The sequence below is a fragment of the Diadema setosum genome, chromosome 3, assembly GCF_964275005.1.
Source record: "Diadema setosum chromosome 3, eeDiaSeto1, whole genome shotgun sequence".
In the NCBI taxonomy this organism is placed as follows: Eukaryota; Metazoa; Echinodermata; class Echinoidea; order Diadematoida; family Diadematidae; genus Diadema; species Diadema setosum.
Window position 1 is genome coordinate 21,798,356 of NC_092687.1, and position 144,179 is coordinate 21,942,534.

General features: G+C 38.8%; 2 protein-coding genes, 1 non-coding gene and 1 pseudogene across 3 annotated transcripts in view; 2 read left to right on the plus strand and 2 right to left on the minus strand.

Annotated features, from left to right (window-relative positions):
• Window positions 1-910, minus strand: part of LOC140246686 (thyroid hormone-induced protein B-like) — a 3,962-nt gene extending 3,052 nt beyond the window's left edge. Inside the window, exon 1 of the mRNA XM_072326026.1 lies at window positions 820-910. Within this exon, the coding sequence (XP_072182127.1) occupies window positions 820-910 (91 nt within the window). The remainder of the gene's footprint in view (window positions 1-819) is intronic.
• A 262-nt stretch (window positions 911-1,172) lies between these two features.
• On the plus strand, window positions 1,173-1,929 carry LOC140246687 (uncharacterized; annotated as a pseudogene).
• Window positions 1,930-24,742: 22,813 nt separating this feature from the next.
• On the minus strand, window positions 24,743-93,065 carry LOC140246688 (MAM and LDL-receptor class A domain-containing protein 1-like). Its single transcript, XM_072326027.1, has 23 exons — window positions 92,996-93,065; window positions 92,165-92,302; window positions 89,879-90,141; window positions 89,322-89,406; window positions 87,303-87,449; window positions 69,320-69,474; window positions 64,942-65,137; window positions 63,553-63,690; window positions 62,895-63,166; window positions 62,576-62,657; window positions 59,654-59,824; window positions 56,156-56,421; window positions 47,437-47,527; window positions 40,388-40,525; window positions 38,473-38,735; window positions 37,986-38,070; window positions 37,109-37,255; window positions 36,512-36,666; window positions 28,773-28,968; window positions 27,102-27,239; window positions 26,128-26,399; window positions 25,811-25,892; window positions 24,743-24,942 (listed from the first exon to the last, which is right to left on the minus strand). Exons 1-23 carry the CDS (start codon window positions 93,063-93,065, stop codon window positions 24,743-24,745), a joined length of 3,750 nt encoding a protein of 1,249 aa, XP_072182128.1.
• Window positions 93,066-123,098: 30,033 nt separating this feature from the next.
• Window positions 123,099-123,171, plus strand: Trnas-gga (transfer RNA serine (anticodon GGA)). Its single transcript has one exon. It is a non-coding gene; the product is annotated as a tRNA-Ser (tRNA).
• The last annotated feature ends 21,008 nt before the right edge of the window (window positions 123,172-144,179 follow it).

Consider the following 144,179-nt stretch of genomic DNA (forward strand, 5'->3'; position numbering starts at 1 on the left):
TGGAAAATACACATCCAGTAAATAACCCTTTAAATTAGTTGATTCATAGTTCTCCTTGTATGCAGACTTTCTCTGACACTGAAATTTATTTCTTCAAAATCTACCTTAAACCAAGAAAATAATGGGATTTCACATGTTTTCAGTGATCTCAGTCGCAACCGTAATTTAGAGGAAGTGATGTGTAATCATCACACAAGTCTCCACTTCATTTCTAATGTCATTTCAATAAGTTGTATTCTTCCCATCTATCAATTACTGTAGTCTTGTACTCACCTAACTATAATAACTTTCAAGGAGAGAAAGGGTTATAAACTTCCTATTTATTGACAAACAAGATGATATTTTGTGACCAAACTAAAGTGAGAAAGTTTAGATATCATTGCACTTTCTTTGGGTGTGTGATTGTAAACCCCTATTTTATTGAAAATATATGAAATTTCATTGTCCGATTTTTAAACTCTTATGTTGTTAAGTCCACATTTTATGACTTTCTACTCTTTTATTTACTTTGTTTTACACTCTTTACAACATTTTATTTCGTGAGTTTACGCAAGAACTCACAGTGAGAGCCCGCTCAACGCGCGCGCAGTCATCCTATCGCTTCTTCGCACGTTATGCACGAGGGAATAAGTTATTCCTCGCAGTCTTATAAATCAAGTTTTATTCGCCCCTTTTACCGTGCATCGTCGCACCATCTTATCATATTGTGGATTGTTATTATTTGTAGCTCAGTTAGAGCTGACTTTTGCTTCGGAAGAGGACTTTTATTCACGAGAATTTGCGGGATGGAAAATCCGCTTACCGTTACCCACATCATACAGCTAAGTCTGTCGTGGGTGGCACCACTAGTTCGAGCGCCCCACAGCATACAGCTAAGTCTGTCGTGGCGGTGGTGACTATAGCCGCGCATCATGAACCTAAGTGTTCGCCGGCTATCAAGGCTCAGTCGAAGAAAGAAGGGGACAGGAAAACCCCTAAAAAACCAAGCAAACCAGGCTTAAGTAAGAAGGCAGCCCCCCCCCCCCCAAAGAGAAGACGGACGCGGAGGTGCTTTCCCGCCTTTCAAAGCTTGAATCCACAACTTGAGAAAGTCATGGAAGTGCTACCGTCTCGGCCCACTCAATCGAGTTTTCCACGCGATCGTATCCAACAACAACAACTACGTGCCGGCCATGTTGTTACGGCTTGTACCGCAGACTACGGTGATGTGCCGTCTATGGCAGGCCATCGTGTTCATAAGTCTTCTCTCTCGTTTTATGAGAGGTGTGTTCCAGCTCAGGCCCCCAAGGCCACGGTATTCAGAAATTTGGGACGTGAATAATGTTTTCAAGTATTTGAGAATGCTAGCTCCCGCAATCTCGCTTAGTTTGAAGCAATTAACGATGAATCTGTGCATGTTACTGGCCTTGATATCCACCCAGAGGGTACAGACTTTGCATTGCCTGAATCTAGACAACATGATTCTCAAACAATCTATGGTGTCATTCAAAGTTAATGAACATCTTAAGCAATCTAGACCTTGGAATTTTGGATTGGACATACTCTTGAAAGCGTACCCCCCCCCCCCCCCCAGATAGACGTTTGTGTGTAGTTACATACATTAAGGCCTATCTTCGGAGAACCATAGAGATCCGAGGAGAGGAACGACATCTCTTCATTAGTTTTCGCCAGCCTTTCAAGAGAGTAACGGCACAGACAATTTCTCGATGGATCAAGTAAATCATGACTAGCGCTGGCATTGACACCACAATGTTCAGTGCACACTCAACCAGAGCAGCATCTAGCTCAGCAGCAAACAGAGCGGATGCACCTATTCCTCTGATCCTCGCAAAAGCAGGCTGGTCCAAAGAGCAGACATTTCGGAAATTCTATGACAAGCCTCTGCAAGACGAGGGAAAGTGTCTGTCGCATCTGATTATGAGGAAATGATGGCCTCAGACCCAGGTAATTTTAGCCTGCATTTTGCTTGCAACAGAACTGTGTATGCCTAAGATTGTTCAGTTGGAACAAATGTGACTTCTGTGCTACAAAATCTCACTGTGAGTTCTTGCGTAAACTCACGAAATAAAATAGAAAGATTTAACGAGAACTTACCAGTTTGAAGTTTGATCTTTATCTTATGACGGAGTTGGAGAAAGAATTCACAGTCCCTCCTCTCCTTCCCTTTTCATGAATATTATCCTAAAATGTACAGATCAACTTCAAGTAAGTTCTCAATCTTTCCACTCTGACAGAAGTCACATCTTGTTGCTACGAAGTATGACTGCGCGCGCGCTGGATTTCATTACAGTCCTGAAGAAGGTGAGGAAAACTTCTTTGTAATTTACCACCATTAACAAACACCCACTCTGGTTTACAATAGGAACAAATTCTGTAATTGTTTGGTTAGTGCTAGAATGACTGATACTATAAGTAATGAAAGAGTGTTAATGGAAAGAACTATAAAATTATGCTGGTCGTGGTAAAATACTCACTCCTTCCATACATGTGGTACCAGAATTTGAAGCAACTTGAGGTTGGGGCATAGATTTGACTGACCAGTAATGCCCTGGCATATGAAACCAGATTGGACGTCTCAAGGTAAATGTAGTAACCTATAATGATAATGATAATGAAAGGACATTTATATTGCGCAGCTACTATAATAATATACTCTACTGCGCATTACAAAATGACAGGCATACAAGAAATTCAAACAGAAAATACATTACTTCAATAGATGACTTTTTAACCTGGCCTTAAACTCATTAATTGTGACTGCTTGTCTTACAAACAAAGGGAGATTATTCCATAATTATTCCATAATTCCATAACCTATGAAAGGTAAAGATTGTTAAAACCAGTAAACTGAAACTTCTCCAGATATGATGTTTCAAAATAGCATAAGGGTAGAGAATATAAGCACCACACCCAAATTTAATGACAAAAGCTGCAAATCATTTGACAAATATAGAATATTACAGTCCTCTATCTTTATCAAGAAATCGCATTTGATATTCACTTCTTTTACTATAATGTAACAAGGGATACTGACAAGACCTTGTCTTCAAGAAGATCATGCACAGACTAGCACACATGAAAGAGGGCTACAAAATAGGCTTTCAAAAGGGCTTTCAAAAGCTGTTCTCCTTGTGTACGAAGAATTTCTGTACTAATTCTAAGCACTGGAAGATGGATGGACCTGACAGAATGTTGTCTCTCTTTTATGAAATATTTCAAAGACATAAACCAAGGTCTACCAATTGCTAATATGAATGTAGGAATTTATTTTGAACCACATTTATTATCAGTGTTTCCCCCTTTCTGTTATAACATGTACCACCCCTCTACACACCAATACATCAACCCACACCACATACATATCCACATCCACATGCATCCTCGCACCCCACCTATCACAGACACACTACATCTCACATGACATTTTAATGGTTTTTAAGGTTTTCAGAACCTTTGCGAGCTGAATTCCGTGGCGACGAAGTCGCTGTTCGGGCAAAGGCCTTTGCCGAAGGAAAAATCCTTTGCAGGACAAAACCACCTTAAACTATACTAGTTTTCGACGTTGAGAGGGTTGATATCGTAAATAGCGAAATAGTACGGGCAGAGGGTCTGGAAGCCAGACTAAAATTGGCCGCGCATTTGGCCCAGTTTGCGTTTACACTGAGAAAAGGCCGGGCTCGGCCGCTGCCGAGCCGAGCTAACTTCCAGATATTAACCCCCTCAACGTCGAAAACTAGTATAGTTTAAGGTGGTTTTGTCCTGCAAAGGATTTCGTCGCCACGGAATCCAGTTGGCAAAGGGTCTGAAAACCAGGCTATACCAAATTGCATTTGTTTACAAGCAGAGCGCCAGTATACGACAAAATATTGAAAGGTTTGAATTAAAAGCGCGGCCGAGCCCGGCAGTGTAAACGGACAAAATTGCGGGGCTCGGCCCAGCCCCGCGCTGTAAACGGAGTCCCCTGCTGTTGGTGTGATGAGTGCTAGAGAGCTAAGCGAACCCGAGCCCTACATGAATAATACAAAAAGATGGCTACCAGGTAGTATGCACACATACTCCTATTGCATAACTAATTTCTTTGATCACCCTTTGTTTATAATCAGCCATCCTCACTTGTGTTTATCACTGTGTATCTCATTCTTTATATGATGGGTGTTTTCCTCTTGTGTTTCACCAATGATATACATTGTATATTATCAATGATATACATTGTAGTATATCATTGGTATACAATGATACAATAATGATACAATACAGCCCTGTAGTATTATTTGCACCAATTCATCTATTACAAAGAATCAAATTCTGCATTCAGCTATTGACCACCCTCTCAAAAAAATATCAATGAAAGCATTTCAATCATCCATATATCATTCTTTCACCGTGCCCTTTTTCCCTCTTACCAAATCCTGTTCCAGATGTGTGGTCCTTGCTAGGACCAGTACCAGAGGAGCTTGTGGCTCCGTAGTCCAGGGTCCAATCTGTGTAATCTCCAGTATTTACATTACTCCAGTAACAGTAACCATCTTCAAAATCACACAGACCTAAACAGGAGGTATGCAGAGAGTCAAAATCACACAGACCTAAACAGGAGGTATGCAGAGATTCAAACTTCCAGATTATGTCCCTCTGCTTTTCTCAAGATGCAGACATATTTTCGTTATCATTCCTGCTAATATTTTGAATGAGAAATCCTCCTCACATCACTAACATACCGAAGGTGATAGAATATAATGGAATTTCTCAGGAGAGCACTCTGTGTGTAGGCACTACTTATTATCACCTGTTGACATCCCGAGTACTTCACCTTTATCAGTCTTTCCATTGTAATGCCTTGCCGGTGTACATGTCATGATATCTAATCTACAACAGTTTACTGAGCATTATACACAAGAGGGCTCTTTTCTCTACGGAGAAGTCTGCATTAAAAACAAAAACAAAAAACCCGCAAACTGGCAATGTCAAAGAAGGACACTATGAATGTAAATGTTTTTTTAGCAGTCACTTGAGCTTCCTTTCTTTTCTGTTTCTTTTGATGGTTGTCACAATATGAGACTGTACTGAAATTTATATGACATTTGGGGAACAGCATTCATTGAAATGTACCAAACGGTAGTACTTAAGAGTAAAAAAAAAACCCACAATTTTATATACATTTTATTCATTCCTACTGTAAAAGTGGACATTTTTTGTGGTGTGGAAATTTTTGTGCATTTTGCACAACCAGAAACTAGTGAGCGCAAAATAAAAACCCAAAAATGCTTCTGTTTGCCATACGTTGCACTGATTGAAGTCTCAATTCAGCAGAACTACAAACACACAAAATTCATCTTAGACCCGGCCGAGCACAAGAAAATCAGTCACAGGAAAATGTCTACTTTTACAATATTCCCATTCCTATTCCCATTTCGTGAGATTTTTTCACTCACATTACAGAGGATGTTTGCAAGAGCCAAAAGCCATTTTTTTTTCATTTCTTGAAGTTCAAAAAGTATGTTTTGTATTCTCAACAATGCACTCTCCTTTTGAAAAACAGCAAGATCACGTGTACCAAAGCTATGGCTGAATTGAATACAGTAAATTACAGAGAGGGTACCAACTTTATTTTACATATCAAACAGCCTTAGGAAAAAATGCACTTTGATGCTTCTTACAAGGCAAAATGGAGAATATTAATATTTTTATCAAATGAAGATTGTTTTTACCTGGGTGAACACAAGCTGATGTTTCAAAGTGAACATCATCCACTGCTATGATGTCATCGGTATTGTCCCCTATGGTAGCCACAAATAACACCTAGGACCATGAGAAACCAATGCTTGATTAGTATGACTAAAAAGTAATTTACTTTGAAGAAAATTTTGAGATTACTTTTACAGCTAAATTTGTGGAAGGGATTGTACAACCATTGTTTGTTGTGCTCATTAATGCCCTTAGTAAAACTCAGTCATAATATTTATTTGGTGTCAGTATGCTAGGGCTTAAATGTCGACAACTCTCTTCAATACATGAAGGTAGAGCAGGCAAATGTATTTAACGACACAACAGGGAAAAGTAGATTGTGATTAAATTCAACTGCTGGGCAGTCAACTTGGAAGCCTCTGTTTCTCACAAAATCACTGTATATCACCATATATGCACATAGCTCTTCATTTTGATGAAGTTTTTTGGTCTTGACCGCTAGCCAAAGTTTGATCCGTGACCCTTCTCTGCAAAGGCAATAATTTCCCTTTATTTGTGTGCATATTCATCAGACAATATTATATCATATTATATGTTCAGAGAACTGCATTTAACATAACTCTGGTAGCTGCTGATCTTGATCCATTGTGAATTGCTTATTAATTCATAAACTTCATAGGCAAGAATACTAATACTGGACACTACCAGATGAAGTTATGGCAGGAAAATGACAATTTATTTTGTTACGACCAAAATCACTCTGAGAATGATCGCAAAAAAGAAACAATCAGCTGATGTTCAGGCGGTTTATTAACAGTGATATTGTGGGTACAGACTCGTAATCAGTTCTCACATCAGTACAATAATGATCAATAGAAACAATTATAAATCGGTAGTGGAATTACTTACACGTAGTACAGCCAAATTTGAAAGCAAGTAATCCTTTGACAGTGTCCAGATACGATGTTCGATGCACAGATGAATGATCCGCGATGCACCGATGAATGATACCTCAGACGTAATTCCAGAGGCGCAGGTTGTGATAATCCTCAGTATTAATCCGGGGTAAAAATCCAGGATATACGTCCACAGCGAAACGTGCAGAATTCACAGGAAACGGGCAGAATCCAAATGTTATGACGACCACGTCCAGTTGATGCGTTGAATGATGCTTCACTTTATAATGTCCAGCAAAGAATTCAGCCCGTCACAGCTTTGCCGTAATAATGTCCGTTGACACTAAAATATGGAGTCTATCTCCAACGTAGGCAAATTAATTCTCTGCAGGCAAAATGTCTCCCAGGCCTTATCTCCACAAACACAGTTTGTATAGCAGGTCAGCAGGTAACACAGGACTGACTATAACAAGTCGCTTCAGAGCCAGAAGTGACGTAACTCTCAGAGCAGAGGTGTTGGGTACTCTGCCTACCTCAGAATTTCTCCGGCTTATATATTCATTCACCCCTTTCTAGTACATTCTGTAATTTTCTCCAACCTGGGGCTACATACCTGAACGTACTAGCAAGTCCAAATTCCAGGAATCCTGGATGACTCACTGCCTAATATGTGCATAACATCATTGCCAAAATTAACTACCAATCACATTGGGCTACAAGGGCAGTGCCTCACTCAGCCAGCACTTCCTAGAATTTTCTGGAATGGGTTAAATCATTCTAGATTGAGTGAGCTATAATGTATTTCCTGTCACATGCATACATGTACTGTAGCTACATTGTATACCATGTAGAAAATTCTCCACTGATCTGGTCAGCCTGTATGTACTATATCTATATCATATAGAATGTTCTCCATTAATCTGGTCACCCTGTGTACATACACATTAAACAACCATGCATACAGCCTTGATACATGTACATAACTACTTGTGTGTACATTTGTGACACCATCCCCCATGGGAAAAAGAAAGCCTTGCCGTAGCAAGGGTTTCTTTTACCTTCACCATTTCTCATTGTTATTTACAATGAATGTGAGGTAAAATCCAAATCAAACAACCATAATCACATACTATCACATGCCTTTTGAATAGCTGCATTAATTCCATGTTCTCTTTTCATGGATACCATTTACATTGATATTGCTTGAATTTTCTGAGCTAATCATGTCAAACTCAAATTGCATACCGGTACCTCAGTAATGGATAAGCTAAACACTGTATGTGTAATGTGAGGTGAAAACCTTTCACCCTTAACTTCTACTGTGCTATCCACTACCTATGTCACACCAACTGACTTTCTGTCATAGCACTCTTTCAACATATTGACATGACACATTCTCTGATCTGTGCTCCTGTCTGGTGTACTAATCACATAGTTCACATCATTTAGTTTCTTTTTGACACCGTATGGGCCACTGAACTTGGCTTTCAGTGGTTCACCTTGTATGGGCAGCAGTACAAGAACTTTGTCACCTGGTTTGAAGGTTCGGGCTTTGGCATTTTTGTCTGCCTTTCTCTTCATAGAGTCTTGTGACACTTTCAAGTGTTCCCTAGCTACCTCACAAGCCTTTGAAAGCCTTTCACGAAACTTTGACACATAGTCAAGTAGGTGGACTTCATCATCCTCAGTCATGAATTTCTCTTTGATGAGCTTCAGTGGGCCCCTAACTTCATGACCGTACACCAACTCGAATGGGCTGAAACCCGTCGACTCATTTGGGGAGTCCCTCGTTGCGAATAGCAGGAAAGGGATGCCCTTATCCCAATCCTCGGGATACTCCTCACAAAATGCCCTAATCATTATCTTTAGGGTCTGGTGGTAGCGCTCCAATGCACCTTGGGATTGGGGATGATAAGCTGACGACTTCAGCTGCTTCACACCCAAACGATACATCACCTCTTGAAATATGCCTGACATGAAATTTGACCCTTGGTCAGACTGCACTTCCTTGGGCAACCCATACCTAGTGAAAAACTGCACTAGAGCATCTACCACAGTCTTAGCAGTGATATTTCTCAATGGGATAGCCTCTGGAAACAATGTAGACATATCCATGATTGTCAAGAGGTACTTATGACCCGACCTAGTCCTAGGCAAAGGTCCAACACAGTCGACTAGAACCCGACTGAATGGTTCTTCAAACGCAGGTATCGGAATCAATGGCGCCGGCTTCACTGAATGCTGTGGTTTACCAGCCACTTGACATGTGTGACAAGTCTTGCAAAACTCAGCCACATCCACATTCAACCCTGGCCAATAGAAATGCCTCATGATCCGATCCTTTGTCTTTCTGACGCCTAAATGGCCGCCAACAGGTAACTCATGAGCAATCCTCAAGATCTCACTGCGGTAACTGGGAGGGACAACAACTTGACGGACCACCGTCCAATCCTCATCAGCTGGCCTATGGGGAGGTCTCCACTTCCTCATCAAAATGCCATCTTTGACATAATAGCACTCAGGGACTTTTTCAGCCTCAGCCTCAGAGCACGCCGTCTGAGACAAGCCTTTCAACTCAGAGTCTGCCTGCTGTGCTTCAACCAAGGAAGACTTGCTAAACAGCCCATCACTGTTAGCCTCGGAGCCTAATACAGCAACCCCATCATTCAAATCCTTGAAAAAGGTTTCTGCCAACCAAACACCGGAATTCTCCTCCACATCAACATAATCCGCATCATCTTGAACAGCTCTACGAGCCTGAGACCTAGTCACAACACAATCTGGGAAAATCCCAGGAAACTCCTCCTGCAACTGCTCAGTTTCAGCAACCACCACTGGTTTATCCGAAACAACTGGAGACGCAACTACCTTGTCCCCAGCCAAGTCATTCCCCAACAGGAAGTCAATACCTACCATGGGCAACTCAGGAACAACTCCAACAGTGACAGGACCAGAAACTAGGTCACACTTCAAATCCACTCTATACAGTGGTACTGACATATAACTGCCATCAACAGTCTGAATCAAGACTTTTGCATTCACTGCACTATCTGGTGGAAAAGTCATACCACCATCCACCATCAACGACTGAGAGGCCCCCGTATCCCGCAGGATAACTACTGGCTTACCTGCCTCACCAGAAGTACATGGGGTCACCTCACCATCAAACAAAAAGCTTCGATAGCTCTCATCTACCTGCTTAGTCCTATCTTTGAATTTAGGAGATCGACTTTCAATGGCCTGTGTTTCACTGAACGGGACACTGTTTTCAGGTAGGACACTTTTTGACATGACAAATCCCACCTCCTTCGTTGCACCATTTTGCAACTTCCAACATTGTGACTTTATGTACCCTTTCTTGTGACAATGAAAACATCTGATGACATTTGCACTTGTACTGGACCCTTTGTTAAATTGAGGCTTTGGTGCCGACAACATTCCTGAACCAGCATTCTGTTGGTTGCTCGACTGATTTTTGTTTCTCTTATTTCCAGAGAAATTTCTGAAAGGTGGTCTGTTTTCATGTCTGTGGGTCAGCTCATACTCATCAGCCATGAAGGCTGCTTTATGCAAACTTGTCACTTTGTGATCTTCCAGGTGCAACCTCGCACTGAAAGCAACACTCTTTTTGAATTCTTCCAAAAGAACAACCTCACGTAGGTTATCAAAATCCTGATCCACTTTCAGGGATCTATACCACCTACCGAACATCATTTCTTTTTCACGAGCAAACTCAACATGTGTCTGGCCTGGTTTGCGGTACGAATTTCTGAACTTATGTCTGTACGCCTCTGGCACCAACTCATAAGCATTCAACACTGCTTTCTTGACTGTAGCATAGTCACGTGATTGCTCTTCAGAGAGAGATGAGTACACATCGGCTGCTTTGCCGACAAACACACTTTGAAGGAGCAAGGGCCAAAATTCCTGTGGCCAGTTCAAACTGTTAGCCACCTTCTCAAATGACACAAAATATGCATCAACTCTGTTTTCTTCAAACTTTGGCACCATTCGAATGTTTTTGGCCAAATCAAATTCAGGAGGAGCCCTTTCACGATTTTCAACAGTATGTGCATGAGTCAATTCCATCTCACGCAATTTCACTTGTTGCTCCATTTCAAATTTTCTCATTTCCATTTGTTCTTTTTCCCTCTCTCTTTCTCTTTCTCTTTCTTTTTCCTTCATTTCCATTTCTCTAGCTCTTTGCTCTCTTTCTATTTTTCTTTGTTTTTCCCTTTCCTTCATTTCCATTTCTAATCTCATCTTCTCTTTCTCCATTTCCAATTTTGCAAGCTCAAGCCGTGTTTGATCAGACATTTGGGCTTGATCTGAAATTTGAGTTTCTTCTCTGAGCTCCATGTGACCAGCTACCAAGTCAAGAATCTCTGCCTTTCTTACACCTTGTGGAACATCTACACTTAAATGCTGTGCAATGGCAGTCAAATCACATTTCCGTAACTTTTGCAAATCTTTGAGGGACAAATCTGTCCTCTGAACAAATGCCTGAACATCCATTGTACTGATTGACATTGTCACATGTATTACACACAATGTACAATTGAACAATCAACTCAACTGATATTTTGTCTGTACCAATATTCTGGATTCCGGAACGTTCCAAATTCTAAGTTTTGGCTTTAAATTCACTTCTCGGACACAAGCCCCCAATTTTGTTACGACCAAAATCACTCTGAGAATGATCGCACAAAAGAAACAATCAACTGATGTTCAGGCGGTTTATTAACAGTGATATTGTGGGTACAGACTCGTAATCAGTTCTCACATCAGTACAATAATGATCAATAGAAACAATTATAAATCGGTAGTGGAATTACTTACACGTAGTACAGCCAAATTTGAAAGCAAGTAATCCTTTGACAGTGTCCAGATACGATGTTCGATGCACAGATGAATGATCCGCGATGCACCGATGAATGATACCTCAGACGTAATTCCAGAGGCGCAGGTTGTGATAATCCTCAGTATTAATCCGGGGTAAAAATCCAGGATATACGTCCACAGCGAAACGTGCAGAATCCACAGGAAACGGGCAGAATCCAAATGTTATGACGACCACGTCCAGTTGATGCGTTGAATGATGCTTCACTTTATAATGTCCAGCAAAGAATTCAGCTTTGCCGTAATAATGTCCGTTGACACTAAAATATGGAGTCTATCTCCAACGTAGGCAAATTAATTCTCTGCAGGCAAAATGTCTCCCAGGCCTTATCTCCACAAACACAGTTTGTATAGCAGGTCAGCAGGTAACACAGGACTGACTATAACAAGTCGCTTCAGAGCCAGAAGTGACGTAACTCTCAGAGCAGAGGTGTTGGGTACTCTGCCTACCTCAGAATTTCTCCGGCTTATATATTCATTCACCCCTTTCTAGTACATTCTGTAATTTTCTCCAACCTGGGGCTACATACCTGAACGTACTAGCAAGTCCAAATTCCAGGAATCCTGGATGACTCACTGCCTAATATGTGCATAACATCATTGCCAAAATTAACTACCAATCACATTGGGTTACAAGGGCAGTGCCTCACTCAGCCAGCACTTCCTAGAATTTTCTGGAATGGGTTAAATCATTCTAGATTGAGTGAGCTATAATGTATTTCCTGTCACATGCATACATGTACTGTAGCTACATTGTATACCATGTAGAAAATTCTCCACTGATCTGGTCAGCCTGTATGTACTATATCTATATCATATAGAATGTTCTCCATTAATCTGGTCACCCTGTGTACATACACATTAAACAACCATGCATACAGCCTTGATACATGTACATAACTACTTGTGTGTACATTTGTGACAGTGTTTAAATTGCACTAAACTTTGACCTACCACCATCATGTTCATAAAAAAAAGTTATCCTTGATACCCTATCCACCAAATTACAACACCACATTCCTAGATGCACTTATACACTGAAGCTTGATATTTTCTGCAAAAGTGCAGTGACCTTAGACCTTGACCTTAAACCCGTGATGTATTTCATCATGTGGAAACCTCCCTCTCAAAATTATAATAATTAGTTCAAGGACACAAGTGATCTTGGAAGAGGTTTATCTGATTGGTAATTTTCTAATTAAGGCGAAATTTCGTTTGTACACAACCAAAGAAAACTATTTACCTTGCGTGACCTTTCGCCTACTGTCTGTAGGCTTCATCAGCGTACATTCCCATTCTCTCAGACTGTAAGACTGCCTACATCCCATCTACGGCGAGTCAACGCCAGTCTGATGAAGCCTTATACAGACAGTAGGCGAAAGCTCACGCAAGGTAAATAGTTTTCTTTGGTTGTGTACAAACGAAATTTCGCCTTAATTAATGACACAAGTGATGTATATACTTACTTTAAAAATCTTAATGGTAAATATGTTCAGATAGAAATATTCTTGCATCATATTCCAGTCTGAAAGATCAGCCAGGCATGATGAGTCTTAAAATGTGAAGTGCTCACTGTAATTATGTCACCCTTAGTCTGCCACATACGTAATACTTGCTAGAGAGCACTGTGACTTCTGTTGTATCTAAGGAACCAACTAACTTAACCAGTAACTGGGGTTGTTGATGCAGTAAGGAAGCAACAGCAGGTTGATGAAGACCCTGTCAAGTCAAAAACCACTTACCTGAAATGCCATATCAGCTTGAACATTCACCTCAGCCTGCTGCCAGAAGGTAGGCTGTGTGCCCACCTGTGAGCTCCAATAGGGGCCAATATGGCTTTCATATACTGACTCAAATACTTCCAGGATGCTGGGGTTAGGACCGTGTGTTGTAACGTGGTACCAAAATGTCATGCAATCTCCAGTGGGTGTTGGATCAATCCTTGGACTTGATAGAAATGCTTGCTCACCATATTGACTGGGTACCAAATACTTGACATACATCAAGTAACCTTAGCAAGAAATATTATACAATAGTTCGCACTAGACAGTAGTTTATTCAAGGGAATATTATTAAATTACACAAATGAGGTGAAATAAGTTATCTTCTGAATCTCATTTAAAGTCTATGAAACATTCAGAAATTTACATTTTTTATGCATATCTTTCTCAAACCAATGATAGTTTCTAATCAAAAGTGACTCCATGTAAAATGATTTATGCATTTTCTTTGAACTTCAATGACGTAGTGTGGTAGCATTCTACCCTTTCTGACAAAAACATGCAAAATATCAGATCACAAAATCAAAGCCATCAAGGAATTTCAGAATTTTCATGATTCAAATTCAAAACTAAAGTTTGGTTCACAGCCACACACCTTGAGAAAATAAATATTCTGCCAAACATATTTTTATATAAATTATCATATGTATATAAATATGAATATCATATTGAACACATTAATATCAAATAGGACACTATTATTGCTACTGAAATGTCTATTTTTTGGCAATTTTCCCACAAGGGTAGGATTTATTTATCATGGCTGTTGAAGACCAACAGAAAAGAACATGTTGTACATTTACAATGATGTAGATAGGTGATTTGCATACCTGTGACTGTTCCAGTTGTATGGTCAGTAAGGGGTGCTTCACCAAGTTGAACATTAGACCCAATGTCCCTATACCAATTATTCTTTTCATCATGAAAGTCTTGTGTCCACCCACAGAGGTTCAATTCAAAGTCACATCCTCCTAAAAAAGATACAAATAGTTTACAAGCGTGCTGTGGTGATATGAACTCTTCCAGTACATAATGAAGGACTGTATTGTAGTAAATTCAAAATATCTATCACAGGGGAAAGGATATTGTTTGGTTCCATATTATAGTATTATGACATGTCCTTTACAAATCCATGAAACTATATATTGTGGGCTGTACACACCATCCTGTAGTAACCACATCTATCTAGCCATAGTTACTCTTCAAGGACATGAAACTTTAAAACAAACTTTCAAAAATTCAAAAATGTCAGAATTCTTCACTGCAAAATTTCAAAAACAAATGAATAATCAACACAACAAATATGCGCATCTAAAAGAATACCCTAGAAGAGTTCCCTTCAGATTATTATTATTATGTGTCCTTGGAAATGGTTGCAGCTGGTGAATAACGATAGGTATGTTAATGAATAGCACTGTCATACATTGTAATTCATTCTACTGATAGAAGAGAAAAAATACACTTCCATGCCTCATGACAAGTATTTTCTACTTATTTTGTTATATTGGAAAAATATTTTCTCTCTTTGGGTTTTGCAATGACATCTAGGACTGTTTACTTATTTTCACTTTATGAAACTGAGTAAAAGGTCTTTGTGCAGCAAAACCTTAGAAGAAAAAAAAAAAGGAAAGCCATGTCATACAGGGCATATACTCACGCGTTGGAGGACAAAAACCTTCAAAAACTGAGACGTCATCAATGGCCATGTCAGTCTGATAGGAGTCACCCAGTATACCCTCGATCACAATCTGAAGGGAAACAAGAGTGCAAAATGTAAAAAGTCTCAGAGTTTTTGCAAGCATTCACGGAAAGCCTTGTCTGATACCTTACGGTGTAAATCTAATGCTTGGCATAATCACCTTGTTCTAATTCTTTCTAAATTGCCACTAAGGAAAGTATAAACATATACTTAATCTCACTGATAATATCAAGATTACATCTCTGTCTGCCTTTACAACATGTATGATGGAACTACTAGCATGGCTTGTGTGTTTGTAGGTTAGGAGACTAGGACCAACAGGCTTTCTTTGTCTATTATTGACTGACGCTGTCAAAATACTCTGTGTTCTTCAGGGATCATGGAACTCTTTTTTAGTGAGGGGGAAGGGGCTCCTCATTTATTCTGGTCATTGTCGGGTCAAGGGTCAGTGTATGTATGTTCATCCATGTGTGAAGTGATAACAATCTTGTGCATGCATCTTCTGCTATGTTTGATATCAAAAACCACAAATGAAGAAGCTATCCAGGTAAAGGGATGCATGATTGCTGATTATGTTTTCACTGATTTAAACTGAAGGGAACAGGTATTCAACTCAATTTACAAAAGTAATGAAAATGTTGATGAGGATTTATACCTACAGTACTCTCAAAATTTTTCACCTCCAGTGTACAAACAAAAATAACAAAACAAATAACTTGAGACATCCTGGTCTGTATGACTCAGAAGATATCCAATAGTTAAGATGAAATATCAATAACAGTGATAAGATTCTTTAAAAAAAAATGTCATTAAGAAATCATAAACATTTCTAATAGAATTGAGTCCACAAGAAGTTTTACACATATCACCATCATTTGGAAGAAGAGGATCTCTTTTCCTATTTAGAGGACTGTATTATATGTTCAAGTGTGGAGTATCTCCAGCATGGACAGAATCAAGACCCTGAGCTGGTTATTTTTTTTTTATCTCTTTGTTTGTCACCAACTCAAGGACTGCCTGTAAAACAATCCTTACCCTGTAGGATTCCTGATCTGGCGAAATGTTGATATTTGCTTCTTGCCACTGGTTCCCTAAGTCACTTCCTCCCTGCGTCCAAACGACCACGCCTTCTCCATTGCCTCCCATCACCCAGACATTCAAAGTGCCCATGCTATTCCCCTTCATGTGGTAGAAGAACTGGAAACACATGTCAGTCATGTTAGCCTTGGACTGCCTCGGTGAAGACAGACGGGCATTCTCTCCCGGTGAATTGTTTGACGCCTCGGTATAAAGGTAGTACCCTGCATTTCAATAACAACAAGTATGGACATACATATTGTGTGTGTTTGTTTTTTGTTTTTGTTTTTTTACATTGTAAATCTATCTTTCAAAAATTCTCTATAGACGTGCATGACAGGCAATCATCTTATCCAAAAGAAGTACATTGTACATCGAAACAAATGGAGATAGGGTGAAATGCACTTTCAATAGTGTTGTATTACAGTGCATATCCTACCAATTGTACAGTGAACGAGGATTCTTTCTACTTCTTTCTCTCCTGTTCTTCCTCACCATCTTCGATTATCGCTATCCCTTTCTTCTTTTTTCTCTCAGCATCACCTGTGTACATTGCCATTAATGTTTGATTGTGTGAAGTAATTTGTTTTCCGTAGTTTAAGTAAGTCAACACTTGGAAGAAGATGATCTCTTTTGATATTTAGAGGACTGTATTATGTTCAAGTGTGGAGTGTCTCCAGTCTGGACAGAATCAAGACCCAGAGCTGGTTATTTTTTTTTTCTTTGAGACTGTAATCGCTGTACTTTCGACGTCTCTTCTCTCTACACCAATACCTTGATACCTTCATGCAGTAATCCCTTGAAGCTGTGTGTCGTGAGGGGGTGTCATTCAGTGTATGTATACAAGTGTCTCACTATCATACAATAAAATGTAAGGGTGCTCAGTGCGAGTAAAAACAGCGTCGATCCTCTTACACAGTGGCTGATCCAAAAGGAGGCTGCATTGCTCTGAGGATGGGTAAAGAAGCTCCTTGAAATAATGTTGGGTTGGCAGTGGTTACTACTGGTCCTGGCAGGCGATTCCATAGTCTCATGGTTCTTGGGAAGAATGAATACTTGTGGGAGTCAATGGTGGATCTAGGAATTGTGTATTTCAGTTGGTAATCTTGTCTTCCAATGTAGTTAGCTGGGATGATATCGGGTGGAAAGGACATGGCAACCAGGTGATGTTGGATTTTGTGAAAAAGTGTGCATTGTGCAAGAAGGCGGAGTGCAAGAGTGAAGGCTGTCCCAACCAAGTGCTGATACTAGGGCTGTAGAAGATGTTGTTGGGCTGTAATCGCCTTGGATATAACGGGCTGTAGACTTTTGTACCTGCTCGAGTGAGTTGATATTAATAACAGTATATGCATTCCACACTGCAGAGGCGTACTCTAGTTGTGGGCGGACTAGTGCAGTGTAGGCTCTGACCTTCACTTCTTTAGAGCATGGAGACAAGGTTCCGCAGATGAGTCCCAGGGTTTGGCTTGCCTTGTGCCTGATGGTCTGGCAGTGCTTGTCCCACCGAAGGTCAGCCGTAACTGTCACACCTAGGTACTTGTAATCGTTGACCCAGGTAACTACATGATTGGAAAGTGTGTACTGATAGATACTGAGAGTGCGTTTGCGAGTTATTGAGAGGATGCCACATTTCTTCACGTTGAAATTCATGAGCCAGTTTTGGGACCAGGCCGATAATAGTTGAAGATCTTGCTGTAGTAAATGGTAGTCATCACCAGTCACAACCTCATGGTAGACAACACAGTCGTCCGCAAACAACCGGATGGAGGATTGAATATCATCTTGTATGTCGTTTATGAACAATAAGAAGAGAGTTTGGCCAATCACAGATCCCTGGGGGACTACTGATGGTACAGCTCTCAATGAGGATTGTGTCCCATCAATTACTACGGCTTGCTTCCTTTCACTGAGAAAGGACATGATTCAGTTGAGAGAATCTCCTGAAATTCCATAGTACTGGAGTTTCATACGCAGGCGTTGGTGTGGCACACAATCGAATGCCTTCTGGAAGTCCAAGAAGACTACATCAATCTGGCTGCATTTTTGTAAGACTGACGACCTATCATGTACTGCTGAGGAGAGTTGGGTGGTTGTAGAAAGCCCCTGGCGAAAGCCATGTTGACCATCAGTGAGGATGCCATTTCTTGCTAGATGCTTCGACACATGACTAAGTATAATGTGCTCCATGACTTTGCAGCATGGAGGTGAGTGAAATGGGGCGGTAGTTGGAAGGATCGCTCCGGTCACCTGATTAAGACGGGGGTAACTAAAGCCTCTTTCTACTGGGGTGGGACTGTACCACAGTTGTAGCTCTGCTGGAAGACAAAGAGAGAGCAGGTGCAACCTCATGAGAAATAATATTTAGGAGCTGAGGAGGGATCTGGTCTGGACCACTTGCCTTGGAAGGGTCGAGTTGGAGTAGTTGCTTTGCTACTCCTGTCCCGTGGATATGTAGGTGACCTATTGATGGATATGGTGATGGACCTTTCTGTGGAACTTGGTGCAGGTTTTCATGAGTGAACGTAGATTGGAAGAAGTCATTCAAGCTCTCAGCCCTATCTTTAGCTGTAGCACAAAGTTTAGTTGCTGTGCGTATTGATGAAATGCCCATATACTCTGAGCGACAGCATCTGATGTATGACCAGAACGATTTGGGCTTTTCTGAGAGACTTCCTCTGACGAAGTTGTTGACATAGTCCAGGTGTGCTTTATGCACACATTTGGCAAGTTGGTTCCTGAATTTAAATGTTCCCCGTGATGAAGGTATCCTAGCCTCATGTGAGGCTTTGGCTCGCAGCGGCCATTCCATTCCCCCCCCCCCTCCCCATATCTGACATCAAATCCCTCATGTTACACGTACTGACGAAAAACAACTTCACATTCATGGATAAGCACTACCTACAGGTATTTGGCACAGCAATGGGTACCAGGATGGCTCCCTCCTTCGCCTGTCTCTTCATGATCAAGCTGGAGCAACTGATGTTAGATTCAGCCCCCTGTCGTCCATGGATTTGGTGGCGCTACATCGATGACATTTTCTTCATCTGGACCAGGGAGGCTTTCATTGACCACATCAATTCTTTCCACAGAACCATGAAATTCACGTCTGATTTCTCTCTCCTTGATGTCACCGTTAGGAAGGAATCTAACCATATCGCCACCGCTCTCTACACTAATCCCACAGATATCCATCAGTACCTCCACTCAGCCAGCTGCCATCCCCGCCACTGCAAAACCAGTATCCCTTACAGTCAAGCCCTCAGACTTCGCCGTATCTGCTCTGAGGATTCTGAGTTTTCTTTCCATACCAGGAACCTGAAGAAACATCTCCCAGGCAGGGGCTACGGTACCAGGAAAGTTCAACAAGCCATCAACAAAGTTCGTTCTCTCCCCAGATCTGATCTGAAGTTCTCAAAACGAAAACCAACAAGCAAGACAATCACTGACAGAATACCCCTTGAGACCACTTTCCATCCCAATCTACCCCCTCTCCACAATATCCTTCGTGATAATCACCATATCACCATATCCTTCACACCTCGAGATCTGATCGTCTCTTACAGGCCATTCCAAATACTCCCATCCTGGCATACCGACGCCCTTACAACTTCAGGGATCTCATCGTCCGTGCTGAAGTACCATCCCTCACTGACAATTTTTCTCCCTTACAGCATGGTACATTCAAATGTTCAGCCAGTAGGTGCATCATTGTAGTATACACATCCATGACAGTGACTCTTTCACTATCATCTCTACCGGCCCCTCTCACCACACCAAGGGCAACATCATTTGTACCACCACTAATGCCGTGTATCTCATCACTTGCAGAATTTGTAGGATCCAGTATGTTTGGGAAACCAAGACAACACTCAAAATACGCTTCTATGGACACAGATCCACCGTCAACACAGCCAAGCTCGATACTCCAGTGAGCCAAGCTTGATACTCCAGTGGGCCACCATTTCAATCTTCCCAATCATTCCATCATTGATATGACTCTACAGGGCATTGAATCTTTAGGCACTCGTCCAGACACAGTCCGAACCAGCAGAGAGAAGCTCTGGATGAAACGACTTCACACAATCCAACCCCATGGCCTGAATATCCAGGAGGGAAATGACTAACACTTTCCCCATTCTTTGCGCTTTTTCCTATTGCACAATTTTTTCCCGATTGATTCCTTCCTCTTGTCAGCCCTTTTCCACCTACACAGCCGCATACACTCACTTGTATTTGTTTGTGTTTATTTATGCATACATATACATATTCATATACATATACACACATGCATATCTATACTTGCATAAACTATCTCTCTCCCTCTGGTTTTGTGTTTTCCCCTCTTTCATAATTTTGTATTATTATCATCATTACCATTATTATTATCAATATTATCTTTATGTTATTATAATTATTACTATTATCATTACTATACACTTTGATATGTTTGATAACTTGCATTTGTTGGTTGACTCTAATTTTCATGTTGTTGCCTCTTCTTGGTACATCAGGTTAGGGCTCGCTGCTTGCTCAGCCCCCCCCCCCCCCCCTCACTCTTGATGTTGCTATTTCACTCTTTTCCTTTCTTTATCCCCCTGTTGCTCCTTATCTTTTTTGATGTTGCTTCCCTATTCATCCTTATCCTTCAAAGGTTGCCCCCCCCCCCCCGCCATGGTCCTGGGGATCATCACTGACCCTCCTCTGCCTTTTGTCTGTCCACCCTCCTCTAATCCCCCTCCCTTTACCTGTTGGGCTCCTTGCCAGTGATCTCCAATCCCCCCTTTTGTTTTCTTCTGTGTACCTAGCCCGTCCCTGACTGTTCTTCTTGTGTGTAGTCCTTGTGATTGCTGTCCCTGCCTGTTTGTCATTTTGCCTCTGACAAAGATTCTGCTAGGATCAAAAGATCAGGCCCCTTTTGACTCTATTTTTACTCCGTTGGCTCGCTACTATTGGATAAGCAGTTTTCAGCAGCATTTTTTGCTACACTAAGTCGATAGTTTGTTAAAAACTGTTTATTCATTTCTTTGTGTATTTAACGAGGCCCCAAATATTAATACTGGGAATCCTATTATATTGTACTTTATTTTCCCCCTTTTATTATACCTCTGTTTTCTCTCACTATGATTTCCTTGTCTCTCATGTGCAAAGTCAAATATGATTATTGATGAATCAATGTGAATGTTTTTCGAAAGTGATTTGATTAATTGTAACATCCAGAAAAATTAATGAAATGAATATGAAAATGAAATAACAAAACATACTATTTAGGGAAGACCACGTCTAGTCGTTATACGGGAAAGGTGTTACATGATTAATTTCTTAAAATCTAAACAAGAGACCGTAGACGGCGTTTTAAGCTATGTCACATCATAGGATATCAAACGGTCTCTGCGTGTGAAATTTGATCATCCCTGAATACCCTATGGAGAATTTAGGTGAAAAGAAAAAAAAAACACATTTTCACGTATCTCTCTCAGCAAAATTTTAAATTGAAAAAAAAAAATCAATATTCATTTATTTCATAAAAACCATTCATCTTCAGTTAATCATAGGTATTAAAGTGGGTGAAAGAATTGTTTCTTTGGTGTCTTTCTGTGAGAGTAGCACCGTCATGATGTTTGAACATTTATTGAGCACACTTGTGTAAGTTATTAAAATACGTACGTACGTAGGACCTTTGTTACTCTGTAGCAACTTGGGCCATCTGTTGAACATTACTGAGGTGCAACAACTTACCCCGATTACCCAATTACAAGGCCGGTGGAACATTTTTCAAAGTGAGGAGCCACTAGCAATATGAATGGGGACAGAGACGTCATCTGTTTTCAAGATTTAGGGGAGATGGCGAACATGGACGTACGCAGGAACATTTTACAGGGGAAAGAGTACATTGTACTAGTAGTTGCTAAAGCCCCAGTCCCACGGTGTCTTACGATGGGTTACGTATGTAGCGGATAGATACGGATGAGTGGACGCAGGCATCTGCAGGGTCGTATGTAGACGTAACTGTCCCTAACTAATCCGTAAAGAAACGCAAAATGACGGCGCCAAGCCTGCAAAATTTTGAAATGTTCAAAATTTCACAGAGGGACTCCATGGATGTAGACTGATGAAAGTAACCCTATCTAAACGTAACTATCCGTAACTGAACGGTAACTATCCGTAGCTTGGACACAGACCATCCGCGGGAAAAAAAAAACAAAAAAAAACAAACAACCCTTCCCTCCATTTGCGTTCATTTGCGTCCAATTGCGTCCTTTGACGTTTTTCGTTTTCCACTCATATGGGAACCTACAACCATCTGTCCTGCCTTGCAGCCAGCTGGACCACTATAACTTCAATAGTCTCCCTCAATATCTCATGTGTTCCCTTCTGACCATCACCATGGACAGATGTGAATTGGTGAAGATGTACTTGGCACTAGCAGACCCTTGAAGACGTTGACTTGAGGACGGCCTACCTGGTGGCACAGTACCATGACGTCACCAACCATCGGAAACCTCGGACGGTGTGGCTTCGGAACTGGCTCACTCTACGACCGGAGCATGGTGCCGATAGTCAAGTGCTGGATATGTCAAGGCTTGAGGATGTCGCGTCCTTTAAGAACTTTGTTCGCGTGAGTTCAGAACTCTTTGCTGAGATGCGGGACCGTCTCACTCCGCATCTGCGCAAGTATGACACCTGGTGGCGGAAGTCTTTCGGTTGCACTCAAGCTTGCCATCACCTTGCGCTATCTAGCCACCGGGGACTCCTACCATTCTCTCATGTACATGTTCTACGTTGCGCACAACAGCAACTTCATCATTGTGGGGGAAGTGTGTACATGCATATGATGTGAAGAGTATGGTGATGAAACCAAACCCCACAACCCCAAAGGAATGGAAGGAGATAGCCAACCGCTTCAGTGCCCGGTGGAATTTCCACAACACCATCGGTGTCCTTATGGCAAGCGCATCCGCATTAGGTGCCCCCCCCCCCCCCCCCGCCCAACAGTTGCTCAGAATTTTTCAACTAAAAGGGATTTTTCTCTGTAGCTTTACTGGCTTTAGTCGACGCTGAGATACCTACAGGTGGGCTATTGATTATTACCATGAAACCATGATAAAACCATTGTCATGAATGTACTGTATATTCTGGTATAGATATCATGTATTGTATGGTTGCTTAAATGTGTGTAGGTATACCGATTGACCAAATTAGTGGAGAAGGTTCAAATCGTAAAGCTGCTGTTACTTTGATATAGCAATTAAAATGGAGTTGGTCACCAATATAGGCGAATCAATATCCGCAAGCAATATATGTCTCCCAAGCCTCATCTCTACTAATATTACAGGTTAGCAGGTAACACAGAACTTCAGAGCCAAAAGTGACGTAGCTCTCAGAGCAGAGGTGCTGGGTATCGGTACTCTACCTATAATAGTTCAGAATTTCTGTGGCTTACTGTACCTTCTACCTTTCTTAAATGTTCTGTGATTATCTCCGACCTAGGACTACCTACTTGTGAGTTCAAGACATGGGCGTAAATCCCGGGGGATGGTGGATGTATTCCCCCCCCCCCCCTGTATGGAGGAGGGGGATGGCCTGTACAATCATCCACCCCACTCCCCCCCCCCCCGAAATTTGAAAAACATAATGGAAGAAGCAGAAATGTGATTGTATCAATTTTGGCATATGGCATGACGTTCTTACGTCCGCCTTCAGAGAGTTAACAGAGCTTAACAGTATTCTATCCTTTAGGATATCCTATGTATACGTAATTTCGTCGATGAAAAACCGAAATGACTGATTTCGTAACGAAATAGGCCTTGCGACACTTGGCGCTCCATACAAATTGTCCATGGTTCAAACCATGGTCTCAATATTGTACCATCTTCGTGAATTCGGGCCTATGAGTGTGAGCAATGTTGTGTGTAATCGAGCTGTCCTCTCTTACTATGAGGCAAAACAATCTCTCCCCGGCGTGTCCCTTAGAAAGGACATCAAATTGCCGTACACGTGTGAAGGAATCATAATGCACGCACGTAAATGACCCGGGGTCATCCCACGAGACCGACATCAAAAATAGGTTCATGAGTGATACAGCCCACGAGCTATACGGCTCAGGAGTCATACAGCCCACGAGTTATACGGCTCAGGAGTCGTACAGCCTACGAGTTCGACACTACACAGAAAAGGCTCATGAGACCAACACTACACAAAGAAAGCCCACGAGAGCGACACTAGGCAAAGTTCGTAATGTCGAACGCATGGGCTGTATAACTCGTGGGCTTGTTTTACTTGATGTCGAACTCGTGTGCTGTATATCTAGTTGGCTGTATAATTTGTGAGCTGTATAACTTGTGGGCTGTATGACTTGTGAGCTGTATGACTTGTGGGCTGTATGACTCGTGGGTGTCGTGCACCCAAATGATTCTGCTTTCATCACAAAGAGAAAGACGCTAATTGGATCGGGCAGTGACCTACACCAGAAGATGGGTGAATGATGCCAACCCCTCGCGATTCACCCCAGGTGACTAGCAATAGTCAGCAAATGGTATCAAACCCGCACATCGGGCTACACAAAGAAGATGTATGTATGTTTTTATAGGTATATATGTGTGTGAATACACATATTGTCATAATTATTATACTTAAGGGTGCAATACCCGCATACAAAGAGGAAAGTCAAGGGTATTGGTAATTTCTTATCTCTCAAATTTGTTGGGTAGCTAAAGGAGATCCTCTCCTTCATACTCACCAGTACCCGAGTGGTCAGTATCAGGACCAGTCCCTGCAGAAATAGTTGGACCCGTTTGTCTTATCCAGTTAAAGTCATCATCCAGGGATTCACGCCAGAAGCACCTGTCAGCATCAAAGTCACATGAGAGGGGCAAAACATCGCTCCCAGGGGCAGCTTCTGATGGTACGACTGGGGAATAGAAAGTGTATGGTTATTCTAGTCATGTATGCATACATTACATGTGTTGATAGTTTATCTTGAAAACACTCGAAAGTATTTTGAAACTGTAGTTTCGCCAAAATGTAAGACTACCAAAAAAATGTAAAAAACGCCCAATGAGTAAGAAACAAACCGAGAGAAAATACGTATTTTGTAATTTATTTCCACAAATATTACAATGGGATAATTATATGTGGGACTTGCAGATAGAGCATACATAAACTCCACTTTTTTGTCCAAAAAGAAATAAAAAAAGGAGGACTATCCTGCAGACAAACATTCTGCCATCTCACTGAGGCCATTCATCTTAAAGGGAACTTCTATAGTCAGTGTACCACAAAAATGAGGAGAGCCGTAAAAGTAAAAAAAAAAATAATAATAAATAAAAAAGATAAAAAATTCCTCCGGACGGACGGATTTTCCTGTCTAAGTTTCAGCTATCTTATCATTTAGTGATTTAAATAAAAAAATATGTGTGCGTGTGTGTTTCATAATATGTCATTCTCTACCTATTATTCAGTTCCGGAGACTAGCATAATTATCATAAATATGTTAGTCTCAGGTAATAGAATATGTTAGCCTCAGGACTAACGCAATATGACACTGCGTTAGTCCTGATTATTCCTGATTATGATTATAAGTTTCCCCACAATTTTCACAATATGTTTGTGGCAGCCGTGAGCCTTTGACTAAGTTTCTTCCACAAATGTCACCACATGGTGGTAAGTGCAGGGTATCATAAATTTCTGGCATCGGTACAAATCTATATAATGTGGGCATTAATTCGTGCTTTTGTTTTCATTTGGATTTTCTTGTGTCTATGTGTTCATGTTCTCACCATCACAGTGGCCACTCTGAAAGGAGATGTCGTCCAGTGCTGTGTCCGAGCTCCCTGACCCAATGATACCAACAAAGTACACCTACGGAGAGACAAAATGCTGTGCCATCAAACATCAACAAAAAAAATCACATTTTATTCTGTGATATAAACTGTTTCTATATTATAATCATTCTATTTTCAACAAAATTAGAGTCTGCAATTCAGAATTCGGGATTAAGGATTAATTTCTTTTGATAAATTGTTTACTAACAAAGATTTTCGACAATAAGAGCAAAGTTAACGTCCACATTCTATTTTCATGCATTTCTACTCACGGCATATGTGAGGTCAAAGTTCACGGGAACTTGACCAAGTAGCCATGTGTCCTGGTCAGGGTTCTGTGGTCCAGCCAGTGACCACACATAGTGGTCATCCATCATCAAGGAGCTAGTGTTGGATGCAAAAACTATCAGTTCGCCGTGACCCACACCGAGCATGTGGTACCAAAATCTGAGGCACTGTTGACCACTACTCAAAGGCTCATCGAGGTAGAGGATCGCCCGCTCACCTGTGGCCTTGCCCGTCTCCTCTGTGTATATGTAGTGCCCTGTCAGGAAGACAGTGAGAGTCGGGTTCAAGCCTCGTTTTACCATCTCTTTGAGGGAGTCATGTCTCATGGTTTATCTTTGTCACTCTTGACATCAATTAGCATGACATTGAGTCTTAGTTTGATGGAATAGAGTGCCTTGTTCCCAGTGTTCCCATCAGTTCCCAGTGGTAGCATAGGAGACACAAGCGTGCAAGAAAAAAAAAAGAAAGTAAGCATAGTTTGTTTTTTGTTTGTTTACAAAGTTTGTTCATTTCCTAGCCCATATTTAGCTGCAATAGCTGGTCTTCCATGGGGTCCAGGCGGATGTTAGGCAGGACCACTACACCGGGTTAAACGCCCTGCTCTTTGCGATGAATAAAATATGAAGCGGGATATTTTTACGTACATGAGTTGTGACTCTCTCACACACGGGACCTCCATTTAATGTCCAGGGGCACTGTGTTTTGCCCCTTACTAGAGGCCCCTGAGGACGGTATGATTACACACAACATGTGATGATCACATCATGATTCACTTCACGAAGTATTAGTGTGATTTAAGTTTACTTGATTCAGTGAAGCCGTACATAAGATTTGAAAAATTAGAATATTAAACATGTGAAAATTCGCCCCAAAAAAGACAACATGACTGTCTTGTGAGATATAATTTGCTTGCTAGAAATAAAAGCCTTACTTCTTTACAAACTCTGTTTTGACTCACCACTGCTGGTGCCTGTCGTGTGGTCGACATTAGGACCAGTTGTGCCCGTCGAGGTGCTTCCTCTATGACGTGACCAATCAAACTCATCCCCTCCAATATTCATCCACGAACAAAGTCCATTCTCAAAGTCACACGATCCTAACAACATAACGTGATTATTTCATGTTAATAGAAAAGAAACAGATTAATCCTACAATGAGGCTCAATGTGTGCGCGTGTTTGAGTATTCGTAAAGCATATTTTCTGCATAACAATTTTGAGAAAGTACATTTGCACTGTTCTTGTTCCATCTAGAATGCATTATAAAAAGAAGTAGAGTAGATGCGGTAATTTAGAGTGTTGCCAGTGTTAGAAAAAATTGTGAGTTAAACCTCAAACATCTTATCAATATCTTTTATTTTGTGTAAAATAATCTTGAATTATACAGAAAATGAGATGCGTTTGAAATAATATTGTTCAATGTTAAAAAGAAGTGACTATATGCGACTGTCTTGAGTTGGATAAGGCGATATTTACTATAAAAAGAGAAAAAGTCTTTGTGACATCGTAATATCAAACGTTTTCCACGCAGCATTACCTTAATCCTCACCCCACCCCGTGTCTTGCATCCTCTTGGATCTAGCAAAATAATTTATAATAAATTTATGATAAATCTTAATTTTAAATTTGAACACATAAATATGTTCAAATAATAGGGTCTGCATATGTATGACATTAGTATCGCGGTGTGATCAATGGTGATATATGCACCATTAGTATCATATCTCAGCCAGCAAAACGAGAAAAATTATTTGATACGTTAAATAGTGCCATTTATCAGCATTAGATTTAGAATGAATAGAACATTTTCAATAGCTGCCCACTTTGCTGTAGCTGTTATGAAAGCAGACGTCGGGTATCATGAGAGTTAAGAATCAACGAAAATTTCTGATTTGCTTCATGCGGATATCCGTCTTCATCATATTCTAAGAAATTCTATAAGGAAAATATGATTTACATGCTATATATTTTAAGTGGAGAACAACTGATGCATCAAGGGCATGTTTACATTGCATATGACGCTGTTTATAATCATTACCCTAGAGCTGGTACATGAGAAAAAGGTGTTGTTACGGCTGATCATTAAAAAATAATTTCACCTTATGCTGTAGTCCTACCTTATTTGTGTGCGCTTAAGGCACACTATTGTGTGTATGTGTGTAAACTTGGGCTTCGAAAAACAACAGAATTTAACATTTCATCATAAAGGGTAATCTTATATTTCCCAACTACATATTACGGCCAAGAGGAAAAGATAGTGGTGATCGCAGGGCCATCACACGTCATTCGATGACACCAAATAAAGGTGCTGTATGACCACCAAACTTTGAGAAACAGCAACTGAATCTTTATTTCTCGGTCTCGAGTGCCATGTCTGCTCCACACACTCCAGACTCTGGAAGCTTCCACCACGTGGGCTCCTTCAGCGTATGCATGTATTGATATGCATGTTCATAACATATATTTAGAGCACTTTTACTGAGCACATATGGAATCATGTGGAATAGGCTGTACACACTTTGGCCAAACATGAGCTTGTGTATTTCAAGGTCTACTGAAATAAAAAAAAAAAAATAAAGCTCGGCTATGTCTCTTTATATTTCTCCAACACCTTATCAACAGAGATCTCACCAGCTCCTTGACAGTATCCTAGCCTGTAGTCCACCTCATCTATGGCAAGGTCACCTTGTGGTCCATCACCTACCACACTTTCAAAGGTCAGTGAATAATTCTTATATCTGGAAACATTGACCTCTGCGTAGAACCAACGGTCACCCAGGTTGCGACCTCCAAGGCTCCACAACGATTGGTCTAATTCTTTGTCAATCTGAAAGTGGGAACAAAGTAAAGCAACAAAAACTTTAGAATATCAAACTGATATACCTCAAAATGCTACTCCGGAAACCTGTCCAATATTTAAGATACATATATATATATATATATGCCCTGTTTTGCTAAAAGGTATGATAATGATACATGCTTTTTTATCTAATTGTCTTTAAAATAGTCAAAATCTTAAAATGTCACAGTAGGAATTCGCCCTCCGATCTTTGAGTCGGATGATATAGTCATATCACATTTTGCTCTGAGCGAAATAAGCACAACAACAACAAAGAGATTATCGGACAAACACGTTGAGAGACTCAATTGCCTACAGGGCCTATAGTCCAAGAGCATTAGGTCAAAAAAGGCCTAAACCTGGACATTTTTGGTAACAAGCTGATTTTTCAGGATAGGTCCAGAAAAATGTCTAGAATAGCATACTAAAAGTCCTCATGAATCCTCTTTGAGCGTTTTCCGCAATCCACGATGGCGTCCAAAATGGCCGCCATTTCCAGACATTCTTATAACTTTTCAACTATAGAACCCCAAAACAAAATTTAAATGTCTAAATATATTGTTCTAAAGCATGAAGAACTCAATAAAACATATCAAGATATGTAGATGCACGCATGTACCGAAATCTAAGATGGTGTCCATAATGGCCGCCATTTTCTGAAATTCTTATATCTTTTCAGCCAGGTAAACCAAATACAAAATTTGAATGTCTAAATATATGTTTAGAAGGATGAAGAACTCAATAAAATACATATTAAGAAATGTTGACGCGCACAGGTACCGTAATTCAAGGTGGCGTCCAAAAATGGCCGCCATTTTCAGAAATTCTTATAGCTTTTCATCCACGTTACAGCCCGTTACCGATCGCCCCGACACTGTACATTTTTGTCACCTCAAGCACATGAGATGAAAATTTAGTGCTAGCCCCTTTTTATTACCAATACATTTGATGTCTACCATGAGGTGAGTTCTAAATGAAAATTTCAGTTATCATTTGAGAAGTAATAACAATTCTTTATGATATCTGTGCAATCCAGATATATATGTTCAAAATTAGAATCTACATGTGCTGCAAAATAATGTGTAATTCATCACATGACAGTGAATTTCTTTGGTGCAGTATATTGCTCCACCTAAACATATAGGCCCGAATTCTCAAAGGTGGAATAACTTTATTACACCGCTTATTCCGCCGATTTATTACGCCTCTTATGCAAATCAGGCCCTCGTGACGTAAAATGACGCGATTTATTCTCCGGAATCTATTCTCAAAGGTGGAATAACTTATTCCCCGGAATAACTATTCCGCGGAATAGTTATTCCAGCTTTGAGAATTCGGGCCATAGTGTCTAAATTAACTTATTCATTTCGTGTAGATTAGGTAAAATTATATAATAGAAATCAGAGAATATGGCACTCATAGTTATTGGTACGTGGAGGAGAGATACTCCTCTCCCACACGAGGGATCTTTTTTTTTTGTTTTTTTTTTTGTTTTACTCGAAAGTGAAACATATAGTGCAAACGTTTGGTAAGATATTGAATTATTTCCATCGAAAAGTAGGAAATGTTTAAAGTAGTATTCAGGGAAATGGGCAATATATGCGAGGGTGTGGAAGAGGAATCCCCTTCCCCCTTCCCCCTTCCCCCTCCCCCCAACATGAGGGAGATTTTGCATTTTCAGACTTGATATTCAGACATCTGATACACCATATTGGTGAAATACTAGATTTTGGTTTCCATCAAAAAGGAACAAAAAGATATATAATCATGGAAGTGCGGTCATAGGGTTGCCCGTTCCCACACGAGGGAAAATTTCGTATTTTCAGACTTGACATTCACAGATCTGTTGCCCCCATTTTGGTGAAATATCCGATATTTGTTTTCTATTTGAAAACGTTAGGAAAATATATATTTAGGAAAGTGTCTGGGAGAGGGAAGTATATATGTGAGGAGAATACTCCTTCCCATACGATGGAGATTTTGGCATTTTCCAATTTAAAATTCAGAGATTTAGCGCACCCTTTTGGTGAAATATCTGAGATTTGTTTTTTGTCCTAAAAGTAAGAAAATATATATTTATGGAAATATGCGGGGGAGGCGTATGAGGTGATGAGCCCTCCCATAAAATAGAGATTTTTTCTTTTCATGTTACGGATTTCATGGTGCACACTGCTGATGAAATACTAGATTTCTGTTTTTTTTTAAGGGTAAATAGAATAAAGACTAGTATATTCAAGACAATGAGCTAGTAGAGGATGTGGGGGCATTACTTTTGACTGGAGGGAGTTTTGTATTTCTATGATCGTCATTAGCCTGCCCAGTGCACCCTTGGTGTTATATTGATTGTCCATCCTCAAAGAGTAGGTAATTCATAGTCTCAAGTATCCCCATCCCCTCCAGCACGAGGGTACTTTTACACTTGAATTGAAATGAAAATGATTATATTATTTGCACACATTTGATGGAATATTTTGGGAGTTGTTAAAGGGGTATGTCATTCATATTGGGGGAAGTGAGCGGTGGAAGGATTAGGAAGGGCAAATTACCCTCCAATATGAGGGAACTAACTTTTGCATTTTGTATTAAAGATCTAGTGCACACGTTTTGATGACATATTTGGAAATTTGTTAATCTCAAAACTGTACAAAGTCTATGGAAAAGAGCCGAGCGAGGAATGCAATTCAATGACAAAGTGCAAATACTTCAGGTTGAATATTTGGAAAATAATGATTGAACAGGCTACCTCCTCCCCCCCCCCCCCCCGGGGGGGATGCATCCAACTCAACCTATACCCGTGTTGTGCACATTTAAGGGAAAAATTCCACTGGACCTACTGAGTTGTTGAATCTCGAACATTATGTTGAATTGCTTTGTCTTTGAAACAGGCTTAGAAACAGCAATTTTTGATAAACAAACGGCGGTCATTTTGGGCAACATTTGGTTTTTGCGAAGAACTCACGTGGTTTTATTTGTACTTACGTGCGTTGGGTTCCTTATGTCTCAAAATATATATTCGTACATTTAAGTGCGTATCGCGGTTACCAAGTTTCAGGGTTATGAGAAAAAGGGAAATGGCAGTCATTTTGGATACCATTTTGGATTTCTGAAAGTGCTTAAGTGCTTTATTTGTGTTTCAATATCTCTGTATAAGTATTATATTTGGTTAATTGTGACTCAAAACGTATGTTTCGACATTCCAAGTGTGTGCAGTTGAAATCTACTTGCAAAATTATGAGAACAAAAAATCAGGAAATGGCGGCCATTTTGGATGCCATCTTGGCTTACGGTGCTTGTGTGCTTCAACAACTCTAAATGTGTATCTTATTGAGTTCTTCATCCTTCAAAACATATATTTAGACATTCAAATTTTGATTTAGGTTACCTGGCTAAAAAGATATAAGAATTTCAGGAAATGGCGGCCATTTTGGACGCCATCTTGGATTACGGTACTTGCGTGCATCAACATCTCTTAATATGTGTTTTATTGAGTTCTTCATGCTTCAAAACATATATCTAATCATTTAAATTTCCTATTTTGGTCACCTGGTTGAAAAGTTATGAGAATTTCTGGAAATGGCGGCCATTTTTGACGCCATCTTGGATTGCGGAAAACGCTCAAAGAAGATTTATGAGGACTTTTGATATGTTATTGTAGAGACTTTTCTGGACCTATCCTGAAAAAATCAGCTTGTAACCAAAAATGTCCACATTAAAACTAATACTCTTGGACTAGTACGGCACTTTGGTTGTGAAGGCAGCGTAGAAACAACGAAATATATTATATACAGGCGACTCCCGTTACAGCGGAGTCCTTGTTACGGCACATTTTAGAAAATTGCACATTTTGGTAAATTACCAAAATGTGCAGGACATTGACGGCACATTTTGGTAACTTTCTGCTCCTCCACAATCATCACAAACACAAATTGTAAGTGCAGCTGGTTTTTGTCCCCACCGAATGAGTTCGGCAGCCTAAAGGCCGTGTCACATCTTTCCGGGCAAGCTACGCGGGCTTGTTGCGAGTAAGGTTTTCCCAGCACGCAGGAAAATTATTTTTGCCCGTAGCTGCCTGGAGTTGTGCACGCAAGTCCAATTTATCCGCAGCCAAATTTTGAGTAGCACCTTGCAGGCAACTCCCACGCAGGTACTTCGCAGTCCCCGTATGCGGTCAGCGCGGTCAAGATAATGACATTCTGTCATTTCTGTTGGACTTCTGCCATTTCTTCAGATGAATTTCTGAGTAGTCAGCCCACACGCGCCTGGCACGCAGGTCACACAGAATACCCGCAAGAAGAACATAAGTAGCACGCATCCAGCAAGTAAGACACATATGCACAACTCGCTCAAATCCTTGTCCGCCCTCAGAAATTGTCCGGTATGCTGGACTACGGATGAGATATGTGCTAGGAACTGTTACGTGCAGGTCATCTGCGGGGACCTCTGGGTAGTAAAAATTGTTCTTCGCAAGTCGCACGCAAGGCTTGCCCGGAAAGGTGTGACACGACCTGTAGATGTGACACGGCCTGTAAGGCCGTGTCACACCCGTGTCACACCTTTCCGGGCAAGCTACGCGGGCTTGTTGCGAGTAGGGACTTTTTTCAGCACGCAGGAAAATTTTCTGCGGGCGGACAAGAATGTTTACGAGTTTCGCACTTGTGTCTTATTTGCTAGACGCGTGCTACTTACCTTCTACTTGCGTTTATTCCGTTTGACCTGCGTGAGAACTTTAAAACCAATCCGTTTTCTGTTACGAGCAACTTACGGGTACTGCGAAGTACCTGCGTTGGAGTTGTCTGCAAGGTGCTGCCGATAAGGGTCTCCTACTGGTGTTCTGCGTGTACCCCCGAAACTCACTCGGAACATATTTTGAACATGCTCAAGGCCTTGTCATACCGTATTCTGGGGAAGTTTGACTTGGGGGGGGGGGGGGAAGCAAATTTGCTACCCGGAGCTCTCCGCAGTTGGTCCGCACCTGACAGTACCTAGCGCGTATCTCGCCTGTATTTGCCCGGAGGTGCGCACGCAAGTCCGATTCACCCGCAGCTAAGTTTACAGCATGACCAAAACTTTTTCAGGGTGAGTCGTGGGAATTGCCCGCAGAGGTACACGCAGAACGCCAGTAGGAGGCCCTTAGTGGCAGCACCTCGCAGGCAACTCCCACGCATGTATTTCGCAGTCCCCGTATGCGGCCAAATTAATGACATTCTGTGGTACTTCTGCCATTCCTTCAGAGGAATTCCTTCACTGAGTTGTCAGCCCCACGCACCTGGCACGCAGGTCACACAGCATACCCGCACGAAAAGCAATCGCAATAGCTTACTCGAGCCTTCAGCTCGGGTGAGCTAAATAAGTGTCTTGTCTGCCTTTACTGCTGCAGCAGGACCATAGCCCATCCATGGTTTTTTAGTTCACTTACCAAAATGTGCAGATTGTCCAATATGTGCAGGCAAATCCGCTTTTAACTGCACATTTTGGTAACAGTTGATCCCGTCAGGTATAGGTGCACTATTGGCACATTTTGGTAACTTGCACATTTTAGTAATTTACCAAAATGTGCCGATTTACCAAAATGTGCCGTAACAGTCCTCGGGTGCGGCAGTTTTCCATCGTTACATCGAAATTTCTTTAGAGCCGAACAGTTAAGTACATCAAGATATAAAGATTATAATTTGAGGACCTGAATTTTACTTTCTTTTAACGAGAATATCCTTACAGCTATGTATGTTATGACGGGAGAATAGAGCTTGTAATGATGACGATATAGGCACAGTACGATCTATGAATGCAATTCCTAAATTTGCATTATGCGTGACTGACGCAATTGCTGAAGAATATTAGTTGCTTTTGTTACGTTGTTGGATAATGTATAAATCATCGGGATATTTAGCGCATAAACAAATACCAATTTATCGCAAATGAGAGTTAAATCTGTAATTACATGACTATACGTAACCTTTTTTTAATCAGAGTAAATATTCAATTTTGTTTCTGGTTCACTATTCACTTTAAAGATTTGCATTTGCCCTTTATACCTCAGCGCAAAAATGCATAAATAGAGGAATTTACGGCTTATTATAAAAACCACAACTATAAACCCTTTCCTGACAATCGGCACAAACGCACTATACTGACGTTATTTTTCGGAGTCAGTCGTCGAGGATTTCTCCGGATTTCAGAGCTGTATACACCCGGTAGAGATTGTGTCGCCACTCTTACTTACATTCACCTTACTGTCATTCACAAATTGGGAGCGGTAAGAACAGTGCATCACTACATTTCGTCTTCTGGAGACAGAGGAAAAACAGCATAAACATCTGCGAAAAGTTTTCAGAGTTGACGTAGAAGACATCCCGGACCTCACTCTCGAACACCGAGGTTCCTTGTCTAAGAGGCGCATATGTTGGTTTTTGAAGTTGTATTTGAATGTCTTCAGGTGGGAGAAGACGGTCCAATGTACCTGGTCTCTAATGTTGATATAATTGCTAATGTAGCAGCTGGTTGGTTTCACCAATATAATTCTCTTTGCAACCCTCCCCTCTTAACACTGAATGGCATAGACGACGTTGTTTCCCTTTTCCTTAGATACCTTATCCTTTTGGATGGACCAGTTTCTATTTATCAAGTGTGTAAGCCGGTTTGGAGTGAACGGGAATCCAATAGCCTGAACGACATAGGGCATAGAGACACACTTATGCTCCAGCGCTGCTGGAAGTGCTTCATTGTCCCGATGTTTACGATTGCGCGGGTGTATACCTTTCTCGAGACTCCATCCGTGGTAACCACACACGTAAAGTGCCTCCCGGAGGGAAAAAAAAAATCTTTCTCCTGAGAAGACAAAATATAGTACGCTCTGTGACACAATGTTCTTACCATTCCCAATTTGGAAATGATAATTAGGTGAATGTTGATTAGGGTCGGGGACTGCGACACAACCTCTCCCGGGTGTACAGCTCTGTAATCCGGATAGTTTTTCGACGACTGACTCCGATCAATTACGTCGGTAGTGCGTCTCCGCCGATCGGCAACGACGTCTTCCCGCCACCAAATCAGACGAACTGATCGAACATGAAACCGTTCTTGGAATTAAAAGAGTAAATCCAGATGAATTGATTTGATTTCGTACCTTAATTGAACGCTACCTGGATGAATCAGAACTTACACCAAAAGAATCTTGTAACATTGTTCTGTACAACTATATACTACTTTGCATAATGATTTCCGTTTTCAAACGCCTTGAATGTATATTCTCTCTTTTTTTTTTTGGGGGGGGGGGGGGACTCAATCATATAGAACCATAATTATAAAGAATGAAACGTCTGTGATTCCAGACTCTTCTATTCATAACCCCTTGATATAAGTAATTGCGTTTGAAGAGGTGGTTTTTTTTTTTGGGGGGGGGCAAAACTGGTTTAGCTTTGAGTGGACCTTCTTCTCGAGGAAAAGATCGCACTTGTGAGGGTCGCAGAGCGCCATCTCACTTAATAATTAAATAACATCAAAATAGCGTATGTAGAACAAAATTGAAGCTCACATAGACATTCAAATTCCCGATGTCGTCACCAAACATGTGATAGTAGAAGGACCAACACGTGACTTCATTACCCCCAGATGGATCAAATTCCGGGGTCGTCAATCTGGCAACGTCTCCAGCATTGTGATCACTGGCTTCAATGTACACGTAATGGCCTGTTGTGCAGATAACAAGGGAAAGCATTTAAAGCAAGTTGCAGAAACTCTCAATAGGATTATGAACATTATACTTGTATAAGGTTGGTTGGTAAGGATAACACACAGACAGAAAGTCAAATCAATCAAATCATCCACGTTAACATCAAACAAATTTTTTTGTATCATTGCAGTCTTGTTCCTGAAATCTAAATCTTGACTGTCAGTTGTCATTGGTTCTTTGACAAGGGGTACTTTAACGCTTAAGAATGATTTATAGCTGAGTCCATTCGTTGTTGTACACTTGTACTTTATCGCTATTTCTGAGTCAGCTTCTTAATCTGAATTGCGTCATTAAAGAAGTCAAAGAAATCTGATTATAATGACTACAATTTCACGCTAGATAGATATTACTTGGAAAAGTCTCCAGTTTTACTATTTTTGATGAATTTCAACAAAATACCAGATGTGGTCCCCATGGTTACATCAAATGAAGGCCCAGTATAGTCCGAAGTGGTATCGCCACTGTTCCAGGTCCAGTCGAAATCATCTGACTGATCCTGTGTGTAGCCGCAAAGGTTCTCTTGCTCGAAGTCACACTGATGTAGAGCTGGGAGAGGACATATTGGACCACACGTCATCTGACCATTACATTTATTATTATTTAATAACTACTAAATTAAACACGTCGTGGTTTTCTTCTTTACATTAGGCACATGTCTATGTTTTCTTCCCTACACCGATAACACGATGGTATGAAAATGAAAGTTAACAAGAAAAGAAAGAAAAGGCATATTTCAAGCTGAAATGGTGACAGCCATTTAAATTACATAAAGATGGACTAAAGCCTAGGAACAGTGTGAAATGAAGACTTGACGTGATAAGATCTTTATAAGTGGGTTTTTGGTGGGGTTTTTTTTTTTTGTCATTTAAAACCTTTCTTCCTAGTTATAGCCTAATAATGTGTAACCCATGTGATAAATCTGAATACACAGTCTCGTTGTACTTTCGATTTCAAGACTGTTGGAGATTAAATGCAATGTCTGCAATATAAAATATGCTCATGTATATATCCCTCTACCACGGTGGGATCGTGATTGTACATTAAGAAATGTTATCATCCTTCACCCTTTTATTTCAATCATTTATGTTACATGAGAAATGTGCTTAGCATTTTCCCATCATTGTTACGTTATGGGAGCATCTGTAATGTTTTCAAAGCACCGAAAGTACATTTTACCCTCTGAATTATCATAGGAAAAGAGATGGTATGGTGACTTCTGTACTAAGCTTCCAAGTGTGCTCATTTCCATATACTGCCTTTATGATAACATCCGTACCTCTGCACGGTTCCGCCACAATGCTGATATCATCCAGTGCCATGTCGCTCCTGTAATTATCTCCGATTCCACCTTGAAACACTATCTGTAGAAGAACGAAATCAAGGAATGTTGGAACAGAGCGACAGGATAAAGTCTTCGATGGGTGACAATCGTACAGTATGAAGTAGCTAAACAGTGGCGTAGAAATAAAGGAGCGATAATCCTTCACATTTACTCAAGCCGGTGCTGGCAGGTTCTGTTGAATTTCTGACACACACACACATATGTTATATATATATATATATATATATACACATATAATATACTTCTTTGTCAACTTAACTGACAAAAAAAGTTCTCTTTACAAGACATCTTCACTATCTGAAGAAATTAAACGTTGCCATGCTATAGTCCTAGAACGTTGCAGGCAGTTTATCGATAACACATCATTTGACACACATCATACAACGAAAATAGTTGCTCTTCAGGGCAAGGTCGAACGTACCTTAAAATCCTCTGTGGACGTGTATTCTGCCTGTCCTTGATACCAATTATCATCCAGAGAATTACTACGAGTCCAGAACACTTGAAGGAGATCACCGTCCACTCGCGATCTGACGTTCAGCGTTCCCATGTCCGAGCCATACATATGATACCAGAAGTAGACACAAACGGTTCCCATGGTAGCAGCCGGAATACTGGCCGATTCGAGTAAGGAATATTTCCCCACCCTTCCATTTGCCTCAGTGTAGATATAAAAGCCGGTAACTGAAAGAATGTGTTGTAATCCAAGATGCGGCAAACAGCATGAAATGTCATCTCAGACCCTTGATATTCATGAGAGGTCTACATCATGCACACATCAGTTTCAGGGTTTTTTTTTTTTTTTCGAGCAATAAACCCAACGTTTACGTAATCAAGTAAGAACATGTGCCTACAGAAAATTTGGCATTATTTACGGGTCTAATCTATCGGCTATTGGAATATTCCAAATGGAGGACTCTTTTTTTTTGACATTTCAGTGATATGACTTGAAACTCATAAAATCGAAGAATGTTTACTTTTATTTCGAAATAATCTTTTGTTATTTCCATTCACACATAATTTGATATCGTCTGGACAGTTTTCCTGCAGAATACTAACATTTGTTATCTTTATCATAACATAAGATTTTGCTTCGATTCAGAATATCTTTGCTGACTCTACCTTTGGGACTTTGTTCATTTCAGGCAAGTATCAAGTAAGGAGTCACAGCAACTTAACTATAAAACTGGGTTTCAAAGGTCATGGTGACTATTCTAATGGTCCGTTTTCTTCTTAATCTTCTTTGATCCGAAATATGACTAGGTCTGTAAAAATTAAACTATAATAACGTTTTTAAATACCAAAATAGATTTGTCAATCCAAAACAGATTCGATGCTCCTGAAAAGGTTATCATTATTATTGTTATTATTATTATTATTACTATTATTATTATTTTTATTATTATTATTTTATTTGGCAGAAAACATGCAATACATAATCAATTACAAAGCTCAAAACAATCAATCAATACAATAACACAAAAATACCCAAACAAAAATACCCGCCCTAACCTATATCCCTTCCAGACGCATCCAGCGTTACAGGTTTTTGTGCCACTGATTATCATGATAAAATATTCATAACTGTACTTTTTAAAATCTCTTGCATAAAATGCAAACTATGTAAAAATCCTTGTATATTTCACAATATCAAATCACAATTTACAAACTCATGATCACACCGCCAAAAAAGTGACATAGTTACAAAACAGATCCCTTTACTCTCCCAACCCTCCCCTCACACACTCCCCAAATTAAGAACCCTATCACCCCCCCCCCCTTCATACAACCATTAACACAAAACAAAACAAAAAAACATTTTGCAAACATTAATGACAATTCAAAGCGGGTGGTAACCAGGCCAACCTCGACCCTTGACCTCATGACCCCAAACTTTCACCAGAGAATCTTAATTGGGTAATACATGTATACACTAAGTTTCAAGAAAATTAAAGGAGATGCAAGTAGACCTTAGATTACAGAAGAGATCTGTATGGGTCAAAGTATTCTTATGCTAATTAATTTCTTTTGTTATTACTATTGAAATTCTACCCTCATAAGTAACTTTAGCCAAGAGGTTGTTCCATTTCCGGAGTATCGAACCCTTGTTAAATATAGTATTTATGATATTTTTTTTTTTCAAATCACAGAAGCCATATTTTATTTTTGATATAAATAATTTCTACTTTCAGATTATTGCTGTGGATATTCGGAATAACGAGCAATAGCCAATGAATGTGTAGATACAGCAAATTTTGATTCAGGGTATGAAGACTGCACATTTAAATGAGCTTAAATGTAGTGGTAAAAACTTCCTGAGAAAGACTCAAACGTACCATTACCATAGGTGTGGTCTACCTGAGGACCAGTGCCGCTGGTTGGAGTTGGACCACTGCGTCTCTGCCAGTCGAAGTCATTATACCATGGCTGTGTAAACTTGCAAAAGTCGACTTCGAAGTCGCAGCGGTAATCACCTACAACAATAAAAGTCATTCAGATATCCTATTCGTTTACATTGTTCATTTTGATAGTTATGGCATGGGGGTAGGAGGGTTACCGTGGTCCAGATAAAGCGAGTGAAGGAGACAAGCACTTAAAGTGCTTCCTTCTCACTCAAGTCTTTCATCTGTGTCATTTTCGTACATGTATAAATGACTGTCTTTTCAAAGTGGAGTACAACTCTATAAGCCAGTTCGTAATTAGCTCATGTAAACACTGGCACAAATGACCTTTCTTTTTTCTCAGTTCGTTAGGCACTTCACTCGTTTTCAAAGTGACATAATGAATAAGTTTGCCTAACGTAACAATTTATTGAATTCATGCTCGAACAAAGAATGAATTTGCGTTTAGATCAGGTGATCAGAATTCTCCATCAGTTGATAATGCAACAGGCATCCATTTCATTGTTTTGTATTGAATGCAAAAACAGCCTATTTCCTTTTATATTGTGAAATACCATTCTTGCTGTTAGGTGGATGTGCTGGCAAGCACCATTTAGATAAGGATCACATGAATAATCATCGCATCACAGATGCTTATCTCAGTGACTTTACAAACCAAAACGCCTGTTGGTACAAATACCTTTTCCTGCTCATGCGCAAAGTGGAATTACGAACTGGTATATTAAGAAATGGCTATCACGTAGCCATTGTAACGTGTCATGAATGGCGCATCATTAACAGCGTTATTAACCATTTTGCAGATGAAACAAAAACATTTAGTGCTTCAAAATAGGTCTTAAATGTGAGTTAGGGATAGAAGCAACCAATAATGTTAATCAGTATACAAAATATGAACAACAATTATGATAAAATTTTTTCTAGAATAAAAAGTCTACAGTTTTGGTTTATTCAGAAAAATTTAAATATCTTATACTTGTAGGATTTATTGCCAAACTTTCGATATGGCAGGATGATTTTGTGATATAACTGACTTACACATAATTATGTACCAAACGTGATGACTGGAACATTTTTTTAATCACTGCTCCCAATGGTAAACAGTACCTTTAAGATACCTTTATTCATAAGGAGATTAAAAGATGGAGTTCCAATTGGTTTTAATTGCTTAAACAACTGTCAGTTTTCTACGGATGCTCAAAAGAATTCCAAAGCCACAAGCCTTCGATCTTTGCGTTTGATACCGCCACCGTTCTGAGCAATCTGGAGATTCGTTTTGAACGCCAATGTAATTTCCGGTATATTTTGCTTAATTATGTATTAAACAAAATGAAAATTCCAAAAATGATTAAGCACATAAAAACAACAGTCAATCCGATTTGGAAATATATGCGTAAGTGTCAATCTGAACTGTGTATTGTGAAAGTGTGTGGCATTGTATCCTCTTGGAAAGTTATAACTTTTCCGATTAATTTCGAAATGAAATTGGTTTGGTATAATCTTCAAGCATATATTGCGAAATACGTTCATATGGATGGCTGATGAATGTAGCTAAGAGTTCTTTAAACACATATATTATGTTGTACGTGGTACGTCATCGGTGCAAAAAAAAAAAGTCTTGTTTTAAATCCGACTTAATTGCCAATGTCGCTTATGCTTATTTGGCAAAATATAAACACTAACAACTTGTCACATTGCGCGGTGACAGAGAAACACAATTTATATTTCATGAAAATTGTGTTTGATTTCCATAACCTATACGGAACATTGTCCACTGAAATCTTATTCTACCCGAGCTATCTATTTTGACACTTGTCGATGTACCTGCTTTGAGTGGGGCTAAAGTTCATCGACTTCCTAGATGATTTTGATTGTCAACTTTCCATAGGACCTTGTAGAGGAGTGTCTGCAAATGGCATTCCTTCTCACGGTTTATTGAATTTCGATAGAGCTCTAACATTGATATGCAAAGTGTGAGGCGGTCGAATTCTTGCAACAAATGCGAATGTTTGTTAGACCCTATGCGATCGGTCGTGCAACACCCCATAAAATTTGTTGCAGGCGGTCGCTAACTGGTCGCAGACCAATTGTGAAAGGAGTTTTAACTCTACACATTTCTCATTATTATGTACATGTACGTGTTTGAGCGAAAATCGGCAGTTCTGCAGGAATACAAGAACTGTGTTTTGGTTTTAATGTGATGGTATTGGTGGACATGAGGATTGAGCTTTTAACTTTTTGCGAGATACCAAGAAACCACTCATGAAACATCGCAGAGCATACTATTCTAAGAGGAATTCTAAGTTTATCTGAAGAAACTCGGTTTTGAAATGGCTGCGATATCCATAACCAAAGTAAACAAAGCGATCCTATTAAAAGGTGGATCCCACCTTTGGATATCTCGGCCATTTCCAAACCAATTTTCATCAATTATAACCGTTGAATTCCTTTGGGGGTTACATGCTCTTTTATACTTCATAAGAGCATTTTTATTAGCTCACCAACAAAGTTAGAAACCTGAAGCCAGGACTCAACCCAAAGTATGCCATCCCTTTAAATCCAGCTATCACAAGAAAGCACTCCAAAATCCCTCATGTCCGTTATAGTCTGGGTGCCAGAGGCTGAACCTTGCTTTACCGTCCACCCAATGTTTTTTGATGGTTTTACCCTATTTCGGAGATGCTGAATCCGAATCCGGATGATGCAACTCTTGCATCCTTGAGGGTTTTCAGATATTCAAGATGGCCGCCAAGATGGCCGTCCAAACCGGAAATTCCCACGTATTTCCTTCTAAATGGTGAGATATTGATAACAAGTGATGGTTTTACCCTATGTCGAGGGTGCTGAATCCGAATCCGGATGATGCAACTCTTGCATCCTTGAGGGTTTTGAGTTATTCAAGATGGCTGCCAAAATGGCCGCCAAAACCGAACATTCCCATGTATTTCTTTCTAAATGGTGTGAAATCAAATAGAATTGATGATTATCCCTATTTGGAAGGTGCTGAATCCGAATGTGGATGATGCAATTCTTGCATCCATGAAGTTTTTGAGATATTTAAGATGGCCGCCAAAATGGCCGCCAATTAAAACCGGAAATTCCCATGTATTTCCTTCTAAATGTTGAGAAATTGAAAATGATTAATGGTTTTACCCTATTTCGAGGGTGCTGAATCCGAATCTGGATGTTGCAACTCTTGCATCCACGAAGTTTTAGAGATATTCAAGATGGCCCCCAAAATGGCTGCCAATTAAAACCGGAAATTCCGACGTATTTCCTTCTAAATGTTGAGAAATTGAAAATGATTAATGGTTTTACCCTATTTCGAGGGTGCTGAATCCGAATCTGGATGTTGCAACTCTTGCATCCATGAAGTTTTAGAGATATTCAAGATGGCCGCCAACATGGCCGCCAATTAAAACCGGAAATTCCTACGTATTTCCTTCTAAATGGTGAGATGTTGAAAACAATAAAATTGATGGTTTTACCCTATTTCGAGGCTGCTGAATCCGAATCTAGATGATGCAACTCTTGCATCCTTGAAGATTTTGAGATATTTAATATGGCCGCCAAAATGGCCACCAAAACCAAAAATTCCCACGTATTTCCTTCTAAATGATGAGAAATTGAAAACAATTGATGGTTTTAACCTATTTCGAGGGTGCTGAATCAGAATTTAGACGGTGCAACTCCTGCATTGTTGAAGATTTTGAAATATTCAATATGGCCGTTAAAATGGCCGCCCAAAACGGAAGTTCCCATGTGTTTCCTTCTAAATGGTGACAATTTGTAAGCAAGTGGTTTTCATCTTATTTTGAGTGTGCTGAATCCGAAGCTCAGGATACAACTCTTGCATCCTTAAGGGTTTTGAGATGATAAAGATGGCCGCCAAAAATGACCGCGAAAAACGGAAATTCATATGTAGACCCCCTATTTCCTTCTAAATGGTGTGAAATATATAACAGTTGGTGGTTTTACACTATTTTGAGTTTGCTGAATTTGAAGCTCCAGTATACAGCTCGTACTTCCTTGAGGGTTTTGAGATAATAAAGATGGCCGCCAGAATGGCCCCTAAATTGCCGTCAAAAACGAAAATTTCCATGTAAGTCCTATATTACCTTCTAAATGGTGTAAAATTGAAAACAATTGACGGTTTTACTCTATTTCGAGGGTGCTGAATCCGAACCTGGTTGAAGCAACTTTCGTGTTTGAGATGTCCAAGATTACCGCCAAAATAACTGTCAAAAATTGGTAAATTTTAGGCCCTATTCAGCACCCTCGAAACTTGGTTGTTGAAATTCGTCCATTCTTTAGGGTTTTTAGACGTCCAGGATGACAGCCAAAATAAGTGGCAGAAATTCCAATGTTAATATATTTTTTCTTAATGGTAAAAATGTTAAAATAAATTGATGGTCTTACCCTATTTCGAGGGTGCTGAAGGTCTTTGAAGGTTTTCGGACATCTATAAATGTCCTGTATGAACGGAAACTCCTTAACATGTAATTATACTGAAATGGTGAAGTATTGTGCTCCAACGCGAAGCGGGAGATTAAACCCATGCAGGGTGAAAAGCAATAATTCGTATTCTTGGATTCAACTCAGTTGAGCGAATTTGTCAAATCAGCCAAAATTTATTGACAGCCAAAATGACTGTTAGAATGGTATTCTAATATACTGAGATATTCCGATATGTCTCAAACGGAACTTTAACACGTACTGTTAAAAAAAAAAGTCAATTGACATCATACTGAAACGTACAAACGCAAAGAAAGATACGACTGAAAATGTCTTTATGCATAATTGTTATGAAATAATGCTTGTGGTCGCCAATAATATGGCTCCATAGATGTAAAGTTAATCCTTTTCGGCTATCAATAGAGTAAAATTAAATTATGGCATGTTAGTATTTGGTGTTGAAACTTGTCTTGTATTCTGACGACTCTCGCGTCGTATTCTTGTGAAACTTGTGGCATATTCTGATTAGGTCACTGGAAATGGTTGCATCCATGACCACTATAGTAGATATCAATAAGGGTAATTTCAAAAGCACTCTGCGCGATTATGATATTCGTAAGTACAATTGTACTGGATTATCAACTATTACCTTCCATGATGTCGTTTGATTTTTATTTAGTTTTTTTTTTTCACGGCGCGTTACCTGTGATTTGTCCGTCCCCTCGTGTGTGTTTGTAATAGATTATATATACATATATACATATACACATAGGTAATATTACATCATATTGAAGAAAAAAATTGAAGCATAACAATAAAAATGTCCCACTCGTGTCTTCAACAATGTCATCAAGACCACCAATATAAACCAAATAACCAATTTGAGTGTTCATGGATAAAGAGATTAAAACTGCTCATGGATTAAGGCAGGTAATATTGGGTAATTTCAGTACACTTCTCTACATCACTATCACAATATGATTTAGATGAACATGTCTTGTCCATTAATTGTTAGTGTTCAAAACTTATCCATTATATGTAGAGGAAACAGTGTAATCTTGCAATTATTCAACCGCATCTGTAGTCTTGAAGGGTTAATTACTGGCACACTTGTATCGTACCAACTCAAAGATATCCAGTAGAGCTGGTTTCACTGTATATACAGCAAGTTCAAACTGTGCCATTGACGAAAACCATCAATTGTTATCAATTTCTCACCATTCAAGGAAGTACATTGGAGTTTCCGTTTCGGCGGCCATTTTGGCGGCCATCTTGACTATCTCGAGGTGCATCATCCAGATTCAGATTCAGCACCTTCGAAATAGGGTAAAACCATCAACTGTTTTCTATTTCTCACCATTCAGAAGGAAATACATAGAAATTTCCGGTTTTGATTGGCGGCCATTTTGGCGGCCATCTTGAATATCTCAATACCCTCAAGGATGCAAGGTTTGCATCATCCAGACTCGGAGTCAACACCATAGAAATAGGGTAGATCCATCAATTGTTTTCAATTTCTCACCATTCAGAAGGAAATACATGGGAATTTCCGCTTTTAATTGGCGGCCATTTTGACAGCTATTTTGGCGGCCATCTTGAATATCTCAAAAACTTCATGGATGCATGGGTTGCATCATCCAGATTCAGATTCAGCACCTTCCAAATAGGGAGAATAATCAATTATTTCCAATTTCACACCATTTAGAAGGTAATACGTGGGAATTTTCGGTTTTGGTGGCCATTTTGGGGGCCATCTTGATTATCTCAAAATCCTCAAGGACGCAAGAGTTGCATCATCCAGATTCGGATTCAGCACCCTCGAAATAGGGTAAAACCATCAATTTTATTGTTTTCAACATCTCACCATTTAGAAGGAAATACGTAGGAATTTCCGGTTTTAATTGGCGGCCATTTTGGCGGCCATCTTGAATATCTCAAAATCCTCAAGGATGCAAGAGTTGCATCATCCAGATTCGGATTCAGCACCCCCGAAATAGGGCATAACCATCAAAAAACATTGGGTGGACGGTAAAACAAGGTTAGGCCCAAAAAGTGGCTTTGGCACCCAGGCTATTATGCGAGGTAATACTCACTAAAGGGTGGCATTGTTGGTGGCGCTGCGGTTGTTAAGTCGGTGGTCGGAGCGGCGGTTGTCTCCGGTGTTGTCGGCATGGTCTGATCTGTTTCTAAGGGTTGTGCTGATATAATCAATGATATAATTGATGAAACTTTCGTTTAACATATTCAACTTAATATTTTGCAAAATTATTGGCCAGCGGAGGAATTTCAATATAAATGAAAGTGAACTGCTTTGTCATGCATTGTACTACATTCAACTATGAGACGAGAATGGATGCACTTCCATACCTGATCCCAGGTAATCTGTGCGTGTTTAGTTAATAGGGCAATGTCTTTATTCCACACTGTTCACGCCTTTTTCACCTGATGAAACTGACTTTAAGGTTGTCTGCATCGAAACCTTAAAAGAAAAGAAAAGGGAAAGGTCCTGGTCATACAGGACATAAACTCACTCGTTAAAGGACAAAAGCCTTCAAAAACTGAGATGTCATCAATGGCCATATCAGTCTGATAGGTGTCACCCAGTATACCTTCAAAAACAATCTGAAGGGAACGAAGAGTGTAACATGTTAAAGTCTGAATACAACTATAGTTTCAGTAAGCGTTCATTAAAAAAGCGTTGAAAATGTCCGAGGTGAAAAGTCAAACATTTGAATGTTAGGGATGAAAAATAAATGACAGAGGAAAAGATATTAATAGCAAAAAATGTCAGAGGAAGAATGTCGGAGTAAAAACTGTACAGTCAAGGGTAAGAATGTCAAAATTAAACATGTCAATTCATACATAAGGTATGATTGCATAGCATCACTCCACCTATGACACTCCACGTAATGCTAATTGTAGTTACAGCACAACAAATGATGAAAGTCAGCTTCTTTAACATTCTGTTTCGTGTCCATCGTATGGGTGGATTCAGTCTGTTGTCTTTCCGTCATTTCGTTCATACAATGTGTATGCATGGAGAAAAAGAAAAACGGGTTTTCTTTCATTCCTTTTTTAGGGGATGGTCAAGTTGTGACATGCAAATTCCTTCTTCTCGGCCCTGATTCTTGTGGAAACATTTAAGCGTCTTTGACCTTTTGAACTGACCACTACCATGCCCTTTGCTTTCGCCGTATGATGTCGAAAAATCAATCACAGATAGCGTCAGCTCGGGTTACCAATGTTGAAGTTTCTACCTCTACAGAACGCAGACCATTATGAATATTTCATTTTCATAATCATGATGATACTTATTGTTATTACTATATTATTGCTGTTGCTGTAACTATTTTTTTTCTGTCGTCTTCATTATATCTACAATATACGATTACTATAATGGTCATTATATACACAAAAATAATAATCATCTCAAATCCCTCAAGATTACGAATGGCTTCACTGTTTATGCTTACAAGAACATACGCGCTTCAGAGCGGGAAGATAAATGCAGCTTTTCATATTCTTCAGTATATTCGCAAAGCCCTTGTAAGACTCGTTTATCGCTTAAAATGTATTATTCCAACTAAATTGAACAAAACAAAGGGAATTTGAATAACATTTGGCAAACAATAAATGATCGTGTGAAAACAAGAAAGAAGGATTTCCATGATTTCATCAATAAAGATGGAATTGAAGTAAAGGACCCATCCGAAATTGCTTGCATCTGTAACAATTATTTCACTAATATTGGTCCTGAATTAGCCGCATCAATTGATTCTGATGTTGGCTGTTTCACTGATTATATTTTTGAACATTTTGAATCGTCTTTATTTCTTACTCCAATCAATGAAAATAAAATTTAGAAAATTGTGCAATCTTTTGAAACCAGTAAATCTTGTGGTTATGATGAAATAAGTGTAAATCTGCTTAAAAACAATGTTTTATATTGTTTCTCCATTGAAACATATTTGTAATCTTTCTTTTATTACGGGAACTTTTCCAGATGCCATGAAAATTGCTAAAGTAATTATTATACTTAAAAAGGATGATCCTGCCGAAGTAACTAATTATCGCCCCATTTCCTTGCTTCCCGTTTTAGCTGAAATTCATGAAAAATTAGTTTATGATCGTTTATATAAATTTCTTATTGATAATAATCTTCTTAATCGGAATCAATTTGGTTTTAGGAAGGACTACTTAACTGAGTACGCTTTAATACAATCAAGTGATGAGATTATTAACACTTTGTCTAACAAAGAACATAAAATAGTAGTTTTTTATCTAAGCAAAGCTTTTGATACAATTGATCATCAAATTTTAATGTACAAATCATCAAAATTATGTATAAGAGGTATAGTTCCTTCCTGGTTTAAAAGTTATCTTTTTAATCGTAAACAATTTGTTTTGTTTCAGTCTAAAACTTATTTTTATTCTGATATTACTTGTGGCGTGCCCCAGGGTTCAATCCTCGGACCTATTCTTCTTCTTTTTTTTTTGATATATATAAATGATATTATTAATTCATCACATCTTCATTTCATATTATTTGCAGACGACACAAAGATATTTTATTCAAACAAATGTATAAATACTCTTATTAACATTCTGAATACCGACTAAGTACATTATTGTCCAAGGTATCTCTGTGGTTCAAGTGCAATAAGTTGTCATTGAACGTTGATAAAACCTACTTTATGTACTTTAAGAGCCCTCAATCCCATACCAGTCACAAAATAGATATTTCTATTGACAGTGTACTTATAAGTGAAAAGAAATCCACCAAGTTCTTAGGTGTTATTCTGAATTCAACTTTGACTTGGAATAAACATATTCACAAAATATGTACTTCGATTTCGAAAGCGATTGGTATACTTTATAGGTTGAAACCAATTTTGACAAAGAACGTTCTTCTAATTTTGCAAAATTCTTTTGTTCTACCACATATCAAAAATTGTAATATCGTATGGGGCAACTGTAACAAATCCAAAATTGATTTGTTATTTCATTTGCAGAAAAAAAAAAAAAACGTCCGAATTTGCACACATTCACCTTATTTAGCCCATACCGATCCTCTATTTAAACGACTAAAAATATCAAAAGTCAATGATTTTCATATTTATCAATCCGCTATGTTTATGTTCAAATACATCAACAATTTCCTACCGTTCTTCCATGATACTTTTATCTCAAATAGCAAAGTACACTCCTATCCTACTCGTCATTGAAATGACATTCATCTAAATAACCCGAAGCTACTTATCGTTCGTAGATCTATCTATTGTATATGGAATTCTCTGCCCTAACAAATTAAAGCATGTACATTACTTTTTTTCTTTTAAAGCAAACATGAAAAAGTACAATATATCAAGTTATGGGAATTAGCTGATATCCCACCTTTGTAAGCAAAAATTAAATAGATTAATTTTTTATGTTTTGATACCCCCCCCCCCACCCCCAGTCCCATTAGGCCTCGGTCACACTGCCCAAAAGTCGCGTAAACGCATGAATCACGCAAGAAATTTGGTTTTGCGTGCTTGTCCGTCGAGAATTTTCGCTAATTTACGCGATAAAAATCACCGATGGATTGAGCAAGAACTACGGAAATATCACGTAAAAATTACTAACAAACCACTCATTTTCAGCGCATAGGCACGCAAAGGCCCCAAATAGGGCGAATACGTGGTCATGCGCGACGACTGAGGTCCACGGTAAACCACGTATAATCTGCGCATTATCACTAATGAACTACGTATGAATCGCACATTATTTGCGCATAAACGCGATAGCGGCAACATTTTCGCGAACGATCACTGATATTTCACGCATATTTCGCGCATTGTCCGCGTAAGAACGACGCAAACTACGCAAAAATTACGTAAAACAGCGCAATACTGCGTAAACTTTTACGCGAAGCCGAGTTTTGAGCTACCGTACTCAAAACCTGGCCAAAGTCGCGTAAACGCATGAACCACGTAAAAAATTTGAGCTTTACGCGATACATGCGCGATTTGCGAATTTCATGAGTTTGTCTGACTTGAAACCTTCGTAGTTGTCAGTCGATGTGCGCCGGATCGACGCTTTACGCAATTCCCTGCTCAAAACTCGGCTTCGCGTAAAAGTTTACGCAGTATTGCGCTGTTTTACGTAATTTTTGCGTAGTTTACTGTTTGCGTAGTTCTTACGCTAACAATGAGCGAAATATGCGTGGAATATCAGTGATCGTTCGCGAAAATGTTGCCGCAATCGCGTTCACCGACTTCCTTCCACTGACGATTAGCAGACATTATGACGCATGTTTCGCGCTTGTAACACCTATATACATATCACTGAAAATCACTGAAAAAAAAAATATTGGCGTATATATATCTCTAACAGAACACGTATAAAAGCGCATGTAATACTTATGAAATACTGATGAATCACTGATATATCACCAACAACTCACGTATGACTGGCGCTATATTAAAACGACCATTTTATCATATCCCCGTCAGGCCAATTCCTGCTGCCGAGGGGTGCACATCAAACCCGTGTTTTGCGTGATCTCTCCGTAGTTCTTGCGCAATTCATCGGTGATTTTCATCGCGTAAATCAGCGAAAATGGTCAAATTCTCGACGGACAAGCACGCAAAGCCAAATTTCTTACGTGATTCGTGCGTTTACGCGACTTTTGGACAGTGTGACCGAGCCCCCATGGAATCGCGTAAAGCGCTGATCCGGCGCACATCGGCGGACAACCACGAAGGTTCCACATCAGACAAGCTCATGAAATGCGCAAATCGCGCATGTATCGCGTAAGGCTCGAATTTCTTATGTGATTCATGCGTTTACGCGACTTTTGGGCAGTGTGAGTGGGCCCTTACATCAAATTATTCAATAAAAATATTCAATTTTTCTTATCTTAAAAAGGCACCTAGTATCGTGCGCCTGCTGGGCCCTTCCACTTGCACCAGCACTCACCTCATTCTCTGTATAATAGTGTCTATACAATTTTTGTTGTTGCAATATGATGCCAGAATATCACTGTTTTTTTTTTCTTTTCTTTTCGATAAGTATACAAGATGTATGTTTTGCCCATTTTCTTTTTTTTTTTCTTCTCTTTCAAGGCTGTCGTATCTTCAAGGTATATGCTTATTTTGCATTTCAGCATTCACACTCTCAATATATGCGCCAAGATTCGGTCTGATAATTTGATTCACTTATCCCGAGTGGTTCCCACTTGACGTGTTCTCTTATTCTTTTCTTCAATCTGTACACGTATATCTCAGTTTTGTATTCGGATGTACACACTATGTTCTATTGTTTGTAAATAAAAAGAAATGACTGCATTTCATTTGTAATATATATTCGATGCAAAAAATTCCTACAAAATTCATTTGAATTGAATTGAAGACAGATAACTTCTAACAGACGTAAATACGGGTTTATCGGCTACTATGAAGAGAGTAACATGCTCTTCACAAATACATCAACACCCGGCGGATAGCATGTCAAATATTGTATTGGGGAGGCTTAATTGATTCCCGGGTTGCGGATGAACAGGAAAATGACAAAATCTTATTATCTCATGTTATGCTCTGCTCTTAAAAAAAAAAGAACAATAGCAAAACAATACAAACAAACAAAAAACCTGAAAACACGTACTAATTCGTATACCCCTTAATTCATGTTGTATTGAAGGTACTGTATTAAATGGCCTGGAAATTTCTCTTGCTGATGTGCAAAATTTACTAATTGTCATCTTTTCACATGATTTCTTTACATTTTCTTTTGATCATAATTGAACAATGTACATATTCGGCCTTGTACTTTGTGTTGATTCCAAATTGGTGAAAGTAGCAACAGGGAGATGTTTGAGAGCAGGAGTTGAATCTCCTTGCAATTTGTGCAAATTCATGCGAGAGTTCTATAGCATGACAGTGGAATGCTATTGGCTATGATGTTCCATGCTCCACACCGCTCTTCTATACAGTTTAAATCTTGAGACCAACGAACTTATTCTTGATTTTAGGCATCTTAAGCTATATTTCAGAGGAAATTGTGAAAAAAAAAACCAAATATGAGTACCTCACAAAAAGCTAACTTATAACCATCTTCGCATAATTTTGTTCGCCATCAGGTAAGCACTTGAATTTTAACTCTTTCGGATAAAATAATTGGTTTATACGTGTTTCTGCGTGTTTTATGGAGAAAGAAGCACAATCTTTCACTGATTTCACTTGGCATGTCCTGTTCTCTGCACAATAAAGAAAGGGGCAGCGAACTGCTGCTTGCTAGGTCTATTGTGATTAAGGAATGACGAATACATAAACAGATGTGCTGTCTTTTATCAAAGCAAATTATAAACACCTGTGAAAGAGCGCATAGCTTCTCGGTGGCATGAAGCATGGGTACAAAGGACAGATTCTAGTTTCTTCTCCTCAAACACCTCCCTGATCAGAATTATTTTTGTCCTTTCTTTTACAAGGCAAATTGCGTAATAGAGCTCAGCTGCTGCGTAATGAGTTGTATAGGTAAACGGACATCTTTCAACGGAACAGGGAGGTGGGAAAAGTCTCTTCCCACCTCCCTGAACGGAACGACGATCGTCTGAGTGCTCATGAAGCGTTACGACTTCGGAGAAAATACAATCTATCTTCATACGTCGTTAGGTTATACGATGATTCATCTCTATGTGAATGATCCCTGCGGCTGCAAGTATAGCACAATCTTTCAACATCTTTGGCCAGTGCGGGGGGGGGGGTCAGAATTTTCGCACATAAAGCTCTTGTTGTCGAGCAAAATGTGTGATCGCTGTTGGGAAACGATCACGATGAAATTAACCAAATAAAGGGAATCACATTAACGTAGTTAATGGACAGCCCCACAATAATGTGGAAGGAGACTGGGAAGGAGGTTATTGTTGTTTGGTCTTCATTCCATTGCCTGCAGCTCATTAACGCAAGACTGAAATATCCAATTCTCCCTATCGCATGTAGCTCTCCGAATCTGAACGCGTGTGGCGGTCTAATTTTTTTACCTTTAATTCTTGGGACAGTAACTTAAGGTTTCATGCGTGCGAGCTAGCTCGATGCGCTACCGGCGAACATTTTTTTCCGTATATGGAAACGCTATGGGACATTATTCATCGTGCATCGTGATTGTCAGCCAAGGCAGCCGGCGGCGTGGCATGGCGAGCATGGTTCGAAGAAAATGCAGTCGACTGTGGAGAGCAGGTACACTCGCAGAGAGTAGGCCCATAGCGTTTCCATGTACGGACAAAATATACGCGGCCTGTGCATGTGTTGCACCTATATTGCTCGGAGCACGAATATTTGTCCAGTTTTTTCCTTTTAGCATCATCAGAAGTACACTCTGCTGCCTCACAGAAAAACCCCATGGTGTAATGGATAGTTATATTCGGGAAGTGAACAAACTAAAGTCTAGACAGATATATTTCTTTGGATCCAAAACAAAGCTGGCAAGTTCGCCTATAGAAAAGCACACACGCAATCAATAACCGGAAGTTACTGTCCCAGCCTGAGAAGTTCGATATCGAAGGTATCGAACGATATCACTTGATATCGCCTTGATATCGGCTTATCTTAAGCTACGGTCACGAAGGTTCGTACGAACGATGCGTTCGTACGAATTCTGGACTTCATAGAGATTCGTAGATGGGGCACAGATTCTTACGGCCTTCTTACGAATTTCGTACGAACGCTGTTCAATTCGCAAGAACAATTTAAGACCTTTTAGTGAACCGAAATGATTTTATGTTAGACTTACGGCCATCTTACCATTTCTTTTTGTCGTGAGATGGTTGTATGTGCTACTCACGGCACTCTTAAGTCATTAGTAAGAAGATTTTACAATTTTTTTTTGGGTATATTTTGTCGGGTGGTTAAAAAGACGCTGCAGTGTCCCCTTCCCCCTTTTCCCTTTGATTCCCTTCCCTTTTGGTTTCCCTTTCCATCTAACAAAGATGCTTTCTGGTCGAACACCTAGAACAGAGTGAGGATTTGAACTTCGCGTGTTTGACTTTATACCCCTAAAACTCAACAGTTGCACAAATTGTGTACCTACGCCTTACGAGTCCCTTACGAACTCGAAGAGTTGTTCGTAAGAACGCCGTGCGAATCTCCGTTCGTAAGGCATTTTTACGAAAGACGTAAGAGCCCTCTATACACGACTTAAGGCGATCTTACAATCATCGTAAGGCTCCTAGAATTGTCTTTCGACCCTTCAAAATTTTGCGTAGTTTCTACGATGCTCGTACGACGATCGTACGGCCTCCTCAAGAAGAGAGGGTTTCGTACAATGCAAAAAAAAAAAAAAAGATCTTGGACAAGACCATCGACCAGGCTATGAACTTTCGAACAGTCCACGAACGGTCTACGAACGCTGGTTTCGTACGGCCTTCTTAAGAAGATCTTATGAAATTGTCTAAAAATCGTTCGTGCGGCGTTCGTAGCAGTTCTTAATGGTATTTATGACCGAGCAATTAATTACAAACCCTAATTTAAACTAAACCCTTTCTTCTATCTTAAGCTCTACGTCTCATGTTAAACGTCATGTATCATTGATTCATAATTGATGTGAATTTAAACAGTTGTTCCCCTGTAAATCTAACCAAGAACATTCCATATTTCATTCAGTTTTACCAGTTTTTGTTGATTACAATAATTATACCTATTATATCATTATTTTTTTTTTGTCAAACGATTGCGTGTCAAGTCTTTATATTTCACACTGAACTTATATCATATCACATTTGATATCTATACCTCTTTTACCTCTGACATTTTCACCGCCACGTTACTCAACACTTTTACCTGACATTTTAACCAGTGACAATATTTTGTTTAACCTTTGACACTCCTACCCTTAACAACTTAAATATATCTTTCAAGTTTACTTTTGACATTTTGGAGACTGAAGGGAAAAAAATCCAAGTTAATCGACAAAAGTAATCAACATGCTGTTAATTGACGCCTTCTGCGCTCTTTCAAAATTCTATAATGTAATTTTTACAAATATCATCAACAACACAAATAACAGCATCTTGGTCAGAATGACTCAACATGTATCCAATAACTTAGACGGAAAAAAAACAACAATGGTACGATTCACTGAGAACATGTCATTAAACAATCATTAACATTTGTAATAAGGTCGAGTCCTCAAGAACTTTTACATGTATCTACGACATTTGGAACAAGATGCTTCACTTTTCACAAACTCAAGGACTGCATGTAAAACAATCCTTACCCTGTAGGATTCCTGATCTGGAGAAATGTTGATATTTGCTTCTTGCCACTGGTTCCCTAAGTCACTTCCTCCCTGCGTCCAAACGACCACGCCTTCTCCATTGCCTCCCATCACCCAGACATTCAAAGTGCCCATGCTATTCCCCTTCATGTGGTAGAAGAACTGGAAACACATGTCAGTCAAGTTAGCCTGGGACTGCCTCGATGAAGACAGACGGGCATTCTCTCCCGGTGAATTATTTGACGCCTCGGTATAAAGGTAGTACCCTGTATTTCAGTAATTTCAAAAAAGTGGCGCAAACATTTGTAGCCACATTTCAACCTGAACTTCAAAAAAAAATAATTTTTGTCATTTGTGGCAGGCAACCATCTTATTAAAAAAAAAAAAATACTTTGAACATCTTCACAAATGGAGAAACAGATAACAAAACCCGCCATTTAAGTGCATCAGTTCAGATTACGGGGAAGAGCAGCGTGTGTGTGCGTTAGTGTGTGTGCCTAGCTTTGCTTCGTCGGCGAAGATATATGGAGGGAGTACTTCAGGGGCCTGATGCATTTTTCTTCTTTACCTGAGAAAGAGCTTGGGTTGATTTTAACAGTTTCTCCGTAGAGTAAAAAAAAAAAAATGTGGAAAATATACTAACCTGCGTTTTCAGTTCTTACCAGAGTTTATCTCTGCAAGCGTCATCAGATATGTTGCAGGCTTTTAGCTGACTTTAGACATTAGATGTCTTTGTCCGTGAGGGGGCCAAGCTCTGTTGGTCCAGAATTTGCCAAAGCGTTCATGCTTACGGTCTTTGATGAGGTCAACAAAAGTACCGTAGAGTCCTTTGTTTTGTTCTCTACACTTTTCTGGTGCTATCTGACCATGTCAGTAGATCCTCTTCGCGAAAACCACACATTCATTCTGGAAGGACAATTACTGCGTTATGTTGCATCAGTTCTGTTGGGGAGACTCTCAGCAAGTATTTTGCCTGCAGCATGATTCTTCTGTAGCTGGTGTGCTCTGATTTCTCACTTCTGTTTTTGTACAGGGTGGTTGTGATGGCGGCGCGGAGATGCTGAGGTAACTTGCCTTAGTCGCAGCAAAGCGTGAAGAACTCGTGTAGCTCGTATATATAGGGTTTTGCCACCAGTCTCCAAGATTCAAGTTCCATCCACACCTGCTGCTTTGCCGATTTTCATTTGTCTCTCCAGGGGTGGGGGTGTCCGCGAGCTTTCACAAAAGAACTTCTAGATGGGATGCCGTGTGCGAAGTACTAGCTCCACCCTCTACACCCAAGGTTTTTGTGCAATGGCAAAGCCAGCTGGGAAGTGGCAGCGAAGTCCTGGGTGGGTCGTAGGTTTTACGGTGGAGTATTCTCGCATACATGCCGCTGAACTATAAGTTAAAAAGGCCCGCCTCCCCTGCTAGCTTGAACCATAGTTGGTGACCCACGACCGCTGTGCACAGAAAGAAGATACAATAAAAATACAGAAAATTGTGCAAAAAAAAAGACCCCCAAAAAATATAGAAGAAACGAAGACAGAGAGGGTAGACAAATTTGCTTGTTATTTCTTATCATTTCTTATCGGGGAGAGAATGGAAAGAAACATTAAGTCTATTGGGTTGTAGGCATCCAAGACGATGGATAAGCCGTTCTTTGCATACACAACGTGCTACATGGCAGGTTGTCGATGGTGTGTCCTGGTAGGTTAAAATGGTGGCCTACATGAAGTCCTGATGTCTGAAACCTGATGCATCAAAATTATTTTGTTGTGCGATCTGTCAATCTCTGTTTGGTTTCGCCTCTGTAGATATTGTGGTAGGCTGTACATGATTGTGATGGAGTAAATCACATTTTCAGTCCTATAAGAGAGTCGGTCTCGGGTAATTTATTTTTTGACGCCTTTGATGTTGCCCCTCTCACATGGCTGCACGCTTTCCTCTCGTAAGATGTACGTGATGTCAATGATGGTGTAAACGAGCTATGCAGTTGATGGGTGACATGTGAGTACTAGCTGTACTCTGTCTTTGTTTTACTGTCTCTTGGATTCCAGGAGCTGTTGTCGACAGTTCGAAGATTTGGATTGCCTCTGAAGAACCCTTCACGTAGGTGTCAAGTTTCGAGTCGAGAAGCGAGAATATGACATCAAGGTATTGACTGATGACCTCGGTCGGGCATCCAGTAGTCAAAACTAAAGGTTCACCGGAATCTCCTCATTGTGTATTTAAGGGAGAAGATAGAATGTTGACCCACGAGGGTCCTTTTGGCAAAGAGTAAATGTGGATGGCTGGAGACTGCTAATCTTGATTAGATAACTGTGTCCCTAACAACCTTCTGATGTCCACTGGTAGGATCGTTGGGCACTTTTAATGTATGACGATGGACCTAGGCGATGTACAAGTCGCGTCGCCATACGACGACGGCTCCTCCTTTGTCTTATGATGTGGTCGGGATTCTTCCTCAGGGAATTGAGTACTTTTTCTTCTTGCACAGTGATACGTATCAGATCGAGAGGGTGTTCAGAGTGACATACGGATGTTGACGTTCACTCTACATTTGTTGATGAAGTATTCAAGATTAGGGGTCTCACTTTCTGGTGGAGTCTACGTTGAACGCTTAGGTTGGATAGATTCAATGGATGGAGAGGGTGAAGACTGTTAATCAATTCTGCTGAGTCATTGATTCCACGTGCATCCCTATCAGATTCACTGTTCTTCTCAGCAAAGTGGGGTGGTTTTTTTTTTCATCGTGGACGACTTGCAAAATTCTCCAAGTCAAGTCGAATCTCGAAATCATCAACAAAGCCTTCGAAAAGATCAATCCTCTGGGATGAAGGTTTGATCTTATCAGCAATACCATAATCATGTATTCCACTCGAATTCTCTTTAAAACTGATGTTCATCATAAGTATCAAACACTCTCTTTACCTTGAGGTATGCCAACTGGTCTGCAAAGCATAGTTTCCGCAGTTGATTAATTTAATAGGCCATCTGGTAACTTTGATATTGCATTTGCCGTTGAAACACATGTATTGAAAGTCAGTCTCTTCAGATGACGAGAGCATTGTTATAGATTGAAGGAAAAACGTTTTTCCCCAAACATGTTTATGTGTATTAGGGAGGTAATGTGATTCAATTGGTAGCGCATCTGCCCCGCAAGCAAAGTACTCGGGTTTGGGCGTGGGTTTGAAGTCAAAGAGTCTAGCTGAGCAATATGTTTGTAATCATGCCGTACCATCTTACAAGAGGCAAAACACTGTCGCCTGGATAAAACATTCAAACCGAAGTACCGTATGTGCGAGGGAAACACACAACACGTGCATGCATGTGAAAGATCCAACTGTATTCATTCATCGCACAGAGCAGGGTGCTAACCCAGTGAAGTGTACATCCACACCACGTGTTGTAATATATTGAATGATGCGCGACTAATCAATTGAAAAGGTATGAAGGGTACTGGTCATTTCTTTGTTCTCAAATTAAAGAAGGGTTCCTCTCCTTCTTCATACTCACCAGTACCCGAGTGGTCAGTATCAGGGCCAGTCCCTGCAGAAATAGTCGGACCCGTTTGTCTTGTCCAGTCAAAGTCATCATCCAGGGATTCACGCCAGAAACACCTGTCGGCATCAAAGTCACATGAGAGGGGCAATACATCGCTCCCAGGAGCAGCTTCTGATGGTACGACTGGGGAATAGAAAGTGTATGGTTATTCTAGTCATTTATACATACATTACATGTGTTCATAGGTTAAAACACCCTGAAATATCTAAAATTACGAAGAAAAAGTGATCATACATGTTGAGAAACAAATCTTTATTAAAATGCATTTTGTAGTTGTATTTCCACAAACATTGTGTGCGAGACCTACCATGTGTGCAGTGGCGGATCTAGGGGGGGGGGGTCAAGGGGGACACGTGCCCCGGGCGCCACTCCTTCGGGGCGCAAAAAACGAAAAAAATAACGAAGAAGAAGACAAAAAAGGGGAAAAAAACGAAGAAGAAGAAAAAAAGAAAAGGAGAAGAAGAAGGGAAAAAAAAAACTCGCCCGGAAGGGGGGAGGGGGAATGGTGGGGGGGGGGCAGAAAACCAAATCAAACAAGATAAAAACAAAACATGATGATGACGCGGACAAAATGACAATGTTTATTGTGTTCACACAAAAATTCCATGTTCTGTGAGCTGAAATACAAAAAATTTCGGCTCGCTTGCTGCGCTCGCTCGCCAAAATTTATATAAAAAAGAAGGTAAGAACAAAACGTGATGATGACAAAATGACAGTGTCTATTGTGTTCACACATGTCATTTTATATTTAGCAGGCAAAATGTTTCACGGAGCAGCGGCTGCAATTTCTTTCGTTCTGAAGCGATCGCCAATTGGATCAAAAGAAGGCGCCAACGGTTTCGAACATACGGGGGGCGCAAAAAAAAACAAACGAATCAAACAAGATAACAACCAAACGTAATGATGACGCGGAAATATACAAATTTCGGCTCACTCTCTCGTACTAATTCAGAGTATTTTTTCAAGTCCTCAGTTTGTTGGTATAAATCGTTATCTATAAGGCCGTCACTACATCTTGATTAGAATTGTAAGATTTAACAAGCAAAAAATAACAAGAGTTTCATGATTTGTAAGCTGAAATACAAAAATTTTCGGCTCGCTCGCCAAAATTTGTATAAAAAAAAAGAGAAGAAGATAAGAACAAAACGTGACGATGACGCGGACAAAATGATTATGTCTATTGTGTTCACTCATGTCATTTTATATTTAGCAGGAAAAATGTTACACGGAGCAGCGACTGCAATTTCATTCGTTCTGAAGCGATCGCCGATTGGATCAAACGAGGACGCCAACGGTTTCGAACATACGGGGGAGGGGGGCGCAAAAAAAAATAAAAAAAGATAAGAAAAAACGTAATGATGACGCAGAAATATACAAATTTCGGTTCACTCGCTCGTACTAATTCAGAGTATTTTTTCAAGTCCTCAGTTTGTTGGTATAAATCGTTATCTATAAGGTCGTCAGTATAATTGTGAGATTTAATAAGCAAAAAATGACAAGAATTCCATGTTTTGTAAGCTGAAATACAAAAATTTTCGGCTCGCTCGCTGCGCTCGCTCGCCAAAATTTATATAAAAAAGATATGACCAATACGTGATGATGACGAGGACAAATAAAAATTTCAGCTCACTCGCGCGCACTAATTTAGACTATTTTTTAAAGTCCTCAGTTTTTTGGTATAAATCGTTATCTATAAGGCCGTCACTATATCTTGATTAAAATTGTAAGATTTGGTAAGCAAAAAATGACAAGAATTCCATGTTTTGTAAGCTGAAATACAACAATTTCGGCTCGTTCGCTGCGCTCGCTCGCCAAAATCTATCAAAATTCAGTACATTTAAATCACCCTCAAAAGATCCCTTTTAAGTGCTTGAAAAAGCATCATGTGGACTTTGTTTAAAGTCCCTACCGGGATGGTGTTGGGGTTGAACACTTTTTCAGAAATTAGGGACGCAATTTTCGTGCTTGCCCCGGGCGCCGTTTTCCCTAGATACGCCACTGCATGTGTGGAATTATTCACTTGCAGAGACAGCATATCAACCCTTACTGTTTTGTCAAAACAAAATGGAAAACAAGAAGAAGACATTATCTACTGGAGACAAGCCATCTGACACTATACAAATGATGCACAGGACAGAGTGGATTGGTGAGAATTGCATGCATAATTTTAACTTGAAACTAATTCAACCCACAAGTGGGTTTTAGACTGTTTTCAAAATTAAACGAGAAGCATATCATTTTCACTGATCCACGAAATAGGCCCGTGCATCATTCATTGTATAAAATTGCCATAAAACTTATGAAATTCAACCTTTTCCCCCAGCATGCGTCCGGTACACATACAATGCTATACAAGGTTGAGCCATTCGTTAGGATTTTACCGGATACCTGGCTCATTGTAGATCAGTATATATCAATGCATGATAATTGACAAATCAGATTACAGAGATTCTAAAGCCCATTTTATGACACCAACTGCCAGGTCAGTTATCTGCTTAAAGGAGCCTTTGTTCAGTTAAGTACCGAAAAAAAAAGTAGGACTCTCGTCAGGGGTCGGTAAGTTTCTCGCTGACTAATCTGTTGGTTCTTGCAAATATGTGTGTCGTTATTATAGTGTTATTCCTTTATCTTTACTCATTTAGAGGGACAATTATATACATTTAAAGGCACTGTGTTAGTGTCAATGATTCCTGATTAAGTTTAATCACAACTTCTAACAACAGTATCTTTTGTAAATATCACCACACAGTGCTATGTGCAGGATAAAATCAATTCTGTCATTAGTACAAATCTTCATAATGTACAAAGAAACCTGTCATTCTTTTGTTTTCATTCAGATTTTCTTTTGTACACGTGTTCATATGATGTTATCACCATCACAGTGGCCACTCTGAAAGGAGATGTCGTCCAGTGCTGTGTCCGAGCTCCCTGACCCAATGATACCAACAAAGTATACCTACGGAGAGACAAAATGCTGTGCCATCAAACATCAACAAGAAATCACATCTTATTCTGTGATATAAAAATGTTTCTATATAATCATTCTAGTGTATTTTCAACAGAATTATAGTCTGCAATTCAGAATTCTTGATTAAAGATTAATTTCTTTTGAAACATTGTTTGCTAACAAAGATATTTCGACAATAAGAGCAAAGTTAACGTCCACATTCCATTTTCATGAATTTCTACTCACGGCATTTGTGAGGTCAAAGTTCACGGGAACTTGACCAAGTAGCCATGTGTCCTGGTCAGGGCTTTGTGCTCCAGCCAGTGACCACACATAGTGGTCATCCATCATCAAGGAGCTAGTGTTGGATGCAAAAACTATCAGTTCGCCGTGCCCCACACCGAGCATGTGGTACCAAAATCTGAGGCACTGTTGACCACTACTCAAAGGCTCATCGAGGTAGAGGATCGCCCGCTCACCTATGGCCTTACCCGTCTCCTCTGTGTACATGTAGTGCCCTATCAGGAAGACAATGAATGTTGGGATTCAACCTCGTTTTACCATTTCTTTTATGGAGTCATTTCTCATGTTTTATCCTTACTCACTCTTGACATCAAGTGGCACGACATTGAGTCCTAGTTTGATGGAATAGAGTGCTTTGTCCGTTCTCCATATCTGGAATTTTGCATTCCAGTGCAGACATAGGAAAGTAAAAAAAAAAAACAATTTTAGATAGTAAGCATATGGTAATATATGATTAATCATATAAAGTACATATTGGATTTCAGCCTACTTGATTTTGCGAGCTGAACATTAAAAATTAGATTTAAGATTAGAAAATTGAAAAAGAAATGAAATACCATCATGGGAGCCTTTCTTCTTTACAAATTCTGTTTTGACTCACCACTGCTGGTGCCTGTGGTGTGGTCGACATTAGGACCAGTTGTGCCCGTCGAGGTGCTTCCTCTATGACGTGACCAATCAAACTCATCCCCTCCAATATTCATCCACGAACAAAGTCCATTCTCAAAGTCACACGATCCTAACAACATAACCGTAATCATTGATATTCTGAATGGAAAAGTTGAAATATGAGTGTGTGTTAAAAACGTGTGTGTGTCTGTGTCTGTGTCGGTCTTGGAGCATATCTGTGTAACAATTCTGAAAAAGAACACCATGTTTAGAAGATACATCGATCACGTTATTGATTTGTTCTCTCTAGAACGCATTTTGAAAAGAAGTTGTTTTAGATACGGTGTTTAAGACTGTCGTCAGTTTTAGATACATATAAAAGTTGCACCTTCAAACATCTTGTGAATATCTTTTATTTCGTGCTATTCTTAACTATACAGAAACTGAGATTAGTTTAAAATTACAAGAAAATCCTAAAAAGAGGTGACTATCTGTGAGCGTCTTGATTTGGTACTCTGCTACATACCCCGAAACAATGATTTAGATAGAATGAAGAATTTCGAAAAACGTTTAACATTACGATAATATCTATCATCATAAAATAAGAGTGTCTGTGACATCGTGATATCATTTTTTTTTTCATTCATCATTGTCCACCGTTTCTTGCATGCTCGTGTAACTATATAGCAAAAATAATTACCATTCTCTAATGATCGAGTCTCAATACATACACCGTTAGTGTCACAAAAGTAACAAAAGTAGAAAATGATGTGACAGTGAGACATGCTAAACAATGCCTTTTATCAGCATTGTAAATGATTATAACTCATTTTCAATAGCTGCCCACTTTGGTTTAGTTGTTATGAAAAAAGACGGCCAGTAACACAGGACATAAAATCAACGGAAAATTCATAGAGGTAGACGTCTACTCTGGTTTACTTCTTGTAAACATCCATCTTCATCACATTTTAGAAATTTTGAGGAAAATAATTCACATTCACACGGTACATTTTAAAAATGGAAAACGATCGACGTATCAAGGACATGCTTACTGTACATATAGCTCTGTTAACAATGAGACAAAGTTGTTAGGACTCATCATAAAATGTGTACTTCAACTGCGCCTTGTGTGTGTGTGTGTGTGTGTGTGCTCAACTTTAGCTTCGAAAAGCAATATGCATTGATATTCAATCATAAGGTAATCTCATATTTCACATCTCTATCCACAACGTTTTTACTCGGCCTCTAGAGAATGATGTAGAATACGCTGTAGACACTTTGGCCTATACAAGTTTATGGATTTAAGGTTTGCGAAAGTCTGACAAAAGACTTCGTTATGTGTCTTTATATTCCTCCTACACCCTATCAACAGTGATCTCACCAGCTCCTTGACAGAATCCTAGCCTGTAGTCCACCTCATCTATGGCAAGGTCACCTTGTGGTCCATCACCTACCACACCTTCAAAGGTCAGTGAATAATTCTCATATCTGGAAACATTGACTTCTGCGTAGAACCAACGGTCACCCAGGTTGCGACCTCCAAAGCTCCATAACGATTGGTCTAATTCTTTGTCAATCTGAAAGTGGGAACAAAATAAGGCAATACGAGAAAGTGACTAAAACTTTAAAATGAACTGATATGCCTCAATATGCTTCGATGTCTACGACTTTTTATTACAGATTGATAATTATGTATGCTCTTTTAATTTATTGTTTTAAAAAATATTTATGCAATATGAATTCACCCTCTACTTTTTACTCTTGACATTCATCCACTTTTTCAGTCGGATGATAGTCGTATCACATTTTGCTCTCGGAAAATTTTACTGTAAAGCTAATGAGATATTACCTGATAGACAAGTTAAGCGACTCAAAGTACCTATACGGTAACTTGGTTGTAAAGACAGCATAATAGTGGTCGCGGACTGATAGTATGATATATGTGTCACAAGCTAAATGCATTTCTTATTTTTTTTTATGAATCTTGGGGCAATGTTTCAAAGTCGGGTACATTCATTCAATGTCAACTATTAGAAAACCAACTAAAAAAATCATCATGTGTATGTGTAGAGTGCATAAGAGAAAAGAGAGAGAGGGAGAGAGAGAGAGAGCGAAAAGGAGAAAAAAGTATCATCAAGGTGACAATGCGATAGATAAAGTGCAACCAATGACTGAGACCTTGTTTTGCTTGGTTTTGCAAATCAATTAAAGGCTATGTGCAAGGAAACAGAAAATAGCTCCAGCCCGGTTGTGTTCTGAATGTATAGATCTTGCTTCAAGTCTTTTCTTATAATTATGCTAGATACCTGAGATGCTTTGCAAAGAAGTGTCTCAGTAAAGTGTATAGCTTCATGTAGTTTTCTAGATATCTCGTATAGCAGACACATTTTCGACCTCGTCGAAAGCCCTAATGTGCTAGCTCGGCGGCAGGAAGAAAGTCCGCTACACCCATACGCCATTTTGGATGGTGAAATACAGGGGTACATTTTCGTTGACGGCCAGGAGCCTCATTTCTACAGCTTTTGTGCAGTCTGTGCAGTGCACAGGGCGAAGAGACAAGTTTAAATCCTAACTTTCTGCAGTAAGCTGAATCCTGGTTGTAGGTTTAATGTACATGTATATGAATTTTTGTGAGGCCATTGCTGCTCTGGAGGTCCCCGGTAGACAAGTAAAAAGACATGTATTTTTTTAAAGCTTTAATACAGCGGAAAGCATTGATAACTGAAGTAAGGTTGATATGGATAATTGATAATGACATGAATTTACTGCAGCATTGTTTGAATATGTACATGAATTGAGACAATAAGGCAGGTCCCAAACTTCACTCTAATATTTGTGGATTGAATAGAAATGTAGTCGCTTGGCATGAGTTGTATTCATATTCACAGGTGGCACTGAGGTGGAGCACGACTCCAGCCGTAGGAGATCGTCAATGGTAGACAGTGCCCCACCCTCAGTGGAGAGTCTGTGGACGCCACATGGTGACACGTTTATTTCTCGCATCATTCGGAGTAGCGACCCCATGCACTTAGAGTGTCTCCAATTCGGACTCCGTTGAGGGTGCGATTAGCGTAGCCGGGGAGTGAGAATATAATAATAATAATAATAATAGTGGCTACTTGTATAGCGCACAGGTCCACTTTTCAGTGCTCATGGCGCTTCAAAAATGAAAAAAATATCATATATTTACATGCATATACATATTCAAAGATTTCAACAAAGAAGAAAATGGTAAACAAAAGCAAATATATACCAAATAAAGAATGAACATATATCAATTAAAAATACAATATTGATCCAATATCAATGACATACAGCAATTACAGTCCTCAGTATGAAAGGAACAGATAAGTTTTAAGTTTGGATTTGAATGACTCTGTAGATGACAGTTCCCTTAACTGAAGAGGTAACTGATTCCACAATTTTGGTCCCATAACGGAAAAAGCACGATCACCATACCCATGTTTTACTCTGGGTGTTTGGAGTAAGAATGCATCTGATGATGAACGTAGCCTTCGTGTCGGATTGTATTTTTAAACAGAATTACTTATGTATACTGGGGGAAAAGAATGAACTGAATGATGTACTAATAACAGAATCTTGAAAATAATCCTTTTTTTCTACAGGTAACCAATGTAGGGAACGGAGAACTGGTGACATGGAATCAAACTTATTAGTAAAAGTTAACAATCGGGCAGCAGAATTTTGCAACCGTTCGAAAAATCCAACCGAGAAGAAATCAAAGCATGAATAAGTATCTCAGCTGCAGATTTAGACAAATATTTCCTTATGAAACTTAAATTACGCAACTGACATCGAACATTCCGCTGAATATGAGTTACATGACTTCGAAATGACATTTCCTGATCAAATATGACACCTAAATTACGGGCTGTTTTCGACGGAGTAATGCAAGTGCTACCGATGTTGACATGACATGACTGAAAACGTTTTATATCGCAGTGATTCATCTCCATTTGTAGATCGTGTTTTTAAAATCATTCTCTTCAAAATGGTAAATTTTTCATGAAATGAATTAGATCATGGATGCATCTTTAACGCTGTACTTTAATAGACGATTTCATTATTTTCTGTGAATTTATACTAAACAAACACCTTCGCAGATGACTACGTCCCCTAAAGATCATGTAAAGCAGGTGTGCACGGCAACATTGACCATTTTATGAAATATTTCCTTGTAAGCTTCATTTCACAGCTGGGTGTTCTTCTAGTTTGTTGATCTGAATGTCCACATCATTTTATCTTTTTAAGTAGGTGTATAATATATGTGTTTTGCAAAAATGGAACTGAGGGTGTTCGGGCATTTTGAAATCAATGTGGAAAGATCCAATGCACACTTTTACTGAATTTTGTTTATTTTTTCACAAACAGTCAAACACGCAAACACAATTAAAAATCTTGAACAGTTCAAGGGGCGAGGGAGGGCAATTGACGGGGTAATCCCCTAGAAACTCTCCTTTTCCATCTCTCATATTGTCGTTATGCCATTATTAGGACACCCTATACAATTAATTGTTCTATAGGTGGCGCTGTTCATCCTGTTTGTCTCTTGGACTTTCTTTGCGTATTGACGATCTCTCGAGCCTTTTGTGCGTAGTGTCGTAGTGTCGTGGGCAGTATAACTTGTGGGCTTACTTCTTGTTGTTGTTATTTTAAAGATCGAAAGAAGATTTTATTTGATGTTGAACTTGTGGGCTTTATTTAGGCCTACGTAATGTCGAACTCGTTGGCTGTATAACGAGTGGGCTGTATGACTTGTGAGCTGTATGACTCGTGGGTGTCAGTCTCGTGACATGCACCCCCTTACTGGCCATGTATACAAAGCGCAGACTTTACTCTGCGTGTGGAAAATGCAATATCCATGTTGTATATCATTAATCGCTTGCAATTGAACTATACAATCTGATTCTCGTCGCTGTATTGTAATTAATGCTTCACTCATACCTCGCGCAAATGTGATTACAGATCCCCACAAATTTTCAATTAGTATAAACGAATGTATAGCGAACTTACAAGTTGTCCTAACTTTTGTTCATTTTAATGGCTTAATGTTTTAAAGAGATTGGTCATGTGCAAATTTACTATTGTCTTTCTGTCAAAAGAAATGTTTCTTAGCCACTATAGATATCCTCTACTCTAGGCCTATATCAAGTTAAACACACCTACATAGCGCCTTACACTGACATACAATGTGGACACAGGGAAATGCAACCAAATCCATTATAAACATGGGAATGCAAATAATATCCCTTCATTAATTATTTCATGTCTGTTAGCTGTCCTGGTTTTGTTTTGTTTTGTTTTTGTTTTTTTGTCTTATCTTCCTTGTCCATCAATGTAGACCTACAGTACCCATCCATAATGAACCTTTTGTCTTTTCTCTTTATTGTAATTTTGATAGAATCTTGTAATTTTGTTCTGTACAACTGTATTGTACTTTCCATAACGATTTCCGTTTTTAAACGTCTTGAGTGTATTAAGGGTATCAATCGTAGAGAATCACAAGAATGAAATGTTTGTAATTCGGGATTCTTCTATTCATAGCCCCCCTTGATATAAAGTAAGTGTGTTTGGGGATTTTTTTGGGGGAGGGGCAAAACTGGTTAAGCTTTTGATGGTAGACTTTCTTCCAGAGGAAATCTTCGCATCGCACGAGTGAGGATCGTAGCGCCCTCTGACTTGATATGTAATTACATGAAGATATATTGTAGCTTGTGTGATGAGAGATTTGAACTCACATAGACATTCATATCCCCAATGTTGTCACCAAACATGTGATAGTAGAAGGACCAACACGTGACTTCATTACCCCCAGATGGATCAAGTTCCGGAGTCGTCAATCTGGCAACGTCTCCAGCATTGTGATCACTTGCTTCAATGTACACGTAGTGTCCTGTTGTGCAGATAACAAGACAAAGCATTTAATGCAAGTTGCAGAAACTCTCGATCTATAGGATTATGAACATTATATCAGGTTGGTTGATAAATATATTATACTGACAGAAGTCAGATCATCCAATCAATCATTCACATTTAACATTAGCAAACTTTGGTGTGTAACAGTCTTGTTCCTGACATTCAGTTTTCATTGGTTCTTTGACAAGGACATACTTGAATTTATGTCCAAGTCCATTCGTTGTTGTACATTTGTACTTTACTGCCATTTCTGAGTTAGCTTATTGAACGGAATAGAGTCAGAAAAAGTCGAAGAAATCTTATCAGGCTGACTATATTATTATTTGAAAATGTGTCCAGTTTTACTAATTCTGGTGAATTTTGACAAAGTATAAATATGACATGTATATAAATGCACTAGGTAAACATTTTGTACATATTATAGTGTTGCCCCTTCTTTGATGTTATATTTGTCTGTATTCCGTAAGGGATCTACATTCTACAAACAGTGCTTCTTCGTAGTCCCCTCCTTATTTGTGATTATATATATATATATACATATATATATGTTGTATAACGATATTTTGTTTATATTGTACTCTGTATATATATATATATATATATATATATATATATATATATATATATATGATAGGTCAGAATTGTGAACGATGTACAATTGAGCCAAAACAACGCCAAATTTCAAAAGTAGGAATTACTCCAGATGATTTATCTTACGTGAAAGAGTATAATTAAAGCTTTAATATGAACCCAATTATACTAGGATTTTCCCAGAGGAACAAGTTTTTATTCACCGCGGAAGTTTACCATGTCCAGAGCAGCGAACGTCCGTGAGGAATAATACTGCACATACATTTGCTTGCAACGATCCGATTCAGTTCAAAATAGTAACGATGTATCTTAAGGGATATGTGTATGTATTAGGAGAATATTAAGCTTGTACTCTTAAAGGGGAAGGCTACTAACTGATCAGTGGGAATCAGTGCTGGGGATGATTGTTCCAATTCTTGTGGGATTCATTTAAGAGTACATTATATATCTATCGTTGTGTGAAGTTTATTTGCTTCAGAACGGTCTCATATTCAAGTAATGTGCAGCTTAATGCCCCGTCACTGACCAGGCATGCTAATCTGGAAACATTAAACTGTACATTACTTGAATAATATTATGAGACCATTCTGAAGCAAATAATTTTCACACAACAATAGATATATAATGTACTCTTGAATGAATCCCATAAGGATTGGAACAATCATCTCCCAGCATTTCCACTGATTCCCACTGATCAGTTACTAGCCTTCCCCTTTAAGCTGTACGTAATGGTAGACAACTGATGATTTAACCAAATTCGTTATTTCTGTTGAAATATTACTCTTTCGCTAAGCACTTTTTCCAATTTACGCGCATTTTACAGAAACTCAATATTTCGACCTCTTATTTCACTACCCCATACTTTAATCCTTACTCACAAATAATAAAATGCTTTTTTTAAGATGTATCTGATCTAGGCAGTCTCTATAACCCAACAAACATAGCATAGTTTTCATCACGGAGGTTCGCATATAGCTCACGGACGTTCGGAACAAACAAGATATTGAACAATGCAGTTCTCTGGAGTTGGAAACGCATTCTATTCACAACAAACAGCGATTTCATGTCGAGAACAAACTCCTCTGCAAAATCCTAAATAAATAATGCCAATTCTCAATTATAAAAACTTGTTTATCTTTTCATGCTGAGGAATAACAGAAAACACTTTTTCCATCTCGTACATGAACGTACAAACGTATGTGTAATCTCAGTGACGCAATAGTCCATCTGATGAAACATCACGCCTCGCCGCTAGTATGTTCCATCAAGCAAATCAGTGAACTCAGTAATTATAGCGACTACCATTTGTAAATTTACACTTCAGGTTAAAAGAATCAAATGAAATGTTATGTCTTGTCAGTTGTAAGCAGACCATCGGTAACCCCTGAAAATTGGGGGAAAAAGTTGCATTGCTTTCATCACTATTACCCAAATAGATTGGATGATGTTTTGACATGTTTTATCATAACTCTAGATGTCTTTACTGAAGATCGGTTATTGACCCGAGTCCGCATAAGAAAAAAAAATGCAAGAAGATCGCTTTGAGAATTGACTGATTTCAAAAATGGAACGCTCCCATGCAATCGCAATAAAGTGCACGTCCTTCAGAACGAATATATTTATCAACATTTCGCAATCACGAAGTAAATATTTAGATCCTAAGTTTGTTATATAAAGTCTACAATGCAAAATTTGCTTAAATCGAACACGGTCACAGCTGAATATGACAAAGAATTGACAAAGAAAAATAAAAGAAATGTGCTCCCTTATCGAAATACGAAGTTTAGCTACGGAGGGCAAACGCTTCACACGTTTCAATGTGTATAAGAAGAAATCCCTCTGCGTTTGCTCCTTGTGTTACACACTGTTGCCGAGGAGAATTTGTGTTATTATACTAGTCAAAAATGATATAAGGACCGATATTCCGAAGTTTCGTCATAACAAAACACAGTAGGTGCATATAACTTGGATGGATGTTTGTGACTTCGACATTATACAATATGGTTAGTTATAATAAACATTTTGTAGCGCGTTATTTCGGAGGCTCGTTATCCACACGGTTTGTCAATCCGAAAATTGATTAAGGTTCGTATAATCATGAAGCTTTTTTATTCGATAAATGAGAGGAATCTCCCAAGGTTAATCGAAAGGTTTGTTATTTGGAACATGAAAATTAGGTTCGTTAATCCAAATGTGGAGAAACAAATTAACAACCAAAGGCTCCAGATATAAAAACTTCATTATAATCGTTTTCACCTTAATGAATATCTGGCCCATTCCACTTTTAGAAGAACGGACCTTAAGAATAGTGAATCTTAATGTTTAATTTTCCCATTAACAAACTTTCGGAATAAGAACACTTTTAATAAGGAACCTCTTGGATTAAATACGAATTTTTTGTTTCATTTTCGGAATAACAAACCTTTGGAATATTGAATCCAGGGAATAACGGACATTCGGAGTAACGAATCTTTGGAAGAGCGAACGTATCAAAGTGCGACCTTAAACCTATTGCTAAATCATCATTTTTTTAACATGTGTTTTCAAAGTAAGTACAAAGGCAATAAACAACTTGACGATCTCTCTGTCTCGTAAATGTAAAATAAAAAAAAAAACATATGAGACAGAATTGCATATAAACATTGCTTTTCATTGATGAGTATAAAAAACACAATGTCATGATAAACGGAGGATTTGCGTGTTTTCATCAGACAATGATTGTATACTGCATTATTTTTGTTCGCTTATGACGACATTTCGAGGAATAAAAAAAGATATACAAAAACAGCTCCTCCAGCGGAATTCGGTATAACGGGAGTGCACTGGCAATTTTTTTCTCTCTGTGTTGGAGCTCGATCGATCCCTTTTCCGTTTCTCCTTATTTTCATTCAACTACTTTCGCGTTCTTTTGAAACATACGTTTCTCTTGACACATGCCCATTACAGACTTCTTCCGTCATTTCATCCTTTTCGTTTCAATATATTCTGAATGTTACTGCGTAGCACTTTTTGGATTTGTTTTGTTTAGTTTAGTTTTTTCTTTTTTCTTTTTGGTCGCAGCATGTTCAGGCTACTTAGGGAATGAGAGAAAAATCGTTGTGAAGAGAAAAATAAGAATGTACAAAGGCATAGAATATATGACAATTACAGCGAACGTCCGTGATGGAGACCAAAACTAGATGTGTTCTGTTTGAGATGACAGCTACCTTACTCAAAAGATATACACGGGGAGCATCTGTCACCAAAAAGTGGCGCTGTTCCTCCTACTATGTAATCCATGGACTTATTCTACCAACGAACATCCGTGAGCAAAACGTTTTCCTTTTGTTATTGCAGGTAAATTGAATGCTAAACGTTATTCACTTTTTTGTATGAGAGACTCGGTGATATAACGATATTTTCAAGTAACATTAACTTATCGTACAATTGTATAATTGTATATAATTATCAGAATTTCCTTTCTCGGACCGAACGTCCGTGAGCGAAACTTTCAAAACCTAGAACAGTGCAAATTTTCTCCAAAACCTCATCAGAAAGAAATTTAAATGCACAGAAATTAGATATTACGCAAAATTCCAGTTTCCTATAACTTGGTTTTCGGTGTTTAGCTGTATTTATATAATTAGATGGAATACAAGCGTAAAATTGCAAGCAAATTTTGAGCTGTTTGTTCATCATGATCACATACCGCCTTAAAAATTCTGAAACTACTGCTCTAAGGTCGTTGTTTACTTTGGTAAACTGTACTTTTCGTTATTTCAGCTGAAAGTTTTAAAGAATAAAGGACACTTTCGAGACAAGTTATCCCTATCGGTGGGATTGTTTACGTCACGGACGTGCGTTCTACCACTAGGGTCATCTTCCAGGACGCATAGCTAATCGACAGAGAGTACGTAGCCTTCCTAACTTTTCCAAAATTTCAAAAAGGTATTGTCAATGCAAATTATTAGAATTTTGACACCCTTTCACAAATATTATATTGCCCAGAGAGGGAGTAGGAGGTGGATTTTCAGAGAAAATATACACTATTTGCTTGGTTTTTGGTGAATTGTATAGTTCAAAAACTGCAGGCGCGAGCCCCAGTCCGCTTCAAACATGGCATGCAGCTCCTTAGCTAGAGAGCCAGAGGTAAAATGTACCTGCTCCATCAAAGCAAGATGGTGCCCCACTCGATAACGTTTTAATCATCACGGACGTTCTTTCTTTCACGGAGGTTCGTCTAAAAATGTAATTTCGGTTCGCATTTGACAAGGGGTGAGCAGAAACTCAAAACATACATATTACCATGTGGCTAGATCTTAGTTGATTACGACTTGGAACAATATCGCCAGTAGCGTTCAATGGGCTACGATCTTTATTAGTAAATAACGGACTCACGTCCGTGACGAAAACCGAGTATAATCTTACATAAAAGAATGTTATATCCCATGTACAGGTAGCAGACGTACAATTTTTGCAGGATATGTACATTAGCTGGAACACCAAATTTTCGTATTCATTACAGTTAGGACAACAAAGTAGAATTTGCAGCAGCGAGAGAGATAGAAGCATCACGGACGTTCGTCTGTTTAGGACTTTGATATTTCAATAATGTTCACTGTAATTTTATACGTGCTCATAGAGTTCTTATAATTTTCTGGTACATACCAATGATATGTCAGATCCAGAAAACGGTCAGATAAGAGATGACACGTCCCTTAAAAAGTCACATCATTGGTTTGAAAAACAAAAATGATTGTGAAAATAGCATTTTTACCGTATTTTTACTCTTTAAGTCCTTGTCAGATGCAAAATATCAGTCAAAAGTAGACCAACCAATACATTTCCTGAAAGAAAACTTACCAGGCTTTCAGATGACATAGGCGGATAAGCCGAAGAATTGTGCAAAATTTGACTAAAGCATGAAACTTTCACCATTGGTAGTACATGCTAAAACATTAATTTTAAGATCGGGAGGTAAGTCTGAAATGACCTCTGATGACCTCCAGAGGTCAATGACCTCAAAATGTAAGAAACTTGATATTTTGCATCAATCGTTAATGATATACACAGTAATAATGCACTAAAATTTAATTTTTGTCACGGTGAAATTGTCTTCATGTTCAACAGAGCCTTGACAGGTTTCTACCTTTGACCTCTGATGGCCTCGAGAGGTCACTGACCTCAAAATGTTAGAAAATTGATATTTTGCGTCATTGGTTAATGATTAACACCGTAATGGTGTATTAAAACTAATTTTTGTTACAGTGGAATTGTCCTCATGTTCTACAGAGCCTTGACAGGTTTCTACCTTTGACCTCTGATGACCTCTAGAGGTCAATGACCTCAAAATGTCAGAAAATTGATATTTTAATGCGTCACTCGTTACTGATACATGGTAATTATGTACTAACAACTCATTTTTGTAAGTGGAATTGCCTCAATGTTCCACAAAGTCTTTGTAGCCAGGTTTCTATCTTTGACCTCTGATGACCTCAGATGACCTATGATGAGGTCAATGACCTCAAAATATCAGAACATTGATATTTGGTGCGATTGGTTGATGATAAACATGATTAAGATGTCATATTCATTTGTATTACAATTGAACTGTTTTCCTATTCCACAGAGCAAGAGAAATTACTCACGTGTCTGTACCTCTGACCGATGAGGACTGTGACATTTCAATGACCTCGAAATATCAGAATAGTGATACATCATGCATAGTCAATGGTCAACTTATACCCGATGCAGGGGCGGATCCAGGAATTCTGAAAAGGGGGGGCGCAACTAATATTTGTGGTTCCATTTCCGGGTTTCATTTCATTTTTTTCTTTTTATTTCTTTTGTTTTTAACGATAAAAAAGGGGGCGTGCGCCTCTTGCGCCCCCCTCTGGATCAGCCACTGCGATGTACAATCATGCATTATGCTGTTAGCATTTATGCTGTAATAGAAGAATCTTTTCATTCCATGGAACATTGGTCATTACCCTGTGTATTATATCCAACTTCGACCTCTCAGGACAATGAGAGGTCGCTGACCTTTTAGAATATCAGAATTTGGGTAGGCTTACCTACATTGACGTTTGGCTTCATTGGTTTAATCGTAAATGCCTAATCACGTACAAATCACGCCTTGACATTGGATCATCTTGAAAACTTCGACATACTGTGAGGCCCAAGACATGCATTCCACATGAAGCAATCCTGTTTTTTACAACTAGCTATTGCCATCGGAGACCTACCCAGGGAATAGATTAGCATTTATGGCAAACCATGAAGAAAGCGGATTGTGCAAAATATTTTGGAGTCTACTCCCATACGGGGCTCAGCTGGAATCACATCGCCACAGCAGTTTAAAAAGGCTATACTTCAACCAAAGACTCTTTCCAGACGAAGATATCATAAAGTTCAGGTGCTTTGCTACTCCACACTGCTCAGGACTGTCCTGGAATATGCATGAATCTTCTGGGATCCATTCACCGAAGCAAACATCATGAAGTTTGGAATGATCCAGAAAAGATATGCACTCTTCAGCTGCAATGACCATCACATGCAAAACAAGCAGCGTTACAGCCACACTTAAAAAAGAAGAAGAAAAAACTACAATGGCAATCCCTGTATAAGAAAGTACAGCACAGGCAAATTGAGCGATGATGTTCTGCATGAAGAACTCCACAATATCCACTCCGCAGGAAGTTGTGGCTCCATTGCTGCATTCCTAAAAAAGGGCCAATGACCAGAAATGTCAGGCATCATTAATATTTGCAAGAGCACAAAGAAGGCCTTCTCCCAAAGACGTTTTTTTTTGGGGGGGTTGGGTTTTTTTTTTTTAATCGCTACCATAGGCAACTGTCTCTTGTATCTCTTTAAAACACTTCAAGAGAGAGATACTCGCTATGCAGCTCTGCTATTAAAGATACAGATGTCTGTATTTTTGTTTTTGTTTTGTTTGTTGTTGTTGTTGTTGTTGTTGATGTTTGGTTTGTTTGTTTGTTTGTTTGCTGCATATAGATCTTTGGAGACCTTTTTAACCAATTAGGAAAAGGCTTCATGGCAAAATATTACAAGATTACACAGTATACTGAAGAAAAAGAAGAAGAAGAAGAAAGCGAAGAGGAAAATAGATCTGCTGTCATTGATGCAGAGCCAATACCAATCAGTTCCATGGTAGATCTTAGTCGGCACTGCAAAGGTTCGGATGTCTCTGTTGGCAAAGGATATTCTAATACTCCAAGTAAGTCCTTGGGGTGGTTTACATTGTCTGGGCATAGAGGGTTGGGTTGGGTCTATGAGGATATGATGCTTTGTTATAAGAATTAGGTCTGAGATATCTGGGTTTTTTTATGTTTGTTTTTACCATCGGGCATGGATCTCATCCACATAAGAATGATAATGTGTTAGACCCAGCCACCACCATGTTTTTTTCAATAGATTTTGATATTACAGTGTAGTTGAGAAAAGAAAAAATAACCTGTCATTGTCCTAGATGGAAGTCAAAATTGAACAGTGTGTGGAATGCTCTGCATACAATATTGGACGCACACACACACACACAAAATGCATTTTTTCCGGTATATCATTTCATAAACAGCTGGCCATTACAAACCAATGAGACCAGACATCAATATTCTTACATTTCGATGCATATCTTTCAATATCATCCAGAGTTCTGAGGATAATCGCTAATGTTCATGTAAAATGAGTGCACGCCCTTTGAGTTGCTCACTTTTTTTGCTATAGAAATACACATTATATGCATCATGTCAGTCATTAAGTAATGTGTCAATTTCATTTTCAGTCTTGTATTATTTTTTCTACATGTACAAATAAAATCATGTCAAAGTGAACAGCTTTCACATCAAAATATAAACGAGAATACTAAAAAAGAAACAGATGTAATAATGTGCAAGGCAAATACCAGGTCTACATAATCTTAAGGTAAACAGGTGAAGGAAATCACATTATTGATAAACAGTTTACTTGACTGGGATAGCGACCACTGAACAATATTGTTTTTTTTACAATTCTCTCTTCTTTTCAACAAGTGGAATAAAACACATGCACATACTGGGGCATCACTTTGGAGGAGGGGTGGGGTGGTGGCAGGGATAGTTGACCCCCACCCTAATAAATTCTGAGATGTGGACTTTGTTTTGTTTTGTTTTGTTTTTGCTTTTGCTTTTTAGACAAAAAACTGCCCCGGTTTCTACCCTTAGATTCAGTACACTACTTTTACTGATAATTTCCCAAATATTCCATCATAAATGTGTACACAAGATTTTTTTTTTCTGTTTCAAAGGTTCTCTCGCATGGGAAGGGTTGGGGACAGCCCCTTTCATACCCTCCTCCCGCTATATCAACCTCCCCTCCATGCATTGATTATGGCTACACATTTTGGGATAGACTTTTTTTTTCAAAAGGGTAGTTCAACCCAGAGTGGCACGAGATCATTAAATTGAAAACAAAATAATGCAAAAGCTCCATAATGTGGGAGGAGGATACCTCCATCCACATCCTTCCCTCGAATCGTCTTCCTCCATCGATGGCTGACTTACAACACCTCTCTGATACAAATTTCGAGATATTTCTTCAAAAGTGCATGTGTGCAAGATCGTTGAATCTCATTTCTCAAAAGACAAGAGTTCTCTCGAATGGGAGTGGAATACCATACCCTCTCCAACGCTGCTCTTGCTGGGTCCCCACCCATATAGAACTGGTACACTTTGGCGATCCATGATTTTCCAAATGTTCCACAAAACGTATGCATCAGACTCTAAAAATTGAAAATCTTCGTCTTCGAGGGGGGGGGTGGTGAGATGCGCCAACACCCCATTAAGTGACATATAAGTGTTGACGCACACGTTAAACAAGAGCTGCACTAAATCACTGATTTCAGGTCTAAAACTGCAAAAATAAAATTCCTGACCCATACCCTCCCCCTCCGCTCCACTCCTTTGCACCATGGACTCACGTGTCTGTACCTCTGACCGATGAGGACTGTGACATTTCAATGACCTCGAAATATCAGAATAGTGATACATCATGCATAGTCAATGGTCAACTTATACCCGATGCAGGGGCGGATCCAGGAATTCTGAAAAGGGGGGGCGCAACTAATATTTGTGGTTCCATTTCCGGGTTTCATTTCATTTTTTTCTTTTTATTTCTTTTGTTTTTAACGATAAAAAAGGGGGCGTGCGCCTCTTGCGCCCCCCTCTGGATCAGCCACTGCGATGTACAATCATGCATTATGCTGTTAGCATTTATGCTGTAATAGAAGAATCTTTTCATTCCATGGAACATTGGTCATTACCCTGTGTATTATATCCAACTTCGACCTCTCAGGACAATGAGAGGTCGCTGACCTTTTAGAATATCAGAATTTGGGTAGGCTTACCTACATTGACGTTTGGCTTCATTGGTTTAATCGTAAATGCCTAATCACGTACAAATCACGCCTTGACATTGGATCATCTTGAAAACTTCGACATACTGTGAGGCCCAAGACATGCATTCCACATGAAGCAATCCTGTTTTTTACAACTAGCTATTGCCATCGGAGACCTACCCAGGGAATAGATTAGCATTTATGGCAAACCATGAAGAAAGCGGATTGTGCAAAATATTTTGGAGTCTACTCCCATACGGGGCTCAGCTGGAATCACATCGCCACAGCAGTTTAAAAAGGCTATACTTCAACCAAAGACTCTTTCCAGACGAAGATATCATAAAGTTCAGGTGCTTTGCTACTCCACACTGCTCAGGACTGTCCTGGAATATGCATGAATCTTCTGGGATCCATTCACCGAAGCAAACATCATGAAGTTTGGAATGATCCAGAAAAGATATGCACTCTTCAGCTGCAATGACCATCACATGCAAAACAAGCAGCGTTACAGCCACACTTAAAAAAGAAGAAGAAAAAACTACAATGGCAATCCCTGTATAAGAAAGTACAGCACAGGCAAATTGAGCGATGATGTTCTGCATGAAGAACTCCACAATATCCACTCCGCAGGAAGTTGTGGCTCCATTGCTGCATTCCTAAAAAAGGGCCAATGACCAGAAATGTCAGGCATCATTAATATTTGCAAGAGCACAAAGAAGGCCTTCTCCCAAAGACGTTTTTTTTTTGGGGGGTTGGGTTTTTTTTTTTAATCGCTACCATAGGCAACTGTCTCTTGTATCTCTTTAAAACACTTCAAGAGAGAGATACTCGCTATGCAGCTCTGCTATTAAAGATACAGATGTCTGTATTTTTGTTTTTGTTTTGTTTGTTGTTGTTGTTGTTGTTGTTGATGTTTGGTTTGTTTGTTTGTTTGTTTGCTGCATATAGATCTTTGGAGACCTTTTTAACCAATTAGGAAAAGGCTTCATGGCAAAATATTACAAGATTACACAGTATACTGAAGAAAAAGAAGAAGAAGAAGAAAGCGAAGAGGAAAATAGATCTGCTGTCATTGATGCAGAGCCAATACCAATCAGTTCCATGGTAGATCTTAGTCGGCACTGCAAAGGTTCGGATGTCTCTGTTGGCAAAGGATATTCTAATACTCCAAGTAAGTCCTTGGGGTGGTTTACATTGTCTGGGCATAGAGGGTTGGGTTGGGTCTATGAGGATATGATGCTTTGTTATAAGAATTAGGTCTGAGATATCTGGGTTTTTTTATGTTTGTTTTTACCATCGGGCATGGATCTCATCCACATAAGAATGATAATGTGTTAGACCCAGCCACCACCATGTTTTTTTCAATAGATTTTGATATTACAGTGTAGTTGAGAAAAGAAAAAATAACCTGTCATTGTCCTAGATGGAAGTCAAAATTGAACAGTGTGTGGAATGCTCTGCATACAATATTGGACGCACACACACACACACAAAATGCATTTTTTCCGGTATATCATTTCATAAACAGCTGGCCATTACAAACCAATGAGACCAGACATCAATATTCTTACATTTCGATGCATATCTTTCAATATCATCCAGAGTTCTGAGGATAATCGCTAATGTTCATGTAAAATGAGTGCACGCCCTTTGAGTTGCTCACTTTTTTTGCTATAGAAATACACATTATATGCATCATGTCAGTCATTAAGTAATGTGTCAATTTCATTTTCAGTCTTGTATTATTTTTTCTACATGTACAAATAAAATCATGTCAAAGTGAACAGCTTTCACATCAAAATATAAACGAGAATACTAAAAAAGAAACAGATGTAATAATGTGCAAGGCAAATACCAGGTCTACATAATCTTAAGGTAAACAGGTGAAGGAAATCACATTATTGATAAACAGTTTACTTGACTGGGATAGCGACCACTGAACAATATTGTTTTTTTTACAATTCTCTCTTCTTTTCAACAAGTGGAATAAAACACATGCACATACTGGGGCATCACTTTGGAGGAGGGGTGGGGTGGTGGCAGGGATAGTTGACCCCCACCCTAATAAATTCTGAGATGTGGACTTTGTTTTGTTTTGTTTTGTTTTTGCTTTTGCTTTTTAGACAAAAAACTGCCCCGGTTTCTACCCTTAGATTCAGTACACTACTTTTACTGATAATTTCCCAAATATTCCATCATAAATGTGTACACAAGATTTTTTTTTTTCTGTTTCAAAGGTTCTCTCGCATGGGAAGGGTTGGGGACAGCCCCTTTCATACCCTCCTCCCGCTATATCAACCTCCCCTCCATGCATTGATTATGGCTACACATTTTGGGATAGACTTTTTTTTTCAAAAGGGTAGTTCAACCCAGAGTGGCACGAGATCATTAAATTGAAAACAAAATAATGCAAAAGCTCCATAATGTGGGAGGAGGATACCTCCATCCACATCCTTCCCTCGAATCGTCTTCCTCCATCGATGGCTGACTTACAACACCTCTCTGATACAAATTTCGAGATATTTCTTCAAAAGTGCATGTGTGCAAGATCGTTGAATCTCATTTCTCAAAAGACAAGAGTTCTCTCGAATGGGAGTGGAATACCATACCCTCTCCAACGCTGCTCTTGCTGGGTCCCCACCCATATAGAACTGGTACACTTTGGCGATCCATGATTTTCCAAATGTTCCACAAAACGTATGCATCAGACTCTAAAAATTGAAAATCTTCGTCTTCGAGGGGGGGGGGGTGGTGAGATGCGCCAACACCCCATTAAGTGACATATAAGTGTTGACGCACACGTTAAACAAGAGCTGCACTAAATCACTGATTTCAGGTCTAAAACTGCAAAAATAAAATTCCTGACCCATACCCTCCCCCTCCGCTCCACTCCTTTGCACCATGGACTCACGTGTCTGTACCTCTGACCGATGAGGACTGTGACATTTCAATGACCTCGAAATATCAGAATAGTGATACATCATGCATAGTCAATGGTCAACTTATACCCGATGCAGGGGCGGATCCAGGAATTCTGAAAAGGGGGGGCGCAACTAATATTTGTGGTTCCATTTCCGGGTTTCATTTCATTTTTTTCTTTTTATTTCTTTTGTTTTTAACGATAAAAAAGGGGGCGTGCGCCTCTTGCGCCCCCCTCTGGATCAGCCACTGCGATGTACAATCATGCATTATGCTGTTAGCATTTATGCTGTAATAGAAGAATCTTTTCATTCCATGGAACATTGGTCATTACCCTGTGTATTATATCCAACTTCGACCTCTCAGGACAATGAGAGGTCGCTGACCTTTTAGAATATCAGAATTTGGGTAGGCTTACCTACATTGACGTTTGGCTTCATTGGTTTAATCGTAAATGCCTAATCACGTACAAATCACGCCTTGACATTGGATCATCTTGAAAACTTCGACATACTGTGAGGCCCAAGACATGCATTCCACATGAAGCAATCCTGTTTTTTACAACTAGCTATTGCCATCGGAGACCTACCCAGGGAATAGATTAGCATTTATGGCAAACCATGAAGAAAGCGGATTGTGCAAAATATTTTGGAGTCTACTCCCATACGGGGCTCAGCTGGAATCACATCGCCACAGCAGTTTAAAAAGGCTATACTTCAACCAAAGACTCTTTCCAGACGAAGATATCATAAAGTTCAGGTGCTTTGCTACTCCACACTGCTCAGGACTGTCCTGGAATATGCATGAATCATCTGGGATCCATTCACCGAAGCAAACATCATGAAGTTTGGAATGATCCAGAAAAGATATGCACTCTTCAGCTGCAATGACCATCACATGCAAAACAAGCAGCGTTACAGCCACACTTAAAAAAGAAGAAGAAAAAACTACAATGGCAATCCCTGTATAAGAAAGTACAGCACAGGCAAATTGAGGGATGATGTTCTGCATGAAGAACTCCACAATATCCACTCCGCAGGAAGTTGTGGCTCCATTGCTGCATTCCTAAAAAAGGGCCAATGACCAGAAATGTCAGGCATCATTAATATTTGCAAGAGCACAAAGAAGGCCTTCTCCCAAAGACGTTTTTTTTTGGGGGGGTTGGGTTTTTTTTTTTAATCGCTACCATAGGCAACTGTCTCTTGTATCTCTTTAAAACACTTCAAGAGAGAGATACTCGCTATGCAGCTCTGCTATTAAAGATACAGATGTCTGTATTTTTGTTTTTGTTTTGTTTGTTGTTGTTGTTGTTGTTGTTGATGTTTGGTTTGTTTGTTTGTTTGTTTGCTGCATATAGATCTTTGGAGACCTTTTTAACCAATTAGGAAAAGGCTTCATGGCAAAATATTACAAGATTACACAGTATACTGAAGAAAAAGAAGAAGAAGAAGAAAGCGAAGAGGAAAATAGATCTGCTGTCATTGATGCAGAGCCAATACCAATCAGTTCCATGGTAGATCTTAGTCGGCACTGCAAAGGTTCGGATGTCTCTGTTGGCAAAGGATATTCTAATACTCCAAGTAAGTCCTTGGGGTGGTTTACATTGTCTGGGCATAGAGGGTTGGGTTGGGTCTATGAGGATATGATGCTTTGTTATAAGAATTAGGTCTGAGATATCTGGGTTTTTTTATGTTTGTTTTTACCATCGGGCATGGATCTCATCCACATAAGAATGATAATGTGTTAGACCCAGCCACCACCATGTTTTTTTCAATAGATTTTGATATTACAGTGTAGTTGAGAAAAGAAAAAATAACCTGTCATTGTCCTAGATGGAAGTCAAAATTGAACAGTGTGTGGAATGCTCTGCATACAATATTGGACGCACACACACACACACAAAATGCATTTTTTCCGGTATATCATTTCATAAACAGCTGGCCATTACAAACCAATGAGACCAGACATCAATATTCTTACATTTCGATGCATATCTTTCAATATCATCCAGAGTTCTGAGGATAATCGCTAATGTTCATGTAAAATGAGTGCACGCCCTTTGAGTTGCTCACTTTTTTTGCTATAGAAATACACATTATATGCATCATGTCAGTCATTAAGTAATGTGTCAATTTCATTTTCAGTCTTGTATTATTTTTTCTACATGTACAAATAAAATCATGTCAAAGTGAACAGCTTTCACATCAAAATATAAACGAGAATACTAAAAAAGAAACAGATGTAATAATGTGCAAGGCAAATACCAGGTCTACATAATCTTAAGGTAAACAGGTGAAGGAAATCACATTATTGATAAACAGTTTACTTGACTGGGATAGCGACCACTGAACAATATTGTTTTTTTTACAATTCTCTCTTCTTTTCAACAAGTGGAATAAAACACATGCACATACTGGGGCATCACTTTGGAGGAGGGGTGGGGTGGTGGCAGGGATAGTTGACCCCCACCCTAATAAATTCTGAGATGTGGACTTTGTTTTGTTTTGTTTTGTTTTTGCTTTTGCTTTTTAGACAAAAAACGACCCCGGTTTCTACCCTTAGATTCAGTACACTACTTTTACTGATAATTTCCCAAATATTCCATCATAAATGTGTACACAAGATTTTTTTTTTCTGTTTCAAAGGTTCTCTCGCATGGGAAGGGTTGGGGACAGCCCCTTTCATACCCTCCTCCCGCTATATCAACCTCCCCTCCATGCATTGATTATGGCTACACATTTTGGGATAGACTTTTTTTTTTCAAAAGGGTAGTTCAACCCAGAGTGGCACGAGATCATTAAATTGAAAACAAAATAATGCAAAAGCTCCATAATGTGGGAGGAGGATACCTCCATCCACATCCTTCCCTCGAATCGTCTTCCTCCATCGATGGCTGACTTACAACACCTCTCTGATACAAATTTCGAGATATTTCTTCAAAAGTGCATGTGTGCAAGATCGTTGAATCTCATTTCTCAAAAGACAAGAGTTCTCTCGAATGGGAGTGGAATACCATACCCTCTCCAACGCTGCTCTTGCTGGGTCCCCACCCATATAGAACTGGTACACTTTGGCGATCCATGATTTTCCAAATGTTCCACAAAACGTATGCATCAGACTCTAAAAATTGAAAATCTTCGTCTTCGAGGGGGGGGGGTGGTGAGATGCGCCAACACCCCATTAAGTGACATATAAGTGTTGACGCACACGTTAAACAAGAGCTGCACTAAATCACTGATTTCAGGTCTAAAACTGCAAAAATAAAATTCCTGACCCATACCCTCCCCCTCCGCTCCACTCCTTTGCACCATGGACTTATGCTTACACATATTTTCCAAGTTCCCCCCCCCCACCTGAAAACAGATTGACACCCCTGCTCTGTGCACACACCCGATGTAGATAATTACCTGAAAAGTTCTGCGGAATGAGCAGCCATTTTTTTTTTTTTTGGGGGGGGGGGGTCACAGAAATGCATGGTTTGTAAGCCCTACATTATAAACAATGAACTATACATTATAAACAATGAACTTTTGCTTATAGTGGCAGTCCTTCTTCGACATAATTTCTCAGATAATTATTTGGAGATTTGGTAATACGATTTATATTTTGTCAATGAAATTAATTTACACATCGATTTTCCTTCTTTGAATCATGTACTTGTAATCTGCTTACTGATATTCTTTGTGATATTACTGAAAATAATCTTGATTTATGTATGAAATTGTGTTGGAAGAAAAATAAATCAAACAAACAACAAACTATTAACCATCGCAATATCAATATTAATATCCTCACATTTCATTTGAGGTCTTTGACCTTGTGCGATTTTCACAGGTTAAAGGTAATGGCTCGTTAATAAACAGGGCCTACGAATGCTCTCTAGAACATCATCATGTTTACCATTAATCAATGATGCCAAACTATTCTGATATTTTGAGGTTATTGACCTCTCGAGATCATCAATGGTCAAAGGCAGAAACTCGTCTGTGTGCCTTGGAATATGAAGACAATGTCATTGTAAAACAAACATGCTTATTTTTGTACATCTTTACCATGTTTATCACCAACCAATGATGTCATAGTTCAATATTCTGATATTCTGAGGTCATTGACCTCTCAAGGGCATCAGAGGTCAAAGGTAGAAACTTGTCTGCTCTTAAGAATATGAAGACAATTTCATTGTAAGAAAGATATATGCTTGTTTTGTACATCTTAACAATGTTTATCATTAACCAATGACATCACAGATCATTATCATGATATTTTGAGGTCATTGACCTCTAAGGTCATCAGAGGTCAAAGGTTCAAACCTGTCCATGCTCTGTGGAGTCAGAAAATGGTTTCCCTGATGTATAGATGCATGTTTAGTGCATCATAACCACATATATCATTCACAAATGCCTCAAAACATCGATATTCTGGTATTTAAAGTTCATTGACCTCTGGAGGTCATCAGAGGTGAAAGGTAAAAGCATGTCAATGCTCTATTGAATCAGAAAATTATTTCTCTGTAGTATAAATGTATGTTTAGTGCAACATAACCACATCTATCATTCACAAATGTCTCCAAACATCAATATTCTGATATCTAAAGTTCATTGACCTCTGGAGGTCATCAGAGGTCAAATCAGACTTACCTCCCGATCTTAAAATAAATCTTATGGTATGTACTAACACTGGTGAAAGTTTCATGCTTTAGTCAAATTTTGCACAATTCTCGTGATTTTGAGGGCTTAACCGCTCTACTAACATGAAAGAAACTGGTTTCGTAGATCATTCTGGTGTGTTCTAAGAGAAAGAGTGTCATAAGATGCGAAAATTGGCAATTGTACATCGTTCAAAATTCTCACCCATTATAATGGTATAATGTTCACTATGTGGAATATAAATAAATTTCAAACTTCATTTCATTTCAATTTCAATACCAGATGTGGTCCCCGTGGTAACATCAAATGAAGGCCCAGTATAGTCCGAAGTGGTATCGCCACTGTTCCAGGTCCAGTCGAAATCATCTGACTGATCCTGTGTGTAGCCGCAAAGGTTCTCTTGCTCGAAGTCACACTGATGTAGAGCTGATAAGAGGACAGTGAATATAGACAGTGAGTCATCTGTTCATTAAATTTCTTGCTCTTAAAAAGTTCCTGACTTTAGCACCTCGTCGTTTTATTCTTTACATTTGAGACATGCGTAAGTCTTCTTCTTTACACTGATAACACGATGATAAGGAAATAACACTTAAAAAGAAAAAAGCATACTTCAAGTTGAAAGGCTAACAGCCAGTTCAATTAGACAAAGCTGGAGTAAGCCTAGAAACAACGTGAGGTAAAGAGTTGGTGTTATAAGATCTTCCATACGTGTTTCTTAATTATTTCAAAAGCCTTCTTCTTCCAAGTTGTAACCTGATGATGCTTAACTTTTTTCTGTTGAAAATGAGAAGGCCGTTCGGTTGTCTTGAATACGGTTTAGTGGCAACCTAGACCCCGTTTACAGTGCGAGGCTCGGCCGCGGCCGAGCCCACCTTCATTTCAGTGTAAACGCGCAAAAGGCCAAATGCGAGGCCAAAATTGGCGGCGCATTTGGCCACGCTCTGGAGGTGGTCTCGGCCGCGGCCGAGCCGCGGCCGAGCCCGGCCTTTTCTCAGTGTAAACGCAAACTGGACCAAATGCGCGGCCAATTCTAGTCTGGCTTCCAAACCCTCTGCCTGTACTATTTCGCTATTCAGGATATTAACCCCCTCAACGTCGAAAACTAGTATAATTTATGGTGGTTTTGTCCTGCAAAGGATTTTTCCTTCGGCAGGGGCCTTTGCCCGAACGGCGACTTCGTCGCCACGGAATTCAGTTGGCAAAGGGTCTGAAAACCAGACAATACAAATTGCGTTTGTTTACAAGCAGAGCGCCACTACGACAAAATATTGAAAGGTTTGAATCAAAAGCGCTGCCGAGCCCGGCAATGTAAACGGACAAAATTGCGGGGCTCGGCCTCGCAATTGAGGTTGGGCTCGGCCCAGCCCCGCACTGTAAACGGGGTCCTAACGCTCTTATCATTCTCAACCGACGTGTGCGTGATGAATTTGAATGGACACCCCTGTTGTACTTTTAATTTCAAGCCTCTGTTCGATATTAAATGATATTATCTCTTAACGTGATTACATCATGATTTGAAGAATGTTTTCATCCTTCATCTTTCTTTTCCATCATTTGTCGTTTGTCATAAATGAGCTTATCATTTCCCATCATCGTTACCTTGATACTATTTTTATGTTATCAAATCGCCGTAAGCAGATTTCCGCCGACAGGATCTTTTTACTCTCCAAATTATCAGAATAAAGACCCCGTTTAAAGTGCGGGGCTGGGCCGAGCCCCGCAATTTTGTCCGTTTACACTGCCGGGCTCGGCCGCGCTTTTAATTCAAACCTTTCAATATTTTGTCGTAGTGGCGCTCTGCTTGTAAACAAACGCAATTTGGTATAGCCTGGTTTTCAGACCCTTTCCCAACTGGATTCCGTGGCGACGAAGTCGCCGTTCGGGCAAAGGCCTTTGCAGAAGGAAAAATCCTTTGCAGGACAAAACCACCTTAAACTATACTAGTTTTCGATGTTGAGGGGGTTAATATCGTGAATAGCGAAATAGTACGAGCAGAGGGTCTGGAAGACAGACTAAAATTGGCCGCGCATTTGGCCCAGTTTGCGTTTACACCAAGAAGATGCCGGGTTCGGCCACGGCCGAGCCGCGGCCGAGACCACCTCCAGAGCGTGGCCAAATGCGCGGCCAATTTTGGCCTCGCATTTGGCGTTTTGCGCGTTTACACTGAAATGAAGGAGGGCTCGGCCGCGGCTCTCACTGTAAACGGGGTCATAGTGACTTCTTCATTAAGCTTCTATTTAGTACTGTGCTGATTTCGATATGCGGCCGTAATGAAACCATCCGTAGACCCTACAGTACCTCTGCACGGTTCCGCCACAATGCTGATATCATCCAGTGCCATGTCGCTCCAGTAATTATCTCCGATTACACCTTGAAACACTATCTGTAGAAGAACGAAATCAAGGAATGTTGGAACAGAGCGACAAGATAAAGCCTACTTACCGTCATATCGTAACGGTATGACCTGGATAAACAGTGGAGTAAAAGATAAAGGATCAATAGTTCAGATTCACTGATACCAGGTTCTAATGACACAAATATTTGTGACCTTCCCTACGAATGGGACAAAGATCCTGAGGGTTTTTTTTTTTTTGGGGGGGGGGTCATTAGTGTTTTTTATTCTATTAACTACGGCTGAAGAAAAAAATGTGAATAATTCCCAATCGCGGTACACATTGTATACGTCCTGACAAGGTAGTTCTGATAAACAGACATTTTACTTTCTGGAGAAGTAAAACGTTGGCTCGGTAAAGTCTTAAATAAGACCTTGTTAAGGCAGTATACCATCATCGGTCATCATGTCATTTAAGACATATTATACAACAAAAGATTTGCTTTTCATCACGTCAGCGTACCTGAAAATCCTCTGTGGACGTGTATTCTGCCTGTCCTTGATACCAATTATCATCCAGAGAATTACTACGAGTCCAGAACACTTGAAGGAGATCACCGTCCACTCGCGATCTGACGTTCAGCGTTCCCATGTCCGAGCCATACATATGATACCAGAAGTAGACACAAACGGTTCCCATGGTAGCAGCCGGAATACTGGCCGATTCGAGTAAGGAATATTTCCCCACCCTTCCATTTGCCTCAGTGTAGATATAAAAGCCGGTAACTGAAAGAATGTGTTGTAATCCAAGATGCGGCAAACAGCATGAAATGTCATCTCAGACCCTTGATATTCATGAGAGGTCTACATCATGCACACATCAGTTTCAGGGGTTTTTTTTTTTTTTTCGAGCAATAAACCCAACGTTTACGTAATCAAGTAAGAACATGTGCCTACAGAAAATTTGGCATTATTTACGGGTCTAATCTATCGGCTATTGGAATATTCCAAATGGAGGACTCTTTTTTTTTGACATTTCAGTGATATGACTTGAAACTCATAAAATCGAAGAATGTTTACTTTTATTTCGAAATAATCTTTTGTTATTTCCATTCACACATAATTTGATATCGTCTGGACAGTTTTCCTGCAGAATACTAACATTTGTTATCTTTATCATAACATAAGATTTTGCTTCGACATAAAAGCCGGTAACTGAAAGAAAGAATGTGCTGTGGTCCAAGATGCGGCACTCAGCATGAGATGTCATCTCAGACCCCTAATATTCATGTAGGCCTAAATCATGCAATGGAATAATTCATTAAAGGTACTAGCCCACATTTGCAAACCCACGAAAATCAAAACTGCATAAAACAGGTCCAATATGACTTCAAGTACAAGTTATAACAGTAACATACCTCACCTGTTGCTCTTTGTCTATACCATTCGATAAAAGAGAGAAAATCATCGTTTTAAAATCAATTTTCAAACCGGGTCAACCCGACCCAAAATCGAATTGCGAGCGCGGGCTAGCTACGTACATTAACTTACACATGTATCGCATGCATGTAGTACGCGCGTGGACCGGAGCTAGCGAGCGTTTTTATACGCATGCATACGGTGCATTTTCATTTATTTTTATGAAAGTAATGGACTAATTGGAACGAAATTTTGCACAGGTGTTACTGCAATCATACCCAAACTCCATGCTAACTATGAGACCAATTGCTGCAGGTTTACAAATGTGGGCTAATACCTTTAAGCTATGTAGACTACGCCTTATGCACAATCACGTATAATCATAAGAGCACTGAGTTAGTGAAGTCAAAAAATCATTCACGGATCTTCTTGATACTTATGTTGATATTCCTTTACTTTCATTCACATTTTGTGTATATGTTTCTGGTTATGATGAGATGGAGAAAAATGAATTTAACAACTTGAATTTGACTATTGAAAGAATAATCGAACTGACGAAATATGTTTTATTTTTCGTTTGTATATTGATCTTTTACTGGTATGACGTGAAACCCAGAATCTTTAAAGAATGTTTACGTTTTAATTTCGACATCATCATTTATCATTGCCAGTCAGAGATACCTTCATATTGTCTCGATATATTTGCTATTTCTTTTATCATAAAATACGAATTTTGTTTTATTTGGGATGATAGCTGACTTTATCTTTGAGCCTTTTGTCAAATGATAAAGTGCTTTAGGAAATGGTCGTTACTATGTAGGTCCGTTATTATACGTTTTCCTGAACCCGGGGATTTGTTTGTCGTAAATGATCACGTTCGTAAACAGGAAATTAAAATAAGGTTAGTTTACATCTGAAAACATGGTTTGTCAATCCAAAGCCTTAAAAACTTGTTGTTCCAGAAATAAAGTGTATTGAAAAAGACAGATCGTACTATTAGAGAGGCCCACAGGTCTATGTATTTTATGTTAAGCTATTTGCTGTTTTCATTACTCTTGAATTTGTACGACTATATGTAACTTAGTATTCAACAAAGTATAGCTTATTTTAATTTCATGTCGATATTAAATAATCCTTATTTAATTTGGTACTCACCATTTTTTTTTCAGATTATTGGAGCCATTTTAAAAACCATATATCCGTATTCTCTTTCCGCTGTCGGACTATAACGGATCTCCGGAATGAAGGACCTTCGGAATAACGAGGTGCTATTAACGAACCGATTGATGTCCACATAGGTACGGCAAATTTTGATTCAGAGTAAGGAGACTGCATACTTGAATGAACTTAAATGTTTGGTAAAAACTTCCTGAGAAAGACTCAAACGTACCATTACCATAGGTGTGGTCTACCTGAGGGCCAGTGCCGCTGGTTGGAGTTGGACCACTGTGTCTCTGCCAGTCGAAGTCATTATACCATGGCTGTGTAAACTTGCAAAAGTCGACTTCGAAGTCGCAGCGGTAGTCGCCTACAACAGTAAAACGTATTTAAATATTCTCTGTTAATATTTTATTCATTTAAGGTAGTTTCGGCATGGAGGGGAAGGAGGGGTTCGTGGGTCTCTAATTCATGACGTGCACCCACGAAGGTTACCGTGGTCAAGAAAAGGCGAGTGAAGAAGACAGGTAGGCCTACTTAACATGCTTTTTTCTTACGTAAATAGAAAGTCTTTCGCCTGTGTTATTTTTGTACATTGTAATGGCCTGTCTTCTTAAAGTACCACTTTTTCAAGAAACTATTATTTATCATAACCATTACATGTCATGAGTAGCCTGCTCTCAGAGAATAATCCCCTTTCTTTCTATGTATACCTCTTTTTCACTTCTGAGGAATATAATTTCATGTTTATAGGCTTTCACGATCATTATTTTTCGTCAACGTTGCCTCTATCAAAAAAAAGAAAGAAAATATATATATATATACAAATATATACTTGGTACCTATGTGGTTTTGACACCTGTTGTCCCAAATGTCAAAATGGTAAAGTTCAGTCTCTCACCAGAGACCCATACGTACTCACTTCTTCTTGTGTGCATGTGTGAGTGATGTGTGGCATGTTATGATCCGTCTACTGTAATACCCCTATTCCACAGAGATTTTTTTTTTTATTTTGTCATCGCTCGGCGAAAACGATGATTGTTGTTTCCGGCAAGTTACCCACCAAAGTGTATCGGATCACAGTCTGATGAATCTGACTTGTGTTGGTCGACTATCAGATAAGTGTCAGACATGTCGCGCATACGATCATGCCTCGTCGGATCACCGCACGACTTGTCTGACACTGAGTGATCGACGAGAAGAAATCTCTATGGAATGGGGTATAACAAGTGTGATGCGCCTTGAACAAGGCTAATACCAATAAAGAGGTCCGCAGCAAGTTATCGCTCTCAGATCAAGACATGGCTTCCCAATCGTGGTCTTTTGCAACATTGTTGTGATGGTTTGGGTGCGATCTGCCCGGAATGGAGCGGAACATTTTGATTGTCATGATGTGGTGATTGGGTTGAGTCGTGACAAATTGGGACCTTGTCCGGGAAAATGAACAGACAAGCCGTTTTCTTTCGCATGTTCCATGCGGATTGTGGTGAGGACTCTCACGTCTGGTTGTACACGTGTGCTGTAAGTACGTAGTGTATAGCGTCGATGGTGTATAGGCTCATGTCGTATCGGGCCTATGTACCTGCTTGCATGTAGGTTCTGTTAGGCCTCATGCGTTTTGGTGAGGACTCTCACGTTTGGCTGTACACGTTTGTTTTAGTATGTAGACAAGTGTATAGCGTCGATGACAGGCTTATGTATTGGGCCTGCATTGTTTGCATGTTGGTTTTGACAGGCCACATGCGTTTTGGTGAAGATTTTCACGTTTGGTTGTGCACATTATTGTGTATAACATTTATGCTGCGTAGGCTTTGGCAGTCATTGACTGTGTTTGTAGTTTTCAGACTACATTTTGTGTGAAGGCCTAGTGCAGATTTTGGTGAAGACTCTCACGTTTGGTTGTGCACGTTGTGTATAACATTTATGCTGCGTAGGCTTTGGCAGTCATTGACTGTGTTTGTAGTTTTCAGACTACATTTTGTGTGAAGGCCTAGTGCAGATTTTGGTGAGGATTCTCACGTTTTGGACGTTTGTCGTTTTTGCATGAAGGTCTTCTGTAGACCGATTTGGGTGAGGATTCTCACGTTCAGTTGTGTGCGTATATAGTGCATAGCGTGGGTATTGCGCATTGGGCTCGCACGTGTTTTGTAGTCGCAGACGGTCGGTCTAGCGCGTCGTGTGTAGGGCTAGTGCAGTTTGTGAGTGTGCGTATGCTGGATGTGTATGTGTGGGGGCTTGCGTACACATTGGCTACGGGTCACGCCGAATTTTCTGGAAGATTAGCCTCGGTTAAAGGCTTTGATATATTTTCCTTAGTTTGCACAATCGTGCTATGTGGTCGTTTGTAGTGAGTGTGTATACTCATTCTATGTCCTTAGATCACATGCTAATGTGATGCCGTGGTGTTCTGATTGTATGCCTGATTCGAAGGCTTAGGGATTTTGATGTTTTCTGCTTATCATAGAAAATTTTTGCCTGTTCTGCGCGTGTGACTGGGTTCATGCATACATGTGTACTCATATGCAGTGCATTTCTTTTGTTAAGGCTTTGTAGTTTTGTGAGGATTTGTGACTTCTTGCAAGTTTTGATTTTGATATTCCCACAATGGCTGATGTCGTGCAGAGCTTTGTTGATGAACCCACTCAGGAAGGTTTTAATAACCTGAGGAAGGCAGAACTGGTGGAAGTTGCTCGAATTTTAGAGATCCCGATCAAAACATCGGATCGAAAAGCAGAGATCAAGGACACAATTTCGGAGTTTTTTACCAATACTGGTATTTGGCCTGCCTCTTTGTCAGAGGATGAAGCAGGGACAGATGATGGTGAAATTATCACACCTTTGGTAACCCCTGCAGAAAGTGAATTGAAGAAAATTGAGATCCAGCTTCGGATGAAGCAGCTGGAAGTCGAGGCAAAGAAAATAGAACTCGAAATCAAGTCAATCGATGCAAAATCGAATGAACCTTCTTCCGGCAGTTCAGCAAAGTCATCAAAATTTGATGCATTAAGGCAATCTCAATTGGTGCCGAAATTTCGTGAAGACCGGGTAGAAGAGTTTTTCCAGCACTTTGAAAAAGTGGCTGTGAGTTTGGAATGGCCCAAGGAAGTGTGGCCGACATTGATACAGAGCTCGCTGGTAGGGAAGGCCCAAGAGGTCTATGCGTCTCTCACTATCCAAGAGTGTTCTGACTATGAGAATTTGAAGAGTTCCGTGTTAAGGGCATACGAGTTGGTGCCGGAAGCCCACAGGCAACTGTTTCGGAATTATAGGAGAAGGGATGATCAGACATTTGTTGATTTTGTGCAACACAAGCAGACCCATTTTGAACACTGGTTAAGGTCGTCTGGTGTTGATGATTTCCACAAACTGAAAGAGTTGGTATTGTTAGAGGAGGTGAAGAGGTGTGTTCAGCCAGATCAGCGGCAGTACCTGGAGGAAAGGGAAGTGAATGGTGCCAGGAGAGCTGCTGTCCTCCTTGATGAGTATGTGCTTACCCACAAGGGTACTTTCAAACTTTCTTCAAGCAAGAAAGGAGGCCAGGGTGTGCCAAGAAGAGGAGCTGTTGCTCCAAGCATTCCCAAGCCCGATCTTGATCAAAAGCCGAACAAGGCTTGCTTCTATTGCAAGAAGGACGGACATGTGATGTCAGCTTGCTGGAAGTTGAAGAAGAAGCGAGAAAAAGAGGGGATTAGCAACCCCAAAGCATTGCCAGATGCTTTTGCTATCACTCGCACAGAGCATCTGCCATCGTTTGAACGGGTGGCAGAGAATTACAAACCTTTCATATCTTCAGGGTATGTTAGTTTGACGCCTGATAGTGAGCAGGTTCAGGTTCACATTTTGAGGGATACAGGAGCATCACAGAGTCTCCTGTGTGCAAATACATTGCCATTTTCGGTTGAATCTTCTGTGGATTCAGAAGTGTTTGTGAGGGGAGTTGAAGGTGGGAGTGTCCGAGTGCCTCTTCATAATATCGAATTGAAGAGCGATCTTGTCAGTGGCTCAGTTGTAGTAGGTATTTTGCCTACATTGCCAGTCGAAGGTGTCACCTTATTGCTCGGCAATGATATCGCTGGAGAGAAGGTTTTGCCTCACTTTCTCCCAAGTAAGACACCCGTGGTTGACGAAGCCACAGAGAAATTGGTTCAGGATATGCCTGATGTGTTTCCCTCATGTGCTGTTACCAGGTCAATGGCTCGTGAACTGGAGAAAGAGGAGCAAGAGGATATCTTGGCTGATACTTTCTTCTCTAGACTTGAAGAGTCTAACAGCAGTGATGATGCACACATGGACCATGGTCAAATGTCAGAGATTTCTCGTCAGAGTCTGGTTGAATTGCAGGGCAAAGACCCTGAAATAGTGCGTCTTGCACAGTCACTTGTACCTGAGGATGAGGAAGTGAATGAAACTGTGAAGTTTTACAAGAGGGATGGTATCTTGATGAGGAGGTGGCGCCCTCCTGATGCCACAAGTGATGAGGATTTTCGAGATATTCATCAAGTAGTGGTACCAAAGATGTACCGGAAGGAGATCATATCTCTTGCCCATGAAGCACCATTGGCAGGTCATTTGGGGATCAACAAAACCCAAGAGAAGGTGCTTCGATATTTCTTCTGGCCAGGTTTGCGACATGACGTCGCAGAGTTTTGTCGGTCTTGCCATGTGTGTCAGGTAGTTGGCAAGCCAAACCAGAAGATTCCCCCTGCCCCTTTAAGGCCAATTCCGGCCTTCGAAGAACCGTTTAGTCGGGTCATTGTGGATTGTGTCGGTCCTCTTCCAAGGACAAAGTCGGGTAATCAGTATTTGCTGACGATGATGTGTGCATCTACCCGCTTCCCCGAGGCAATTCCATTACGGACAATTACTGCCAAGAATGTCTGTAAAGCTCTTGTGAAGTTCTTCACAATGGTAGGACTTCCAAAGTGTGTTCAGTCAGACCAAGGGTCTAATTTCACATCCAAAATCTTCCAACAGGTGATGAGTGAGTTAGGTGTAGAATGTAGGAACTCAAGTGCTTACCATCCACAGAGCCAGGGAGCTCTTGAACGCTTTCACCAAACCTTGAAGAATATGATGCGTGTGTACTGCAGTGAGCATGAGAAAGAGTGGGATGAGGGTATTCCTCTCCTCTTGTTTGCAGTTCGAGAATCGGTCCAGGAATCTCTTGGATTCAGTCCTTTCGAGCTGGTCTTTGGGCACTCAGTTCGTGGTCCCTTGAAGATCTTGCAAGAAAAGATCTTGGTTGAGCCAGAGTCCAACCTATTGGACTATGTGTGTCAGTTCAAGGATAGACTTTCTTGTACTCGTGAATTAGCTGCAGGTCATCTGAAGGCAGCTCAGTCTAACATGAAGAGACTGTTTGATCGGAAGGTGAAAGAAAGGCATTTTGAGCCTGGTTCTAAGGTTCTTGTGTTGCTCCCTCTTCAAGGAGATGCCTTGAAGGCTAGATATGCAGGGCCGTATGTGGTTGAGAAAAGAGTGAGTGATGTCAATTACATCATCCTGACACCTGATAGGAGGAAGAGGAGAAGACTCTGTCATGTCAACATGCTAAAGGAGTATGTTGAAAATGTAGAAGAGGCTAATGAAAAGCCTGTTGCTACGGTTGGAATCGGTTGTGAAGTGGATGGTGAAGACAGTGAGAGTGATGATGTGGAAATTCCGCAGTTGATGTTGAAGAATTCTGAGGTGTTAGCAAATCTATCTGACACATTATCTCATCTTCCAGGAGTAGAGAGAGCTCAGGTGATGGATGTAGTCCATGAGTATGAACACCTTTTCAGTGATGTACCAGGTCGTACTAGTGTGGTGGTGCATGATGTTGATGTGGGGGACTCCTCCCCTGTCAAGCAACACCCATATCGTGTGAATCCATTGAAAATGGATGTTCTGAGGAAGGAAGTTCAATACATGCTTGAACATGACCTTATTGAGCCCAGTAAGAGTGGATGGAGTTCTCCCTGTGTGTTGGTTCCAAAGCAGGATGGTTCTTTGCGTTTCTGTACGGATTACAGGTTGCTCAATTCGAAAACAAAGTCAGACTCGTACCCTTTGCCCCGCATCGATGATTGTATTGATCGCGTAGGGAATGCCAAATACGTCAGTAAGTTTGACCTTTTGAAGGGGTACTGGCAGGTTCCCCTCAGTGAAAGAGCGAAAGAACTGTCTGCATTCGTGACTCCTGACGGATTCTTCCAATACAAAGTGATGCCGTTCGGGATGAAGAACGCGCCCGCTACATTCCAGAGACTCATCAACACCGTCACGTCTGGCTTGGTGGGATGCGAGGCGTATCTCGACGACATCATAGTGTACAGCCATACATGGGAGGACCACCTTCTGAGAGTCAGAGCACTGTTTGACCGCTTGACCAGTGCCAACCTTACGGTGAACTTGAGGAAATGTGAGTTCGCCCGAGCAAAAGTCATGTTCCTGGGTCACATTGTGGGACATGGTTCCGTCAAGCCTGTTGAAGCAAAGGTGGAGACGATCCTGAACTTTCCCCGCCCACAGAGTAAGCGAGAGCTGAGACGATTTCTGGGCATGACTGGCTATTATCGGAAGTTCTGCCATAATTTCGCTGATGCTGCAACACCGCTCACCAACATGTTGCGGAAAGATTCGCAGTTCGAGTGGTCAGATGACTGTCAAGTTGCTTTCAACCGGCTGAAGGCAATGCTAGCGAGTTCTCCGGTTCTTGCAGCGCCGAACTTCGACAAGCAGTTCATTCTTATGGTGGACGCGAGTGACACAGGAGGAGGAGGAGCCCTGATGCAGAAGGACGACAACGGAGTTGACCATCCCGTCGCGTACATGTCCAGAAAATTCAACAAACATCAGCGACGGTACTCCACTGTCGAGAAGGAGACGTTAGCGCTCGTCATGGCTCTTCGTCATTTTGACGTGTACCTGAACACTACAAAGTATCCAGTGCTGGTGTACACAGACCACAATCCGCTTGTGTTCCTGTCGCGAATGAGGAACAAAAATGGACGCCTAACCAGATGGGCGCTAGTGCTACAGGAGTACAACCTCGTGATACAGCACGTACGTGGAAAAGACAATGTCATTGCAGACGCTTTGTCCCGTGGATAAGATAGAAGTACGCATATTTCCACGGATAGGACAAAAGGACACAGATGTGCTTATTATCCATAGATAATAAGACTGGTAATGACTTGGAAACATGAACAATACGAGACAAAAGAAATGTGTTTCCATGCATTTGTAAGAAAATTATATTTCTCATGTTGAAGAAAGAGTGTTATTGATTGCTTTGAAATGATGACACAAACATTGTGTACACTGCTTTAATTTATTCTTTTTGTTCTTGTCTGCAGGGAAAAAGACAGCATGTTTTCCAAATGGTCATGATTTTTGCACCAAAACAGGGCAAAATCATTTCAAGTGATATAGCATGAGTTTTGCTATGTTTTATGCTTTATATGGTGAAGAAAGGGGTTTTTAGTAATACAGCATATTTTGATACAGGGTATAATGTAGACATTGTATTAATTGGAACTGCAAATTAAGTTGCATTGCTGTTTGCAAAAAGCACACACAAGCACACAAAAGCTGTTGTTGCATTTTTTTCAAATGCTTAATCTGCAAGAGTTGGAATTTGTGGCATCACAGAATTGACCAATTATACACATTTTCCATAGCATAGATATCGACTGAGTGAAATTATGACACTATGATATTCATAATGTTGTGAATGTGTAAGGTTCATGAGACCATACAGGTGTACAGACATAACCAGGTTATATTCATGTGATATCTTGTTTCAGAAACAGAGAGAGTATAACAGGTGTTCATAATTGCATTGTTTTGCTATACGCTAGTCACTGTACATGCATTTATTGTCTTGAGGAACAAAGCTTTACAGTATTTGAACAGAAGTGTCAAGAAATTAGAAATGTAGAGATGTTTGTCAGACCAAACAGTTGAGCTGAACGCGTTGTTATGTCAGTTTTCATCAAAGGTCAGATTGCTACAAGCTCACCATGTAAAAATGGTTACTAAGTATAGTGAATGGAAGATTACTTCTGTTATTGGTGACATAATACAACAACAAAACCGTATAAAGTTCAGTATTCAACCTGCATGATTGTCAGTGTATGCAGGTTAATCAGTGATATGTGTAGCGGTTTTTCTCAAGCATATGCACATCAAGCTAAGAGAGAAGTTTGATATGTCCATACTTATGGTATATTGTTTCATGATACAATTACAGTGTATTTTGTTCTGAACCAGCAGCATTTCTTAGATTTCGACTAGGTGTTGAAATGTTTGGCCATTTGATACTCATAAGCATTTCAGGAAAGCTAAAGAGAATACATGTTTCATGATTTATGACCAAGCAGAAAAAAAAAAGAAGAAAAGAAAACAAGGAATGTTGTGGTTGTAAAGTTTTGCGCGTATACGCACATGCTTGTTCCGAGCAGGTAGTGGATCTATATTTAGACTTAGCCTACGCTCAAGAAAGGTTTTGATAAGGCTCATTAAGTCTGGGCTTGTTTATGTGAAGAATCCACTTTAGTGTATGAACACACAACTGTGCATTTTTATGTATCGTGTTTCGGAACATGTTTGTAACGACTGTTTGCAGTTTGACTGGAAAGTTCTTCCATAACTTCCCGTCTTAAGGGGGGAGATGTGATGCGCCTTGAACAAGGCTAATACCAATAAAGAGGTCCGCAGCAAGTTATCGCTCTCAGATCAAGACATGGCTTCCCAATCGTGGTCTTTTTGCAACGTTGTTGTGATGGTTTGGGTGCGATCTGCCAGGAATGGAGCGGAACATTTGATTGTCATGATGTGGTGATTGGGTTGAGTCGTGACACAAGGAAACAAGCCAAATGCCCGCATGCCCCTATGCTTTAGAAGTATGTCCTACTCACTGGGGGGTGGCAGTGTTGGTAGTACTGCGGTTGTCGAACCGGTACTTGGCGCTGCTGTCGTCTCCGCAGTTGTCGGCACGGTATGCCGAGTTTCCCCTTGGGACCAGGGAGTTGTTGAAGGAGTCTGGTCTGTTTCTAAGGGTAATACTGATAACAAAAATGAAATTTGGATTTACATATTCAACTTTGATATTGGCAAAACGACTAGTCCGCGAGGGAATGTCAGTGTGAAGGTTTTGAGGGAATGAGACTTAATGGTACCACGAGCTCCGCGTCTTCTTCCGACTGCATTGTTCTCATTTTTTTTCATGCGGGCGAAATGGTCATTATCTTTGATTGTACCTTTTGGCTTTTCCGACAATATCATAATAAAGGAAGTCGTACATCTGTTACACAGAAAACGGCCTCATGTGGTTCCAGTTAATTGAATTAATTCGAGGAATTATTAACGTCAGAAAGCGGCGATTGAAATTAAACTTTTTAGACAAGTCATGGAGCGCCCTTTACCAAACTTGAATACATCGACTGATTGACATGGTTCTTTGTACAACGTAATTACTCTTCTACCATGTCACTTCTTGTTTTGTATCATTCACTGTTCATGACCCGTTGGAGAAACAGACCCAAACCTATTACCCAAGTACGTCAGTACAACGGGCAACATATTGCTCAAAAAATTATGTGCAGAGTGTACACAAGGATTTCACAAGTTCTTAGAGGGCACAAGTTCAGTTAATGTTATCAATAGTGATAATCACCTCAGGAAAAAAAAAAGTTTATTGAACAGTCTTCCAAACAGATATAATGCAGGTTTGATAACGAGACAAACAAAAACATCAATATAATGATATCGTAAGAAGCATCTTTACTTGCTAGTGATCGATGAACTAGTCAAACAACTGTAATAGCATGTAGTACCACATTTCAGTGCGTATTTTCTTTCATGATCAGTATGCATAGTACCTCCAATTAAGTTGTGAGTTTTCCGAGCAATGTTTGTAAACATTCCCAATTTCCAAAGTAAAATTGAAAGTGTACATAATAATGTTTGAAATAATTGAATTACTTATAATCAATCAACTTGAAATATTTGTTTTGAACAGATAATGCGGTTCCCCTAAAACCTTTGCAACGAGTGCTTCATTGACAATGTATTTTGCATTTGTTGAATCCAGATAATTGCCACAACAATCACGATTACTGCTTGCATCACATTTTACTTTGCACGAAGGATATGGAAATATCTCGGAAAAGAAAGTTATCTTCGAACCAACTTTCCTTACTTTTGACCGACTCTAGACTTAGAACTCGAACTGTGCAACATGAACTAACATCAGAGGATATTTGGATATAGAAATGACATCAAGGCATTTCGGCTGCATGATACCATAGAGATATCTGACTCATTTTGAAAATACTATTTAACTTAATCTGAAACAATTTTGTTCTAAAGATAGATAAGTACGAGAACCTAAATCTCGCAAACACGGTACTTGGAGAATTTAAGATAAGGAATGCTAGTGTAAGGGGGTTTTAGTATCGCTCTGTTTGGAGACGAATTTTGGCAAGCAAGAGAACCCCTTGTTATGTTTGCAAAACTACACTGAGCGTAGATAGTGGGGAAGGAACAATTCAAGAAATTCGGTTTACACAGAATCACATGCAGATAGAAAGGATCGTAAATGTTCAACGGACCTTTCGCGTGTCCAAACACAGCTTCAACATAGGTTTCATCGCGCATTGATTTTTATAGGGACTAATCACTTTTTTCTCATTGTGCTACTATCCAACAGCTCTAAGAGTATAGCAACAACGTTATAGTATTACATGTTTATACTTGGACACTATCCACTAGAAGGCTATGGTCAGGACACTTTTTTCGCAAAGGGAGAATTGTGTGAGAGAAACACTGCCAAAGGATAATGTCTATACGGCCCTTCTTTGGCGGATTGCTTGTGTACCTTCTTAGTCAACAAAACAACATTCGTTATCGCTGCAGTTTTATGCATTTCAGCGGTATCTCTGCTGCAGTTTAAGACAGTTGTTTTTTTTTTCGTTCAAAGTCTTCCATTTGTGAATTGGATCCAATCCCAATTGATCCGCTTAAAGAATGCATCAATGAACTAAAACTCCTATTAATACAAGAAAAGTCAATTCAGTTCTGACAAGGTGGATGCTTTCCTGATTTATATTTCGCTTGTTATTAGAGGTGCTGCATTATGATAAATTACAGGCCGATCGCTCATCTAAAGTTTCTCGGCGAGACGATTGAGAGAATAAATGGTTATCTTCAGAACAACAATTTGTAAGTCATGACTCAGTCTGCCTATAGACAGTAACATAGTTGGAGAGTGTTTTGATTGGAGTTGTCAATGATATCCTCCTGTTTCTCGATAAAGGCGAAATATTACAGATGCAATAGCCTCTTCGCAGTTACACTGTGAAGAGGCAATTTTACTCTTACTTAACTATAAAGCAGCATTTGACACGATAGTACATGAAACAAGTTACTGTAAATGACTGTCGGGGTCCCGCAAGGGTCAGGTTTTGGCCTAGTTGATTTTAGCCTCCATGCTGCTCCATTGCATGACATCTGGTATGTTGTGTACTGACGGTACACAAGTATACAATTTTGGCCGGAAAGGGTCATCATTTTGAAACAATTTTGAAACTCCACTCTTGTATGGCCGAAAAAAAAAAACAACAGTCAGCTCATAATGGTCTTAAAAATTCATGAGGATAAGGTTCCTCATTTCATCAGCAAATTGAGGCAGTGTTGTAGAATTGATAGCATCTCATTTGGTAACACTCTGATATAGACTGTTGACTCTCCAGGAACCTTGGTGTGAGACTCGATAGGCATTTGACATTGTCAACCCATGTGAATTAAATTTGCAAAGCAGCTTCGTTTACTGTGCACAAGATTGGAACGTTAGGTTCATTTCTTTTTCGCTCTCAGTCAAGGTTTCTTTTATCCACCCCACAGTATCAACAAATCTTTAAGGTGCAAGATCCATTTAATGGCAGACACAGGGTTAAGGACAAAATTGCCCACGCTTCTTAAACAGGTTGATACATTTGATGATTCCGAGAGTCTTTTGAAAGCCTATTTCTTTAACTTGTCAATGAATTAGGCTTTGTGCTGTATATCAGAATTTCGTAACTCTTAGCATCTTGCCTTGTTTCTTCTCAATCTCTCTCTCTCGTGTTTTTTCCTTCTTTCCATATTTTCCTTCCTTCAATGTACATAGATATATGAATGCATTTTTTAGGTATGCGTTATACAGATATGGTCTATTATCACTATAATCATTATACACAGCATGTGCGGTCTGTAAATATGCATAAAAATGAATATATTATATCTACACTAATATGAAGATATATCTGTTCTTATACTTGCTTTTTTTTTTTGTAAAGTAAAAAAAAAAAAATGTTCGATACTTGTGACAGAGTGAGAAAACAATACCCGGAAGTCTCGCATTCTTGCAGACTACTACCTGGCAGCATTGCAATTTTGCAACTAGCACCTGCAAGGTATTTAGAAAATTTGACCATGCATTTTCAAGAGGATGATCAAAATGTACAAATTGGCCCCAAGCTCAGTCCAGGCCCTATGGGGCCATCCCTGGATGATCCACAAATCTTGAAAGTACATTCATTCATGTAAATTTACTCAGAGTATTTATGGTTTTATAAAAGTTTTTTTATTTGATTGGTTCAATAGTTGGTTTGGTTTAGTTTGGTTTGGTTTGGTTTGGTTTGGTTTGGTTTGGTTTGGTTTGGTTTAGTTTGGTTTGGTTTGGTTTGGTTTGGTTTGGTTTGGTTTGGTTTGGTTTGGTTTGGTTTAGTTTGGTTTGGTTTGGTTTGGTTTGGTTTGGTTTGTTTTGTTTTGTTTTTAAGATTCGTTATTGAAAGTCGAGGGTCCTCTTGGGTCATGTACAACTATAATGCCCCTAGCGATGCTACCTGTCCTGCCTAGTTTGGTTAAAATCTGTAGACTGGGAGACACAGCCACTTGATGGAGCTTCTGCTTGCGCATGCGCTCTCGAGCCAAGGCGGTTTCGCCTTGGCTCGACACTCTTGTTCTGTGCAACTCACCCCGTTTATACTGCTAGCGGGTTTCAGAGCCTCCTCGAGGAGGTTCGAAAGCCCACTCTGAAAAAGCAGCCTCTCGTCTGTTTATACTGCTCGCCAAAAGCAGACCCTAGCAGGCCCAACCTTCTCCTCCTCTCTGATTTATGGCGTGGGCTTTTGAGTGACAGTGTGCAAGTTGAAAGGCTTTCTGCAGCGGGGATTGGTCGAGATGGCTGGGTTGTTTATGTAAGCAGGCGATGACCTTCAGCAATTACCTCCAGGTCGGCCAAAAAGCAGATTCTCGAACCCCCTTTGCGTTTATACTGCAGTCGAACCTCCTCGAGGCGGCTATACACTCCTACACTACACTACACACCTGCCTCTGAAACCTCCCCCTGTAGGTGGTTTCAGAACCCGACCTGATCGGATCTCCTTGTCTGAATTCTGTCTGTTTATAGTGAGCTGAAAAGCGGCTCGAGGCTGCTATAGCAGGCTTCAGAACCCCCTTTTTCCTTAGTATAAACGGGGTTACAGTTCGGAGGCACCGAAATTTGCTCCGTGATGGAAGACCGCGTTTCACGAATGGAACATAGATTTGATGAATTATCTGCAAAGTTTGAGGAACTGCTTGTAAATGTACAGGCGATAGCCCAATCTCGGCCCCCTCAGGAGGCTTCTGAGCGCATTCAGGACCAAGAAAATGAACCAGTGCCAGCCCAGGCCCCTGTGACTGTGGCGCCCGCCTCCAAGTCCCCGCTGCTATGGGGTTGGCTGACGAGTCTTCCTTGGTATTGGTGAACGCGGCACCTTGCTCCGCTGATGTGCAAACTGAATATGCTGCTCTCTGGAACGTTTACCAACGTCTCAAGCTCCCATCTGATTTGCGTTTAAATGAATCGCGCTCGGGACTACGACGGCAGGATCAAGCCCAATTCAACGCTCTCGTGAAAAGTGCACGCTTCGTAGAAACTGGATTTTAAGTTCTTTCTCAAATCAACGCCACCGCCTTCCCTCCCGCTGTCATGCAAGATCTTGACTCACTTTTTGCGGTACATTTGGCGCACATGAGATACATTCAAAACGAATATTCTAGTCTCATCGTACAAGGCAATTTTGATGATACGACCACGTCGCGATTATTCCGTCAACTACAGCGGGATTCGTCCGGTCTCACTGACGAGGCTATTTCCAACTTGCAACGTGCAGCTGGCATTGCGGCGGTGGCCCAACGTGCGCCTGCAGCACAGACTACTCAAGAAGAAGCTGAAAAAGCAGAAAGTTTACGCACGGACGATGAATGATCACCGTAGCTCACTTCACCTCTGACTCTAATGAGCTAAATCTGATCGAACTCGAAATTTTTACACAGTCATCGCAGTTCAACCTATTGTTTGGTGTGCACTGCAGCAAGCTATATCGAGAGCGAGGAAAGGGAGCTAGCGCTGCTATGTTTATCATTTTGCCGCACTTCAAACTGACTGCTTGTAGTCCTAAGCATCTTTGAAAAAAAGACAGAACGATAAAGCGGTGGCAGGTACAGTCGATAACATAAAGGCTGCGAGTGTATTGCTGTACTGGAAAAAAAAAAGGATGCTTGTAATAGCTCCCCATTCCGTTTATATCAATGAGTAATTCTGTATACGGTTTATACACACACACAAAAAGTTTTCTTTTTTTCAGTGAAAAAGACGAGAAAAAATTTCTTCAGACCTGTTTGTATATAGTATACGATTAGAGTGATACGTGAGCGTGGCCTCTTTGTTATTGGATAACTTCAGTTTGTACCCAAATATTTTAGAAAATACAAAAATGATAAACTTTTGTGTACTAAAAAAATGGAAAACTGATCAACATCTTGATCTTGATTATACATAGGCGACACACCTGACTCTCTTGAGATTTTGACAGTTCATATTAGAACTTTTTTTGTGTGTCCGATTTTTCAAGAAATTTTCAGTGACTGTTTTTTTGTTGTCATGCAAAGCAACACAGGGGTTTGATATGAGGATGAATTTTCCCTTCAAATCTCTAAGTGAGAGACCCTCAGCCATATACGTTATATCTCAACCAGTTTGGTAACCAGTGGGGTGTATCGTGTCAAACTACATTGTAGGGGGATATATAGGGGTATAGTTCCTGAACATCACAAAGGGATACAAAATATTGTTTGTACTAAGTTTACCTCACTTCATAAAACAAGGCAATACGTGTCGGAAGTTTAAACCGAGTAGGTTAAAAATTTGGGATAGTCCTTACAGAGTCCGATATTGTCATCAAATATCTGCATAACTGACATTGTGATTGAATGGGGGTAATTTGGGTAAAGCCTAGCGCCCTGTGGCAGCTTGTGTTTACACCTTCTCTTACTTGCTTCATTTGATTGTTTTACAACCCTGCTTTTTTCACAATTTTTCTGCTGAATGATTTGTTACTACTTCAGGCTTCTACTAGACCTTTGTCACATTTGATGGAGTGATACCTGTCTAATTTTGGTGATTTCATATCTGTGGTTTTTCCTCTGTCTACAATGCTATGGCACATGGACCATTACCCAAGGAGTCTACTGGCATCTGCACACATCTTTTGTTGTTTTTGTTGCTATTGTTATGCTGCCTTCATCATTCAAAGGAATGAAGGGTGTGCATCGAGTGGGCATAACCTGAAGGTAAATTCTTTTGTTTTCAACCAAGGAAGTATGTGCTGCGACTCAGTTCAAGAACTCCTCTCCATTAGAAAGGAGATTCCACAGAAAAAAAGGATATCATCTCTTCTTAAGTTATGTGATGAGTGTAAGTTAATTATTGTATGTGTTTAATGACTGGTACACATTGATCTATGTCATTTAATTCTTACTTGTGTCTTGATATGTCTGTTTTCCCTCATTTTTCATCTTTCCTTTCGTCCTTTCCGTGTGCGCTTAGAAACATTGTATTAAGCGCATTACAAATGTAATGTATTATCATTATTTATTATTATTATTTATTCTTATGAAACACATCAGATCTTTAGGAATTAATAGGACACCTGCTACCAAGAGAGGGACTCGTGCAGGAAGGGTGAAACTTTCTCTCTCTTACGACAATGAAGAATATCTTTCTACTGCAAGGAAAAGTAAGACAGGTGAAGGGAATGTGTCTTTTGGTTTTCTGAATGCGCGTTCATTGAGAAACAAAGCATGTGAGGTTGAATTTGTAAAAGACAATCAGATTGACATTCTTTGGATATGTGAAACATGGCGTACTGAAGGAGACTACAGTTTTAAGAGAGTTCACACCTGATGGGTATACTTTTTCTCATGTGTCAAGATTAGCGAGGCGTGGGGGAGGTGTCGGTCTTCTTTATAGAAGTGAACTAAGTCTTCAGTTGAAAGCTTCTTCATTGGAATTTAAGTCTTTTGAATTGCTCCAGAAGTATATCAAAACTGACCTTGGCTCTACTTATTTGCTTGTGATTTATCGTCCACCCTCTTCTGATTCTCCATTCAGCTTTTTCCTCAAAGAATTTTCATATCTCTTGGACCAGTAAAACGTATTACCAAAGAGATTTTATACATGGAGTTCCAAGTGGCTGTAATTATTCAAACAGTTGTCAGATTTCTATTGATGTACAAAACAATTCCACAGTTGCACTTGTGCCTTTGATGATCGATGTTCGACGCCGCCGTCTTGCTGAGCAATCTGAAGATTCATTTTGAACGTTTTCATAATGTTGGCCATATTTTGCTTATTTATTTATTAAATGAAATAAAATGTCACTTAATGATGAAGCATGTACAACAAAAGTCAATCCCGTCAAGAAATTTGTGCAAACGTGTAAAACAGAGCTGTATCATGTAAAATGTTTAAAACTGTACCATCCTGGAAAGCTGGTCTTATCACTTTTCCGCTTAATTTCCAGAAATTAAACTAATATGGAATAATCTTCAAGTATAATTCTTTATTGAAAGATATATAAGATTAGTGCCCGGATATGCCCAGTCGAGTAATTTTCATCTTTATTTCAGCATTTTTTACTCAATTTCTATTCGCACATCCTCGTGTCTGTACCACCTACCTTTTATAAGAAGGGATAGCGAAAAGTGATTACCATCACAAAGATATATCTTCCTGTGAAAGTGGCTGGTGATTATGCAATGAGACACGAGTCAATTGTCTTCGTATCTGTGAGGCAGCTCCAGTTAAGCACATACTTCAAATATTCCATAGTGGCGGCATCAAACATGGGATCAAAGGGAAAAGCACTGTTGTTACTCCATCTCTTGAACCTCATTGGTATTACAATACAATACAATATTTATTTATCTATTTGTTTTATTTATTGCAATTCTTTATCCAGAGTAGCCTGATCAGCATGAAAATATATAAACAGCATAAATAGACAAATACATTTCAAAACAATATAAAGTAGTCACACACATCAAGACTTTATCATACAGATTTAGAATAGACTAGCTGCCGGTCTTCCTCAGTTTTCGTAAGAATTCATGGAATTTTTACGAAAAGAAACAATACAATACAATCGGATCATTTGTATAACGCTCTTACACAGTCAATGACTGGTTTTACAGCACTTTACAACAAAATTCAGTCATAGATTAGCATCAAAAAGGAAAGTCTTAAGATTCTTCTTGAAGACATCAGGGGATGGGGAAATGCGGACGAACCGAGGTAGATCGTTCCACATTCGCGGTGCAGCCGTCACAAAAGCATTGTCCCCCGCTCTCTACATGGAGTAAGGTGCTATCTGTGCTTGAACGTTGTCTAGGTCGAGCAGAACAGTATGGAATGATTAGAGATCTAAGATAAGTAGGAGCTTTCCCTTGAAGACATTTGTACACAATTGTCATGATCTTGAAAACAATGCGATGTGCGACTGGTAGTCAATGTAGCTGCTTCAGCAAGGGGGTGACATGATCATGCCTACGGCACATGAAGATGAGTTTTGCCGCAAGATTCTGTACCCTCTAAAGGCGCTGGACCTGCTGGGAATTGATGCCATAAATCAGCGAGTTGGCGTAATCCAGTCTGGATGCACAAATGGTTCTGACGGCATCCTCACATGCTTTCCTGTCAATAAATGGTCTAATGCGAGCTATGTTTGACAGATGGTAATGCAGTCAACGACACAGAGATCCGAAACATGCTTGTCCATCTTAAGTGCAGTCAAACTGCACACCTTTTGTTACCAGGCTCTCTCATCATTTGTGGTGATTTCAATATTCATGTTGATGAAGTCTCTACTCAGTCATCATCGTTCAGTGACCTTTTGCAGTTTCACAGCCTGAAGCAGCATGGGAGTGGGTCCACTCACATACATGGACATACTCTAGACCTGATATCGAGAGATTTTGATACTACAACAGTTTCTAATCTTTCAGTAATTAGCGGAATATCTGACCACTTCGCCATTGTGTGCAATCTTCCTTTTTGGAAAAGCGAAGATAGGAACCATGACGATTACTTACAGGAATTTCAACTCAATTGACTTTCTTAAATTCGCTAACGATCTATCTAAGTTGTAAGCTAATGACCTTCTTAATCGAAAAAAAAAAACATCTCCATGAATGTGAATAAGCTGGCCTGCAAGTTCAGTGACACAGTTTTAAGGATAAAATATCAGCAATTTGCGACAGTGTGACGCCAGACACAAGCGAAGTCCTTTCAACATCAATATATTCTTTAACTCCTTGTTCTACACTAGACCAGTTAAAATCTGTTACCTCAGATGATGTGAAATCTTCAACAAAAACGTGTAATCTTGACCCAATGCCTTCTGATCTCCTGAGGAAGCTTCTGTCAATTTTTGTACCTACCATCACTGATATCATAAATTCAAGTTTTGAAAGTTGTGTTATCCCTGCTGCTCTGAAAGTAGCAAATGTACGACCAGCACTCAAGAGACCTGGACTGGACCACAATGCTCTTCAGAACTACAGACCTCTATCAAATCTACCTTTCATCTAAAAAAAAAAAATTGGAACGTGTTGCTTTAGATCAACTCACTGCACATCTTTACGATAATCACTTGTTTGATAGCCACCAGTCAGCATAGAGGAGTAACCATAGTGTTGAAACTGTCTTGGTAAGTCTTTGTGACAACATTCTGCGAAAAATGGACAAGGGCAAAGTTACTGCACTTGTTCTATACTCGATGTGTCAGGTGCCTTTCACACTGCTCATCATTCAGTCTTGATCAAGCGGTTAGAATCCCTTGGAGTCACATCACAAACACTTAAAGGGTTCAGCTCGTACCTTCATGGGTAGACATCAGCGTGTCTCTTACAACGGTGTCTGTTCTCCTCAAACTCTTCTTTCGCATGGAGTTCCACAGGGGTCTGTAGGTGGACCACTTCTGTTTGTTGTTTACACACAGCTTCTTGGCAATATCATCCGTTCTCTTGGCATAAATTTTCACTCATACGCCGATAACTTTCAGTTGTATATATCATTTAACCCAACGGATGAAAACCTCTCCTCTTCAATCCATTGCTTGGAAAAATGTGTAACAGATGTCAAGGAATAGATGTCCCTGAAAAATCTGAAACTTAATGACAGTAAATCAGAATGTATTCTTCTTGGTTCCAAATTGACCGTGAGAAAGGTGTCTCTTCTGCTTACACCCTAAGAAAAATGCCGAATCCTGTGTTGTCATTGATTCAGGTATGACTTTCAATGACCACATTTCCACTGTTTGCAGGGGAGTGAGATTTCAGTTGCGAAATTTATCGCACATTCACAAGTATCTCTCTCCTAAGACAATTGAATGCTTGGTTCACTCTCTTATATCTTCTCGTCGTGTCTTTGCAAATAGGATCCAGATAAACCTACCAGGCTACCAAATACATCGCCTCCAGCTGCTCCAGAACTCTGCTGCTAGACTAGTAACTCTCACGAAGAAAACTTCACACATCTCTCACGTCCTCCATAAATTGCACTGGCTTCAAGTTGACAAGCGAATTGTCTACAAGATCTTGATCCTGGTTTCGTTCTTTACATGGCACAGCACCCAGTTACCTTCAGGAACTATTCCATAAGTACAAACCAGCTATATTTCTTCGTTCATCCACTGCTCACACCCTTCGAGTTCCCCGTGCTCATCATTCATGGGGCAACAGAGCTTTCACCCAGTCTGGCTCTTCTCTCTGGAACTCCTTGCCTTTGAAACAAAATGGAGACCTCTTTCCCTCTGTTCAAGAGGGAACTCAGGACCTTTTTATTTCAGTAACTGTGTGTTTTCTTTCGATATGGATCTTTTCCTGAATGAAGCAATGTGATAGGAGGTCTTACCTTTCTTCTCCAGGAATGCCACTGTGTGACAGACATGGCGCATTACGAGACTCCATTATTATTATTACTATCATTATGCATTCAAGATAGAGCTCATTGGAAACAACCTAGAACCATATTACATTTTGCCGTAGGCATTTGAAGGCAAATTGTTCTCTTCTCACATCCGCTCGTTTATCCCTCCCTCAAACTCATAGTTCAGTTTTTATTGTTTCTTCAGGATATTTAACCGTCACGTGCAGCGTCCAAAATAGAAATGTTACTTTCAACATATTAAGTATATGTAAAATATTCCAGGACATTATCAGCAGTACAATTTACGTGTCAATGCGAAATCAAATTGAAATATGAATGAATTGCTATTGCGATTGAAATATTCACAAATTTTCGATAACATGCTAAGACAAACCATGTAAAATCGGTCCAAAACCACTGTACTTCTTGCGTGATATTGAGAAAGACCATTTCAAGTCCAGACTCACCTTCTGCGATCACGGAAAGAAGGAATAATACATGGAGGAAGTTCATTGTGGATTTCATGACGATCATTATTTCAATGTACGCACAGTCACACATTTGAGATGAATGATGTTGTCGAAGAACAATCTTTTCCCCAAGCTAATAAAACAATACACCCAGCTATTTTGATTGGTAATATTTCAAAGACACGTCATATACAAGTCTTGATTGACTCCGATGTACTTGATTTAATGGAAGCGTCTTGAAGAACCATCCTTTGCTCTGCTTGTGTACGGCAAGATTTAATTCAGTGATATTAATATCTTGTTAAAATTTTGCCATGTCATCGATATTGATAAGGATTCCATTCTAATCTAGTTCAAGGTCTTTATTTGCATAGTGATTATAGTTTGCTGTAACAAAATGGCGTAATCACGGAAGGAACCAAGAATGAATTCGTATCATCTCCCTAAGTGGAGGGAGGGTTTCTTTCATCAGTCTTTTTATCTTTCACTTGCAGCACGAGGTGATGGTTACAAAGGTCTCTCTCTCTCTCGTGAGATAATGAAAAAACTCTTATGAAATAGCATACAATTCTAGGAGGAATTAAAAGCTTATTAAATAAAAATTGGTTTTGATTTCGCTGGTATATCCACAAACAAAGAGGTCGTAATAAAAGGTGCGACTCACCTTTTATCCAGATCACTTTGTTTTACTTTGTCTTGAATATCTCAGCCATTTTAAAACTAATTTTCATCAAATAAACTTTGAATACCTGTTAGAATTGTACACTCTTTAATAATACATAAGTGGCTTCAAATTCTGTCGTACATAGTTAAAAACTGTATCTTCCCTCTAAGCCAAAGCTATATTATCACTATTTGTCTTTAAGAAATAGGAATTGTTGTGACCGTCCTTCTCTTGACATCTCGCCGTTATTATCTTTACGTTTTTATTGTCACTTATCAATAAAAAAATGAATAAATAATGGGCATTAAACTCGTCTGGAATTTCTCTTGAGCACCTACTGCATCTTTCATTCCAGTTGTGACAGAAGGAAGACAAGGAAGTCTCATTTCCCCAGCCTCTTCAACTTACGAAAAGTCTCCAAAATGACAATGTTTATTGTGTTACCACAAGAATTCCATGTTTTGTAAGCCGAAATACAAAAATTTTTATAAAAAAAGAAGATAAGAACAAAACGTGATGATGACGCGGACAAAATGACAATGTCTATTGTGTTCACACATGTCATTTTATCATTTTACATTTACCAGGCAAAATGTTACACGGAGCAGCGGCTGCAATTTCATTCGTTCTGAAGGGATCTATATAAGGCCGTCACTATATCTTGATTAGAATTGTAAGATTTAATAAGCAAAAACTGACAAGAATTCCATGTTTTTTAAGCTGAAATACAAAAATTTTCGGTTCGCTCGCTGCGCTTGCTCGCCAAAATTTATAAAAAATAAAAAGAGATAAGAACAAAACGTGATGATGACGCGAAAATATGCAAATTTCGGCTCATTCGCTCGTACTAATTTAGAGTATTTTTTCAAGTCCTCAGTTTGTTCGTATAAATCGTTATCTATAAGGCCGTCACTATATCTTGATTAGAATTGTAAGAGCCCAGGTAAGACCAAAGGAGAAAGATCACTTGTAGGAGAGCAAAGAGACACACTGTCCTATACAATTAAGTCAAGTACGTAAGTGTAGTGAATGAGTAGCTATACAATGTGTTTGATAGAGACAAATACATTATTACTTTTTTTTAATTTATTCCATGTTGATTCTATTACATACCTACATAGTTATTAAACACAATTTCCACTCACATAGATACAAACCGCTTTACTCCCAATCAGAAGGAATTTGTCATAAAGAATACACAAATGTGTCGAAGGTGTTAATAATCCCTCCTTAGTTAATTGCAAATTAGAGCCCTGCCTTTATAGTGGGGGCCGCAGAAGTTTTTTTCAGAGTGTGAGTGTATGTGGGGGGGGGGGGGGGGGTTGGCTGCGGGACCGGGGGTGTCAAGGCCAAGGACCCTCTCCCACCCCCCCCCCCCTCCCTCCCCCCCCCCCGACCACAATGTCAAAATTTCAAAATTTACTGCAAATGTTATTACGAATCACAGGGACGGATCAAGGAATTCCGTAAAGGGGAGACGCCTTTACAAAATCAAAGGCTGGCGCAACTCCCCTCCCCCTTTTTTTCTTCTCGTTATACCCCCACCGACACATAGTGTGTATGGGGATATATAGGAATCACTCTGAGGTCGGGTGGCCAGGCGGTCGGTCAGTCCGTTGCAAAACCTTGTTGATCCAACTACTCTCTCATTTTTTTGAGCAGTCACTGTCTCCAAATTTGGCACGTGAGACTGCTATCAAACGTAGATGTGCAAGACACCTTATTCGTTAAGGCCGTGTCACACCTTTTCGGGTAAGCTATGCGGGCTTGTTGAGAGTAGGGATTTTTCAGCACGCAGGAAAATTTTCTGCGGGCGGACAAGGATGTTGGCGAGTTCCGTATTTGCGTCTTCCTGCTAGAGGCGTGCTATTTACCTGCTACTTGCTTGTATTCCGTGTGACCTGCGTGAGAGCTTTGAAACCGATCCATTTTCAGCTACGATTGACATACGGGGACTGCGAAGTACCTGCGTTACAGCTGCAAAATACCTGCGTGGGAGTTGCCTGCGAGGTGCTGTCGCTAACGGCCTCCTACTGGTGTTCTGTGTGTACCTCTGCGGACAAATCCTCGCGACTCACCCTGAACAAGTTTTGAGCATGCTCAAGGCCGTGTCACACCGTGTCTTTGGAAGCTTTGCGGGTTGACTTGCAGGGAAAAATGTTTGCTACCGGCATCTCCCAGCAGTTGGCCCGAACCTGACAGGACCTAGCGCGTATCTCGCCCGTAGTTGCCCGGAGGTGCACACGCAAGTCCGATTTACCCGCAGTTAAGTTTTGAGCATGACCAAAACTTTTTCCGGGTGAGTCTTGGGAATTGCCCGCAGAGGTCCAAGCAGAACGTTAGTAGGAGGCCATTAGCGGCCTCCTACTAACGTTCTGCTAAGCGTAGTAAGTCTCACCTTTGTTGTAAACTGTGTCGATGTCTTTCAAGAAATGCTCCTTGTTCAGAGTCACCATTTAGAACAGCATCATCTGACTCCTCACACATTTTAGACATACGTGTAGAAGATTACATGTGCCCGATCTATAATGGCCCGCGTCTGCCACTGGTATGTGTGCAGTCAAGTCTCTTTGCCCTGCAATTACACTGCCTGTTGCTGACAGCCGTCTTGCAGTTGCCTCAGACTTCAGGAGTTCTTGCGTAGCTGCAGCTTTGTCTGTAGCAGTGGCGTATCTTAAAAGGGTTCTTTTGAGAAGGATTGAATGTAATAAATTTTTATAAATTTTGGCGAGCGAGCCGAAAATTTTTGTATTTCAGCTTACAAAACATGGAATTCTTGTCATTTTTTGCTTATCAAATCCTACAATATTGTAATCAAGATATAGTGACGGCCTTATAGATAACGATTTATACCAACAAACTGAGGACTTGAAAAAATACTCTAAATTAGTACGAGCGAGTGAGCTGAAATTTGTATATTTCCGCGTCATCATTACGTTTTGTTCTTATCTTGTTTGATTTGTTTTTTTTGCGCCCCCCCCCCCCGTATGTTCGAAATCGTTGGCGCCCTCTTTTGATCCAATCGGCGATCGCTTCAGAACGAAAGAAATTGCTGCCGCTGCTCCGTGCAACATTTTGCCTGCTAAATATAAAATGACATGTGTGAACACAATAGACATTGTCATTTTGTACGCGTCATCACGTTTTGTTCTTATCTTCTTTTTTTTTTGATAAATTTTGACGAGCGAGCAGCGAGCAGCAGAAAATATTTGTATTTCAGCTTACAAAACATGGAATTCTTGTCATTTTTTGCTTATAAATCTTATCAAGATATAGTGAAAGCCTTATAGATAACGATTTATGCCAACAAACTGAGGACTTGAAAAAATACTCTAAATTAGTACGCGCGAATGAGCCGAAATTTGTATATTTCCGCGTCATTATCACGTTTTGTTCTTATCTCTTTTTATTTTTTTGTACATTTTGGTCAGCGAGCGCAGCGACAGAGCCGAAATTTAATTTTTTTTATTTTAGCTTACAAAACATGGATTCTTGTCATTGTTGGCTTATTAAATCTTACAATTCTAATCAAGATATAGTGACGGCCTTATAGATATACCAACAAACTGAGGACTTGAAAAATGCTCTAAATCACTACGCGCGAGTGAGCCGAAATTTGCATATTTCCGCGTCATCATCAAGTTTTATACTTGTCTCTTGTTTTTTATATTGTTTTTTAAATTTTGGCGAGCGCAGCGACCGAGCCAAAAATTGTTGTATTTCAGCTTACAAAACATGGAATTCTTGTCATTTTTTGCTTATTAAATCTTACAATTCTAATCAAGATATAGTGACGGCCTTATAGATAACGATTTATACCAACAAACTGAGGACTTGAAAAATACTCTAAATTAGCACGCGGGAGTGAGCCGAAATTTGTTTATATTACGCGTCATCATCAAGTTTTGTTCTTATCTCTTTTTATTTTGATGAATTTTGGCGAGCAAGCGCAGCGATCGAGCCGAAAATGTTTGTATTTCAGCTTACAAAACATGGAATTCTAGTCATTTTTTGTTTATTAACTCTTACAATTCTAATCAAGATGTAGTGACGGCCTTTATAGATCCCATCAGAACGAATGAAATTGCAGCTGCTGCTCCGTGTAACATTTTGCCTGGTAAATATAAAATGACATGTGTGAACACAATAGACATTGTCATTTTGTCCACGTCATCATCACGTTTTTTTTTTTGTTTTTTTTTTTTATATATATAAATTTTGGCGAGCGAGCGAGCCGAAAATTTTTGTATTTCAGCTTACAAAACATGGAATTCTTGTGTAAGCACAATAAACATTGTCATTTTGTCCGCGTCATCAATATGTTTTGTTTTTATCTTGTTTGATTTATTTTTCTGTCCCCCCCCCCCCCCTATCCTTCCCACCCCCGTCCGGGCGAGTTTTTTCTTCTTCTTCTTCTTCTTCTTCTTCTTCCTTTTTTTTTCTTTTTCTTCTTCTTTTTTTGTCTTCGTTTTTTTTTTTTTTTCGTTTTTGGCGCCCCCAAGGAGTGGCGCCCGGGGCATGTGCCCCCCTTGCCCCTCCCCCCCCCCCCGATACGCCACTGGACTCTGTAGTAATCAGAACATATTTTTAATTAAACATCCTCCTCAATTCGTCCTAAGTCCCATGATTGTATGCCATTTCCCTTCCACTGTTTAACATGAAGAAAGCTGCTGATAAAGTAGAGGGAAGAGACCGCTGGGATCACAAATACTTTGCGTGTGCCAAACTTTCTCCAGGAAGCGTTGGGGACGGAGAATAATGTTATGTTTTTTGTTTCTTATTTGGCTTCAGACTGCTTTGCGCCAGCAAAATTGAATTCAGCATTCATGCTGCTCGCATTTCCGAAAAAAAAAAATGGGTGTTGCTGAAAGTTTTTAACAGTGCAAAGACTCAAGGCAATAGGAAACAGTTCATTGCAACTGATTGACAAATTGCCCTACATCAACGTAAGTAAGCACTGAATTGATCAGTGTTTTGGTAGTAGCCATGATAAAAAATCATGGACGTACATACTCGAGCAGGATACGAACCTACGACCTCCTGATCACCGGACAGGCGTCATCTCCACTAGACTACCGAGCTTTCGCCCGACAGCAAGTGTAGGTTCTAATCCTTAAAGCATGCAGCGGGAACTGCTTTATTATTCAAATTCATGAAATTCTTCCTTCGAGATGTTTTCGTTGCAACTGATTGACAAATTGAATACATCGACGTAAATAAGCACTGAATTGATCAGTGTTTTAGTAGTAGCCATGATAAAAAATCATGGGCGTACATACTTGAGTGTGTACGCCCATAAAATGAAAAGTTGTAAGTGTAAAAACTTATCAGAATTTATGTATTCGTGTCGTATGAGCTTGAAGCCGGATGGCGAATTCTGTTTGTACTGATCGACTGATGAACCTAGTGTACTAGTAATATCTTTTTTGTATCTAGCTATAAATCGCAATGCTTTCCGTTTTCCAGAAATTCACAAGGTGAAACCGCTCAAAAATATGACAAAATCCACTTGTATACAGATTATCACGATCATATGACGTACGTTCCGTTGCTCATTGATAAACATGCCTTTACCAAAAGTTTTGCAACAAAAGACACAATTAAGTATCGACTAAATTGTTTAGGCAAATCATCACAGGTAATAAAAAGATGTTTCAAAAAAATTCTGCTGAATGAGTTAAAAACTATCTTTTGTTTTCCGTAAGCACACTCTTGAAGCTATATGAGAGTTTAGATAAATAAAAATAAATGATAGATGAAAAAAAGTATTGTAATGCAGACACAGGTAAACATTTAAAATTAAGGAAAATTATTACGTTACATGCAGTTACGAGATATTTTAAACAATTCCTGTCACATGAACATGTGCAGAGGACTAATTTGAAGAAAATGTAATGTGAATAGTACAATACTTTTAATCAATGCAGATTTATGAAACTGTTGTAGGTGAAAGGATAATCATTAAGGTTGTGAATGGCACTATGTCAACATGTTTGCCCTTGAACTCATGGTTGCAGGCATGACATGTAACATTCTGCAGGTTGTATACGTGTATATCTGAAAGTATAAACTTGAGTTTTTCTACACGGTAGTAATTTGAGGAGATTTATAATATGTGAATTTATGCAGATCTTTAGCGACTTACTCCTGAGTGTTACATATACTACATTAATGATTCTTAGCTGCAGAATTAAGACCACAGACAACAAGGGACCATTTACAGATGCAATATACGGAAACACGGGCTTGCACGGGCAATATGGTGGCCATTTTGCATGTAATTATATGCAAATATATGCAAAAACTATTTATAGGGATGCTTGAAATTTACTACAGATATCATAATTGTATTCTTCGACCTCTAAAACATAGGTGAAGACACAAGAATTTACTTTCTGCGGGTTATATGTCCCGAGATAGAGACATGTATAGGTTACATGCATGGCGGCCATTTTGAATTGTTGCAAATTAGGCAATCATCCACCACTACGTGAGAAATTTAGGCTCAGGGAACTTTTAATATATTATTTTGATAGCTCTTCCAGGTCAAATGTAAGTTGAATCTTTTCTGTTGCAATTAGTTGGGGTTAACCCATTTCTTGTTGTATTTTGACTGGACTATCTCAATATCCGACTCGATGGTGAAGCCGTGACTTTTCCCATCGTCAATTTCTGCCTTCAATACACATCTAGTTGAGTCTTGATTGCCTCCATGTCTTGTGCTTCCTCCAGCCGTTTATCTTCAAGCGCTCTTCTTCTCTCTGGGCGTTCTGCTTCGCCTGCACTGTCTCTGCTGCTAGTTCAGCCTCGAGTCTTAACACTTCACTTGAAATGGAGTTCCCGTCGCCTTTGGTGTTTGTTGATACACGGGAGCCATAAACAGACTTGGCGTAATCGTGCTGTAATAATCTTGTGCCAATTCATTTTTATTGTTACTGTCAAAGGGACCGTTTAGAGAACCTAGTACTTCCTCTAGGGTGTTTACAATGTTCCGTACCATTGCGTGTGCGCGATCCATTCTTTCTCGGACTTCTATCTTGAATGGGTGTTCCAAGTCTACGGAAATTCATCGTGAATTAGAGTTAGGTTCTGTTCTTCCGACTCTAACTGTGTAATGTGCGTTTTCATGGCCTCTGCTTCTGTTTCATTCTTCACAAGATCGCTGGCTTTTCTTACACTGCTCTTCAGTGCCCCATAACATTTAAAAACTTTCTTTCCCTTTTCACGATCTCCTCATCTTTATAGCCAGTTATTTTGGTCGTTGGCTTTCTCTCTCAAGAGGACTTTCGGGTTTCAGGGGCCTCTTCCTGGGAGTTTCCTGTAGGCGCCTGCACTAATTCTATTGCCTCTCTTTCGCCAACATTGTGAATTTGTGCCATTTTGGGATGAAATTACATGCAACGCGTTATACAAATATAATATCTGCATCAATGTATCATAACTTTGAAACTTAAAATGGTGTACAGAAGCAGTGTGCAGAACCTTTATCCATTTACTTGAAATGCATATTCCCAATTCACACAACTATCAAAGATAGTACACCCAATTTGTCGCAATGCTATATTTATACCTGGTACTTGTAACATGTAGCAAAACGATGGTTCCTAGATCACGTATGTATGCTTAGACATTTTGCTCGTAATTACTCTGCTATGTGCACACTGGACTACACTCTGTGACAAAGGCACATTCTGTGATAAATGCGTTGCTATTGTGATGTATGAACATTGCATCTCATATGAGTTATAAACTTTAATATGACTCAAACAGTACGTTTCTCAGAAGCACAATAACATAAAAAATAATGACACTTTTCTATACCAGACATTCGTGAGAAAACACACTTTGTACGGTTTCGATCTTATGTTTTCCGGAGCTTAGAATGCACTGTCTCAGCTGCGCTTTAAAATGACAATGCACATAATATACGAAGCGCTACTTGTAGGTGAACATATCGAGCATAACGATTAAAGGGACTGTACAGTACTGGTAGATGTAGATATTCATGTTTTGAACATTCCTAAGTGAGATAATGAAAAGCCTCTTATGATATATGAAAGAGCATGTAATTCTAAGAAGGATTAAACGTTTATTTGATGAAAATTGGTTTTGAAATGGCTGAGATATCCAAAAAAGTGTTAATAATAAAAGGCGACATGCCCCAATTTTATTAGGCTATCTTTGTTTCACCTTGTTTTTTGGATATCTCAGCCATTTCAAAACCGATTTTCATCGAATAAACTTTTGATACCCCTTAGAACTGCATGCTCTTTGACATCGCATAGAGTAGTTTCTGAACATCTCGCAAAATGTTAAAAGCTAAATCTTCACCCTGACCAGAACTGTACACACCCTTTAACTTTAGAGTCCATACGCTTAACTTTATCGCATCACGACAAATTATGATTATCGACGATACTGTGAATCTTGACGCTTTCGACGATTAGACATCTCGAGTGTGTCACCTCAATGATGAGGTACTACTGGTTCCACAGCTCATACTGAGGACTCTAACGCTTGGCTGTTGTTGATCACTGCAGCTCGCTTCCCGATGTGCACCATCTGGGGCTCTAGTGTTCTTACTGTGACTGCCTCCGACGAATAAATGATGACAAAGACAAGTTTCTTGTAGGGGCGTAGATCTCATAGTTTTTATCATTTGTAATGCATGCTGGGTACCAAGTAACAAATGTCGTGTGCTGACGGCAGAAGTACAATGTGGAGTACTGAATGTTGAGCACCAAATAACGAGTATATAATGCCGAATGCCTAACGCCGTATGAACTGTATGGAAACAACACACATAATAAGCATTTCTTAGAGGAGTAATTTATTCCTTATCTTCGTTTGGTATGCACCTTTAACAAACCAGCTTATGTGAATCAATATATGGTACAATGTACAGTGGTAACTCATATTTACCATTAAGGAGATCAATTGAGACCAATATGTTTCTATCGTAATTGACACGATAGTGACACGATGAACATGGAACAAATACCCAAGCTCCGAAATTCCGACATTGTTATGTTAAGTAGTCCAAGGCGGACAAGGCATAATAAATGAAAGAAAGAAAGATATTATTTAGAGGGGTGAAGGTTCATCGGCAACCAGGGACAGCCTGGTGGTAGTGTCGCTGCCCGGAAAGCAGGAGATGACAGGTTCGAGTCCCACTGGTTGCGTTTTCCGACATGTTTGTTAATTTACAGATCAGCAGTTGCGATCTTAACAAATTTAATTTGAATAGGGAGACAAAGTGAAGAAACTCGCACCTGAACCTTCACCCCTCTGAATAATATCTTTCTTTCTTTCAAAAAACATACATTTTGTATTTCCTTACCACTGTGCCTTTTATGACTCAAAGGCAAAACTCTGGTAGTTCTGCTTAACAATAACGAAATTCCATGTTGCTCCCCTTTCAGGTACTTGAATTACGGTGGATGATGATAGGCTGAATCATTAAATTTCGGAGACATGACTTCCCAAATTGTCGAGTGAAGTCACCGTGCCACGTTTTTAGAAGTAGCCATGATAAAATCCTGCTCCAGTATGTACGCCCATGATTTTTTATCATGGCTACTACTAAAATCACTGATCAATTCAGTGCTTATTGACGTCGATGTAGGGCAACTTGTCAATCAGTTGCAATAAAAACATCTCGACGGAAGAATTGCATTTCATGAATTTGAATAATTACGCAGTACCCGCTGCATGATATAATGATTACAACCAACACTTGCTGTCGGGCGAAAGCTCGGTGGTCTAGTGGAGATGACGCCTGCCCGGAGATCAGGAGGTCGCAGGTTCGAATCCTGCTCGAGTATGTACGCCCATGATTTTTTTAATCATGGCTTCTACTAAAAACACTGATCAATTCAGTGCTTATTTATGTCGATGTAGGGCAACTTGTCAATCAATTGGGCCAAGGGGTATTTTGTCAAAAGGACAGGCAGAGCTGTCAATTGTCAGCTGTGGTGCTCTGCTGCAGTGTGACATTTTGCAGTGCCCACTTCTACGGCCTATAACATAATAAGAAACTGTACAAATGCAATATCAGGCACCTATCCTAGTTTTTAGTAAACATACTTTCCTTCTCTTCCTAAATACAAGGTGGAAGAGAGTTTTACACATTTCTCATTTTCAGGACAAAGGACAGAGCAGTGTACTGTGATCACCATGGTAACGCAGTACAGCGCTGCTACAAACTCTAAGCACGGTACATGTCAAAAGTGGCAGATTTACCAGTTTATTTCATCGTAAAATTATTAAATGAACTGGAGTACTTAAATATGTCAGTTCATTCGGGGTTAAACAACTTGAATAATCTTGGCTACGAAACCTACTAAGAAAAATCAATAGACCTGCATACAAAATGATTTTTATTTTGTGTGTGTGTGCGTGTGTGCACGCGCGCGCACATGCGTGCGTAGATGAAGGGCGGATTTCTCAGTTGGAACATAATTTCTGATGGTTTTTATATCGATCATGCATTATACAAATAACATATGCAATTCCAGTTGGAACTTGATTGCTTTCTTTATATCGATCATGAATTTTCATAAAGAGAATATGTACAAAATATAAAAACAACATCGAATCTCAAAGCCTATATATCGATGTAGGTTTTGATTCATCCAGCTAGTATGCTAAAAGCGTGTAAATTAAATCTGTTCGACTGGACTTACTTGTGAAAAATCACGACTCGCCAGCCAGACAGAGCTGAAGAAGTGACTCGGACGAGTCACAAAACTGTTCTCTCCGTGATTTTCACAAGTAAGTCCAGTCGAACAGATTTAATTTACACGCTTAAAGCCTATACTTTTTCAACTTTCATGTTTCCATATGACATGAGTTCTACCTGTCTAAATGCGTGTGTTTTGGTCATGAAGACGTCATTAAGACGTCGTAAAGTCGTCAAAAGTCGACATACGATTTGTTTCTATATCGATCATGAATATTCATGAGAGAGTGATCTAATATCCAATAGCTAGTGGCAATAAGTAAATACATTAACCTATAAGGTATTTATATCATTTTCAAACTGAAATGTGAAAGAAATTGTATACTTTATTGTGATATTCATAATTCGAATTTCAACTAGTGTTTCAGGATATATTTTCATATTTCAGCTGGCCTAATAAGAATCGAATCTAGTTTAGTAACCATGCCTTCAAGCATTAAAACTTTTGTCGGTACATTATATATAAACCATGTGATGCATTGTGATTGTAGTTAGAAATAGGACATAGACATAGGACTGGATGCATAAAAGCTAGCAATTGCTTGTGCTAGTCTTTTTCTTGAATCCGTATGCATAAAAACAATCAACTGCTTGCGAGCAAAAGCCTTTGCTAGCAAGCACAAGTTCCTGCCCGCAAGCAATTGCTTAGAGACCATTTCATAGCGTTCTCTTTCTTGAAAACCAAATATTTTGTATACCTTGCACCTAAAATTTAACGCTTTTACATTGGGCACGGGTTCAAACCCGTTTTATATGGAACGTACGATTTACTCATAACGGATTTCTTTATTGCACGGATTTCTAGAGTAAGAAAATCGACGAAATTGACCGAACAAATGCATCCAATATACTTGCCCGATGTTTCCTTGTGTCGTTACAGCAAAATACCCTATTACCAAGGAAATTCAGGGAAACTTTCAAAATTCTGCTAATTCGATTTCATCACCGTTATATAAAACTCCCTTACGCAAGTATTGCAGCTACAAGTTAATCTGAGACAAAACGTTTAGACCTGCAAGATAAAGAAGAAATTCACCAACGGCAGACTGTACGAGTTGATGTTATGATGGGCTTCGTCACCGCTGCGCCATGATCTTTACATTTTATTAATTTTGAGAGGAGTTTGGTGTTATTATTTGAGAGGAGTTTGGTGTTTTATGGTCTCAGTAGACTTCGTCACCGTTTTGCGATAAAACGTCAATCTTCACATTTTTAAAGATTTTCAGTGGATTAGTTTCCTTGATTGACCTGTATGTAAAATTAACTTTAGAAGTGAACACGTAAAAAATGGAAACTGGTTTGACAAGTTAATTAATTATTTATTCTTGAAGTAGGATAGTTAGATTTCTAATTGTTACGGTAATTTAAAGTAATTTGGAGAAAGTAGCACAATTTTAAATATTATGAATGTAAAGACTCATTACACGGACTAATTTCGTTTTGAAACATCGTGGCCCAAACTGTCCACTTTGATCTAAATCTGCAAAAGTTTCTTTTCAATTTGTGAATTCCGCCATGATAAGAAATCAAATCAAAATTTACATTTGAATGATTGTTTCTTTTGAATAAAATAGCTTTGTAAACGAGCTTGACAAAATTGGCGGTTTGTTACATATCATTTTCAATACATTGCGTCATTGTTAGTAATGACGCAAGCATAAGAAACCATAGGACACGCAATTAAAGATCAAGAAGAAAAAAGGCATTTCATTCGTTGTATTACTTTCAAATACTTTGGTACTCGTGGCAAATTGCAAGTGATAAGCATCCTGAATTGATCATTTATCATTCACTTAAATTCATCGCGTTCTCTTTCTTGAAAACCAAATATTTTGTATACCGTGCACTAAAATTTAACGGTTTTACATTGGGAAAGGGTTAATGTAATGTACGATTTACCCAATAACGGATTTCTTTTATTTTGTCGAAACTACCTCGGATTTCTAGCGGGTAACAACGTAGAAGAAATTGACAGACCGAATCAAAGGAATTTTCTCTCCCTTAAGGAACACATCGAAAAATGCTTGCTCGAATGTTTCTGTCCGCGTTATTACTGTCAAATACAAAAGTTGCAGGAAATTCAGGGAAACTTTCATAAAACGCTAATTCGATTTCTTCACCGTTATATCAAATTCCCTTACACAAGTATGGAACGTAGAAGTTTCTGAGGAAAAAGCGTTTAAACCTGTCAGATTGAGAAGAAATTCACCGGAGACAGATTGTACGAGTTGGTGTTATTATGGTCTCAGTAGACTTCGTCACCGTTTTACGCTTATTGGCATCTTTTTCCGATAAAACGTCAATCTTCACATTTTTGGAGAAGGTAGCACAATTTCGTATATCAAGAATGTAGACACTCATTACATGGACTAATTTCGTTTTGAAACATCGTGGCCTAAACTCTCTACTTTGATCTAAATCTGTAAAAGTTTCTTTTAAATTTGTGAATTCCGCCAGAATAAGAAATAAAATCAATATTCACAATTGAATGATTTGTTTCTTTGGAACAAAATAGATTTGTAATCAGTTTGACAAAATTGGCGGGATTGTTAGAAACCATTCACAATGCACTGCGTCATTGGCAGTAATGACGCAAACATAAGAAATCATATTACACGGAATTAAAGATTCTATTACTTTGAAATACTATGGAACTTGTGGGAATCTGCAAGTAATAAGACTATCAAGCAACTTCAATTGGTCATTTATCATTCACTTGAATTCATAGCGTTTTCTTTCTTCAAAACCAAATATTTTGTATACCTTGCACTAAAATTTAACGGTTTTACATTGGGAACTTGTTCTAACCCGTTTTCAATGTGATGTACGATTTACCCAATAACGGATTTCTTTTATTTTGTGGAACCTTGCATGGATTTCTAGTGAGTAACCAAATCGACGAAATTAAGAGAACAAATCAAAGGATTTTTTTTGTCCTTGTAGAACACATCGGAAATACTTGCCGGATGTTACTTTACTTTGCGTCGTTACTTCCAAATACCCAATTTACTGGAAATTCAATGAAACTTTATAATGCGCTAATTCGATTTCATCGCCGTTATAATGACGAGACTCATTACACAGACTAATTTTGTTTGAAAACATGATCTTGAACCAAATTGACTACTTTCATCTTAATTTGTAAAATCAGGCTATAGAATCACTATTTTCTTGTATTCACACAGTTTCTTTTAAACATGTGAATTGAGTCATAGTAAGACATGAAATGAAAATTCACAACCATGAAATGATTTGTTTCTTTTGAACGAAGAAGGAAGAGCTCTGTACCAGATTCACAAAATTGACGGGGTTTGAAAACATTGTTACATGTAATTTACTATGCATTCCGTCATTGGTAGTAATGACGCAATGATAAGAAACCATAATTACAAGCAATCAACGATCAAAGAGAGAAAGACATTTGATTCGTTCTATTACTTTCAAATTCTTTGGTACTTATGGCAAATTGCAAGTAATTAGACTATTAGGCATCTTAAATTGGTCATTTATCATTCACGAATTCATAGCGTTCTCTTTCTTGAAAACCAAATATTTTGTATACCTTGCACCTAAAATTTAACGCTTTTACATTGGGAACGGGTTCAAACCCGTTTTATATGAAACGTACGATTTACCCATAACGGATTTCTTTATTTTGTCGAACCTTGCACGGATTTCTAGAGTAAGAAAATCGACGAAATTGACCGAACAAATGCATCCAATATACTTGCCCGATGTTTCCTTGTGTCGTTACAGCAAAATACCCAATTACCAAGGAAATTCAGGGAAACTTTCAAAATTCTGCTAATTCGATTTCATCACCGTTATATAAAACTCCCTTACGCAAGTATGGCAGCTACAAGTTAATCTGAGAGAAAACGTTTAGACCTGCAAGATAAAGAAGAAATTCACCAACGGCAGACTGTACGAGTTGATGTTATGATGGGCTTCGTCACCGCTGCGCCATGATCTTTACATTTTATTAATTTTGAGAGGAGTTTGGTGTTATTATTTGAGAGGAGTTTGGTGTTATTATGGTCTCAGTAGACTTCGTCACCGTTTTGCGATAAAACGTCAATCTTCACTTTTTTTTTAAGATTTTCAGTGGATTAGTTTCCTTGATTGACCTGTATGTAAAAATAACTTTAGAAGTGAACACGTAAAAAATGGAAACTGGTTTGACAAGTTAATGAATTATTTATTCTTTAAGTAGGATAGTTCGTTTTCTAATTGTTACGACAATTTAAAGTAATTTGGAGAAAGTTGCACAATTTTCAATATTAAGAATGTAAAGACTCATTACACGGACTAATTTCGTTTTGAAACATCGTATCCCAAACTGCCTACTTTGATCTAAATCTGCAAAAGTTTCTTTTCAATTTGTAAATTCCGCCATGATAAGAAATCAAATCAAAATTCACATTTGAATAATTTCTTTCTTTTGAATAAAATAGCTTTGTAAACGAGCTTGACAAAATTGGCGGTTTGTTACAAATCATTTTCAATACATTGCGTCATTGTTAGTAATGACGCAAGCATAAGAAACCATAGGACACGCAAGTAAAGATCAAGAAGAAAAAAGGCATTTCATTCGTTGTATTACTTTCAAATACTTTGGTACTTGTGGCAAATTGCAAGTGATATAAGACTATCAAGCATCCTCAATTGATCATTTATCATTCACTTAAATTCATCGCGTTCTCTTTCTTGAAAACCAAATATTTTGTATATCGTCCACTAACATTTAACGGTTTTACATTGGGAACGGGTTCAAACCCGTTTTCAATGTAATGTACGATTCACCCAATAACGGATTTCTTTTATTTTGTCGAAACTACCCCGGATTTCTAGCGAGTAACAACGTAGAAAAAATTGACAGACCGAATCACAGGAATTTTCTCTCCCTTAAGGAACACATCGAAAAATGCTTGCATGATGTTTCTGTCCGCGTTATTACTGTCAAATACAAAATTTGCAGGAAATTCAGGGAAACTTTCATGCTAATTCGATTTCTTCACCGTTATATCAAATTCCCTTACACAAGTATGGAACGTAGAAGTTTCTGAGGAAAAAGCGTCTAAACCTGTCACATTGAGAAGAAATTCACCGGAGACAGATTGTACGAGTTGGTGTTATTATGGTCTCAGTAGACTTCGTCACCGTTTTACGCTTATTGGCATCTTTTTCCGATAAAACGTCAATCTTCACATTTTTGGAGAAGGTAGCACAATTTCGTATATTAAGAATGTAGACACTCATTACATGGACTAATTTCGTTTTGAAACATCGTGGCCTAAACTCTCTACTTTGATCTAAATCTGTAAAAGTTTCTTTTCAATTTGTGAATTCCGCCAGAATAAGAAATAAAATCAATATTCACAATTGAATGATTTGTTTCTTTGGAACAAAATAGATTTGTAATCAGTTTGACAAAATTGGCGGGATTGTTAGAAACCATTCACAATACAATGCGTCATTGGCAGTAATGACGCAAACATAAGAAACCATAGGACACGGACTTAAAGATTCTATTACTTTGAAATACTATGGAACTTGTGGGAATCTGCAAGTAATAAGACTATCAAGCAACTTCAATTGGTCATTTATCATTCACTTGAATTCATAGCGTTTTCTTTCTTCAAAACCAAATATTTTGTATACCTTGCACTAAAATTCAACGGTTTTACATTGGGAACTTGTTCTAACCCGTTTTCAATGTGATGTATGATTTACCCAATAACGGATTTCTTTTATTTTGTGGAACCTTACATGGATTTCTAGTGAGTAACCAAATCGACGAAATTTAGAGAACAAATTTTTTTTTTGTCCTTGTAGAACACATCGGAAATACTTGCCCGATGTTTCTTTACTTTATGTCGTTACTTCCAAATACCCAATTTACTGGAAATTCAATGATACAATGGGCAAATGAAACAATGGGCTAATTCGATTTCATCGCCGTTATAATGACGAGACTCATTACACAGACTAATTTTGTTTGAAAACATGATCTTGAACCAAATTGTCTACTTTGATCTTAATTTGTAAAATCAGGTTATAGAATCAGTGTTTTCTTGTATTCACGCAATTTCTTTTAAACTTGTGAATTGAGTCATAATAAGAAATGAAATGAAAATTCACAACCATTAAATGATTTGTTTCTTTTGAACGAAGAAGGAAGAGCTCTGTACCAGATTCACAAAATTGGCGGGGTGAGAAAACATTGTTACATATAGTTTACTATGCATTCCGTCATTGGTAGTAATGACGCAATGATAAGAAACCATAAGGACAAGCAATCAACGATCAAAGAGAGAGAGAGACATTTGATTCGTTCTATTACTTTCAAATTCTTTGGTACTTATGGCAAATTGCAAGTAATTAGACTATCAAGCATCTTAAATTGGTGATGTATCATTCATGAATTTGTAGCGTTCTCTTTCTTGAAAGATATACCTTGCACTAAGATTTAACGGTTTTACATTGAGAACGGGTTCAAACCCGTTTTATATGTACGATTTACCCAATAACGAATTTCTTTATTTTCTCGAACCTTGCACGGATTTCTAGAGTAAGAAATCGACGAAATTGAGAGAACAAATATATCTAATATATTTGCCCGATGTTTCTTTGCGTCGTTACTGCAAAATACCCAATTACCAAGAAATTCAGGGAAACTTTCAAAATTAAGCTAATTCGATTTCATCACCGTTATATAAAACTCCCTCACACAAGTATGGCAGCTACAAGTTAATCTGAGATAAAACGTTTAGACCTGTAAGATAAAGAAGAAATTCACCAACGGCAGACTGTACGAGTTGATGTTATGATGGGCTTCGTCACCGTTGTGCCATGATCTTTACATTTTATCAATTTTGTTTAAGATTGTTGTGGGATAGTTCGATTTCTAATTGTTACGGCAATTTAAACTACTTTGGAGAAAATAGCACGATTTCGTCTATTAAGAATGTAGAGACTCATTACACGGACTAATTTCGCTTGGAAACATTACTGTGGACCAAATTGTCTACTTTGATCTTAAATTGTAAGTTTCTTTTAAATTTGTGAATTCCGCCATAATAAGAAATGAAATCAAAATTCACCATCAAAATGATTTCTTTCTTTTGAACAAAATAGCTTTGTATCATATTGACAAAATCCGCTGGGTTGTTACAAATCATTTACAATACATTACGTCATTGGTAGTTATGACGCAAAGATAAGAAACCACAGGACAAGCAATCAAGAAGAAAAAAGGCATTTCATTCGTTTTATTACTTTGAAATACTTTGGTACTTGTGGCAAACTGGAAGTAATAAGACTATCAACAATCTTCAATTGGTCAGTTATCATTCACTTGAATTCATAGCATTCTCTTTCTTGAAAAGCAAATTTTTTTTTATACCTTGCACTAAAATGTAACGGTTTTACATTGGGAGCGGGTTCAAACCCATTTTCAGTATGATGTACCATTTACCCAATAAAAAGATATATAATTTCTTTTATTTTGTCAAACCTTCCCCGGATTTCTGGCAAGTAACAAAGTAGAAGAAATTGACAAAACGAAAAAAACGAATTTTCTCTCCTTAAAGGACAAGTTCACCTTCAAAAACATAACGATTGAGAGAATGCAGCAATATTACTAGAACACATCAGTGAAAGTTTCAGGAATATTGGACAATCGATGCAAAAGTTATGAATTTTTTAAATTTTTGTGTTGGAACCGCTGGATGAGACGACTAAGGCTCGTGATGTCATATGAGTATAACAGTATCAAGAAAATGTGAAGAAAATTCAACATATTTTCACTTTTTTCGCATGATAAAAGAGCACCTGACTTGCCGCTTTCTATAGGCAATGGGAATAATATTACTCATAACATATGTCCGTAACGAGTCAAGGGAATGTGTACTTTTTTTCAAAAGATGAAATTTCATGATTGTCCGATTTTCCTCTAACGTTCAATGATGTTTTCTACTAATATTGCTACATTCTCTCAATCCTTATGTAAATGAAGGTGAACTTGTCCTTTAAGGAACACATCGAAAATGCTTGCTCCATATTTCTGTCCGCGTTATTACTGTAAAATACAAAATTTGCAGGAAATTCAGGGAAACTTTAATAAAACGCTAATTCGATTTCATCACCGTTATATTAAACTCCCTTACGCAAGTATGGAACGTACAAGTTTCTGAGGAAAAAGCGTTTAAACCTGTCAGATTGAGAAGCAATTCACCGAAGGCAGATTGTACGAATTGGTGTTATTATGGTCTGAGTAGACTTCGTCACCGTTTCGCGCTTATTGGCATCTTTTTGCGATAAAACATCAATCTTCACATTTTTTTCGATTTTGGGTGGAGGAGTTTGCTTGATTGACCTGTATGTAAAAATAACTCAAGAAGTAAACACGTAACAAATGGAAACTGGTTTAACAAACTAATGAATTATTTAGGATAGTTCGATTTCTAATTGTTACGGCAATTAAAGTAATTTAGAGAAAGTAGCACAATTTCGTATATTAAGAATGTACAGACATAACGAATCAAAGGAATTTTCTCTCCTTGAGAAACACATCGAAAATGCTTGCTCCATATTTCTGCGAGAGCTATTACAGTCAAATACAAAATTTGCAGGAAATTCAGGGAAACTTTAATAAAACGCTCATTCGATTTCACCACCGTTATATCAAACTCCCTTACGCAAGTATGGAACGTACAAGTTTCTGAGTAGACTTCGTCACCGTTTCGCGCTTATTGGCATCTTTTTGCGATAACACGTCAATTTTCACATTTCTTTCGATTTTGAGTGGAGGAGTGTGCTTGATTGACCTGTACGTAAAAATAAGTCAAGAAGTAAGCACATAACAAATGGAAACTGGTTTAACAAGTTAATGAATTATTTAGGATAGTTCGATTTCTAATTGTTACGGCATTTAAAGTAATTTAGAGAAAATAGCATCATTTCGTATATTAAGAATGTACAGACTCATTACACGTACTAATTTCGTTTTGAAGAATCGTGGCCAAAACTATCTACTTTGATCTAGATCTGTACAAGTTTCAAACTTGTGCATTCCCCCATGATAAGAAACAAAATCAAAATTCATAATTGAATGATTAGTATCTTTTCAACAAAATAGCTTTGTAATCAAATTGATGAAATTGGCGGGATTGTTACAAATCATTTACAATACATTGCATCATTGGTGGTAATGACGCAATGATAAGAAACCACAAGGACAAGCAATTAAAGATCAAGAAGAAAAAAGGCATTTGATTCGTTCTATTACTTAGATTGGTCATTTATCATTAACTTTAAGTCATAGCGTTCTCTCTCTTGAAAACCAAATTTTTCCATAACATACACTAAAATTTAACGGTTTTACATTGGGAACGGGTTCAAACCCGCTTTGTGATGTACGATTCACCCAATAAGGGATTACGTTCATTTTGTCGAACCTTCCACGGATTTCTAGTGAGTAACCAAATCGACGAAATTTTCAGAACAAATCAAAGGAATTTTCTCTCCTTCACACATCGAAACACATCGAAACACATCGAAAATACTTGCCCTATGTTTCTTTACTTTGCGTTGTTACTGCCAAATACCCAATTTACTGGATATTCAATGAAATTTTCATAATGGGCTAATTCGATTTCATCACCGTTAAAATGACGAGACTCATTACACAGACTAATATCGTTTGAAAACAATATTGTGAACCAAAATATCTACTTTGATCTTAATTTGTAAAGTCAGGCTATACAATCACTATTTTCTCGTATTTATAAGAAACCATAATACAGGCAATTCAACATCGGGAAGAAAAAAGGCATTTGATACGTTCTATTACTTTGAAATAGTTTGAAACTTGTGGAAAATTGCAAGAAATAACACTATCAAGCATTTTCATTTGGTGTCTTTCTTGAAAACCAAAAATTTTGTATTACCTTGCACTAAAATTTAACGGTTTTGCAGGGAAATGGTTCAAACCCGTTTTCAATGTGATGTACGATTAACCCAATAACGGACTTCTTTCATTTTGTCGAACCTTCCACGCATTTCTAGTGAGTAACCAAATCGACGAGATTTACAAAACAAATCAAAGGAATTTTCTCTCCTTGTAGAAAAACATCGAAAATACTTGCCCGATGCTTCTGTACTTTGCGTCATTCCTGCCAAATACCCAATTTACTGGATATTCAATGAAACTTTCATAATGGGCTATAATTCGATTTCATCACCGTCATAATGTAAAGACTCATTACACAGACTTTATCGATAGTAAACCAGATTGTCTACTTTGATCTTAATTTGTAAAATCAGGATATAGAATCACTAATTTCTTTTAATCACGCAGTTTCTTTTAAACTTGTGAATTGCGTCATAATAAGAAATGACATCAAAATTTACAACCATTAAATGATTTGTTTCCTTTGAACAAAGAAGGAAGACCTTTGCACCAGATTCACAAAATTCGCGCTGTGTGAAAACATTGCTACATATAAATTACCATAGGCCCTACATTGTGTCCTTGTAGAACACATCGGAAATACTTGCCCGATGTTTCTTTACTTTGCGTCGTTACTGCCAAATACCCAATTTACTGGATATTCAATGAAACTTTCATAATGGGCTATAATTCGATTTCATCACCGTTATAATGTAAAGACTCATTACACAGACTTTATCGATGGTAAACCAGATTGTCTACTTTGATCTTAATTTGTAAAATTAGGATATAGAATCACTAATTTCTGCTAATCACGCAGTTTCTTTTAAACTTGTGAATTGCGTCATAATAAGAAATGACATCAAAATTTACAACCATTCAATGATTTGTTTCCTTTGAACAAGGAAGGAAGACCTTTGCACCAGATTCACAAAATAAGCGCTGTGTGAAAACATTGCTACATATAAATTACTATAGGCGTCATTGGTATTAATGACGCAAAGATAAGGACCCATAGGACACGCAATTAGAGACCAAGAAGACAAAAGGCATTTCATTCGTTCAATTACCTTCAAATACTATGGTACTTGTGGCAAACTGCATGTCATTAAGCATTTTAAATTTTTCATTTATCATTCACTTGAATTCACAACATTCTCTTTCTTGAAAAACAATTACTTTGTTTACCTTGCACGAAAATTTGACGGTTTTACATAGTAAACGGGTTCAAATCCGTTTTCAATGTTGAGTTGAGTTTATTAACAACATACATATGAATATGATAACATGAAATTCCACAGTGTAAGATACAATAACATGAAATTTTTATGAGAATACAATGATTTTGTACAAGGTTCTTACAGCTTTGCAAGCATATATATTACATACTTATATCTACCTTACATAAGAATACATGTGTTATAATACATTTAGTTTCGTTGTGATACATTTATCACTGAAAAAGCAAAGAGAATGAATAAGTATGTAATGTAGACATATATGCATAGACAGAGGTTCTGAAAAAAATAATCGAAAAAAATAGAAAAACAGAAGATAATGTTGTTAAAGGGGGAACCAAAAGTTAGCACATGTGCTAGTCGAGAATGGTTCTCCCATCATAGCTACATTTATATTTAAGCTGCTTATTGCAAGGTCTACTCTTTTAAAGTAACTGTACTATAGAAGTACATTAAACTGAACACTGAAATTTCTTTTCATCACTAAACTTCTTTTAACAGGTGATTTTTTAGGTTTCTTCTAAATGAAGATCTTGTTCTTTCCTCTTGAACATTTTTGGGCAAACTATTCCAAAACTTTGATCCGACAAAAGATATAGAAAATGTACCATGTGTCGTTTTACATTTCGGGAGTCTAAGCATGGAATGATCTTTGCCTCTAGTCCTGTATGCATGATTCATTGGCTCATAATATTGCGTTACAGAATGTGGTAAATGTCCCTTGTGTAGATCATATACAAAGGTTGACACTGCAAGCTTATGCAGGTCAAAAACATCTAACACTCCTAGACTGGTGAATAATTGCCTAGAACCTGTTCTTAAGGGGGAAAATGTAATTGCTCTCACGGCCATTTTTTGCGCTAAAAATATGCAATTTAAGTGGCTTCTGTAGGTACTTCCCCATACTTCAATTCCATAAAGTATATGTGATTGTATAAAGAATTTATATAAAAGCATGAGAACATGCCTTGGAACAAAGTATCTTAACTTGAAGATTAAGCCAATTTTGCGCCTAACGCATTTGTTGATACATTTAATCTGATCCTTCCACATCAAGGTCTCATCAATTTGGATACCTACAAAAGATGCTACATTTACTCTTTCTATAACCGTTTCAGAGACTGTTAACACACCTTTAACTGCAATTGGTTGTCTTGGTCCTTTAATAATCATATAATTTGTTTTCTTCAAGTTAATAATTAATCTATTCACAATGCACCATTTCTGTACCTCATTCAATTTTCCATTTACATCATTCATATCAATTTCTTTTGTACCTTTAGGAAATGTATGAAAAATATTTGAATCGTCAGCGAATAGTCTGAACTGAAAATAGTTACAAAGCTAGGTAAGTCATTGATGTATAATAGAAACAGTGTGGGTCCTAGCACTGATCCTTGTGGTACTCCACATGTTATCGTTCTACTACTGGATACTTCATTCTTGTAGCACAATACCTGCGATCGGTTTGAGAGGTAATTTTGGAACCACTGCAACACAATGCCTCTTATGCCATAATATTCTAATTTCGCTGAAAGAATGCGATGATTGATTGTGTCAAACGCCTTTTTGAAATCTATAAATATACCAAGGGTTATTTCACCTTTATCATTTGAATGTATTAATGTGTTAACCAAATTGATTAATGATAATTTTGTACTGTAATGTACGATTTACCCAATAACGGATTTCTTTTATTTTGTCCAACTTTCCCCTTTTTCTAGCGAGTAACAAGGTAGAAGAAATTGACAGAACGAATCAAAGGAATTTTCTCTCCCGTGAGAAACACATCGAAAATGCTTGGTCGATATTCCTGTCTGCGTAATTACTGTCAAATACAAAATTTGCAGGAAATTCATGGAAACTTCAGTAAAACGCAAATTCGATTTCATCACCGTGATATCAAACTCATTTACGCAAGTATGAAACGTACAGGTTTCTGAGGAAAAAGCGCTGAAAAGAAATTCACCGAAGGCAGATTGTACGAGTTGGTGTTATTATCGTCTGAGAAGACTTTGTCACCGTTTCGCGCTTATTAGCATCGTTTTGCGATAAAACGTCAATCCTCACACTTTTTTTTTTAAATTTTGAGTGGAGGAGTTTGCTTGATTGACCTGTATATAATAATAACTAAAGAAGTAAACACGTAACAAATGGAAACTGGTTTAACAAGTTAATGAATCATTTAATCTTGAAGTAGGATGATTCTATTTCTAATTGCTACGGCAATTTAAAGTAATTTGGAGAAAGTAGCACAATTTCCTATATTAAGAATGTAGAGATTCATTACACGTACTAATTTCGTTTTGAACATCGTAGCCCAAACTGTCTACTTTGATCTAAAACTGTAAAAGTTTCTTTTAAATTTTTGAATTCCGCCATAATATGAAATCAAATCAAAGTTCACAATTGAATGATTTGTTTCTTTTGAGCAAAATAGCTATGTAATCAGATTGACAAAATTGGCGAGATTGTTACAAATCATTTACAATACATTGCGTCATTGTTAGTAATGACGCAAAGATAAGAAACCATAATTATTACAAGCAATTAAAGATCAAGAAGAAAAAAAGGCATTTCATTCGTCCTATTACTTTGAAAAACTTTGGTACTTGTGGCAAACTGCAAGTAATAAGACTATCAACAATCTTCAATTGGTCAGTTATCATTCAATTGAATTCATAGCGTTCTCTTTCTCGAAAACCAAATATTTTGTATACCTTGCACTAAAATGTAACGGGTTTACATTGGGAACGGGTTCAGACCCGTTTTCAATGTGATGTACGATTTCCCAATAACAGATTTCTTTTATTTTGTCGAACCTTCCACGGATTTCTAGTGAGTAACCAAATCGACGAAATTTACAAAACAAATTAGAAGAATTTCCTCTCCTTGTAGAACACGCAATTTACAAACCTTCCCCGGATTTCTGGCAAGTAACAAAGTATATAGAAGAAATTGACAGAACAAAACTAAGGAATTTTCTCTCCTGAAAGGACAAGTTCACCTTCAAAAACATAACGATTGAGGGAATGCAGCAATATTAGTACATCACATGAGTGAAAGTTTGAGGAAAATTGGACAATCGATGCAAAAGTTATGAATTTTTAAAACGTTTGTGTTGGAACCGCTGGATGAGACGACTGAGGCTCGTGATGTCATATGAGTACAACAGTATAAAGACAATGTGAAGAAAATTCAACATTGTTTTCACTTTTTCGCATAATAAAAGAGCACTTGACTTGCCGCTTTCTAAAGACAATGGGAATAATATTACCCATAACATATGTCCGTAACGAGTCAAGGGAATGTGTACTTTTTTTCAAAAGATGAAATTTCATGATTGTCCGATTTTCCTTAAACGTTCAATGATTTTTCTACTAATATTGTTTCATTCTCTCAATCCTTATGTAAATAAAGGTGAACTTGTCCTTTAAGGAACACATCGAAAATGCCTGCTCCATATTTCTGTCCGCGTTATTACTGTAAAATACAAAATTTGCAGGAAATTAAGGGAAACTTTAATAAAACGCTAATTCCATTTCATCACCGTTATGTTAAACTCCCTTACGCAAGTATGGAACGTACAAGTTTCTGAGGAAAAGCGTTTAAACCTGTCAGATGTCGCGCTTATTGACATCTTTTTGCGATAACACGTCAATCTTCACATTTTTTCGATTTTCAGTGGAGGAGTTTGCTTGATTGACCTGTATGTAAAAATAAGTCAAGAAGTAAACACATAACAAATGGAAACTGGTTTAACAAGTTAATGAATTATTTAGGATAGTTCGATTTCTAATTGTTACGGCAATTTAAAGTAATTTAGAGAAAGTAGCATCATTTCGTATATTAAGAATGTACAGACTCATTACACGTACTAATTTCGTTTTGAAGAATAGTGGCCAAAACTATCTACTTTGATCTAGATCTGTACAAGTTTCAAACTTGTGCATTCCCCCATGATAAGAAACAAACTCAAAATTCATAATTGAATGATTAGTATTTTTTCAACAAAATAGCTTTGGAATCAGATTGATAAAATTGGCGGGATTGTTACAAATCATTTACAATACATTGCATCATTGGTGGTAATGACGCAATGATAAGAAACCACAAGGAAAAGCAATTAAAGATCAAGAAGAAAAAAGGCATTTGATTCGTTCTATTACTTTGAAATACTTTGGTACTCGTGGCAAATTGCAAGTGATTAGACTATCAAGCATATCAAATTCGTCATTTATCATTAACGTGAATTCATAGCGTTCTCTCTCTTGAAAACCAAATATTTTGTATAACATGCACTAAAATTTAACGGTTTTATATGGGGAACGGGTTCAAACCCGTTTTATATGTAACGTACGATTTACCCAATAACGGATTTCTTTATTTTGTCGAACCTTGCACGGATTTCTAGAGTAAGAAAATCGACGAAATTGATCGAACAAATGCATCCAATATACTTGCCCGATGTTTCCTTGTGTCGTTACATCAAAATACCCAATTACCAAGGAAATTCAGGGAAACTTTCAAAATTCTGCTAATTCATAGCGTTCTCTCTCTTGAAAACCAAATTTTTACGGTTTTACATGGGGAACGGGTTCAAACCCGCTTTCAATGTGATATACGATTCACCCAATAAGGGATTACACTCATTTTCTCGAACCTTCCACGGATTTCTAGTGAGTAACCAAATCGATGAAATTTACAGAACAAATGAAAGGAATTTTCTCTCCTTGTAGAAAACATCGAAAATACTTGTACGATGTACAAGTACAATTCAATGCAACTTTCATAATGGGCTAATTCGATTTCATCACCGTTATAATGTAGAGACTCATTACGCAGACTTTATCTTGAACCGAATTGTCTACTTTGATCTTAATTTGCAAAATCATTATATGGAATCACTATTTTTCTTGTATTCACGCAGTTTCTTTGAAACGTGAATTGCGTCAATAAGAAATGACATCAACATTCACAACCATTAGTGATTTGTTTTCTTTTAAAAAAAGAAGGAAGACCTTTGTACGAGATTTACAAAATTCGTGCTGTGTGAAAGCATAGTTACAAATAATTTACTATAGGCCCTACATTGCGTCATGGGTAGTAATGACGCAAAGATAAGAAACCATAGGACACGCAATTAGAGATCAAGAAGACAAAAGGCATTTGATTCGTTCTATTACTTTCAAATACTTTGCACTTGTGGCAAACTGCATGTAATTAGACTATCAAGCATCTTAAATTGGTCATTTATCATTCACTTGAATTCATAACATTCTCTTTCTTGAAAACCAAATATTTTGTATACATTGCACGAAAATTTAACGGTTTTACATTCGAAACGGGTTCAATCCCATTTTATATGTAACGTACGATTTACCCAATAACGGATTTCTTTATTTTGTCGAACCTTGCACGGATTTCTAGAGTAAGAAAATCGACGAAATTGACCGAACAAATGCATCCAATATACTTGCCCGATGCAAAATACCCAATTACCAAGGATATTCACAGAAACTTTCAAAATTCTGCTAATTCATAGCGTTCTCTCTTTTGAAAACCAAATTTTTGTATAACATACACTAAAATTTAACGGTTTTACATGGGGAACGGGTTCAAACCCGCTTTCAATGTGATGTACGATTCACCCAATAACGGGCTTCTTTCAAACTGGCTACTTTGATCAAAATCTGTAAAAGTTTCTTTTAAATTTGTGAATTCCGCCATGATATATGATCAAATCAAAATTCACAATTGAATAATTTGTTTCTTTTGAGCAAATTAGCTTTGTAATCAGATTGATAAAATTGGTGAGAATGTTACAAATCATTTACAATACATTGCGTCATTGTTGATAATGACGCAAAGATAAGAAACCATAGGACAAGCAATCAAGAAGAAAAAAGGCATTTCATTCGTTTCATTACTTTGAAATACTTTGGTACTTGTGGCAAACTGCAAGTAATAAGACTATCAACAATCTTCAATTGGTCGGTTATCATTCACTGGAATTCATAGCGTTCTGTTTCTTGAAAAGCAAATGTTTTGTATACCTTCCACTAAAATGTAACGGTTTTACATTGGGAACCGGGTTCAAACCCGTTTTCAATGTGATTTACCATTTACCCAATGAAAGATTTCTTTTATTTTGTCAAACCTTCCCCGGATTTCTGGCAAGTAACAAAGTAGAAGAAATTGACAGAACGAAACAAAGAAATTTTCTCTCCTTAAAGCACAAGTTCACCTTCAAAAACATAACGATTGAGAGAATGCAGCAATATTAGTAGAACAGTAGCAACAAATGAATTTTCTCTCCTTGTAGAAAACATCGAAAATACCTGTACGATGTTTCTTTACTTTGCGTCGTTACTGCCAAATACCCAGTTTACTGGATATTGAATGAAACTTTCATAATGGGCTAATTCGATTTCATCACCGTTATAATGACGAGACTCATTACACAGACTAATATCGTTGGAAAACATTATCGTGCACCAAAATATCTACTTTGATCTTGATTTGTAAAATCAGGTTATAGAATCACTACTTTCTTGTATTTATGCAGTTTCTTTCAAACCTTTAAACTTTTAATAAGAAATGAAAACAGAATTCACAATTAAAATGGTTTGTTTCGTTTTAACAAAGAAGAGCTTTGTACCAGTTTCACAAAATTCGCGGTATGTGATAACATTAATACATGTAATTTACTATACATTGCGTCACTGGTAGTAATGACGCAAAGATAAGAAACCATAGGACAGGAAATTCAACATCAGGAAGAAAAAAGGCATTTGATACGTTCCATTACTTTGAAATAGTTTGATACTTTGTGGCAAATTGCAAAAAATAACACTACCAAGCATTTTCATTTGGTCTCTTTCTTGAAAACCAAATAGTTTGAATTACCTTGCACTGAAATTTAACGGTTTTACAGGGGAATGGTTCAAACCCGTTTTCAATGTGATGTACGATTTACCCAATAACGGACTTCTTTCATTTTGTCGAACCTCCACGTATTTCTAGTGAGTAACCAAATCGACGAGATTTCCAAAACAAATCAAAGGAAATTTCTCTCCTTGTAGAAAACATCGAAAATACTTGCCCGATGTTTCTTTACTATGCGCCGTTACTGCCAAATACCCAATTTACTGGATATTCAATTAAACTTTCATAATGGTCTAATTCGATTCCATCACTGTTATAATGTAAAGACTCGTTACACAGACTTTATCGATAGTAAGAGAGATTGTCTACTTTGATCTTAATTTGTAAAATCAGGATATAGAATCACTAATTTCTTCTAATCACGCAGTTTCTTTTAAACGTGAATTGCGTCATAATAAGAAATGACATCAAATTTCACAACTATTAAATGATTTGTTTCCTTTGAACAAAGAAGGAAGACCTTTGTACCAGATTCACAAAATTCGAGTTGTGTGAAAACATTGCTACATATAAATTACTATAGGCCCTACATTACGTCATTGGTATTAATGACGCAAAGATAAGAAACCATAGGACACGCAATTAGAGACCAAACAGACAAAAGGCATTTCATTCGTTCAATTACCTTCAAATACTATGGTACTTGTGGCAAACTGCATGTCATCAAGCATTTAAAATTTTTCATTTATCATTCACTTGAATTCACAACATTCTCTTTCTTGAAAACCAATTATTTCGTTTACCTTGCACGAAAATTTGAGGGTTTTACATAGTAAACGGGTTCAAACCCGTTTTCAATTTACCCAATAACGGATTTCTTTTATTTTGTCGAACCTTCACCGAATTTCTAGCGAGTAACAAGGTAGAAGAAATTGACAGAACAAATCAAAGGAATTTTCTCTCCCTCAAAGAACACATCGAAAATGCTTGCTCGATGTTTCTGTGCGCGTTATTTCTGTCATATACAAAATTTGCAGGAAATTCAGGGAAACTTTAATAAAACGCTAATTCGATTTCATCACCGTTATATCAAACTCCCTTACGCAAGTATTGAACGTTCAAGTTTCTGAGGAAAGCGTTTAAACCTGTCAGGTTGTGAAGAAATTCACCAAGGGCAGATTGTACGAGGTGGGGTTATTATGGTATGAGTAGAATTTATCACAGTTTTGCGCTTATTGGTGTCTTTGAACTGTAAATGACGAAAATGTATGCCAAATGATACTAAATTGAATGGACTTTATTTGAAAATGAACGACGAAAGACAAATTTGAAAGTAAGATTGACCTACTCCCGATATTCCGCGACGAAATTGAAGTAAAAATTTGTGAAATTGAATGAAAAAAGTTTGAAAATGAAATGGAAAACCTATAATACAATATGAGGAAACTGCATGTGTGGTGGTTGTATAGTGGTTTGTTTTTACATTGTCATCGACGTGTTGTGACATTAGTGGTTGTTTTGACATTAGTGGTCGATTTTGACCTCAAGTGGGCTCTACACCACTTTTGTTACAATTCGGAGTTTCTCAATGTGTATTATGAAGAATTTTCTTCAACTAGCAAGTGATTTCAATTGGAGGGCTCAAATGCATCAAACTGCTGTAAATTGAGGGTGAAGCACTAAAAAGGCAACAAGTGTACAGAAATCTATTTGGCCAACAAATATGAAAAGATATTACATCAAATTACACACCACTTTATTGAAGTTTTCCTTCTCGATATCAATAACTTCCTACTTTGAGAGCACAAGTCACTTGAAGAAAATTCGTCATAAAACAGAATGACATGAATTCAAGTGGAAAAAAAGTGATAAACCATCGTAATGTATAAGCAAAGCAAATTGTGGGCTAAATCTACTTTGTCACTCTTGCCGCCTCTTTTCGTCACCTTCTATGTTCAACTGCCAAGCACAAGTCTTTCGGGGAAACGTCAGTATACTCCTGTTTAATGTGGG

What these genes read in the sequence shown, in the direction of transcription:
- LOC140246688 (XM_072326027.1), bottom strand. Translation starts at nt 93,065, where the DNA reads ATGTCTGACACTTATCTGATAGTCGACCAACACAAGTCAGATTCATCA. An exon ending in TGTGGCGGAACCGTGCAGAG is followed by an intron (nt 87,450 to 89,321) that starts GTACTGTAGGGT and finishes TCCTCTTATCAG; the next exon opens with CTCTACATCAGTGTGACTTC. An exon ending in TACCACGGGGACCACATCTG is followed by an intron (nt 69,475 to 87,302) that starts GTATTGAAATTG and finishes TCTGCACAACAG; the next exon opens with GACACTACGTGTACATTGAA.